The 114,100-nt window shown below is 37.1% G+C and overlaps 6 protein-coding genes and 1 long non-coding RNA gene across 10 annotated transcripts; 3 read left to right on the forward strand and 4 right to left on the reverse strand.

The window, feature by feature from the left end:
* Positions 1-1,664: 1,664 nt before the first annotated feature.
* On the reverse strand, positions 1,665-10,870 carry ntmt2 (N-terminal Xaa-Pro-Lys N-methyltransferase). Of its 2 annotated transcripts, none has more exons than XM_082147000.1 (4): positions 10,735-10,870; positions 6,223-6,395; positions 4,233-4,485; positions 1,665-2,299 (listed from the first exon to the last, which is right to left on the reverse strand). In XM_082147000.1, the coding sequence occupies exons 1-4, from the start codon at positions 10,748-10,750 to the stop codon at positions 2,043-2,045; spliced, it is 699 nt and encodes a 232-aa protein (XP_082003126.1). In that variant the 5' UTR covers positions 10,751-10,870; the 3' UTR covers positions 1,665-2,042. The 2 variants fall into 2 exon arrangements, with proteins under 2 accessions (XP_082003126.1, XP_082003125.1); XM_082146999.1 differs by lacking the exon at positions 10,735-10,870 and adding an exon at positions 9,326-9,827.
* A 75-nt stretch (positions 10,871-10,945) lies between these two features.
* kifap3a (kinesin-associated protein 3a) lies at positions 10,946-32,453 on the forward strand. Its single transcript, XM_082148691.1, has 20 exons — positions 10,946-11,128; positions 11,666-11,797; positions 11,914-12,059; positions 12,154-12,209; positions 12,321-12,462; positions 13,669-13,768; positions 14,134-14,273; positions 14,463-14,561; positions 15,439-15,617; positions 16,474-16,636; positions 21,883-21,983; positions 24,081-24,189; positions 24,273-24,385; positions 24,504-24,669; positions 24,776-24,901; positions 25,020-25,118; positions 25,223-25,308; positions 26,737-26,923; positions 27,597-27,690; positions 31,361-32,453. The coding sequence occupies exons 1-20, from the start codon at positions 11,097-11,099 to the stop codon at positions 31,470-31,472; spliced, it is 2,382 nt and encodes a 793-aa protein (XP_082004817.1). The 5' UTR covers positions 10,946-11,096; the 3' UTR covers positions 31,473-32,453.
* A 61-nt stretch (positions 32,454-32,514) lies between these two features.
* niban1a (niban apoptosis regulator 1a) lies at positions 32,515-45,919 on the reverse strand. Its single transcript, XM_082148688.1, has 14 exons — positions 45,787-45,919; positions 42,240-42,370; positions 42,022-42,150; positions 41,824-41,938; positions 40,522-40,686; positions 40,306-40,421; positions 39,212-39,316; positions 38,747-38,909; positions 37,257-37,444; positions 36,327-36,470; positions 36,105-36,215; positions 35,920-36,027; positions 35,688-35,799; positions 32,515-34,581 (listed from the first exon to the last, which is right to left on the reverse strand). The coding sequence occupies exons 1-14, from the start codon at positions 45,836-45,838 to the stop codon at positions 33,674-33,676; spliced, it is 2,547 nt and encodes an 848-aa protein (XP_082004814.1). The 5' UTR covers positions 45,839-45,919; the 3' UTR covers positions 32,515-33,673.
* LOC309483053 lies at positions 37,453-37,813 on the forward strand. Its single transcript, XR_014200479.1, has 2 exons — positions 37,453-37,699; positions 37,731-37,813. It is a non-coding gene; the product is annotated as an uncharacterized lncRNA (long non-coding RNA).
* Positions 45,920-47,144: 1,225 nt separating the features above from the next.
* trmt1l (tRNA methyltransferase 1-like) lies at positions 47,145-54,648 on the reverse strand. The gene is made up of 16 exons (XM_082148689.1): positions 54,563-54,648; positions 53,073-53,204; positions 52,913-52,975; positions 52,693-52,806; positions 52,504-52,568; positions 51,950-52,106; positions 51,222-51,342; positions 49,611-49,690; positions 49,232-49,475; positions 48,931-49,143; positions 48,650-48,840; positions 48,385-48,463; positions 48,108-48,274; positions 47,883-47,948; positions 47,597-47,726; positions 47,145-47,499 (listed from the first exon to the last, which is right to left on the reverse strand). The coding sequence occupies exons 1-16, from the start codon at positions 54,621-54,623 to the stop codon at positions 47,307-47,309; spliced, it is 2,076 nt and encodes a 691-aa protein (XP_082004815.1). The 5' UTR covers positions 54,624-54,648; the 3' UTR covers positions 47,145-47,306.
* A 52-nt stretch (positions 54,649-54,700) lies between these two features.
* On the forward strand, positions 54,701-84,828 carry swt1 (SWT1 RNA endoribonuclease homolog). Of its 3 annotated transcripts, none has more exons than XM_082148685.1 (18): positions 54,701-54,849; positions 60,772-60,865; positions 61,086-61,150; positions 61,865-62,936; positions 65,463-65,507; positions 65,590-65,719; positions 65,869-65,964; positions 66,051-66,239; positions 68,583-68,676; positions 68,942-69,081; positions 69,208-69,356; positions 69,550-69,688; positions 71,069-71,211; positions 71,286-71,437; positions 73,037-73,180; positions 75,605-75,671; positions 76,339-76,406; positions 83,771-84,828. In XM_082148685.1, exons 2-18 carry the CDS (start codon positions 60,782-60,784, stop codon positions 83,856-83,858), a joined length of 2,865 nt encoding a protein of 954 aa, XP_082004811.1. In that variant the 5' UTR covers positions 54,701-54,849; positions 60,772-60,781; the 3' UTR covers positions 83,859-84,828. The 3 variants fall into 3 exon arrangements, with proteins under 3 accessions (XP_082004811.1, XP_082004812.1, XP_082004813.1); XM_082148686.1 differs by having other exon boundaries at positions 69,211-69,356; XM_082148687.1 differs by having other exon boundaries at positions 61,086-61,141.
* A 1,303-nt stretch (positions 84,829-86,131) lies between these two features.
* ivns1abpa (influenza virus NS1A binding protein a) lies at positions 86,132-99,394 on the reverse strand. Its single transcript, XM_082148690.1, has 15 exons — positions 99,204-99,394; positions 94,072-94,336; positions 93,728-93,853; positions 92,694-92,863; positions 92,495-92,570; positions 92,235-92,408; positions 92,020-92,145; positions 89,866-89,973; positions 88,840-88,966; positions 88,529-88,756; positions 88,332-88,453; positions 88,129-88,255; positions 87,791-87,922; positions 87,458-87,631; positions 86,132-87,372 (listed from the first exon to the last, which is right to left on the reverse strand). Exons 3-15 carry the CDS (start codon positions 93,836-93,838, stop codon positions 87,116-87,118), a joined length of 1,932 nt encoding a protein of 643 aa, XP_082004816.1. The 5' UTR covers positions 93,839-93,853; positions 94,072-94,336; positions 99,204-99,394; the 3' UTR covers positions 86,132-87,115.
* Positions 99,395-114,100: the final 14,706 nt, after the last annotated feature.

Raw genomic sequence — 114,100 nt, forward strand, 5'->3', positions numbered from 1 at the left:
GAGCTCTGGCCTTTGAGTTGACATGTAGAATAAGCTTGAGAGTCCACACCAGAAAACAAGCTGTGAATGTTTATGGTTGTACTCTGTCTCTCTTCTGGCAGGAACCAGCCCCAAATCATCACAATCCTTCATAAAGATTTAAAGGGAATATTTTGAGATTTAAATAGCCTACTTTTTTATTATTTTCTCTTTCCCTAACGCCAAACCATAATATGTCAATTGGTTGTATCAGATTTCACCCTGAGGACCAATTTTCTCAGTATCAAGTCTATAGTTATTAGACTTTGGGGTTAAAGTCTAGTTATGAAAAGCATAAATTCTTATTAAATTTGATTAAAAGTAGATTTGAAGCAACTTGCATAAACTTTGACACCACAAATAAGCATTCATCTTTTTGAAAAATGAGAAATAATAATTAAATAAACCTGAATTTTGATGTCGCTGTCCACTGCCAGGTCTAGGCACAAGATCATTTGTCTATAATTACCTGTGTCAGTGCAACACTCCCAGTTGTCTGTCAATGTTATGTTTGACTCTTTGTGCCTGGAGCTTGGCCCAATTCAGCTCTAATATGACCAAATTTATTAATGTTATTTCTGTTAATACAGACCATTAGCTGCCAGACTGCCTGTGAGGGAAACGAGAAAGATTAGACTTGATAGCAGAAACTGCCAGGTACGCTAACCATTTCTGAATAGGCGAATAGACATTTGGCTGCTATTTACAGAGATTTATGAAAGAAACACGACTGCAGCCTGAGGGTGTTTGGAACCTTGAAAAATGTATTTGCAAAATCCCATGAGTGCAAGGAATTTGCTTGGTAAAGAACCAGCGTAGATCACTCAAAAACAGAACAGACTGCCTGCATTGCGTGCTGTGAGTGTTTGCGTTTTTTTCTTGACAAACCGTCTATTCATGGGCGAAAAGGACCTGCTTGAATTTTTACACTGCACCGCTCAAGACATCTTTGTGAGGCTTACACGCTGAATATTTGAGGTGACTTGGTGATGCTCTTTATGCAGACACGTTCTGACAGATTTGGACTGAACCCAATGCAGATACAAAAGAGTAGTCTGTCAAAACCAGGGATAATTCCCTTCCTCTCTACGAAGACACCATCTGAGAACCATTTACCTAAACAGTGTGGTTTTTCATGGTTTGGGGAATACAATGAAGTTTTGAACTTGTTGACATTATTTATCCTTCTTTCTTTAAATATAAGAAGAGAATATTTGCTTTCAGAGACACCGAGAGCATGGAAATATCCAACGAATACTCATTATCTTATTTTCTGCATTGTAAGCAAGACCCTAGTGCTATAAGTTGTTTTATATTTTGCTCATTTCACATGTAAAAATAATAAAGGCTTTGTCGTTTAAAGGAAATAAGTCTCCCATAATATAAGGATTTGGGAGATATCATGACATCTCTGAATGTGGTTCGGTTACTTATATTTTATTGTTATATGTTTTAATAAAAGAAATGTCATTGTAAAATATATATTTTTTATTTATTACTCAGAATGATTAACATTTCTGCTCTCTAAATCACAAAAAAATACATAGATAGACAAAAGCATTATTTTTTGTAAAAAAAATTAAAAATAATAATTGTACTTTACTAAAGTAAATATATAAAAATGCAAAGACAATTATATACACCTATCTGTTCCATTTCAACAAAAATGGAAATTATATTTTACAAAATCTTCACTAAAGATTTCTGTAAATGCCAAAATAACATTTTTGCACTTCTACATGATTTTAAATGGGTAAAAATGTAAACACTATATATGTTATGAGTAAACATAATATGAGTAGAAACTACACTGTACAATGACAGCAGTCTGAAAACGGCAAAAGCTACTGGAAAAATAAAACTTCGGGGGGAAAAACAGATGTTCATAAACTGAAATTACTACACTCTGACATGTTAATGGGATAAAACATACTATGTATTTATAATATATAGCTACCACTGTACCTTGTGCATATACAACACATCCATCTGAAAACACTCTGCTTCTAACCCATGTCTTTCATTTAGTGCATGGCGATCATCCATACAGGTACGATGGCCTCAGGAAAGCCTTCTTGCTTTTCCACGTCCAGTATGGAGAGGCCTGCTTTCTGAATGATGCTCTTCATGATGTCCAGGTGGCGAATGATGCTGCCGTCAATCGGGTCCAGCTTGCAGCCCTGCCGTGCCATGTTATCCTTAATGATAATCACACCATTGGGCCTCAAGCTCTCCTTAGCACGCATTAAAAATTCCATCAGGTCCTTATCAGTAAGATGACCTGAGAAATGTAAAATGGCTCATGAATTATGTAATTCTTGACAAAAACAGAGTTTCAAATGTCCACAACAGGCACTGTTCATGCAAAAGCAACAGCAGTAGATTGTCCAGATTATTCCGCCACTATAGGTACACCTTTTCAACTGCTTGTTATCGCAAATATTTAGTCAACCAATCACATGGCAGCAACTCAATGCATTATGGCATGTAGACATGGTCAAGACGATCTGCTAAAGTTCAAACTGAGCATCAGAATGGGGAAGAAAGATGATTTAAGTGACTTTGAACGTGGCATTGTTGTTGGGCTGGTCTGAGTATTTCAGAAATGGATGATCTTCTGGGATTTTCACGCACAACCATCTCTAGGGTTTACAGAGAATGGTCTGAAAATATTGAGTAAGCGGCAGTCCTGGAGGCGAAAATGCCTTGTTGATGCCAGAGGTCAGAGGAGAATGGCAAGACTGGTTTGAGCTGATTGGAAAGGCAACATTAACTCAAATAACCACTCTTTACAACCGAGTTATGCAGAAGAGCATCTCTGAACGCACAACACGTTGAAACTTGAAGCAGATGGACTACAGCAGCAGAAGAACACACCGGTGCCACTTTGTCAGAACAGGAAACTGAGGCTATAATTCCCACTGGCTTACCAAAATTGGACAATAGAAGACCAGAATAACATTGTCTGGTCTGATGAGTCTCGATTTCTGCTGTGACAATCCCTGCGATCTGCAGGGTCAGAATTTGGTGTAAACAACATGAAAGCATGGATCCGTCCTGCATTCTAACAATGGTTCAGATGGTGTGATGGATATTTTCGTGGCACAATTTGGGCCCCTCATTACCAATTGAGCAACGTTTAAATGCCACGAGTTAAATGAGTATTGTTGCTGACCATGTCCATCCCTTTATGACCACAGTGTACACATCTTCTGATGGCTACTTCCAGCAGGATAACACGCCATCTCACAAAGCTCAAATCATCTCAAATTGGTTTCTTGAACAATGAGTTCACTAAACTCAAATGGCCTTCACAGTCACGAGATCTCAATCCAATAGAGCACCTTTGGGATGTGGTGGAACGGGAGATTTAAATTATGGATGTGCAGCCGACAAATCTGCAGCAACTGTGTGATGCTATCATTTCAATATGGACCAAAATCTCTGAGGAATGATTTCAGCACCTTCTTGAATCTATGCCATGAAGAATTAAGGCAGTTCTGAAGGCAAAAGGGCACCCAACCTGGTACTACATTTCACACATTCACATTTATGCATTTGGCAGACGCTTTTATCCAAAGCGACTTACATTGCATTTCAAGGTACACATTTACATTCATATCGGTTTTTGTTTTCCCTGGGAATCGAACCCATGACCTTGGCATTGCAAGCGCCAACGCTCTACTGTTTGAGCTACAGGAAAGCTAGCAAGGTGTACATAATAAAGTGGCCAGTGAGTGTATCTGCCACATCTGTCAATTTATTTATTTTTTTAATCTGAACAATCTACTGCTGTTGCTTATATATAATTTATTTATTTATTACTTTTTCTTCTTGAATGGTCATTTGAGTCATATGCTTAATCACTAGGCTACAGTTCCTGGTATATAATAATACATGTTAACTGTGAGTTGCTTCAGTTAGGTCTTAAAAAAAATCTGTCACCACAAGGAGTTCATGTACTATCTCAAGTCTTTAAATGGTTTTAAGCAGTTTCATATTAATATCTCTGTCACCCATGTCAAATATACACATAGGCTGCAGTCAGGGAGATGAAACTGTATACTGCAACAAAAGACCCTGACCAGCATACAGCTGCTCGCATTACAGAAAATGGAAAAGGATAGCCTGCAACTACTAAAATAAGATGTAGGCGGTACTGCAAAATATACAGCATGATATAACAAATTAATGGTCACAAGCAACACACTCACAGGCAACCCACTGCATCCAGATGACATCGTATCTCTTTGTAGCTGGGATGAATTCCTGCAGATTGTAAAGGTAGTAGGCCTCCACCCGGTCTGCGTCATCTCCAAGGTAACACTCATGAGCGTGGAGGATGAAATCTTCCATCATGTCAAGCATCTCCATGGATTCAAACACAGGAAACAGAACTCCTTTAGAAACTCTCCCGATTCCACAGCCACAGTCTAGTGCTCGCTTGGTGCCAGCCTTTCCTGGACCCTATAAGGGACCATTAAAAAAAACCAAAACATTTTTGTTTTGCATTTTGCACAAACAAGTGCTATAACACAAGAAATTAAAGAAATCTAAAGACTTCCAGTCCAGGTTCATGGTCAAAGTTTTAGTATAACAGCTGAACACTATTTATGAAGCTAATGCTATTTGTCAACTTGGATGTGTTAATTAACCACAAGTTCAAAAAGTAAAGGTGTGTGCTCTTTTGATCTTTATGTCTTGCTATCTAAAGAGTATGTGTGAGCACACTACAAAGGCAATATGCAATTGAAAATAATTGCCTGCTGTCATATAAAATGTGATCAGTTGAATTAACTTAAAAAAGGAGACATGTTGCCTTAAAATTAAGTAAATAAACTCCATACGTAATTGAAAAATTTAAGTTGAAGTTTATTTACTGGGACCTATTTTAACGATCTGAAATGCAAGTATCAAGTGCGAAATGCAAGTAACTTTGTGGGCGGGTCTTGGGCGCTGTTGCTGTTATACCGGCGGGATAAATTACTCTTGCGCCCGACGCAAATCTAAAATGGGTTGGTCAGATGTAGCTACATTATTCATAGGTGTGGTTTGGGCGTAATGTGAAATAAACCAATCAGAGCGACATCTCATATTCCCTTTAAGAGCAAGCGCACTTGTTCCATGGCGGATTGCTATTATAATGGCGGATTTGCCAGGAGCGGTTCACAGCCGAGGAGACCGACGTTCTCGTCAGGGCCGTAAAAGACAGAGAAGTGACATTGTATGGGGATGGGAGAAACCCACCCAAATTAGCTTCGGTTAAACAGGCGAATAAAAATTTGGGGAAATGTGTAAGCTAGATCTATGCCTATTTTTTCACATCTTCATGGTCACAACAATGATTTCCCTCGTGTGATAATATTTTTCCTTGGAATAATGTATGGTTTTCTAAAAATGAGAACTGCTGCGTCTGTGTGTAGATGAGATAAGCAAAGTGCTGCATGCTCGTTGTGCACACGCTACATTGATTATGGCCAAGCATGCGCCCTTAAAATAGCATATGAATAACATGCGCAACGCGCCACTGACTTTAGACTAGGTTTTTCCTGGTCAATGGCGGAATTGTTTTCTAAACCTGCAAAATAGCATCAGGGAACGTTTGCGCCGGAACACGCCTCATCTTTGCGCTGAACCGGCCCCGGGAGTGCAAGTTCATTTCCTAATTTACCGATGTGCGTCTGTGGAGGGAAAAGTCTGCTGTGCAGCAGGTGCAAAATAATGATACATGCGTCGGTGTACAAAGTCAATTGCGCTGGGTGCAAGATAGGGCCCAATGTGTTTCTCACTTTTTTTAAGTTAAGTCAACTGATCAGTTTTTATGGTGTAGGCTGTGTCTAATATTTATAAATTGATGTAGCCTACTACATTCAACTGATTAACAGATTTTTTTTACTTTTGGACACAACCACAATAGACTTGAACCAGGAATGACTAGTACATTTCACAAGTAATTACAAAGAAATGGTAAGTAACACATTAAATTAATCATGACATTTTGAAGTGTCAAAATGTATAGAAAACGGAAAACGGTAAAGGTTTCTTGTAAAATGTTCTCTTTTTATCCTTGTTTTACTTACACTTACAAACAATATTTTTTAACAGTGTAGGCTATTTCTGTATTCTTCTTGTATATACAGCCACTATTAAGTACACTGAAAAATAAACATTCAGTATATCAATGAGAAAGGCAAAATTTCATACCACAAATTTCTTCAGGAACTGTCTTGAGCCTTCAAGGTCAATCTCAGATATCTCCAAAAAATCTCCCATCATGCCCTCTTCTGACGCCGGAACGTCCTTGTAGAAGTTCTGTGCCCTGTAGTAAAACTGCTTCTCCCCTTTAATGTACTCACAAGTCACTGCATAGAGTTTCACTGTAAGGCAACAAACATAGACAGTCACTTAGTAAAAAACGCACAACTGTTCTCAGTTTATTGTGAGAATTTTTAACATTTACAAGCTAGAGAGAAAAAATAGCAATTCATTTAGTTAGTCGAAATCGAATATAATAATATTAATATTCAATATTATTATAATGTTGACATTTAAAGGTCATCTATGCATGGGGTCAAAGCATCTCAAGGGAAAGTGTACAGTTATAAAAAGAAGTGTCAATGCAGTTGTGTCTTCTCATTCATTTCTCACAACACCATTTAGTCATAATTAGTTCTTTGAAAGGTACCGGTTATTAATAGCATTAAGAATGTTTTCATTCAGTTTATGGTGTAACATCGGAAATTCCAAGATGCCTTTATTGATACTGTTGATATTGACAGTGTTGTTCTATATACAAGGAATGCTTTGTTGTTGGCACATTTAGGGGTTTAGATGGTTTGAAGCAATTCAACATGCAAAACTCTGTCAGCATCAGTCTAATGCCACATTATTAAGTTCAGCTGGAACATCTGCTCCCTCAAATGGCTGGTCACTTAAAGGACAGACCAGTCATTAAGTCGATACATGCTTGGAAAGTTCGAGTCAAACATCAGATCACCAGATGATTAGCGGGAATACCTTGCTGAAGTGTTATAAGTGAGAGAACTGGCAGAGTGAATGGATTGTGATCCTGAATTTGTGAGCAGAGTTTGTCATGTGAACCACAAGTTTTGTAGTCCAAAATTGAAAATAGTAACACTGGGCAATGTTTCCTTGTGGACTATTTTATTTTGGTCCTGTATATTTTTTCTTGGTCCTCTATATATACCTTAATCTGCTTTTTCGTTATTGGTCAAGAGGCAACCAAACACCCGCTAATTTCAGCTATCAAGTCCAAAACAGACATTAATACTAATTTTTCTTTTAAGCTCTCACAAAATACTTTGAGTTCATTTTAACAGGTCCTTTAAAAGTATGAATGACTGTCTTTCCTTTTGGTCAAAAAGCTGATCTCATATGTACTACATATGTATTAAAAGCTTAATTTAGTTATATAAAAGCTATTTTAATTTGTAAAATTTAAGTTTACTTAATCTGTTCGCATTGAGATTTGCATTGATTAATAATTTCCACTTGCATTAATGCAGCTTTGCGGAAAGTTGGCAGGGGATTTATAGTTCCCATCATGCTTTGCATGGGCCAGGGAAAACAAACATTGAATAATTGTTATTTTAAGTTTCTTCCTTATGCTTACTAAAACAATACAAATGGTTAAAAAAAAGTTACTTTTAGCATGATAACAGAAAGCTCTATTGCTAGCTAGTATATTCAGTTGGGTTACTGTTTATACCGTTCAAAGTATATAAAGTATATCAGTTAAAAACATTTCAAATATTTTGAACTTGACCATGTTTATTTAAACCTGAATTATCCCATTGTTCCTTTACATGTAATTTAATATCAACTGTCAAGTATATTTGAGTGTTTATCTGAAGATTACTTTACCTGTGTGGTCGTTCATTTATTAACCTGTGCTGTCTCATATATCTGTTTTCATGACTTAAAAGAAGCTCATCGGTAACAATACAAATAATGGATGTGTCTGTTGAAAGAAATCTGGCCTTTCAATCTAACCAACAACTCACAGTAACAGACTGGATTACATGTTTCCACAGTTTACACTACCCACCTGATTAAATAAATATGTGAACCAGTGAAAACACAAGCTCACATTCATCAGAGAAAGACTACTGTCAGCAACACAACAAAACAAAATTGTTTATGAATATTTGAATATATGAAATCATTGTATAATATTCACGGTTGCTTAAAGGCGAACATTTGTTTTTCTTAATGTTTCACCAACCTTAAAGGGATAGTTCACCCAAAAATAAAAATTCTGTCATCATTTACTCACCCTCAAGTTGTTCAAAAACTGTATTTACATTTATCTGACGCTTTTATCCAAAGCGACTTACAATTGCTATATATGTCAGAGGTCGCACGCCTCTGGAGCAACTAGGGGTTAAGTGTCTTGCTCAGGGACACATTGGTGTCTCACAGTGGATTCGAACCCGGGTCTCTCACACCAAAGGCATGTGTCTTATCCATTGCGCCACTACCACTGTATAAATGTCTTTGCACAAAATAACATATTTTGAAGCATGTTTGTAACCAAACAGTTGTGGAGCACCATTGACTTCCACAGTATGGAAAAAATACTGGGCCCATTAACTTTTTGGTTACCCATACTCTTTAAAATATCTTATTTTGTGTTCAACAGAAGAAAGAAACTCATACAGGTTTGGAACAAATTGAGGGTGAGTAAATGATGACAGAACTTTTTATTTTTGGGTGAACTATCCCTTTAACACTTAACCACCATCTCCAAAGCCTGTAAATCAGCTGTCATTGCTGCTAACACAAAAATCAAGTCTATTTTATATATTCAGTGGAATGTAAAGAATGCAGCATGCATACACGTTTATGAAATTATGCTTAAAATAGTAACATGGATCTGTACATTGTTTGCATGAATGAACAATATGTAAGCCTATACTGTACAGCGAATATCGGTTGGATATTGAGGTTTAAGCAAAGCTGTTCACCAGTATCTGCTCAAATTATCATCACAAATATGTTAATGTAATTTTGAAAGAGACATACCAGTCACATAAATATTAATAGATGCAGATTGAAAAATCTTTGTACAGTGTGGCTTTGGGCTGACAAACTTCAAAGGGTCAAATTTCGGTAGCACTTAATTTTACAGCCCTGTTCTGCATGTAAAAAAGCAATTACAATAACTGGTACTAACCCTGATCCTATCCCTTAAACTAACCCATGATACCTTATATTACCAGTACTTTCTTGGGTAACTTTACTGTAAGTATACGTACTGTAAAATAGTGTAACCAAAATTTCTTACCCAGAGGAATCATCTCCAGGAGGTACAGGTAGCTGGCAAAGAACTCCTGCCTCAGAGTATTGTGCAAGTAGAAAGACATACTGTGTTTGCACATCTCATCATCTGTCTTCGACCAGCGGTCTCGAAAGGCTTGATGCGTCCCGCTAAACTCCTTGACGGAGGTGGAATCAGACATTCTGAATCTTCTGCAAAGTGACTCAACGTGTATGTGGAAACGTGCTGGTGTCTCTGGAAGAAATGCTGAAGACACCACGGTGCTGCTATATTAGTAGGAAACCTCTGACAGAGGAGCTGTAACTGACCAGTTAAGCATTCTTTTCTCAGCAGAGTGCTTAAAATGACCACATCTTATCAGATCATATGCTTTAGGCCTGGGGTGGATGAATGAGAAAAGGGACTGGTAAGATTGCCTCAGACTATGGGTGGTGCCTTCTCCAGTTCTCGAAGAAGATCCTTCTACTAAGTTCCACAGACACATCTAGAATGACAAATCAGTGCATACCAACACATGACCCAGAAGGTTGTGCATTCATTCACAGCTAGTGACAAGTGGCTTATGTAGTAGCTATTCTTAGCACTGCCTTCTCATGTTTGTATACACAGTATTGCTGACAAGTTTAAGGTGGTGAGGAAAGATCAAAGACAGATCTAATCTGAACATGCTGTTGCTGCTTACAATCTGTTTGCATTGACATTGTAACCATATGTTACAATAGCAACATAAAACTGAGAAAATGCTGTGTTTTTTAGTTATACATGCAAATGAGAAAGAGAGAGAGGGTAATAAGATATCAGGCCTCTCATGTTTAGTCATGTCAGCTCATGAGCCGTGTTATTCATGATTTCAGTTTGAAATTTGGATAAATTGCCATATCATCATCACCTTAGTGTACGATATTCAGTGAACCAAAACTGAACCAGTGCTTAAATTGGAAATGCTTACTCAATGCAATTAGAGTATTTATAGATAATGTTGATCCTACAAAGTCAGTCCACAAAACCCGAACCAACATTGTCATATTTACTTTGACTGCTTTTTAAGATTAATATTGTAATTAAAATGTACAGATACAAATTTAAAGTGTAATAAAATAAACACTTAAATGTGTATCATGGATGTTTTCTTTCTGGTTAGCCTATAGAGACAAAAATAGCCCAACATTTCTAAATGTAAAACATTCCATGAAAAAAACAATGTGGTGTCCTGCCTTAACTTGCTTTTTAGCAAGATATTTGTTAGTCCAGCAAATTGTAAAAAAAAATTGAGGTTGGTGATAAAAAAGTATTAATTGTCTTATTAGTACTGTTGTGACAGCAATACTTTACACAAGCTAATCTGGTATTAGAGGGTAAATCAGTTACCGGTACTCACTTCGAATTGTAAATGGTATGATAATTAAAACTGTGACCTTCGAATTGATACATTCAGCAAGATTTCCAAAGTTTTCGCATACACTTATTGCGCCGAGGAAAGTACATCTCCATCGACATTAAAAAAATCTAATCCAACAAAAGTCTAGTAGAAGGCACATGTATCAACTGATCGATCGATACATACCTCCACATATACAGGTGGCGCTAGAGCTTCTTTTGTCTATTTCTACTTCATTGCTCTTTCACGAAGAGTACACAGTACACACCCATAGCAACACAAACATCAGCATCCTGTCAGAGCTGAAACGATGAAGCAGTCCAGACATTAGATAGACACACCAAAAGATCTGACAGAAATCAACAGAACAGGTCTATTTACTTGAATATACGGGCAGCAATGCAAGCGGACGACGCCAGATATTTAAAACGGTGAGTGTTTGTGTGATGTGCTCGCGAGCTCTATCTGATACACTCATTATCTGATACGAGCTTGAGTTTGACACAACATAAAACACCATATGTGCGTGTAAATGTTGGTTTCTAAAATGTAACATATGTATAACGTTACAGCTGTCAGGCTGTTCTTTCACGTTGTGGTCTGAAACGAATTTTTATGTTCATAATAATAGTGACAATCTTCATCTCTGCCATCATATCACTAGCTTAGCTTTATTAAATAAATAAAATACATTATAACACATTAAATAAATAAGTAAATAAATAAAATATACTGTTGTGGCACCATGATGGTACAGTCCAAGGTACTGTGTAGAATTTGGAACATATCTGGAAAAAACATAACAAAAACATGATTGTTTTTACTAGTAGCTTAAATATTGTGGTAATATTGTTAGCATAATAAGCTTTGTGTATAGAGCATATTTCACCAGTAACTCAATGTGCTTTACAAACAAGTTGGAAAAAATACATAAGATAATCAAATAATCTGTAATGTTTCGTGTTCAGGAAATATAAGGGCGGCAGTTTAGATGTCCACCCCACAGAAAAAGCCCTCGTTGTCCAGTATGAAGTGGAAGCCACGATCCTGGGCGAGATGGGAGACCCAATGCTAGGAGAACGCAAAGAGTGCCAGAAGATGTAAGATTATTCATGTATATGGAGTGCAGAGCTTGTGATAGTAGGCAAAATCACTGTGTTTATAACAGTTGTAGAATTTCATAATATTTATTTGCAATGTTTTCCTCCGTTTGCAGAATCCGTCTGAAAAGCCTGAATACAAGCACAGACATTGCGTCTTTAGCACGGAAGGTAGTGGAGGAATGTAGACTCATTTCCCCTTCCAGACTTCCGGAGGTGGAACAGTTATTGTTCTACCTGCAGAACCGCAAGAAATCTGCCGGTAAGAGATGAAGAATTGGGTAAAAATATGATAAATATTGCTTTAGTGCTTTAGATACTGATTCTTTATTATTATAATTTTTTTGTTTACTCAGAAAAGAAAGAGAAACAGATCAAGCCAAGAGACCTAACTCCTTTTGAAGGCATGGAGGTATAGCTGTGTCACTCCTGTTATCTCGTTTTTCTTTTTTTAATATACATTTTGGTTGAAGACTCATTTTTGACTCAATTAATGCCTTGTCTTACATGTTGTGTCTTGTAGCTGGATGAGGAGGCCAACATTAATAGCATAGATGACTATGTTGAGCTCCTGTATGAGGACATCCCTGAGAAGATCAGAGGAGCTACACTCATCCTCCACCTGGCCCGGAATCCTGACAACCTGGAGGAGTTGCTGCAGAATGGTGCGAATGAGGATGAATGCACTGGAATGAGTCATTTTTACACATTTTAGGATTTTATCTTTAAACCTTCCACTAAAGCCATACTTGTAGTGTTCAGATGCATTTATATTAACATATAGTTATACAATTTTCCAGTGCCTTTGAACAAAGGTTTGATTTGATCTAATTTAAGACTGAATCATTAATGGATAGTTCACCCAAAATGAAAATTCTGTCATCATTAACCCAGCCTCATGTTGTTCTTAACCAGTATGATTTTGACCAAATCAGCATATTAGAATGATTCCTGAAGGATTACTTGACTCTTAAGTAATGGCTGCTGAAAATTCATCACAGGAATAAATTACATTTTATTTATCAACAGTTATTGTAACAATATTTCACAAAATTACTGTTTTTACTGCATTTTTTAATAATTAAATGCAGCCTTGGTGAACATTAGAAACTTCTTTCAAAACCATTAAAAAAATCTTACCGACCCAACATTTTTGAACGGTAGTGTACATTTTGTACAATATATTATTTCACACTAAACTTAAAGGGTAGTTCACCCAAAAATTTTAATTCTGTCATCATTTCTTTCCTCTGTTGAACACAAAAGAAGATATTTTGAAGAATATGGGAAACTAAACATTTCTGGGCCCTATTGACTTCCATAGTAGGAATACAAATATTATGGAAGTCAATGGTGCCCCACAACTGTTTGGTTACAGACATTCTTCAAAATATCTTCTTTTGTGTTCAACAGAGGAAAGAAATTCATACAGGTTTGGAACAACATGAGGGTGAGTAAATGATGTCAGAACATTTTTGGGTGAACTATCCCTTTAATAGGGGTAGAAACAGGGTCCATTTGGAAAAAAGTAAGTCTTTGCCATCTCCACTCTCTCTCATGTGTCCAATTTCTTTAACCCTTTTGGTCTCTGTAACTTTATCCATTTTGCAGTACTACAGCCTGTTTCCCGCCACTTCCCTCTAATTATTTGCCCTTTAGCATCTACCATAGTGCTCTTTGAGTTTACCCATAATGCATTTTTTTCCTTCACAAGTGTGATCTTTCTTTTCCCATCAGTCCTTACGGATCATAACATACTCTCCATATTCAAAAGCAGTCACATATTTCAAGCTGTTGTCACTTTGTATTCACAACATGAGTTCTTTTCATGAGCAATGAAAGCATTTAGTGTTTTGTCTGCTCTCCCACAGAGACAGCTCTGGGCGCACTGGCCCGGGTCCTGAGGGAAGACTGGAAGCAGAGTGTCGATTTGGCAACCACCATCATCTATGTCTTCTTCTGCTTCTCCAGGTACACGAGCTACACTCCAGCCAAGACTCACTATTCAGTTTGATGGGTGTTGTGCACAGAGCTGAGATACATGAGGAGAACATATTTGCTTTCTTGAGAATCATAATACTAAATACTCCTTTCATAATATGACTCATCAGCTGCTGTCAGAACTAATTTGAAAAGCGAGGCTGTTGGTAAATGTGAAAGCTGGAATCTTTCTTGAATCTCTGCCCTTCCAATGTTATTCTGCTAAAGTCTGCAACGGTTTGGTTAACAATCATCATACTCTCGCTGAGCGACCGTGTTTGACATGGGTTGATGCTTTATTTTGGCATGGTTGGATACATGGTGAAGGTTAGACAAACAAGCTTTTTTATCTCCAGTTTCTCCCAGTTCCACGGCCTGATCACTCACTACAAGATCGGCGCGCTGTGCATGAGTATAATCGAGCACGAGCTGAAGCGCTATGACCTATGGCAGGATGAACTGCAGAAGAAAAAGAAGACTGATATCCTTTCAATGTGTGTGTGTGTGTGTGTGTGTGTGTGTTGGGGTCATTGGTGAAAGGGCGACTGGATGTCAGAGAAAGGGCAAAGGTAAAGTCAAGCCAAGGGTCAGGGGGCATGGGTGTTATGTTTTAATTAAAATGCTGCCCTTTAATTACTGCTCTGAACACAAGGGTTTAATAGAAAAGGTCCTTGACTTTTTGAACGGGACGATGACCCGGACAATCAGAACCTGAAGAAGGAGTACGAGAAAGCCCTGAAGAAGTACCATGGACTGCTGACCAAACAGGAACAGCTTTTGAGAGGTAGAAGACATTATTACCCACATATCCACCAAATAACAAGGCTCATTTTGCTTCTTAAAGAAGTGTTTTGTCTAGACAGGCTCAGATGGAAATTTTGGCTAAAACTGATTGTTATGGCTGATGTTATAAATATGTACTCTTCTATACAATATTAAAAATCTGTGTTTTTATAGGTGATGTGTGTAATTTTCAGATGAATGGAAGACAAGGGGAGTGTTGAGGAAATCATTTTGGAAATATTTATTTTACAGTTCTGTCAGTGCAGAAATTTCAAACTACTCTTTTAAAGAAATTCTTACTTTAAGTAAAATGAGACCTCATTACTATAAGATAAGATGCAGAAGATTAGATTATGTCTCTAATGCTCACCAAGACTGCATTTATTTGATAAAAAATACAGTAAAAACAGTAATATTGTGAAATATTATTACAATTTAAAATCGCTGTTTTATATTGTAATATATTTTGAAATGTAATTTATTCCTGTGATGGCAAAGCAGCCATTCTTCAGTGTCACATGATTCTTCTTTCTTCAGAAATCATTCAGTTTTTCTGTGGAATCCATGATGCATTTTTTTATTTTCAGGATTCTTGATGAATAGAAAGTTCAAAAGAAGTTAGAACCGCAGCATTTATTTGAAGTAGAAAACTTTTGTAAAATGATAATGTCTTTATTTTTGATCAATTTAATGCATTGTTTCTCAATAAAATAATTTATTTTATTTTAATAAATCGTATTTACCCCAAACTTTTGAACGTTTATGTAGAGTTTGAACTGAAAAAAATAAGTATTGTATTTGCTTACAATACTGTCCGCTTGAAATAGAGATTTGTAGATGGTTGATCATGCCAAACTGTTGTGTTTCTATGTCATCAGTGGCTCTGTACCTGCTGCTAAATCTATCTGAGGACACCCGCACAGAGCTGAAGATGAGGAACAAGAACATTGTCCACCTTCTGGTGAAAACGCTGGACAGAGACAGTGAGGAGCTATTGGTGCTGGTGGTGTCCTTCCTCAAGAAGCTTAGTATCTTCTTAGAGAATAAGAATGACATGGTGAGCAATACTTACATATGCTCTTATCCAAAGTGACTCACATATTTTGTTAACTTCAGGAGTATGCTTGTGCCCTCAATGCCCTCAAAGAAATCATTGGACTAATAAGCCACAAAACTCCAATTTTGATTTCATGGGGTGTTTAAATGCTGTGCTCAAAGATTGCAACCCGAAAGGTTGCAGGTTCAAACCCCACAAGACTACACCACCCCAAGTTGTTACTTTCTTATTATTACTCTCTCCTTCCTAAATCAGCCACACCTGTTCTCATAACTCGTTGGTTATATAGTGTTCTGTACTACTTCAAGACAGTTTAGCTGCACTGTTTAGTCGACCACTTATCCCACACTTCCTCCACCTGTAACCAATCACACACTTAACCTTAAAGGTTATCTCGCAATAATTTATTTGGATTCATTTATCAGCTAATTTCTGATCTTGTAAATTAAACATTTGTCAAGGCAACCGAGCAAAGATGGTTCTGATTTTGACAAATGCTATACAATAACACACTCTCGAATGATTAATTGAACACTTTCCATCCATTGATGACGGTTGCACAATCATCCCTCACGTTGTTTGACACTGACTGTGAATGTAAGGTTGTGGATGTAGGCAGTTATTAACATTGAAGGCTTGATTTGAAAACTGGTTCCAGGCTGTGAACTGTGCCTTTAATGGGGATCACATTTCTGCTGGGCTGTCTGTCTGTGGCTGTGTTTGACCACAGCTGGAGCTGTGGAGATGTGTTAACAAGCAAAGCCACAGGCACATGACTAAGAGAATTAAATGGGTGACCTTTCAACAGTCTCTGACATCACTCCATCACAACCATCTCTCTCCCTCTCTTTGATAGGCTGAGGTAGATACAGTAGAGAAGCTGGCGAAACTGGTGCCCTGTGAACATGAAGATCTTTTGAATGTTACTCTTCGCCTCCTCCTTAATCTCTCCTTTGACACCGGCCTCCGCAGCAAGATGGTGCAGGTGGACCTTCTGCCCAGACTCACCACATTGCTAGGTAAGATTACTGCAGGTATTTTTAATTTAATTTAATTTAATTTAATTTAATTTAATTTAATTTAATTTAATTTAATTTAATTTAATTTATATATTTTTATTAAAACATATATTATTATTTTTTTTTTTTTTTTTTATAGATTGTAAAGAGCCCAAATTATTTTTTTCTGCTGCTTTTTATTTAAAGCTGTGTTAATCTCTATATATAAAATGATTGACAGTTTTATTTTGAAATTTTTTATTATCTTATTATTTATATTTACGAATAGTTAGGTCAGCACAGGTCATGAAGGGAAGAAATGGGAAATTATATTAGGAAAGTTTGCACGCTGGATTCAAACCCACGTTTGGTCCTTGGCCCTATTTTATCACTTGGTTATGATTTCAAATTATTATCCAGGCAAATGAATTGCTATTTGTCAGACTTGCAGAAGCCAAATTACAAGCAATGAAACAGCATGGTTAGTCTACCAGTCGTTTATGTTGTGTTTGAGGATGCAAGCCTTTCTCAGCCTCATAAAGCAGTTACACTATGGCTCTCTCCTGTCTTTCAAAGACCACTTCCTGAGATGAAACAAAACACACGATTTGTGCATGGACTACATATACAGGCGTGGTTGGCTTTGGCACCAACAATGTGTTTTTTGCAAGGCCTCAGGGGGGTGTCGTGTGTCCTATGCAATTAAAGTAATATATTTGTTAAAAAAACAGCTTCAGTTCTAAAGTAAATGTTGTTCTTCCAGCACGAGGGAAGTCCACATTTAGCAGCTTATGGAGATTTTTCTCTCTCCGTCAGACACATACAACTACTCATTCTTTATGACCTCTTTGGACTGGCTGCCAACAGCTTATGGTTCTTTGCACTAGTGTGGATGATATAATATTTATATAAGTTTTTTTTTAAGAAGAAGAAGGTGTCTGTAACCTCTGCTTTTATCTGGTCTGCTTTGTAAGAATGCAACGTCCAGTCCTGTCAGAATATTGCAGATGCCTCATGAATCCTCAAAATGCACTCCTATCTGCTCTTCCCAGAAGACCCTTTGAGGGTCATGGCCTTGCTGATAAGATGAAAGTGAAGCTTGGTATCATCTCGAACCTCGTTGATGATTTATTTCAAAACCAGAACCCACTAATCGACAACTCACTCCACACTGCAAAAAATATATTTTTTTCTTGTCTTGGTTTCCAGTACAAATATCTAAATATTCTTAAATCAAGATGCATTCACTTGTGAAGCAAAATTACTTAAGATATTAAGTCTTGTTTTCTGAAAAATAATTATTAAAATGAAGTGAAATTATGCTTAAAACAAAACAAAAAATAAGGTAAGAGAATTTTTAATGCACATTATTTTTTCTAATCCCATTTGCAGATATTTTTCTTGTTTTAAGTAAAAACTCAATATCTCAGATTTTTTTTGTTTTTTTGTGTGTAGGTATTTAAGTCCAAGAGCAGAGAATAAATCATCATATGGGCTGTCACACAGCACACTGCTGCTGAAATAACTCTTATATTTGTCACTTTGGGTTGAATTTAATAGTAAACATACAAATGTACAAACGTACTGCCACATTTATGCTTCGCAAACTTAAAGCTAGGGTGTGCGGTTTCAGATAGGCTAGCAATAGCAAGCTAGCTTTGAAAGCATAAGATCCCACCCTCTTTTCAGAGATCTCTCTTCAAAAAGCCACCCTTCCTCCAAAACACATGAACGCGCACAGCAGAGTCTGCAAAGAGAAGGCGTTAAATTTCCTCATGTCTCAAAGCACATGACATTACAATAATAATGAACATAAACAACTTAAAGAGCTCAAGTTGTACCACCTGACTGCTACAGTGCAGATTCATTTCGCCGTTGGTAGTGTTGCCAAAGAAACGCATAAATCCGAGTCTGAGGACATGAACAGCTCTGAGTAGAATGTCACGGGTTGTCATCTCATAATTACAGTAATTATGAGATTACCTCCTAAATACTCAGGAGGAACTGTAAAAGGTTGTTGCCCTTTGTTTGCGGCACTCTGTGATTGTCAACAACTCTGCATAGCCAAAGACTTTTGATTATACACAGCCTCATGGAACACACTGGTGTCTGCACAAGCAGGGTGTGCAGAGGTATGGAAATATATAGTTAGACAAGCAGGTAGAACATCCAGTTAGGACAAACATTTTTGGTCCTGAAATGTATATAAACAATTCAACCTCACTAATCAGTTCTTGGATGACTGCCTGGTCGACCATCTTGACCCAACCCTACTGTTTACCATTAGTGTGTGCTCAATGTCTCGATCAGCTATGAAGGACATTGGCGTTTAGGGTTGTCGTGGTCGCCTGAAGGCCTGGCTGCCGTGGCTTTTATGGCAGTTGGGGTGTTTTAAATCTTACTGGGGTGTAATTGAAGTTTAGCTCTCCTGCTCTCCCACTAAACGCACCCTGAACAGGATAATGAATTTTTAATGGGCTTTTTTCTCCCAGGCTCCAGGGCTGTTTTGAACATTTTTACAGGCCCTTCTCCTCCATCCTCATAAAGGATCCCCCGTTTTCCTCTCCCAACGTGCAGACCGAGGCGTTAACTCAGGGTGTGCGTGTGTGTGTTTGCGCTTGACCTCTGAGTGTGCGCTAGAGCTCGTTTGTGTGCTCGTGTGTGTCTTTCACTAATGAGAAGCACATGTTGGGCCAATTGTGGAGCTAGCGGTGCAGAGCAGCTTGGCTTGAAGTTATTAATGGCAGTAAAATTTATGCTTCCTCCTTTTTTCCCCCAATTAAATGGAGAAGCCCTTCTCTTTTCAGGGGTCTCTAGGAGCACATCTGGCTCCAATAGGCTGAGATAACCTTGCCTAAAGGGTGCGTGGCCGGCTCCGACCCGTCCCCGCCCCCTCTTCCCTCTCTAGGGGTCTGTGTCTGTCTGTTTGATTAAGTCGGAGACTCAGGTTCTTACCAGGTCCAGGTTTCGGTCTGCTTTGTAAAGGGAAACTGTGCTTTCTCAGGGTCAGAATTACTCAGGTCTGAAATACATCTTTAAAAAAATCCAGAGATTAACAAACAAAGTAATTCTTGCAGATTTACTTTCACTATATATACACTACCATTCAAAAGTTTAAGGTTGGTTTTTGATGTTTTTGAAAGAAGTCTCTTATGCTCACCAAGGCTGCATTTATTTGATAAAAAAACTGTAATATTGTGCAATATACAGTGCTGGTCAGAATTATTTGCCCCATTGGTAAAATATGATCAAAGATGGCTGTAAAAAATAAATCTGCATTGTTAATCCTTTTGATATTTTATTTTAAAAATCTGCAAAAATCGAACCTTTCATTGAAGTGAAAGAATTGAAAGTGGGGGGAAATCACATTATGAAATAAATGTTTTTCTCCAAAACACATTGGGAACAAATATTTGCCCCCTTTATTAAATACTTTTTGCAACCTCCTTTTTCCAAGATAACAGCTCTGTGTCTTCTCCTATAATGCCTGATGAGTTTGGAGAACACCTGACAAGAGATCAGAGACCATTCCTCCATACAGAATCTCTCCAGATCCTTCAGATTCCCAGATCCATCTTGGCGCTTCTTCTCTTCAGTTCAGCCCACTCATTTTCAATAGGGTTCAGGTCTGGGGACTGGGATGGCCATTGCAGATGCTTGGTTTTGTGCTCAGTGCCCCTTTTTTGTTTTGATTTTGATGTTTGTTTTTGGATCACTGTCCTGTTGGAAGATCCAAACATTTTTTGTTTCATCTGACCATAGAACCCGTCCCGTGTCAGTTACTTTTCAAACTTTCTATGGACAGATGAAACAAACAAACAAAAAATAGCTTTTTGGCAGCAAACACTTAATATAGGTTTGGTTTCATACAGGGATAAAAAAGTACCCCATGTGTAAAATGAAATACTCTGCTGTATCTTTAATGCTGTGGGCCTCATTTTCTGCCAGAGGTCCTGGACATCTTGTTCAGATACATGGCATCATGGATTCAATCAAATACCAACAGATAAAAAATCTAAACCTGACAGCCTGTGGTAGAAATCTTATAATGGGCCATGTTTGGATCTTCCAACAGGACAGTGATCCAAAAACAAACATCAAAATCAAAACAAAAATGGGTCACTGAGCACAAAACCAAGCATCTGCAATGGTCATCCCAGTCCCCAGACCTGAACCCTATGGAAAATGAGTGGGCTGAACTGAAGAGAAGAAGCGCCAACATGGATCTGGGAATCTGAAGGATCTGGAGAGATTCTGTTTTGAGGAATGGTCTCTGATCTCTTGTCAGGTGTTCTCCAAACTCATCAGGCATTATAGGAGAAGACTCAGAGCTGTTATTTTGGAAAAAGGAGGTTGCAAGAAGTATTTAATAAAAGGGGGCAAATATTTTTTCCCAATGTGTTTTTGGAGAAAAAACATTTATTTCATAATGTGATTTTATTTTTTATTTTTTAACTTTCAATTCTTTTACTTCAGTAAAAGGTTAGATTTTTGCATAAAATAATAATAATAAATAATAATAAAAAATATATATATCAAAAGGATAAACAATGCAGATTTAATTGATCATATTTACCAAGGGGGTAAATAATTCTGACCAGCACTGTAATTACATTTTAAAATAACTGTTTTCTATTTTCATTTGTATTTTACTTGTAATATATTTTAAATGTAATTAATTCCTGTGATGGCAAAGTTGAATTTTCAGCATCATTACTCCAGTCTTCAGTTTCTCATGATCCTTCATAAAGCATTCTAATATGCTGATTTGGTGCTCAAGAAACATTTCTGATTATTATCAATGTTGAAAACAGTTGTTGCTTAATATTTTTGTAGAAACCTTAATTCAGTTTTTCAGGATTCTTTGAAGAATAGAAAGTTCAAAATAACTAATACTTTTGAAAGTATTAGTTTCTTTCAAAAAAAAAAAAAACTGACCCCAAACATTTGAACGCTTGTGTAGGTCCACAGTAATAGCCAATTAAAAGTCTATAGTTGTGTCTCTTTCCAGTCTTTAGTTCCCTATGACATGAATCAGTGAATCTTGAACACAAATTCTGGCACTAGCAAGGGCCATGATCCACTAAATATTAGAATACTCGTGACTCAAATAAAAAATCAAATACTCCAGAGAGCATGATCAGCATCCTTCTGCTATCCTGTCTTGCTGTATGTTTCTATTAAAGAAGGAGGTGTAATTCTGGCTACCTTGAATACTAAAGAGTGTGCGTCTGTCCATTCATGGCTTGCGTGTGTTTGTATTTCAGGAGACGAAGCACAGAGACAGATCGCCATGTGCATTCTGTACCACATCAGCATGGACGATCGTTTCAAGTCCATGTTTGCCTACACGGACTGCATTCCACAGGTGAGAGGTCAGCCTGCATTAGCATGAGCTTATAGCAGGGGACAGGAGAGTTCTTTAACCGCTCGATCACACAGTGTCTACACCGTTGTTCCTCTGTGCCACACCATTCCGCAACAGCTTGAGGCAAATCCACTGTTGTCGGAAGAAACGCAAGCTCGCAGAGTACGTCAGAAATGGAACAGGGTGTCAGTTTACTCTCTGTGTCTCATTGTGATGCGTCGCATTCAGTGTAGATAGTATCGCTGCTTATAATTTGATTGTGTTGTAACACGATGCATCGCTCGCATACGGTGTAGACATGGTGTCTCATTTCACCGGTCCCTTCAACATTTCCTGTGTCTCTGATCACAGTAATTAATGTAATACTTATAGGTGTGAAAAATCTAAATTTCATGCTACTTTTGGCTGTTAATTTCAATAAATCAGATTATTAATGGTAATGTTTGTTGACAGTTTTTTTCTGATAAGACAAAAATATGCATCATGACAGTAATGAAACTATTTTCATTGTAATACTGTTGATGAGAATTTAAATCTTTTTTTGCCAAATCAAACGTTATAATTTTTGTTATATGCCTAAACTAAAGGTTATAACTAAAGTTATATGCCATGTCAAAAATGTAAAAAGGACTGCAATCAACAATAAAACAAAATTATTAACACTAATTGAAAAGGTTTTTTTTTTAATCAAGGATTTGAATCAGGATTTTCTCTTCCAAACATGAGAAAATTATGGAAATTTCTTTATTAAATTAAGGTTAAGTCTACTTATTTTCACCTCTAAAATGGGTTAGAATTTTCTATTTGTATGTGCAATCTTTTATTTTTGTATCTCTATCTATTGATCACAAATAACTAGGAAAGTCATGAAAAGTCATTTGTCAAAAGGTGTGAGAACACTGTACAGTAGAGTTTTTCCTTGTCACTTTTAACCTTGACTTTCTAATAGAATTCTCCTTTGTATTGAGTATGTTTTGTGAAAAAACACTTTAAACAAATCAATTATTTTTTCAAATTTAAAGCAGGTTACTGAAGCAGGTTAGAGATTAGTTATCATTCATTTATACAGAAAAGGAAGCAATAGACATTAAAGTTTAAGTAAAGATGAAATAGAAGGGCCCTTCATGGACAAATTGGGTGACTAGAGAAATGGAAATATGGTAACTGCAGGCTGGGGGTTACCAAGGTTTTGGTGGGGCGACTGGATGTTGCATGTGAAAGCAGGGCAGGTGCCAGTAAGTCTAGCCACAGTGATTTAGGCTGCAGGGCGGCTGCTATGTGATACTCAGTATGGGACTGTATGCTTTGCATACTCACCGCTGCCTCCTCACGGACCAAGCTTTCTCTCCGGGCCTCCTGCTTATCGTTAACGTCAGGGGGCGATGTTGACAACCCTTGACCACTTTAACCCAGGCCTGGACTTCTGCCCATTCCCTTCCCCCCTACACTCCCTTCCTGGACCCCTACCGTCCCCTCAGGTAGCAGAGTCCGGTCCTCTGTTCCGCCCGGGGTGTGGTGACGTTAGCCGAGCTAATGCAGAGTGACATGTAAGGTTTGTGTCTAAAGTTAGGATCCGCTTGAGAAAATCAGGAACCCCTGGACGTCTGGGAAACTTACAAATTGGGTGCGGGAGTTTGGAAAGAATGTTTCAGGCCTGTCAGCTTTTTTGTGGGACAAAAGCAGGTTTGATTAAAGTTCTAGACGGGTCAGAACTTCTAGCCGTTTGCTGACTTTGTTGAGTCTTGGGATCTTTTAGGAAAGAAGGGCACACTTGGGCTTGAAGCTTTTAAGTGGGTAATGAGGTAACTGGACTGAAACTTGCTAACTGTCTTGGAAGATTGTGATGCCTGCAAACAAAATAAAGTACTTCTCTTAAACCATCTGAACATGATTAAAAGTAATATTAGATTTTAAAATGTAAAAATAAATTAGTTTTTACTGTATTTTTGATCGAATAAATGTTCAGTTTGCATGTTAAAAATAGAACAAGTTCATTCCTATGAATTATCTTCCATTTAGGTTAGTCTTAGACGGTAGACATAACTATCTAGGTTATGTCTAGCATCTACTGCTATTTTATGGTATATTGTTTGGCAGGTAATGAAGATGCTGTTTGATTGTGGTGAGGAGAGGATTGACGCTGAGCTCATTTCCTTCTGCATCAACCTGGCTGCCAACAAAAGGAATGCTCAGATTATGTGTGAAGGTAAGAACACATACAAATGCACAACCAAAAAAAACAAAATGTGAAAAGCAGACTTTGTGCTTACGTTAATGCTTCTTTACAAGGCAATGGTCTGAAGATGCTGATGAAGAGAGCACTGAAGCTAAAAGATCCTCTAATGATGAAGATGATCCGAAATATATCTCAGCATGATGGACCATCTAAAAATCTTTTCATTGTGAGTTTCAGAGAAAAAAAGAATATACACCCAAACAAATAATGTTTGCTAATTTGTTGTTGATGCGTACATTGATGCTTACTCAATTGAAGACTAATTAGCATGTGATGTGTTTGAGGACTATGTTGGGGACCTGGCAGCTCAGATCGGACTGAAGGAAGAGGAAGAGTTTGTGATTGAGTGCTTGGGCACTCTTTCCAATCTTACCATTCCTGATCTAGACTGGGAACTTGTGCTAAAGGAGTACAACCTGGTGCCTTATCTCAAAGACCACCTCAAACCAGGTCTATCTCATTCCACTTTACTTTTCTACATCACAATGGAAAATACATGAGAATTTTAGTTTCAAGATCTTGTGATATGTGACTTCCCCATATTTACTTCCTGTAGGCTCTGCAGAGGATGACCTCATTTTGGAGGTGGTGATTATGATTGGCACTGTCTCCATGGACGACTCCTGTGCCGTAATGTTGGCCAAATCAGGAATCATTCCTGCTCTAATAGAACTACTGAATGGTAGGAAACATTTAGATGCTTGGGATGCTTTTAAAGTGCCTGTTTCAAAGTTTTTTTTGTGTGTGACATGTTTGTGGAAGTAGAAAAATGGCAATCTCTTTCTTCTTTCTATCTTCAGCCCAGCAAGAAGATGATGAGTTTGTCTGTCAGATTGTGTACGTCTTTTACCAAATGGTGTTTCACCAGGCCACTCGAGATGTCATTATAAAAGAAACCCGTATCCTTCATCTTGTAAAACCTGCAGTTGCATGATGATGATGATGTTGTTCAGTCAACAGGTTTCTCTTTCAGAGTTTTTCTCTTTGACTGTTATCTTATCAGAGGCTCCAGCATATCTCATTGACCTTATGCACGACAAAAATGCAGAAATACGTAAAGTGTGTGACAATACATTGGACATCATTGCTGTGAGTATAAATCTGCTGTACCTTAAGCTAAGGATCTGCTGTTTTTTTCCACCAATTTCAAGCTACTTGTGTCATTTGCATAAACTTTTTACATAAGCCTGTTTACATCCAATTTATGTTGAAGATCCAATATAATTTTAAGTATAATTTATTCTATTTAGCTTTTATTTAATGAATATTTCAGTTTGAACAATTTTGGCTTAAACTTTCAACTTAAACTTATTTTATTTCCAAGGCAACTTTTCAGTTTTTTTCTTCTTTTTTTTATAAAGATTTTGACCTAATATTTATATTTAAATTTATTTCAGCCTTATTTCAATTAACAAAAACAATGTTTAATACTTTTAGGCACATCTTCCTCTTCCTCGTTTCTTTTGTTTTGAGTAAGTCAAGACAACCAGCACTTCGTTGTTAATGATGAATGTGGCACATACGGTTTATAGTCAGGGTCAGTTGACATGAAAGCCGATTGGGTGAACATCGTGGCGAGCGGGTTAAATGTATAAGCTGTTCTGAAGCTGCTCTGTCATGTGTGATCTGTCCCAGGCCTCAGATTAATGTAATTAGGGCTGGTCTTGAGGCCAAGGGAAGTGTTCCATACATCTGATCGGAAAGGGCCATTAAAGCATGGAGCCACATCAAAGAGAGAGGAGGAGACGGCTGCTTAGTGTCGCGTGGGGATGGTGGACAGAACACAGATCTGCTGAATACCACAAATTCACATACACGTTGCTGATCATCTTCCCCTTTTTCTTCTTCTATGTGATACAAATATGAAAATCTGTGTCTGTGATAAACAGTTTTTCTTATTTTGTCTTTTTATGCCCAAGCTTTTTGCTTTTGTAGCAGTGGTTTTTAACCCAGACCAGTGAAGTCATTCATAATTCATTTTTACATGCTATTTCTGGATACGCTTAAAGATTTTTGCACCACATTTATTTATAAAACATCCAAACCTGCTCCGGATCCAAACGTTCAGTAACGCCATGAGCTCAGCTACTTGAAGATTGATTAGCTAGGGTATCAGACCACATTCATTGCTCTGATTGGCCATGGGAGTGGAGCATGTGGTGCCTTTAATGCTTAACAATGATGAATTTGTGCCCTGGCAAAAAGTGTCACCGTGCATGCCGGTGGGGCCGGACCAGTGACAACGAGGCCTGTTGATTTCCACCCCGTGTGGGGATGATTAATCAGAGGGCCGGGTTGCTTAGCTTTGCTATTTCCACCAACCTCAAAGAGGTTTTATTACACTCAGTCCCTGTAGAGTTAAAGTAAACAGCTACTATGTTATCCGTCTGCCAAGCAACACAGCACACCTGATTCCTCCTACATCGTCGGTATGGCACATGCAGGGAGGCAATACAGGCAGAGCCTTTCTATGTCCTGCTCTAATATTCTGGCTGTTCTCTCTGTCTCCGTCTGCAGGAATATGATGTGGAGTGGGGCAAGAAGATCCAGAGCGAGAAGTTCCGCTGGCATAACTCTCAGTGGCTGGAGATGGTGGAGAACCGGCAAATGGATGAGGCAGAGCCTTTCATGTATGGAGACGATGGAGAACCTTTCCTCCAAAATGGTGACATCCTGGAACGGCCAGACCTCTTCTACAGTGCAGGTTATATTGGGCAGGGGTTTTAAGAAATATTGCTGCATTTAAGTAGTAGTTGTTATTAATTTTTTTAATTTTTATTTTTACCATTCAAAAGTTTTTTTACTTTTGTTTTTTAAAAACAATTTTTTTAAAGAGATCTTATTCAGCAAGGATGCATTCAATTATCAAAAGTGACAGTAAAGACAAAGATGTTTATTTCAAATAAATGCCATTCTTTCTATGACTTTTCTATGACTTTCTATTCATAAAGAAATACTGAAAAATACATATCACAGAAATATTAAGCAGCACAACTGTTTTCAACATTGATAACAATAAGAAATGTTTCTTGAGCACCACATTAGCATATTAGAATGATTTCTGAAGGATCATGTGACGCTGAAGACTGGAGGAATCATGCTGAAATTATATGAATATATTAAAAACTTTTATTTACTTTTTATTTTTTTATAATAATGTGAATAATTATAAATGAATTATAATTTGTCAGTATAATATAATTAGATATTTAATATAAAATATATTTTTTTTAATTCAAATTTTATTTTTGTATTTTAATAATAACTGCAGATGACTGAGAAATTGAAATAGTAATGATTTATCTTTGTATTTTCCTGGCTCTAATGCATTAGCACAAAAGTGCCAACGATAAGCGGTTTCTTTGTGATTCCTGCAGATGGAATAATCCCAGCAGATGGTGCCATTAGTCCAGAGTTCTTCACAGACTTCCAGAATGGAGACCTGTTAGGACCACAGGGTTTCCTCAGCAGGTACATTTAAATATGATGAATCGGTCAGACTGACTGCAGCGGATCTGTTGGTTTTGTTATTACTGCATCACACACATACACACACACACACATCCTTGTCTGCCAGTTTTGTTGCTTTTAGCAGGGAATGGCCCAAAAGTACTGCGCCAAAGGGTCCTACGGCATCCCAGCAGGCCGTAGCACTCCTCCAACAGTAATACCCTTAGCTTTGAGAGTAAACACAGCTCCCTCTATTCAGCTTTTTCCAAATCTGGTTCAGTTGCCATATACCTACTGTTTAGGGGTTTTAGAAAAACACTTGTGTGATGACTTGATGCAATGATTTATGGTGTAGGCCACTTAACGTGTTATGGGACTGCAAAATATCTGAGCTCTTTTCCAAATATTAAAATCATCGATAGCAGAGGGGATTATTTAATATGGGGCCGTTAATGCTATAATTCAATGACCTCTTTAAATGATTAGACACACTTTTAGAATGACTTCATTGAAACTTCTTATTTAGGATTGTGTGTCTTTACTCATAGGTTGCCAGTGGTCTAAAAAAAAAAAAGAGATGGGTTCAACAACAGAGAGAGCGCTCTAAATTATACATCAGTCTGTGAGAAAAAGGTGGTTGTTTTGAAGTCAGAGAAGAGGCGCTGAAAAATAAGGAGCAAGTGAATACGAGTGGGAGGGGGGCGGCAGAGGAAGCTATGTTTTTTTTCACAGTTCTTTGTAAGCGATACCTGTAGAATACACTGAGAGTGCACAGGGAATTGGGCGGCCTGAAAGTGTGGTTTTCATTTTGTCCGTGTGGTGTTAGAGATCCAGGTTAACACAATAATGAAATCCAGCCTCAGTTCCCCTGCGCCGAGCCAGGAGCCAGACACACTGGGAACGGCTCTTTTAAAAGCCCTTTAATAGAATCACATTTATTTATAGAATAGCACAGAGCAATCTTTCATTTAGCTCATAAAAATGTTTTATTCCAGATGAAAAACAAATTCTTGGCTGCATTTGCTTGGAAAAAAAGGGAGTTCCTCATTTTGAATGTTCAAAAATCACATTAAGGTAATTAATAAAATATTTTCAAGTAAAATTCAATGATTTCAAAGCAGTTAAGTGCAACAATTTTATCTGGACACATATAACATTATTGTCAGGACCAACCTGGAAATGTACAGTGGCCCCAAAAAGTATTTAGACTCTTAAGCCACGCAAAATGTTTAAATGTCACCAAGTTAGAAAGTGTTAAACCAAGTGGCATTTATTTATTTGACTTTCTTTGGATACTTTCCGTTGGCAAACTTTATGTAACACGTCCACAGTTAATGTGATGAACTACACCTGTGGTTACTTTGCTGAGACACCTGTGTGAACTTAAGGGGAACTGACTTCATATATTCACTAATAGAGACCAGTTGGTTTAAAGTAATAGAACAAATGGCTAAATAATTAAAGTCAGCTCTGAGAAAACATCTAGCATTATTAGTTTGAAGATAACACTTGGTTTGATAAACTACTGTTCACATTTTGGGGTCAATTTTTATATTTTTTTATTTATTTTTTTATATTTTTTTATATATTGAAATATAAAACTGTTATTCTAAATTGTAATAATATTTCAGAAAAAAACAGTTTTTACTGTATTTTCTATCAAATAATTGCAGCCTTGGTGAGCATAAGAGATTTAAAAAAATGAAAAATCATTCTGATCCCAAACTTTTGAACAGTAAAGTAACTTGTAGAACTTAATACATTTTTAAATTTTTCAAACCTTTTCAAAAGAGGAAATACTTTCAAAATAATGTATGGAGCTTTACATATTTTTCGTGTGCTCATTCATTCATTCCTTCATTTATTGTAATTTCATGGAAAAGAGCATCTTCTGTTATCCCTTTGTGTTTCATGAAACAAAGTCAGTCAAATTTGGCATGCCATGAGGGTGAGTAAATTTAACAGAATTATTGTTTTTTGGCACCAGAGGAAGGAAAGACGAAATTCTGGTAACATTGACTCCTTCCTGTTTAGAGGTTTCTGGGTGTTTTTTACAGGATCTCACCTCTGTGTTAACTCTCAGGGGCCCCTGGGGCCAGACATTGGGATCTTTTTCCAACCTCAGATCTCCAGATTATCACCAAACGCACTGTGTCTGTGGCCCTCGAGTGTAAAGGGCCAACGGCTGTGTTTCATAAGAAAGTAGAAGAATAAACAGTTTCTCCATCTCAAATTATTCGGTTTAGATTAAATGATTAGACAAATGGAAAAAAAGGTTGGTTTGAGTCTTTTGTAACATCATTCTTTGCGAAACCTTACAGAAAATGCATCATTTTTACTTTCCTGGAAAGGATTGACAGCATTTCTTTGGGATGAATTATTCAATGCAAGAATGATCGTAACACACACAAACACACACTTTTTAGGCCTGTCTCTTACCTGGACACTCTTTGGATTAATCATCTGACCTACAACACACAGCCTTATCCTTCCCATCAACCCTTTTCAGTTGAACTTATTCTGATAGTTTTAAGCTACGTTTTTCACCCAAACTTTTTGACATCCAGTTTTTTTCTCTTCAAGCCTTTTAACAAAGTCTGAAATGTCCCCAGACAGCAGTGATGTCCCGAGGAGGATAAAGACAGGCTTAAGGCCAGGAGAGAGAGGGTGTTCTGGGAGTTAAGAGGGTAACGCATGTAACCGATCACTGGAAGTTTTTTAGTCTAAAAACAACTCTGCATTATGGGAGCTGAAAGGGGCAAAGCAAACAACCCATATTTTAAGAGGACAGGCCAGAGACGGGTTGCTGTTGTTAATTAAGAGGCAGATTATACCAGTCCACATAATAAAACATAACATAACGCATAACACAACATAATAAATTGAATATAATGTGACATGATCCCATTGGTATTGAAGCCCATTTCTTCCACCTAAAAAATTTATAATAATCATGCTCCGGTAAATCAAAATTATGACTTAAATTGAAATTGAGATTAAAAAGTAAAAGTTATGATTTAAAAAGTAGAAATTATGAGATTAAAAAAATCTAAATTGAAATTGACAAGTCAGAATGAGAAAGTCAAAATTGACATTAATTTTGACTGTCATAATTCAGATTTTCTGTCATAATTTTGATTTATGTCATAATATTCTTTTTAATCTCATAATTTCAATTTAGAATGTAAAGAATTTAAGACATAATTTTGACGACTTAATCTAATAATTAAAACGTTAGTCATAATTTAGATTTCTTACGAGATAAAGAAATCTCTTTTCTAAAAAAAATCATCACAGAATGACTTAGTCTGTTTTTATAGACTATATTTAAAAAATTGTCATAAATTATGACTTTCCAGAGCATGTTTTTTTTTTTTTTTATGTGGTGGGAATGGGTTTCCATACATTGGCCATTTGCCTTGAAGAATTAATATAATTGTACTGGTTTAAAAATCCTGGTGTTAATAATTAGTAAGCAGTTCTGTTTTAATCTCGGTAGCTCTGTTTTGCAGAATCAGAGCGCCATCTAGTGATACTTATAACCTTTATCTAACCTTTATACAAGTAATTGTCTCATAAAATGCACATTAACACATGTTTTATGTAATCTTTTTGTGATTAATCTCAACTCTCATGTAATTTCAGCATTTATATGACTGGCTGACAGATGGCTGTCTCTCTTTTCCGCCAGTTCTTTGACAGACGGATACGTACAGACGGGTGTGACTCCAGCGCGTCCTGCCACGGCTTATGGCTTTCGGCCTGATGAGCAGTTTTATTACGGTTACACAGCATCACGGTAGGAGAGTATCAGGGAAGCCCTTCAGAAACTCTGAAAACCGATTAAATGGAACTCAAATACTGTTAGTTAGGTATGGTCTCTTTATCATTTCAAATGAAAGCAACACTACTGATTTTTTTCATTGTCAGTATTTCTTTCTATATTTATTACATTCCACGTGAATCTCAGTCTGAATGTGTTTTAAACAGAATGTTTTCAATGAAGCTTTGACTTTGGGCTTGATCATGTAGTTTTAGTGTATACTTTAGCCTACTGTGCTATAGCTTGTCAACACTGAAGAAACTAATGGCACCACATTGCCTTTTCTGTGCAATATAGTAAAAGTAGGCGTTTAGTTGCATGCTATTTCCGTGGTGTTGGTGAGTTAAGTTTTGAAGGATGAAAACACCAACTCTTTATACATTACAACAATCATGTCAGTTTAACTGCATGATAGTGGTTCAGATTTAGGTTTCTGGAAACAAAATCTTGTAAAGCTTCAGCTGCAATTCATGTCAATTATTGTTGTTCATTATAGGATTTCAATCAATGTTGCATGTTTACATAAAGCAACTGACTGTAAGGGTCATTTTAAAGATTGTGGTGCCCCCCTGTGGACTCACCTATGAAATGATATATTATGTACATGACTGCTGTCTTTACAGCACAGTGCTCATGGTAACAATAATATCATTTTGCAGTCTTAATATCTTCACTACTCACTAATGTTGCCTGTTACTTTGCCTTTGATACTGTAGTAGTACAAATATTACAACACAGCTTTCCTTTTTATGGTGCACTGTTAACAAATTCTTATGTATTTTGTAATGTAGCCAAACTTAAGTGTTCTTTTAAAATAATACTGGTCTATTGATGTGCGTTTTAGTAACTTCATTGGTGCCTGGGGATTGTCTTAATGACGGTTTAATATAAAATGCCTTTTTATTTAATTGTGGTGCAATATGAAATACAAAAATTGATGTGCAAAAGGTTTCCTTGTGTTTACTTTGATAGAAATATTTCGTGTCTTTTAGAGTTTTAGAACAGCAGAAGCTCAGCAAATGTCTAGTTTACTCTCACTTTAATGTGATGAAATGACATGCATATTTAATCATTCAACCTATCATTCCAACATTCCTTTTTAAGGGTGGTCATGCTTATTCAAAGATGTATTGATGGACTGCATTCTTGTTTATGTGGATCTTAAATAGATAGTCAAGTGCCCAGAGCAGAATCTGTAGAAATGACTCTCCATATATAGACAGATCTCAGTGGTATTGCAGATCTGCTGTGCATATGTGTCAAATCTTTTTGTGTCAGTCAATACAGATTCATGACATAAAACGGCACTGTGGCGTCGGTATGTCACAGAGCCAGATTCCATGGCAAACAAACCCGTCAGGCCTGCATTGTGGGTCCAAAGTAAACAGTCAGCCCTGGTTCATGGCCGGCTCTGTTGTGAATGTGTCGTCTGAAGGTTAGAAACCACCTTGCGGAAAGGCATGTTCCTTACTAAAGGATTCCTCAAAGTTTCACAAAGGATATCATTTCCAAATACAATATTTATGTTACAATTTAGACTTCATATATTATTCAAATGCTAACATAGCAATTAATTTGTACATATTAGCTTAAAACAATATTGAAATATTGTTATCTATATGACATTCTTAAAACAGTCCTTATAAGATAGAAAAACATGTTATCCTCTTTAACACAATATATACACTACCATTCAAAATGGGGGTTGGTAAGATTTTTTTAAATTTACGTTTTAAATGTAATGTTAATATTCTGAAATAATACTACAATTGTTTTTTCTATTTTAATATATTTCAAATGTAATTTTACAGTTTAATAACTCCTTATTTAAATGGAAACATGCATTTTCTCATGATTCTTTGATGAATTGAAAGTTGAATAGAACAACATTTTTATAAATGTTGTTAGTCACGTTTCATCAGTATAATACATCCTTGCTGAATAAAGTATTCATTTATTTGAAATATATATATATATATATATATATAAATTATTATATTATTACTATATATATATATATATATATATATATATATATATATACACACACACACACACAGTAAATTATAATTACCTCCTGCACAATGAAGAAACCAAGTTCAAAATGTACAATTTGTCTCTTCACACCGAAAAATGGAGCTGTGAACAATTTGAGTAAAGTACTGACACGGTCATTAAATCTTAAACTATAGCTTCTGGTTCCTCGAACATTTGACCTTTTTCTCCATTGTCTTTGCAAGTCGGAAGCACCTCCTCGACTTCAATAACCTCCGTTACCAGGTCACGGATCTCCTTCACACAGCCCAGGGGTCTGGTTTCCTCCTCTAGGTGTGGTGAAGACTGGGTTTCTGAGGCTTTTTCTGGAAGATCCAGAACTTGTTTGTCTGTGACCTCTTTATAGATATCTCCAGCTTCTGCATCTTCAATAGATAAGCAAACAGCTATTGGATATGTGCTTTCATCACGTATCAGTGCTTTAATCTGGGCTGGGTCATCTGACGAAACCGCTGGCTTGCTGTTGTCCTCTGTTTCAGCAGGGTCACCACCAGAGCCAGAGGTTTTCATACAGATCGGACTGATTGCTCTTGTGGCAATAGCAAAGTCTGAAAAAGTTGCAGCATCTCCTTTTGGTGAACTAGAAGTACCAGCACTTTCTGTGCCTTCTGTTACCATAATAACAGGGGTGGGAACGACATCCGTGGCAATTGTGGTGGTTATGAGTTCTGGTTTAGTCTCGGCTGACGTAATCGAGGTTGACGTTTCGGCAGTGGCAAATCCATCATCACTGCTCTCCTCTAAGAGTGTCTTGTTCTCTCCATCACCGATTTTTCCCATGACAGGAAGAGCTTGGCTCAGTGTGCTACTTTCTGACTTTAGCGAGTGAACAGTCACGGATTTGTTTGCTGTCATGCCGTTGCCCAGCAGCGGGGAGGGCGGCATGGGCATACGCAGGCTCGGGGAGGTATTTAAGTGTCCTGGGCTGCTGGGTGCAGATCCCGGGGGAGAGGAGGACAGGCTGGACACACTGAAGTTGTATCTGCTCTCTGTCAACAGGTTAAATTTCTTCAAGCTGGCTGCCTCCTTGACCACTGCCAATCAAAAGCACAAATCAGATTTGAGAATGTTTTAGGCAAATCTAAATGAGTAATCATTTCTTGTTCTTTAGGATTTTTAGATATATGGTGGTGGCCCTAAAATGTATTAGGAGTCGGACACTCTTCTGAGCAACTTTTGAAAATATATTTTAACCACTGGGCTCTAATAGGGATTTGATTGTGGATGTACAGTACACCACCATTCAAAAGTTATGATTTGATAAAAAAAAAAAAAAAAAATCAGATTTGAGAATGTTTTAGGCAAATCTAAATGAGTAATCATTTCTTGTTCTTTAGGATTTTTAGATATATGGTGGTGGCCCTAAAATGTATTAGGAGTCGGACACTCTTCTGAGCAACTTTTGAAAATATATTTTAACCACTGGGCTCTAATAGGGATTTGATTGTGGATGTACAGTACACCACCATTCAAAAGTTATGATTTGATAAAAAAAAAAAAAAATTATATATCTCTCCAAGACTACATGTGCTTGATCAAATTGTTTTTATATCATTACAATTAAAAATAATTGTTTTCCATTTGGTTATATTTTTAAATGTATATTATTCATGTGATGGTAAAGTGAATATTCGTTAAGTCTTCAGTGTCACATAATCCTTCAGAAATCATTCTAATATGCTGATTTGGTGCTCAAGAAACATTTCTTATTATTATTACCAATGTTGAAAACAGCTGTGCTGCTTAATATTTTTGTGGAAACCATCATACATTTTTTTTTTTGGTCAGAATTATTTGATAAATAGTGAGTTCATTTCAAAGCATTTATTCAAAATAGAAATCTTTTTTTTTAAATAATGTAAAAGTCTTTACTGTCACTTTTGATCAATTTAATGCATTCTTGCTGGATAAAAGGATTAATTTCATTAATAAAAATCTTACGGATCCCAATTTTTTTTTTAACTCTTATTTCTTCAAAAACTGTTATTTGATTGGACTTTTTTATAGAGACATCATCCTCATGCAAAAATGTTTGAATTTTATTTTAATACTTTTAAAACTGCTTTGTACTAAATAATGCCTAATATCAATAACATCTTTGCGAGAAAACTTGTAGTCTTGTTGTGATCATGTGACATACCCATGCTGATGTCCTTTTCCAGTATCTGGTGGATAATGTCCTCATACACGTTTTCCACATTGATGAAGTCTGAATAATCGGCGAATATGTATTGCTCAAATTTAGGTAGTTCCTAAAGGTACATTTTAAGAAAAGACAAGTCTATTAGGAAATATCAAACATGTATGTTTTGTATATTTAAGCTGTTAGTGCTCGTATTTCTGTGTCATTATACGACTGATCTCAAATGTACCTCTTTGAAGGATGGGGCCAGATGCTTCTTGATGCTGGGTAGAGTGATGTTGATCAAAGCTTCCTGAAGGATCTTCTTTCTCACTGTGCTGCTGTCATAGTCAAATTGCTGTAAAACAAAGATAAATGAAGCTAAGCAATCTGACACAGCCATTTGTGTTTGTAAATAAAAAGTTAGATGCTTACCTTCAGAACCCTGTTCGAAGCCTTTTGCATAGCCATCGTGAGGTTGATAGATGGGTCCTCCAGAGCCTTTCGCACGAGCAGCTCAAAGGTGTACTCTAGATTCTCCATCAGCTAAAACCATCACACAACAGACACGTCTGAAACCCTAATCGATCACAGTAAGACTATAGAGTGTATGCAAGCAATTCAGAAAGGAGTTGACTGTTGACTAGTTTTGGATACCTGTTTTAAGTCGATCTCTGTGCTGTTCGCCAAACCTTTGATGCAATAGTTGAAGGTTTGCTGTAGCTCTTGGATGTGATCTGCCAGTCCACTCACTTTGTCGTAACAGCTCTGTAAATTAGCCTTACTCATCTTAAACAGAGCCTTAAGAAAGAGAGCAACAGAAGAAGAGTTGTTTTAATATAAAGGCTCTTAAGGTGTTTAAGCATTGTCATGCGTTTTTTAGGCCAAAAATTTTTTTGTCACATACAGCAAACATCTCCTCACTATCCTCTAGCTGCCTGTCCCCTGAACACACTGTAAAAAAAAAAAAAGCGGTCTCTGTAGACAGCCCAGGCTCCACAAACGGCAAGAAAAACAAACTGGCCCAGCCTGGACCACGAAACATAACAAACAGTGTTCCAGCCAATAACCGACAAGAATGATTTGGGGGTTGGGGTTGGGAGGTTAGTGCGTGTGCACATGAAAGGGGGTGTGGGGAGTGGAGGAGAGAGAAGCATGAAGAGGGAAGTTAGCTAGAGGAGAGATGTCCAAGACAACGACTAACGTTAGAATTATATTCTCTTGAATTTTGATATGGCCGACACACTACCAAAGAGACGACGTTCCGATGAACAAATAGCAAAGAAGAGGGAAAGGGATAAGGAATGCGCTAAGTCCCGAATTTACTTCGGAAAAGCCTCATTCGACTGTTTCAGGAAGCACGGAAGGGAGGGGGAGGGGACGAGATGAGGAGGAGGGAGGGTCGAGCTAGCCTCCGTTTTGTTTGACATTACTTCGAACGTCAACAAGAAGTGACGTCACCCAACATCGCTTAGAGCACCTTTAATATAAAAAATTATAATAATTTGGCTTAAGAAATGGAATATAATGCACAAGATGTATGGACTGTTTATGCTGCTTAATCATAAATTCTTTAGCTCCTCTCACCTGTCGGAGTTCCTCCCTCTGGTCAGCATCCTCAAAGTCCTGACAAAGCTGTTCCATCATGCCCTCGCTCAAGTCCCGGGCCTCTGTGAAGCCCAGGCTGATGGGCCCCATCACTTCCTCCAAGACGGCCGGCAGGTAAGGCTGCACCTGCTCAGTGCAGTATTTTTTTGCTGGCTCAGCTACCATAGCTACCCAGATTGAGAGAGTAAAAATATGGTACAGTACATAGACTCAGATATGGTAAACACCCACATATACTCATTTGTACAACAAAGTAACTAAGGCCAAAAGACATCTTGCGGGTTACACTTTCTTGTTACATATAACATTACTGTTGTAATAACAGTAAATTATGCATAATTACACCCAACTAACCCTTAACCAAACCATATTCCCAACCCTAGTAAGTACATGTTAATGGAAGTGTTCATTAATTTTACTCCGTACTTAAATGTATAAGTACACTGCAACAAGGACACCTTAAAATAAAGTGTAAACCACCTTGCTTTACTGATGGCCATTCAAATGAAATATACATTTTGTGAGATATTTATATTACACAATATTTTATATATGTGACCATGGACCACAAAACCAGTCAAATGGGTCTTTTTTTTTTTTTTACTGAGATTTATACATCATCTGGAAGCTGAAATAAATAAGCTTTTCATTGGTGTATTGTTTGTTAGGATAGGACAATATTTGGCCGAGATACAACTATTGAAAATCTGGAATCTGAGGGTGCAAAAAAATCAAAACATTGAGAAAATCGCCTTTAAAGTTGTCCATTTATGTTCGCGATTGTGCTGCATTCACTGACAAAAATAAATGTTTTATATATTTACGGTAGGAAACTTTAAAAAATATCTTCATGGAACATGGATCTTTACTTAATATCCTAATGATTTTTGGCATAAAAGAAAAATCGATAATTTTGAACCATACAATGTTGGCTATTTGTTGGCTATTGCCACAAATATACCCGTGCGACTTGTGACTGGGTTTTGTGATCCAGGGTCACATATTTTATTCATATATACATACACTACCGTTCAAAAGTCTCGGGTTGATACGATCTCATATGCTCACATTACAATTTTTATTAAACTTACTAATATTTATTAAAGTTTCTATTTTCTATTTTGATATATTTTGAAATATATAATGTTTGAAATGTATGGTTCCATTACCCCAGTCTTCAGTGTCACATGATCCTTCAGAAAACATTCTAATATGCTGGTTTGGCATTCAAGAAACATTTCTTATTATTATCGATGCTGACAACATTCGTTCTTCTGTATATTTTTGTGTAATTCATCTTTTTTCAGGATTCTTTTATGATTATAAAGTGAATTGCTTTATAAAAGTATACTTTTTTTTAAAAAAATGTATGTGAAAGGTAGTGTACATCAGTGTTTGGCAAGTGACAGTTTTCAGTTTCAAGGCTCTTAAAAGCTTGAAATTGACACATTTTTTGTGTGATCATTTACCTCTGAGTTTGCTCTCCAGGAAAGCTCTTGAGGAGATGATCTGGTCCATGTCAGAGCGCATGCGTGCCTCCTGCTCTTTCACCATGTCTTTGCACTCCTCCTTCAGTGCGGTCAGCCTTTGCATTAAATGTTCTTGCAGCAGAAAATAAGCAGCTTCAACTGTCTATGAGACAAATGGCAGGGGTCAATTAATTAATAACTGTTACATAAGTTTTTGTAACGTCCATAATCACAGCTATGGAATGTAATGTGTTTCTGGTATGTTTCTGGTTTGTCCCACCCTTAGGGAAACACCAAAGGGACATTTCTGGCCTCCCTGGCCTAAAGCTATTTGGGTGTGCGGCATCCTACATGTACGTCAACATCACACACCCAAGTTTCAAGTATAAAGGACAGGTTCTGGAGAAACCCAATGCTATAATGGGAAACAATTTGTACAATCACTAGGACAGGAAAGAGACGCACTGCAAACCACACTCTTCTCTTGTCTGCCCTTTTGCTCTTCATACATGGCTGCAGTTCTTTCTCCAGATAGGGCATTAAGTCCTCCATGAACAGATTAGCAAGACCCTAAACACACACACAAACAAACACAGATTCAGAAATATTACACATACATCCTGTAGCTAAACAAGACTTAAACATTGAGCGCAAACCCCGCAGTGCTAAACCCCCATGTGGCACAATTTATGTAAACTTAAACCACAGACTAGACTGATATGTTTACCTAAAACCACAAAATCAATCACTGATCTGCCTTCAGTCATTTCTCAAACACGATCCAAATCAAAGTATTTAAATGAACAGACTAATGTGACAACAGTAAACAATATTAATAATGAAATACTAAAGTAATAAACCCCCTTATCCATGATTCAAGCACAGAAAGTATCAAATAGTTTTAGGAAACTGCAGAAAAAGTATGATAATAAATCATAATATAAAATGATAATATAGGATAATAATATGATATATATATTTCACAGTGTTCATATTGTGAGCTTCAGGACACTTCATGGCACACGTTGCTCTTTCAGAACTAACAACTTCTAACAAAGTTAAAATAATATGTGCTGTGAGATGTGGTGTATCGATAGTTCATTGTCACGTTGGCTTTAACAGGTGAAACTACAGTGAAACTGCCTGTGTGCAGCATTACTCAGATTCCACAGACGCTCTGATGTAACAGCGTGTGACTTGGGGTTTTGGAGACTGAGTACAGATAATACATGTAAGACTGTATGTATTATACAACAGGGAAAAAATTCTAAATATATTTAAATCTACCATTTAGTGAGGAAAACAAATTATTTGGGAAAAATGCCTAATTATAGGCTACCAAATATGGAAATATGTTTTGCAACTTGGTTCCAGCCATTTATAAATGATAAAGATTGTCATAACTGTCACAGTAAATTACAAAACATTTCAAAAGCTAGAACATTCCATGCCATTCTAGAAGAACAAAAGCTATCTTGTTTATTTTCAAAAAAATGTCTTAAGTTTCAGACAACATGTGCAGTCAATGTGAACCAGCAGAAATGTTGAAGGACACCTACCCGCACATCACTGCCAATGAGCATATCCCATGATTCATACTGCCCATTCTCCTGCCTATAGAGCTGAAAGGCTTTGAGGAAAGCTTTAACCTCACACGTCTTCTTCTTGAGAAAATCTGTTGAATAGACCAAATGTTTTCCGTTTAATATAAGCTGATCTATTTCTTTACACCACAACTTCCACTGGCACTGGTTTTATTACAGTGAAAGTCATACCTTTGTTCTGGTGGCGAATGCAGTCAGATAAGACCGAGATGAATTCAGCTTGAGAGTTTTCATCTCGGAAACAGAAATAGGAATCTCGGCGGTACGGAAGTCTAAGATAAACTGGGTACTCCCCCGGCATGTCCGCCACAGGGGGTGCGAAATCCTCCTGGACATCTGCATCATAACACACACAATCACATTTTACTCCATTATGTAAGTTAATTCACCATTATGTTTACTGTATGTATAAAATTATTGTATATTATATATTATGTTCTTCATAAATCTTTTCAGTAAATAAATTATGATGATTTATAGAAAACAAAAACAGAACTAAGTAATGCATGGATGAATCGTTCACAATAATACCATTAACATAAATAAATTAAATTGGGTCAGTTTTGATTTTATGCCAAATTGAAATGAAGTCATGTTCTATTAAAAACAAAATAACATTTATCATTAGCTCAGTAATGAATGGGTTTTTAAAGACAATATTCAGTAATATTATAGATTCAACTGCACTGAGACTATTGAATGAGAATGAAATTTGATATGAATTGAGCTGAGCTGGATAATATCAGGAGCTTTGTAACATTGACACTGTTATTGAACTATACTGAATCAACACTGATGCTTAATAATAATTCACTGTAAATAGAGCTGCTTTACTGAAACTGAATTTGTTTCATAGTTGATGAATTCTACAACATTAACACTGTTATTTTCCTGTTTATTACTGTGAAGCTGCTTTGACATAATCTGCTATATAAATAAATTCCTGTTTCTGCTATATAAATAATTGTGACTTGACTTACTGTAAAGGGAGAGTTCATCCAAAAATGAAAATTCTGTCAACATTTACTCACCCTCAAGTTGTTCCAAACATGTATAAATGTCTTCTGCTGAACACAAAAGACGATATTTTGAAGAAAATGGTTAACCAAACATTTGATCAGCCCCATTGACTTCCATAGTATGGAGGGGAAAACAATTAAATGGAAGTCATTGAGGCCCATCAACTATTTGGTTACCAACATTCTTCAAAATATCTTCTTTTGTGTGTCAATTTATGTGTTGAACCCAACTAATATGAAAGGACTGTCTACCCAGCTAACAGGGAACACTCTCAGAACTTTGGCTAACATAGCTGGAAAGGTTATCTCAAAGTTATGAACAAATGTTTTTCCAGGAACATTAATAGAATGTTTGTTCAAAGTTATCTGGTCTTTAACAATTGCTGGAAAAGTGGAAACTTAGCTCAGTTAAAATATATGCCTATATAGCCTACTCTTAATTAATTTTACTCACTGTTGGTGCAAGGGCAGACCTGGTCAATCATTTCCATGTATTTTTCTTCAGTAGTCAGAATGGTGCCCCCTGTAGGCATCAGTCTGTGTAATGGAGGGGCACCTTTCACATACGCCTGCAGGAAAGCAGAGGTAGGAAATGTTAGCATTACCTCAGTCAGCAAATGTTCATTCTCAGATGGTGAATAATGGCTAATACCTTGTAGCTCTCGTGGCACTCCAGGACGTTACAGGCACGTATCACAATATATCTCTCTTTCCACTTCCTGCCGTCATCAAAGTACCGGACAAATTCCTCATACATCACCTTTCCAGACTCTGGAGGGGCCTGGATAATTAAATATAATGTGTCGATCTCATAAGAATAAATTAATTCAGATATGTCTGTTAAATCCATATCTGAGATCTGATTCCTACCCGTTGTTTGAGGAACTGTGTGCGTTCCTCTTTGCGTTGTTCAAGTTCATCTCGGATCTGGGACAGGTAAGCCAGAGAATATTGTTTCCTATAAATCGGTGCGAACTTCTTAAATTTCTCATCCACTTGCTCTGCAAGACAAAACAATGCTGAGGTCATTACAATATTTAAAAGACTAGAAGTCAAACAGGTCTTACTTGCTCAGCACGATTTCATATGGCGTGCATTGATCTAACATTTACTTAGTCATAGCCTACTTTACTATGTATCATAATAATAATAGCATGTAAGCATGTAACATCAGCTCATGCCCTGAGATTGGGGCCAAGGAAACCAATCCAATCCCAGAGGTGATACTGCTGAAAAAATTACACTTTACCTTTATTTAACGAAACCCAACTTTGTTTCGTACATATGTTTATATATAAATCAGTTAAATTATATGACATGCTATATTACAGCTAGAAGGGCATAAACTACTGAATAGACGATATTTCAGGTACATTCGCTAACCTAACATTTCCTTCCACTTCTCTTTGCTGTTTTTTTCTGTCACACAGAATGTTGTTTTGATTAGTTAAACTTTACAATAAGGTCCCATAACAATGAGCAATACATTTGATTCAGTATTTATTCATCTTTGTTAACTGTTTATTGTTATTCATATTAGATTAGTTCCATTAAATAATTTTAACAGATAGGCCTACTAGTACATCTTTTTTTTAAACAATGTATTAGTAAATGCTGAAATTATCATGAAATAAGATTAAAAGAAAATGCTTTAAAAGTATTTTCATTGTTAGTTCACGTTAACTAATGTAGTTTATAATCTTAACAAATGAAACCTTATTGTAAAGTGTTATCTTAAAGGAAAATGTTTCATGAGTTTTTCAAAATCTCTCTTTAATTCCACTTAGCGCTTCACCTGGAGAAGAACGCACCATCACACACTGTCCAATGTGTAAAAACAGATGGCAGTACATCACCCAAAATAGGCACAGACCAAAGGTGAGTGGAGAGGAAATTCACAGCGGATTGTCTAAATTAGTTAATTGTGTTTTTCCCAGGACCACATACAAAATTAGCTTTCAAACCTCATAGATCTAATGTAGAATTATACATGTTTAAATTCCATTTTGGTGGCATGCCATGAGAACATGTAACATACCACATAAACATGACTTACATGAGGCATGGTATATGAATAATCTCCAGGCTATTTATTACTACAAGTGTTATTATATCATTGGAAATGGAAAGTTCCAATTCTGGGTGCTGATTGGTCAGTACAGTATTCAAGTCGTTCTAAAATAAACAAAAGAATCAGCTATGACTCAAAATGGAATACTTAATGGAATAGCTATAACACTGCGCCCATAGATTTACCCACAGAATTACGTTCTGTTTTCCTGAAACAGACTGAACTTTAGGATTTAACACCTAAACCAGAATGACCACTTGTACAGGGTGTTTCTACTTTTTTAATTTCCTCATTTTTAAATGTTTATACAATTTTAGAGCCTTACATTACGTAACAGATGAATTTAGACGACAGCTGAGAGCTATGGCATTCACTTCCGTCATATTTCACAATGTAGTGAAAGTAACAAGCCGCTCTGTCTTTATTTTCACTCTCACGCCAGTGTGTATTTCTTCATGCAGTCTTCTTAAAACTATTGTTTTGTGTGTGAGAGAGATTCATTGTTTTGGAAGGAACTGTAGTTTGAGATGTCTTGAATTCTTGAGCTCTGACATGTAAGATACTTTGCCTGCAATAGACGTTTGTGACATGGCATGGCCTGCAAAGCCAGTTCTGTATGAACATACCTCAACACAGACATCATCACACTTCACCAACACTTCAGCAAGAGTACAAGGTTGACAAGGGAATGTTCTTAAACACCTCTACATGTGTGTGTGAGAAAGGACGAAACAACTCCTTGACAATGAGCAGCTGTTGACAACACACTCTCTTTTAGGTGTGAAATGACAGCACTTGAGTTTACTGTCAGCTCATTCTCAGGAAGTGATCCCATTTGTTTCCCACGTGATAATGACACAATTAACATGATACTAAACCTAGAGTCACATCTGACAGATTTAAAGGGATAGTTCACCCAAAAATGAAAATTCTGTCATCATGTCCTCACCCTAAAGTTGTTCCAAACCGGTATGAATTTATTTCTTCTGCTAAACACAAAAGAAGATATTTTGAAGAATGTTGGTAACCAAACATTTGATGGGTCCCCATTGACTTCCATAGTATTTGTTTTCCATACTATGGAAGTCAATGGGGCCCATCAACGGTTTTGTTATTCTTCGTTATACTTACATTAACTGCGTCAAGCTCCCAAAAAAAGGCATGTTTTCTCTGCGTGTGCAACTAAAAAACATTGACTGTAAAAAGTGTGGTGTCATGTGACAATATTTTCTAGTTAAAGCCATTGTTGGTTTGTAACAGAAACTATGATACTATCAGAACTGACATAATCTGTTTAAATGTTTGTGTTGCTCAACTGGTAGAGCGTAGCATGTGGAGCTCCAAAGTCAAAGGTATGTCAAATATCTTGAATTCTCTGTAAATTGCTTTGAATAAAAATGTACGTTAAATGGATAGATATGAAAAATACAAATTATAATTCAACTTATTGTGATGGGGCTGAAATAATGTAATTCTTTTACATTAGGTTATGCACATCAAAATACTATTGGTACTTTGCAAGCCTAACCACATATTCAGAAGTTATAGAAGGGTTATAGTTTCAAAATCAGCCAATGAATAATCCTTATATATTGAATACTTATATAATATTTGGGAGACATGCCCCCTATAGCGGTTACAATCTTTGGGAGCTGACAGTTCAGCAGTAACCTTTTCAAATGAAATTATCACCTGTCAATTTTCAAGCTCACATGTTCCCGTTTCCGGACAATGAGCTTTTCATTAAAAAATCAAACTGAGTTCTGTGAATGAAATGGGGTATAAAAAAACACATTCCGAAAATACGCTTAATGCCGTAATGCTCTTTCAGCACGTTTTGTCTGCTAACATCACTCTTCTTTACAAACTACAGATGTGAATTGCACACACTGGCTGTTTTTCCATTTGAGCAAATAGCAGAGCTGATTGTAATCCTTTAATCTCTGACACACACCAAAAACCTCCACCCATATAGTTTGAAATAGCAAGAAGAAAACAAACAGGTTTCTGCCTCTCACTTTTCAGGTGAGAGGGTAGAGTGATCTAATGGACACTAATGGTAGTCATTTACAAGTCCAAATTCAAAAAAAATTCTAACACTGAATGGTCATGCAATTTAGGACAGTAGAAAACATCTCATGTATTTCAATCTGCAATTTCAGAAACATCCACCATCTTTCTCTGCCCATATCCCTGCAGTATAGTGAAACGTTTCAGCAACCTATTATTATTATTTAAGAGCATCGGAAGACATACAAACAAACATTACTGCTATTTCCACACTCATAAACTATGCCACACCACTTAGTGACTTAGAATGACCACATAAAGTTCCTAAACACATACCTCTTATGTAGTTGGATTTATTTTCATCCAGTAAGCTGGACGATGTTCCCATACTGCTCTGCTTAGTTCAGGTGAGCTCTCTTCTGCTCTGGTGAAGTTGATTCAATGTCTCTGCATTCACTACTGAAGGAGAATCTGAAAGCAGGTGTTATATTTCAGGACTGTGGGAGTGGCATGAATGAAACTCTTGCATCAGGACAATCAAGGGCTGTCTTTTAAAAGGAGCTGTCTACCTAGACAACCTGTGATGCCCAAAATGCTGTCTAGGGAGGCAGCTCACTAAGTTTTGACACAGTCACAGCCTGATTTCATGAAAACAACATGCTATATGATATGTGTTTTATAAATCAGGCTTCTCTGTGAATATGCAAGAGTATCTGAGCTGTGATCAAAGTTACTAGAGTAACAGTGGAAGAGACTCTAGGGTGCTTCAAGGAAGAACCATGGTATGTTTTGTTACATCTTTGTTTGTGAAATACTATACATGTGTGACATACTAGACAGACTTGATTCTATTAAGGTTTATTACCACGAACAGTTTCTATTCAAACTGTCATACCAGTAAGATAGTTTTAGTGCATTTCAGGGAGTTCTAGATATGTGCTATACAAATAAAGCTGGCGTGGCTCTAACTGATGACACGCGTCATTTTCAAGCTGATGAATCATATAAAATCTGAACACATTTAGTCTTATTTCAGACCAAACATAAAATAATTATTTGTACCATGATTTGTTTTTGCATTGTGACATTTGCATAACAATAAAGCACATTTCTGTAGAGTCTAATTGCTGAAAAAAAAAGAAAACAATTCTATAATATATAACGCACTGAATAAAAAAAGCTCAAAAGTTGAGAATGCATTAATAATGAGAATTTTTGGGGAAAATTTGCTTAAATGTTATGAAAATAATAAATTAACGTGCAATCAAAAAATTTATAAAAATATGCTAAATATTCAGTAGTTTTTAAAGTAAAATGTGGCCCAGACATGTTTTTGTTTTGATTCACCTCAAGCACTTTGTCAATGTTTAATAATAATACATTTTAATAATTTTAATATTATATTTAAATATAAATTATGAATTATAATATACACACATAATGTAAAATGTTTATATATTTATGTTATACAGCACAACTGTAAGCAATCTGGAAAAAAAGTGAAGTGAAATAGAAAATCAGATCAGGTAAGTTAAATATTACCCATTGACAGTCTTTATAAATATTTTTAGAAATTCAAAAACCAAAGAATAAAAGTCAATACTGCATCACCGTCAACACAGACTGATTATTCAAACACTATTATGCCCTTTAATGGGTCAAAGCCTCAGTACAATCCACAAAAAAACATCAACAAAACTGAAACAACCCTTTTAATTCAGATGAAAATGTTATTTCTTATCCAGAACTTACTCAAGTTGTCATTGAAAATTTCTAAAATAAACAGGAAAACTCATCAATAAAAATAGCCACAGTTGACCTCTGTGCTGTCTCTCACACGGGCACAGTATCTAAAGTCAGAGAGTTAGACGTCGGTCTGAGCTGACAGCGTTGCTTTGAGGGGTGGATGAGTAGGTAGGCACGCTGTATTTTGTAAGCACTTCCTTAAACTGTGCCAGGGTGGCGTCGGTCCGCACGCCCGTTGGGTCAAAGTGTGTGCGGCTCACTCTAAACCCGGCCTCCGTGAGATACTGCAGGAACTTATTCAGCCTGAGAGAGAGGAACAAACCTCAGTGTCAGATTCTACATGTATTATGAATTGTACATCAGTACATGACAGTGTATGGAGAAGTTTGCGCTGACTAACTTAGGCATGTTCATGCCGCGGATGCTGTGCCGATGGATGCTGTAGTAGAACGCTGGATGCTCCAAAGATGAATCTGATTTGACTTTCTTCAGCACATTCCCACAGTCCTCCCCTGTGGGCTTTCTTTTCCCTGAACACAAAAAGTCAAAGTAAATACACTATTTTCTATGCAATTAATCCATTTCAGTTTTTATTCAACCATAAACCCTACTTAATCTGGGATAACCTAGGAACAGTTAGATCCCCGAGAACATCAGATAAAAGACATTGATAAAGCAACAAATACCTGACTGGTCAGATGTATCCGCCTCTTCAACCTTCTGTAAAGTTTTTATGACCACACCACACTCCACTAGAAAATGTGTCAAATTAATTGAAAAATACAAGGCAAAAATCAAGTTATGCTGACAAAACAAGTTCAGATGATATCTCCACGTTGTATTTAACGATGAATAACCAGAAGATTACTGAAACAACAGTGATGGGCAAAAACTTGCACACCCAAACACACCTTGGTTGGAGAAGGCAGAGAATCCCGGGACAGGGAAAGGTTTGAGAGTGGTGCAGTCAGCTTCACAAATGAGTGTCTTCACCAGAGGCTGGATGTCTTCCATATTGTGCTGCACTGTTGCCACCAACATCCGCCTCAGAAATCCAGTGTTAAACAGAGGACCGGCCCTGGTGGATGGAAAGGATCAAAAAGAAAAAAATTATAGTCATTAATGAAAGAATTAAGCATTATCATTATAAGTGTTTTGTAAACATAAGTATGAATGACATCATCTCACCAAAGTGGTCCAAGCTCTACTGCGGTTTTTCCTGGCATGCTCCCATGGCACTGGCAGGGCAGCTGTCTGTACAGGTTTTCTGTATATACAATAAGCAAGAACATCTATTTACATTTATGGATTTGACAGTTATACATTTGAGCAGTTCATGCATTCTATGGGAATCAAACCCATGACCTTGCCATTACTGTTGCCATGCTTGACTATTTTGGCTACAGGGACACTATTAGGATGCAGCTGTTTGTTTGTACAAGTGCTTTCTCACCTTCCACCATGCTTCCTGGCTTGAGGAACACCCTTTCTTCACACCACTGGCAGTGCAACAGCTGCCGCAGTTTCTTAGAGGACTCGTCTGCCTGGGTGGGCCCTCTAAGAACTCGCACCACCACGAGGACAAAGTGCTCAAGAGCTACGGCCAACAGCACTTCAATCCCTTTGTTGCAGCGTGCAGCCGCCCTGAAATGACATGCATTAACAAGACGGTTTGCAAACTGTGTAATAAAATAAATAGGTGTATGCTGATTCATTTCAGAAAGACCTGCCCACCTGGCCACTGACGCCAATACCATACGCGCTGCGAGTTCCCTGTAATACTCGGTTCGGACTATCTGGCAACCGTAATGTCGAAGCGTCACATTCAGGGATTTAGAGTAAAGGGAACCGGTGTCTGTCGACGTCACAGAGACAATGCCCAGGTTCCGAACGTTACGAAAAGCAGCGTCCAGATAGTTTACAGCCGTTCCAAATGGGTCAAGGTGTCTGATTTAAAAACAAGAATGCAATCAATTATTATGGGTACAATGTTTTTAGTCATTATGACCAACAGTTCATCAGTCCTCTCACTCACATGTAGTCAAAGGGTCTCAGGTGCATGATGACATTGGCGTCCATTTTCACCACCTCCACGGAGGCAATGGGCGAGTCTGCATCTCCCGCTCCGTCGAGCTGCCGGCCCGTACGAGTGCCCTCTACTCGGATGTGGTTCAGATGACAATTCTCCTTAATCATCTTCACGCAAGCTTCGCTTAAGTCATTTATAGTAACCTTTACAGAGTTGCGCAGATGCTTTGCCCACTGCAAACCCATGATACCTACAAAAATGATCAATATGTTGCAAATTTTTGCAAATAGATACACAATGCCCCTTTCATTTTTATCAAATCATTCGGAGCAAAAACTGAGCAGTGCTATTTATTATCATCATGAGATGTTAGTAAATTTCCTACCAGTCGCTCCAAAGGCATCGAGACATTCGAGTGGATTCCTTTCCTCAGCAAGAACAGCAAGAGAGCAGAACACCAGCTGCCTACAACAATCACATTTTAGTGTGATACAATCATCAAATAATCAGCACAATAAGAGTATGAAGGATTTTTTGGGGGTCCTTTTTTGACTTTATTATAGGGTTTTTCAACAGGGTGTCCATGACCCATAGGTAGGCCTATTTTTGTATTATTTGTCTAAATATTATATATTTATACAAACAGAAATAAAATATTAAAGGCAGGGTAGGTAAAAAATGTATAAAAAAACTTTCTTCCAAATTTGTTTAAACTTTATATATATATCAATGCATAATTAAAATCTAAGTACTCTGAAAAAGAAAGTATAAAAATCGAGTGTCTGTAGACCTCTCACAACTGTTTTAAAGACAGCTCATTATTTCCATTCACTCCACCCCCTCCCTTCTGGGCTCCTTCCAAAGCCACGCCCCCAAAACACATGAACGCGCGACTCCGACAGCTGAGCTGAAGACGCATTCGCATTGTTTACCTGAGACGAGCGGAGAGGAAGGAGCGCAGTGCATGCAGTGACATCATGTCAGAATCACATGTAATAAAAAAATTGAACTTTATCATTATGAATATAAACAAATAAGATGTATTTTAGTACTCACTATCAAGCTAGCATATTGATATTGGTAAAGTTTAAAATATATATTTTTTGATTCGCTAACGAGCTAGTTATCTATAAGGCAAAGCTAAAAACAGGTTGCATGATACACGTTTTTCCATTACCATCATTTACACTGTGATGAAGATGAATTTCGTGTAAGATTCATAACATATATGGTGTTCTGCATGTAAGAATTTCCATGATGAAAACATTGTTGACTCTTGATGAGGACTAACGTTACACTCCAGAGACAAGTACCGCATCGTCAGCTCGAGGACAGGTCCGGGGTCGAGGGCGAAGCAGAGGAGGTCGTGCAACTAGGGTCCGAGGATATTGACACGCGTTTTATTTCTTTGTTTATCCAAAGACTTTTTGTTCATTACCTTTTCTAGTACTGTCTTCCTTTTTTGCCTTGTTTGCCTTCGCTAACTGCATATGCCGGTAATGTGAATTTTGATTGCTCTTTCTCTGCCATTGTTTTGCTATTCCTAGGTTCCGTGCCTCTTGAATTCCTCAAATCAAACGGGTGCGCGCAAGTGGGTAGATCCTGTGTGGCAAAAGGGTGGTTGCCATGGTTGCGAGAGAGTGACAGTCGCCTAAGCCAATCCTTTGTTTCGTCCCGAATGGAAATAATGAGCTGTGTTTAATGCAGATTAAACGGTCTAGAGTCACTCGATTTTTATACTCTTTTTTTTCAGAGTACTAACATTTTAATTATGTATTGATATATAGAGAAAGTTTAAACAAATTTGGAAAAAAGTTTTTTATAAAATTCCTACCTACCCTACCTTTAAGTATATAATTAAGTATATTAAGTATAACTTCAGCCAAAGTAACATTTAAGATGCTAAAGTAAATGTGGGTTTACACATTTATCTTTTACGAGGTACACATTTAAATCTTATAACGAGTCGTTCGTCAAATAAATAAAATTCTCCAACCTGTTCGTCTTCATCTTGCGGTTGAAGTAGGTGTCTGTCTTCTGGGGTGTGGTGTGGTTGGGCAGGAGCTGGACATTGGTGCCCAGTTCTTTCATAATCTCATAAGCCTGTCCACCTGGGACTGAGAAAGAAAGAGAATCAATGCGGACAAATAATTTGGAAAATATTGACTAAATGCAGAGGAATAGCATCCTTAAAAAACGGTAAAAAGGCTGAGGAGTACAACGCTCTTCAGATGCTGCCTACATAAATACCCTAATGAGTGGATTTAATATGCAATTGAATGAATTAATTGCTTAGTGCTGTAGCAAATTAAAGCATTTTATTGTTACAACCGCCTCCTGTGTCTCACAGGAGTCTCTTACTTTAAACTAAAAAGCAAAGGCCAAGGCCTGAACATGAACCACAAGGGGATCTTTCATATCACTCCTGAAGAACTTCATCCTGTGAGCGGCTGAATGCTGTATGGTTTAGGTTAGATTAAGCCTGCCTATTCTTTCTTAAAGGACATACCACAAAAAAATTGAACTATTATTTTTATGAAAACAATCCCAACATCTACATTATTCCACATAAACAAACTGGCATCCTGTTCACGCGGTTCCAGAGCGGTTCTCACCCTCTGAGGCGCTGTCAGCACAAATGCACAATTATCACTCATGTCAGTAAAGCACATAAAACGAGGAAGCATATAAAACATTTTAAACAGCAATAGAGTAAAGGCTCACCAGGTTGTTCAAAGGGTACATCTGAGCTGCCTGAATAGCTGGCCTCTGTCTCACCCTTGTTGAAGTGGCGTTTGAGATGACTGATCATGTCTGTCTTGCGAGCAATAGTGACAGAGCAAACCACACAGTGGTAGTGAGCCACAAGTCTGCTTTGAGTCTGGAGATGAGGGGAACAAATACATGAATGTATTAATTCAAGAGGATGTGATTTCATTTTTCCTGATAAACTGTCACAGATAAAAGCTTTTCGATCTATCTGTACTGTCCAACTACAGGCAAACAGGGCTATGGCTGGATATTTATATTTACGGCTGTGGTCAGCATTGGTGAGCAATTTTTCTATGGTAGTGTGGTATGTTTATCCATCTATATAGTAATGAGGTTCAATCATTGTAAACGAACAGGTTTCGCAAAGCTAAGGATAAAAATGATCAATTCTAAATAAAGTTAATCAGCATCTCTATGTTCACTTTAGAATAGAAAGGCTTTTTGTCACTATAATTACAGCCATGGGATGTGTATGGGAAGAAACACTTCATAACACGTCATCTTACCTGGTCAGAGCCTAGACTGGACTTGAGTTGTCGGCAAGGCAGATGACAGATGCACATCCTTTGGCCTGCAGGAGAGGAAACAAAGTTAATTTACCCAAGCAAAATTTTCACGCATGAATTAGCTGCTAACCAGAAGCAACAGCTTATATGTGTTGGAAAAGAAAATTAGCTGCCAAGGGCTACATTTACTTTCAAATTCCACGTAAACTTTCCAGTGCAAGTTCTGCAGGTGTCGTCTAAGTTTATGACTGTAACAGGCCTTAAATTTCTCTTCTGGACACAATGGACAAGACTTCCTCCCGGCTGTCAAAATCAATGAACAGAGATATTTATTAGCTTCAGATTCAAGTGGTCTGCTGATGGTTGTAATAAACGGACAGAATAAACAGGTACTTCTGGTTTAAAGTACCTCCATTTAAATCCACAAGCATTTCAAGCCCCTCCAGGGTGGTTTGAATAGACACATGTCTCTCTGAAAGAGAGACAGATGATTTCAATTCAGTGATTTAACAATGCTGAGAGACATCCTGTCTGAGTGTGATAATCATCATATACTGTTGAATATTTACCGGACACGACAGTGGAGGATGTTTGTCCATTTTTTTCCTCTGTTTTCACTGGAGTAGTAGTTGCTGATTGAGTTGGCAATTGCTCACGCTCCACAGATTCAGCGAGGATCGTACTGGTATCAGTCCCAGTGTCTGTTAATACAAACAAATTCACACTTCAGCAAAATACTGTATATTGAAGCAAACTTAAAGACGAAAGAGTTTTCCTTTATGAAAATTTAATTAGTTAATTAAATATTTAATAAATTAAAAAATATTATATATTTCACATTGATGAAAATTACAATTGCATTCAACTGGTCTTACTGTACAATCACAAACAATTAGGGTTTTCTTCGACTAACAGTCATTTGTATGTCCCGGGGGTTGATTTTTTATTATAACAACTTCTTTTTGTTGTTGTCATATGAATACCACATTAAAATTGCCTTGGTACAATGTCTTAATTTTTTTTAAAGCCTTTATATATAGAGAGAGAGATTGTATTGTTTCACCCTTGTTCCAGGCCAAGACTTTCGATGTTAAAATTGGAAAATACATCTGAAAAATAATACACATTTAAAATTAGAATATTTTAAACGAGGAAAGAATTAATTTCAGGATAATAATAATTTTAGGATTTATTGTGTGAACAATTTGGATTGGTTAGATTTGGTCACATGAGAAAAATAAATCATGCTTTGATAAATCATAATTATAAAGTTAAGTTAAAATGAGATAAAGTTAAAATTATTGCATAAAAAGTATTTTATTTTATAATAATTACGACTCGTTATCATATTTATGTCATAATTTAGATTTTTTAATAAACTTTTTTATCACATAATTATGACAGCCTAGGAAATGGGAGAAATTGACGTTAAACTTTTAAACAATACAATTTATGATTAAAAAATACAATGATAAATTTGTTTGAATGGATTATGTTTAGCTACGTAGAGGTTGAGTTTTGCAGAAAAGTCTCAGGACGTATGATAGATTACAGTGCATCGCTCGCATTGCAGACACTGTAGAAGAAAACTTCTTTTTTTTAACCACAACAACAATACTGGAGCGCCCTCATATGTTAACCCATGTACATTTCCATGGAGTAACCAATCCCGCTTTCTGAGGCTGATGTTTCCAAGCAGAACGGCCCTGGTGCGGAGCTCCGCGGTAAGACCAGTGCTACATTTACACATTACAGTTATTCACAATTTATTGTTTAACTCAGATAATGCATCGATTGATTAAAAGTTTTTGCAACCTAGTGAAATGTCAGTTCTTTGTCGATATGCGCTGAGAATATTTGCGTTTTGAACATTTACATTATTTACACCTAGGTCCTATGGTGGAGCTCCATGAGGAGGCCTATATTTACTTCAGCAGTTTTGAAGTCGCATTAAGGATAAATTGCATAAAATACAAAATTTCTAAATGCTGAGTGTTATTTAAGGAACCTGCAAAACAGGGTTGAATAAATGTATCATTATTAATTCAAATTATTTTGCCTTTTATATTGGCGTCCTCCTGGTGAAGTTGCTCAGCGTCCCCTTCCTTGATCTCCGCCATTTTCCCAAACTAGCTTAAGTAGAATTCGTATCCGTACGCATTGAGCGTTGTGGGGCCGCACCAATCCTGTTCCAGTAAACTACGCAAACTAAAAGGGCGGAAGTGAATTCATCAGCGAGTCAAATGTAAACAAGTGGTGAAGTGAACAGCTCTTATTGCTTGAAGAATTGTTTTACCTTTTGTGATTCGGTGTCGTATTCAACAACATTCCTCCCGCTTGTGATAGGTAGGCCTAAACCTCTTTCTCACTGAAGCTGTAGAAAATACAAATAAAACGTATAACTTAGACTCTTGTAGACGCAAGAGTTCCATGTTTTAAAAATTCCATGTTTCTCAGTATAAGATTTGAAGTTGTAGACATTTGGTCAGAAAATATGTGCTTGCAATGTTAGTATTCCTTTGACATCCCTGTCACAGTTGTATTTGTGTATGACCTAAAGTTGCCACATATTTACAAGTAAGTTACTTTCACACTTACTAACGATATTTCATTGTGTGCTTTATGTTCTCTTGGTTTACATGGGCAGTTAGCTGCTATCTGTTTCTCAAGGATGAACAGGATTTTTGTTTGGGATTCGCTGATATGTAGCTCTTGGGAGAAAAACGTTTACTTTGTACTTAGTTCTGACTAGAAATGCTCTCTAAAGTACTAACGTTACATTATTGTATGAAAAGGACTATATAAAAAGTTATACTGTTATATAGTCCAGTCATTTTAAGCCAAAATGGGGGTCAACCTTGAACAAATTGCAACAGAAGCAAACTCAACTGATTTTGTATCCTCAATATGTCATGAGTAAGGGGAAAAAAAGCCCTGAAGAATCCCATAGGGGAAAGTTTCGAAAAAGACCCAAATATAGCCTATTCATACGCCTATTCTTTCTTTTTCTTACGTGAATAGGGTAACATTTTTAACCTTTAGATATCACCATGAAAATTACTGAGTTGATTACATCAAGACAAACAAAAAATTTATTTTTTTGAAATTGTTTGTTAATATGGACAAACGGTGCATAATCTAGGGCCCTATGAAATCCGTTTTATTTTTTCTCAAATTCCGTTTTATTTTTTTCCGAATTCTGTTTTTTTGGATTTATTTTCAGTCCTTTCGGATTTTTCGGATTTGCTTGTTTTCTTTTCACTTCTAAGCAGTATTGACCTTTAAAAATTCAGTTACACAAACTCACAATTCAGCTTTTTTATTTAAACTGTTAATATAACTGTCTAATACTGCAGAAAACAATATGGCAAAAGAAATCAAAACTGTTTTAAAAACTTTTGATCTGACTCAGCATGTACATGGACCCACACACAATCATGGACACACTCTAGATTTACTTATCAGTAAGGGTCTAAACATTTCATCGATTTTTATTAAGGATGTAGCACTGTCTGATCATTTCTGTATTTTCTTTGATATATTGATCTCTCCTGCCACTGAAGCTAAATCTGTGTCTGTCAAGAAGAGATGCTTAAATGAGAACACTAGTGTACTATTTATGAAGGCTATATCCTTAACACCAAGCATATCTGCTGACTCTGTTGATTTTCTCCTTGATTCTTTTAACTCAAAAGTTAAAAATATAATTGATGATATTGCTCCTGTTAAAGTCAGGAAGAAGAGTGGCAGACAAAAAGCACCTTGGAGAAACTCAACAGCAGTGCAACATATGAAAAGACAATGCAGAAAAGCAGAGCGCATGTGGCGGAAGACAAAACTTGTAGTCCATTATAACATCTACAAAGACAGCCTGCATGCTTTCAATATGGAACTAGGCAAAGCTAGACAGACTTTCTTCTCAAATATTATAAACAGCAATTTAAACAACACACGCACTCTTTTTGCTACTGTAGAGAGACTGACAAACCCCCCAAGCCAGATTCCTAGTGAAATGCTCTCAAACAGCAAGTGCAGTGAGTTTGCTTCTTTCTTCTCTGAGAAAATCAATAATATCAGAAAGGTGATCAGCACATCCTTGAGTTGCACTGAGGTCAGACAGATCAGACCACCTGAGAAAGTAGTTACTATGTCTGACTTCAAAGAAATTGATGGCAAAATTTTGGAAGAAACCGTACAACACCTTAAAACATCAACATGCGCCCTTGACACACTTCCCACATCTTTCTTCAAAATTGTGCTAAACAGTTTAGAAGCAGATCTTCTAGAAGTGGTAAATGCCTCACTTCTCTCTGGGAGTTTTCCAAACTCCCTGAAAACTGCAGTTGTCAAGCCCCTCCTGAAAAAGAGCAATCTGGATAAGACCATATTAAGCAACTATAGACCGATCTCAAATCTTCCTTTCATAGGCAAGATCATTGAAAAAGTTGTCTTCAATCAGCTGAACAAATTCTTAAGCTCGAATGGATACTTTGATAATTTTCAATCTGGTTTCCGACCGCATCACAGCACAGAGACAGCGCTCATAAAGATAATAAACGATATTCGCTTAAATACTGATTCAGGCAAATTATCAGTGCTGGTACTACTCGACCTCAGTGCTGCATTTGACACTGTCGATCACAACATACTTCTTGACAGGCTGGAAAACTGGGTGGGGCTTTCTGGGATAGTCCTAAAATGGTTCAGGTCATACTTAGATGGGAGAGGTTATTATGTGAGTATAGGAGACCATAAGTCTGAGTGGACATCCATGACATGCGGAGTCCCTCAAGGCTCAATTCTTGCGCCACTCCTGTTCAACCTGTATATGCTCCCAATGAGCCAAATAATGAGAAATAACCAAATTGCTTACCACAGCTATGCAGACGACACACAGCTGTACTTAGCCCTATCGCCTAACGATTACAGCCCCATTGACTCCCTGTGCCGATGCATTGACGAAGTCAACAGTTGGATGTGTCAAAACTTTCTTCAATTAAACAAAGACAAAACTGAAGTTATTGCGTTTGGAAACAAAGATGAAGTTCTCAAAGTGAACACATACCTTCACTCTAGGGGTAAAACAACTAAACATCAAGTCAGGAATCTTGGTGTGACACTAGAGTCAGACCTTAGTTTCAGTAGTCATGTCAAAGCAATAACTAAATCAGCATACTATCATCTGAAAAATATTGCAAGAATTAGATGCTTTGTTTCCAGACAAGACTTAGAGAAACTTGTGCATGCTTTCATCACCAGCAGGGTGGATTATTGTAATGGACTCCTCACTGGCCTTCCCAAAAAGACCATAAGACAGTTGCAGCTCATACAGAACGCTGCCGCTAGGATTCTGAGCAGAACCAGAAAATATGAACATATCACACCAGTCCTCAGGTCTTTACACTGGCTCCCAGTTAGATTTAGGATTGATTTCAAAGTATTATTACTGGTATATAAATCATTCAATGGCCTAGGACCTCAATACATTGCAGATATGCTCACTGAATATAAACCCAACAGATCACTCAGATCATTAGGATCATATCAGCTAGAAATACCAAGGGTTCACTCTAAGCATGGTGAGTCTGCTTTTAGCTATTATGCCAGCCACAGCTGGAACCAGCTTCCAGAAGAGATCAGATGTGCTCCTACAGTGGTCACATTCAAATCCAGACTCAAAACACTTCTGTTTAGCTGTGCATTTACTGAATGAGCACTGTGCCGCTGTTCGTCCGACTGTTTGTACTGTACTGTATTTTACACTCTATTTTTCTAAACTGTTTTAATTATTCTTATTTCTTTTAATTATTTTAATTTCTCCTATGTCAGCAGGGCATTTAGCCCGAAACTGTAAATGCCCACTCAGAAGGTGATAATGTGAAAGTGATTAATGTGGGTTTGAAAGTAGAACAGTATTTAAATGACGATATTAAAGTTTTCGTCTGAGAAAGAATGTGAACGCAGTGCTAAAGTGCTAAAGAAAGTGAAAAGAACGTGTGAGTAAATGAGGGAGAAAAGAAAGTTAAAGGAAAGTTGATAGATGGAAGTCGTAAGAATATTGAAGGTTAAAAGAAGGTTGAAAGATTTAAGTCTTAAGGGAATCCTTTGAAAGAAAGATCTATAATAAATATTCTTTTTTATTTTTTAAAAGTACTGTATTTTATTTTATTTTTCTAAACTGTTTTAATTATTCTTATTTCTTTTCATTATTTTAATTTCTTCTATGTAAAGCACTTTGAATTGCCATTGTGTATGAAATGTGCTATATAAATAAACTTGCCTTGCCTTGCCTTGCCTTATTTAAACTGTTAATATATTCAGCAAAGCACATTCAAAATTTTCCAAAATTCAGCCAAACCTTCAACAAATCTCTGGCCAAAAATAACAGTAACAGGTTACAGTTACAAGGTAGGATGGATGAATATTAAATGAAAGATTAAATGCAGATTAAATAAGGATTAAATGCAGGGAGACAGAAACACTGAAACGATATGTGCCTGACAGAAAGCCAACACAATGACATATTACAGCCTAAAAGTACAGTGTTAACCCATCATCATCAGTGACCCCTCCATGTAAGCAAAAAAAAAGATAAATTACTGACATTTACAAAAACAATGCACATTAGCTTATCTTTTATTATTAATAGTAATATTCGGTCCGATTTTCCCGTGGCGTCTGTCATTGCTATGCAACCGTGCACTGCGCTCTCCACAACGACAAAGAAGTTTTAGTAGCTAATAGATTTCCACCACCGAGAAACGCTTGCTGTAGCTCTGCCACAAGATTTATTTACGGAGAAGAGAAAAACACCCGTAGTGTTTGTGGTTTTGACTGCAAAGCCATCCTTTATGTTGACTGAGCAATATGTTTAACAATGCCATTTGGCCACGGTTTAGGTAGAGACCTTTCTACGTTTGTTGTTTTAAACTGAAAAAATGAGAAGTAAAAAAAAAAAAATCATTTATTTAATATGTCAACAAAATATATTCAAATTCCGTGCGTATAAGAGAATTCCGTTTTCATGTGTAAATTCCGTGATTCCGTCCGCGTTTTCCGCATCACGGAAATCATAGGGCCCTAATAATCTAATTACGTATGTGATCATTTGCATAAATATCACAACAGATCTAAACATTGGGTATAGGTGAAAATGTCTTGTTGAATCTTGTTGACACCTAACAGTAAAATACTTAATTTTAGGGTCTGAATGGAACCCATTTAGGCTACCCATGAACATTAATACATAGAGGCAGGAAGAAGTACTTTAGAAACCAGCCTTTATTAATTATTATTGCAGAGATGGGGTTTGGGGCTGGGTCCGTGGGACTGTTTCTGAGGATTCACTTTTTATTTTACCTACCTTTTGTCTTCTGCATTCTCCTTACCATTGTCTCCTGTTCTTCCCTCAGACTCATCCCCCAGAAACAGTCCCACAGACCCAGCCCCAAACCCCATCTCTTAAAAATTAATAAAGGCTGGTTTCTAAAGTACTTCTACCTGCCTCTATGTATTAATGCTCATGGGTAGCCTAAATGGGTTCCATTCAGACCTTAATATTAAGTATTTTACTGTTATGTGTCAACAAGATTCAACAAGACATTTTCCCCTGGCTATACCCAATGTTTAGATCTGTTGTGGTATTTACGCAAATTAGCACATACGTAATTAGATTAGATTCTTCTGGGCTTTTTTTTTTCCTTACTCAGGACATATTGAGGATACAAAATCAGTTGAGTTTGCTTCTGTTGCAATTTGTTCAACCTTTTTTCATAAAATGACTGGACTATTATTATTGTAGCAGAAATCTATATGTAAACAATAAAATCTAAAGCTAGATGTCCTTACCTTCCCATGTTTTTTTGCTAAATCGTTTTAGTTATTTTGTTATGTGCTTTTATTTATATAATTTTACTATTAATTTTTAATTTATTTTTAATTTATAGACTTAGTCACTTTTGTAGGTCAACTTAAACTTACTTAATTTAGTTACCATTTAGATACATCTAATTTTGGTTTACACGTTTCAAGTGAAAGTGTTTCTTATAATATTTATATTACAATTTATTTAAGCTTTATTTTAATAAAAGAAAAATATTTTTTAGAACAATTACAACACTGGCGCATTTCAAGCCATGCTGTACTGCTGTCCTCTTAAAAGTAACAAACAACCAACCTGTGGATTTTTTTTTAACATTAGACGCTGTATTTTTGATTTAATGTAAGAGACTGAAATAATTTTCCTAAAAATATTCTGTTCTTTTGCAGGGTTTTGAGGATGTCTAGCAAGAAATCAAAGAAGAAGAATCACAAAAAGGATGAAAGAATGTCATCAAGCTCTTTGCGTGAGGATGAGAAGAAGGTGAGGAATCTGCAACATAATCGTTGTTGGAATGTGCAGTTTCTAATCTAGTTATTCCTAACATCTGAGTTATTCTCATTTTTTTTAAATGTATCATTTATTTTTTGACATTTTCATTCTCATTCAAATTAGCATTTAATTATTAACATTAATTCTTTTTTGTACGTCAATTATCTTGGATAAAAGCATTTGGTAAAAGAGTGAATGTTTTTGGTCGTAGGAGAAAGGCACAAAGAGATTCAGCAGCCCAAAGAGCGAACACAAACATCATCATCGGTATGTAAGGTGGGTCTCGGGGTGTAAAATATTAGTAGAATTTAGAATTAGAATACATTTTTGAGTGTTTGTACATACTTGTTTTATATAGTTGTACATATTGTGTTTACAGTATAATATAATGTATACAACTGACAGTGTGTAAGAAAGTTTTTTAATTTATTCAAGGGTCAATGACAGATAAGAATGTGCTAGATCATGAAACCTTTTAAAAATTGATGCAGTTTACGAAATCAGGATACAATAAAAGTTGTTGATAAAATGAGTAATGAGTTTAATCAATGATTATTTGGTTAGAGGATACTACATTTTACATCTGCATATAGCAAATACGTCATAAGTGATGCCAAATAATTGCGTAACACTTCCAAGTGCACCTGAGAGTAAATATATGTTCTAACCGCAAGTTCATCATGTACATGTCTCGCTTACAGGTGTTATACCATCAGCATGCATTACAGAAAGGTCACGAGTTAGCGTTATTGTGGTTAGAGTCTTTAACCCTGCTTCAGCTTCCTGAGCTACACATGCGAGCAAACAAACTTTTTGAGAACTAAGAGCAATATTACAAAATAAAGAAAGAACTTAATCAAGGCACCTAATGTAAAGAAAGTAAATAAAGAAAGCATTTTCTTTTCCAATATTTCCTTATATACCATTTCCTCACCAAATATTTATTGTGAGTTGTTATCTATTCAATAAAAACTTCTCATTGATTTACAGTTCTGACAAAGATGAAGCTAAATGGTGGAGGGCTATTGACTCACCATCAGCAAGAGGATTTGATACAAAATTAAAGAAGACCGATGCTGGAGACAGCAAGAGGAAGAAAGAAAGATCCAGAGAAAGCAAAGCAACTGTGAATTCCAGGCTAGTTTTCAAGTCACCTGTCACAAATTATACAGAGCAAGTGAATCCCAAAGGGAAGCATGAAATTGCAAGCGCCCATGTCTCAGGGAAAAGCTCCAGCAGGCATGCAGGATCAAACCAGCCTTCTTCAAAGGATTTGGAGAAGAAGAGACAGGAGCTAGTCTCGAGGAGATCTTCATCAGAAGATTGCAGGCGGACGCCTGCAAAGGATGATTGTTCCACTGAGAAACTCCAGGAGAAAAAGAGGAAACCCATGAAGAGGACTTTGTCACCAGAACTTCATGCTGAACCCAAACGAAGAGATGTCAATAACATTACCAAAGTAGCACAAGCAGACTTTAATTCTGAAGTTCAAAAAGAAATGCTGGTAGGCAGGAGTTCCAAGAAGTTCAACCAATCTGTTGGTGCAGAGAGTTCTTGTGGTAAAACTGTGAATGACAACTCCAAAGAAGCTTTGACAGTAGTGAAACATGTAAATTCTGGATCTAAACTGAAATTATTAGAGGCTATTTCACCCAAGAAGCAAGACCATGTACAGTTGGGTAATGTACCTGGTGAAATCTTAAAAGAAAAAAGGCCATCCTTTGGTGGTCCCACAGCAAAAGTCAGTTTCAAGATTCCAATGAAAGCCAGTGCTGTTAAAGTTTGGACAAACAAAAATATGTTTAATGTGCATTCTTCAGATAGCAGTACTCAATGTTCCACTCAGCCTTCTCTTCCTGGTTCTACTCCACCTAAACGCAAATATTTTATCACACAGCAGCAAGTACAGAAGCCTAAAGAGGCTTTGCCTCAAACCTCTCATAAACTCCCTTCTCTTTGCCCATCACCTCCTTCATATGTTTCTCACCAAGTCCAGCAAGTGCACACAGACAAAACAAGAGAGGTCTCGATACAAAGCAATACTTCCTGTAAGGCACAAAATGTAAGTGTCTTGTGTTTGGGCCATCTTCATCTGAATCAGTGGTACAAGACATTTTTCTTTCTTTCTTTCTTTCTTTCTTTCTTTCTTTCTTTCTTTCTTTCTTTCTTTCTTTCTTTCTTTCTTTCTTTCTTTCTTTCTTTCTTTCTTTCTTTCTTTATTTCTCTCTCTCTCTCTCTCTCTCTCTCTCTCTCTCTCTCTCTCTCTCTATATATATATATATATATAAATTGTCACAAATTTGTTGTTTAACATAAGGCAGCAACATAACAAAATGTGAAAAACAAGACATTTAATATATATATATATATATATATATATATATATATATATATATATATATATATATATATATATATATTTATTTATTTATTTAAGAGGAAACATCAGTGAATTAGAAAATTCCATTAAAAGAATACTAATAATTCCATTGAATTAAACACAACTTTTATTTTTTTTTTTTTTTTTTTTTTATTTATTTAACAAGCAAGAACAGAAAAATAAAACAAATAGCTATTTAAACAATTCATATGGATTATGCAGGAGAGGTACGAAACCCCCAAGGGCTTATAATAAGACCTCCCCTCTGGTTTTTCCAATTAATATCACACCAAATAAATAACAACAATCATCACAATAATGGCAGACAATTTAAGACACCACACATATAAAAAATTTTAACAATCACACAAGTGTTTTTTCATTCTTAACTTAAATACTGACAATGATGAGCTGGTTTTAATAAAACCGGGAATAGTATTCCAAAGTGACGGTCCTCTATATTTTAAGAAAAATTGACCAAGAGTTGTATGATGATAAGGAAGATGAACATTCATTGCTTGTCGGGTTGAAAATGAATGCACATCATAATTAATTAAAAAATAGTTTTTAAACACTTTTGGGAGGCTTTGATTTTGAGCCATATATTTATACATAAAGATACATGTTTGATAGATATTTATACTGAAAATGGATAAAATATTTAATTGCTTAAACAGAGGAGCCGATGGTTCACACCGATTTGATACTGTTGCCAATCTAACAAACTTTTTTTGAATCAAAAGTATTTTTTGAAGAGAAGAAGGGTAATTACTGGCCCAAACAATGTTACAGTAAGAGATGTAAGGATATAATAGACTATAATAAAGAGTTAAAAGACAGGATTGATTTACCAATGAACAAACTTTTCTAATGATGCCAAGTGACTTCATGATTTTTACACACACATAATCAATGTGGTTTTTCCACGAAAGTTTTTCATCTAATAATACCCCTAAAAATTTTATTACTGTAACTTGGTTGATTTCAATGTTATTAATAAATAATTTAGCATCTTCTTTTAAATACCTTTTATTTTTATTCCTGAAAACGATATAATTAGATTTTTCTATATTTAGTGAAAGTTTGTTCATCTGAAACCACTTTGCAATATACAATAGAACATCATTAGCTTACAACAAACATGTTGTTATCCAGTGCTACAGAAATGTTGTCTATGAGTTGTAACAGAGCCATATATGTTGAGTGTTGCTGTCGAAATCCATATTGATGTTTATATAGGATCTCATTGTTATTCAGATGTTTAAGCATTCTTACATATACAAGCTTTTCCAAAACTTTAGAGAAACAAGGTAAAATGGAGATCGGCCTATAGTTATTGAAAAGACTAGGATCCCCTGCCTTAAATAAAGGTATAACCTTTCCAATCTTCAAATCTTTTGGGACTACCCCACTTTTTAGCGAAAGCATAAGTACATGATTTAATGGTTCACTAATTATTAATGCCACTTTTTTAGAAAGATTTGCTTTAATTTCATCATGACCTGCTGCAGTGTCATTCAGGTTTTTTATAATATCAAACACTTCTCTAGATGTCGGAGGATCAAAATTACCTATTGCAGGAAAGCAACCTGTAATTAGATCGGTTGGACAACCATCTGTATAAACAATTTTTTCAGCAAGATGCCTACCAACATTAGCAAAGAAATCATTAAATCCATTTGCTATATCAAAAGGGTTGACAAAAGAAATACCATCTTTAGTAAAATTTGTTGGAATTTTAACAGAGCCTTTTTTTTTGTTAAGTAATTCATTAATGATATTCCATGTAGATTTTATATTACTAGCAGACTCTTTAAGTTGATATGAATAATAATTTTTCTTAGCTATACGAAGTAGGTGAGTAAATTTATTTTTATATTGTTTGTATGTATCACAATTATATGGAGTTGGATTTTTAAGAAATTTTCTATATAACTTGTTTTTCTTTATTGAGGACTTCAATAATCCTGAAGAGAACCATGGCTTAGTTTTGTTTAACTTGCCTTTATACTTAACTAACGGAAAACACTCATGAAATATAGAATTAAATGTTTGAAAAAATAACTGGTAAGCCAATTCAGCATCATGTTGAATATAAATATCATCCCATGTTGTGTGCTCAATCATGGATTTAAAACGATCTATATTCATTTCACAAAATTTTCGATAGCTTGGTTTATCTGCACACATTCTTGAACTTTATTTCAGATAACTCCCCAAGAAGCTGAAGAGACCTTTGACTGTGACCATGAGGTAAGTTAACGATCTGCCTCTGTTTTCAGAATAAAATTTTGTGTGTTTGTGTGTTTCTCATTCTGTTTCATTCATTGTTTAGATGCAGCTGGTGAAGGAACTTCATCTGGCACGTTCTGAGAGGAGACTGGAGGTGAACTTGGTGGAGAACTGTGGAGAGCTCACCTGCATGGACATTGACCCCCCAGAAGAGGCACCCAGCACTATGCTAAGTAAGGTCACCTGTGAAATGTTCAAAATAACAAATTATTACTGGAAAATGACTAAGTAATGTCCTACAGTAGGCACCTTTTGTATTTGAATCATGGTTTGTTTGATGGATAGTTGTGCTTTGTGTCTGTGTGTGTGTTTACACATGAAGATCAACATAAACAGGCCCTCCTTATAGTCCTGGATACCAATGTGCTGCTCAGCCACCTGGAGTTTGTGAAGAAGATCAGGTCACATGGTCTCAGTGGTAAGGAAGGCACTGGCTTTCAGTACTTCATACATTTGGAGAATAATGTTGGTACATCCTTTCACTCTAAGCACCCCTCATCCTAGGACTGGGGTTTCCCACTTTGCTGATCCCATGGGTGGTGCTGCAGGAGTTGGACTATCTGAAGAGTGGCAAACTCTCCAGCAAGGTGGAGGTCAAAGCCAGGCCAGCTGTCCACTACATCTATAGCTGCCTGAAAAACCAGGAGCCCAGACTCATGGGCCAGTCAATGCAGCAAGCCTCCCAAGCTGCCTGTGAGTTATTCCTATCCTGAGATGCAAACGATGTGCCTCTACTGTATGTTTACTTTTTAAGACATGTAAAAAGAAGCACACTTTGTCAGTTGGCAATAAAATCAATTTGCAGGTGTGGTAGATTTTTATACTACCACACTTTTTATACTACTATAGTAATATTACTATAGATAATATTATATTATCTATAATATTTATACTCTAGCACGTCTACAGTTGACGTCGGCCGAGTCTAACCCTATACCCTAGCGTGTCTACACATCGACGTCGGCTGAGTCTAATCCTATACCCTAGTGCGTCTACACATCGACGTCGGCTGAGTCTAATCCTATACCCTAGTGCGTCTACACATCGACGTCGGCTGAGTCTAATCCTATACCCTAGTGCGTCGACGTCGGCTGGGTGCTAATACTTGTTCCCCTAACTAGCTTGCTGCGCAGCAATAATCGACAGACAGACTTCAGCAAATGTCCTCTAAATGCTTTAATCACGGCCGGAAGAGTTCTCAGAGCAGTTCTCCAGAGAATCTCCCGCAAGAAGAAGAATACATCATGGCTGGAGGATCTCAGACAAATTTCATTGAGAATCCCACCAGTAAACACAAATAGAACAGTTTTTATAGAATAGGTGTATAGCAAAAAAATTACATTATATAATTTACCTACAATTTGATTGGTTCTTCATAGACAAGCCCTCTTGTTACTTCATAATCACAAGGTTTCAAACCTAGTTATCTGTCTAGTTTCATTTCCCATATTTGTTATTTTTACACTCACACAACCAAAGTCACAAGTTTTCGTCAAAGGGGACACATACATTTAAAATTCAAAAGCATATGAAAGCTGTTCCTGCAACAAAACAAATGTTAGTTATGATTAATTAAAAAATCCATCACACAGGTACATTTCAATTTGAATAATATATATATATATATATATATATATATATATATATATATATATATATATATAGTGTATATATATTATTCAAATTGAAATGTACCTGTGTGATGGATTTTTTTATTAATCATAACTAACATTTGTTTTTAATGTTTTTAATTATTTAATAATTATGTATATATATATATATATGTATATGTATATATATATTAAATTATTAAAAACAAATGTTAGTTATGATTAATTAAATAAATATATATTATTCAAATAAAAAATATACCTGTGTGATGTATTTTTTAATGAATCATAACTAACATTTGTTTTTAATGTTTTTAATAATTTAATAATTGTTTTTAATAATTTAATATATATATTAAATTGAATAATAGAAAATGTAAATTAATACTAATAGAAAAAAATTCATAATTCCTACAATCAACCTACCACACTATATTAATTATTTTCTTTCTAATTTCATGCTGGACATTTAGCAGGTCATGCTAAATAATTTTATAATAACTTTTTTTAGTATAGAAATATAAAAAAAATGATAAGAGCACATGACAATATTATAATAAAAAATGTTTTTGCTACTTTTTTGAGCTGGACAAATATTACCACTCTGCTGCGTTATGGAAGTGTCGTTATTGTTGACTAAAACTAAAACTATTTTAAAAATTCTTAATTGAATGAAAGCTGCAATAAAATAAAATAAATATTAGATTAAAAACTTTAAAATCTTAATATGAATATTAGAAATGTTGCACTGGCAACAAATTGAAATAAAAAAAATAAGTTTGTTGAATTACTAATATTACAAAAAATTTATAAAAATGACCTCAAATTCAAATGAAAAATAGCTAATTAATTCATAAAAATATATTAATTAAAGATTAAGAAATTCTGTAATAGTATATAAATAATACTAAAATGCCACTGCATTGTTGAGCACTGACATATATTCATGCTCTAAGAAACTTTTTAAATGTAAAATAATTCAATATTAAGATCATATGTACGATTCCAAAGTAGAGATAAAAGGGGTTTAAAACATAAATAGTTTTCTATGGTTGTGTACCATCATCAATAAATCAATAAACAAATCAACACATCATCAATAAATGAGTAACTCAATAGAGCAATAAATGCTGTATTACTGTAAACTGTGGTTGAGTCCCACACTGAAAGTATGTACTGTGCTTGTCATGGTAAACTGCATACTTTGTAGTAAGCTCTTTGAAAACTCAAGCTCTTCTGTAGGACAAATGGATTATGGGCAGCATTGGCTCTAAAAGCATGTATGGATGCTTACTTCAAAAAGCCAGTGGAAACATTATGCAATACAGACTCCTTTGGCATTGTATTTTCAGGCTGCATCACTCCTAATCTGGCATACTACAGTGTATAACATGGACTATATGACTTTGTCTTTTCTCGCTCTTAGGTGGGCCTGGTGTTGTGAACAATGATGACAGAGTGCTGGAGTGCTGTTTGCAGTACCAGGCTCTGTACCCAGAGGGAGCTCTAGTTCTTTGCACGTGAGTACATTCACTCATACGGTTCCACCATGTCTGCACTACATTATGGACATTCCCATTTGTTTGATGTCTTGTCATTTGAAAGCTAGCTAATTAAATGCAAGAAGGCCATGTGTTTGCTTTATGAATGAACATTATGTGATTTAATGATTATATTTCAGCCATTAGTGTCACCCTGGAGAATGTTAATTTTGAGGGTAGAGGACAAAACTTCTTACTGCTTACATTTATATTCTCTCTCTTGCTCTATGGAATCTTTTTGTAGCAATGATAAGAACTTGTGCTGCAAGGCCCTGCTCAGTGGGGTGAAGGCCCTGAGTAAGGCAGACTTGGTAAAAGAGGTGGAGGGAACAAGATCTACAATCCTAAACTACAATCCGCCCACAGCTGGACCTGTAGATAAAGGTCTGCTACTGACACTTGCTTTATCAATATCACTTGTTTTTGCTCATTAGTTGTGTTTTTCTTAATGCTTTAGTTACAAAGGCCTTAGTAAAGTCATTTTGTTGCCACCTCCCTATGTGAACGAAGCAGAGAAGGAAGGACCGCCGAGCAGCAGTGCAGCGGAGGAGCGACAGTTGAGTGAATGTGTGTCTTTGCTTGAGTCTTGCCTACAGGGGGCGCTCTCTGAGGTGCTTGAGGAGGAGATGAAGGCAGCTTATGGAGACCTGTGGACTGAGGTACCTCTGCACTCTGTGGCCATTGATAGTTCATTCATCTATAAATGTTATGTGAAGCTGATATTTAAAGCTGCTTCTCATTCATGTAAATGTATTAGTCTCCTCTAAAGTGTGATTCAGGGCTCAGATTCTTTTTTTGACATTCATCTGCTGTAGCCCCATTCTCTGTGACCTTATCTGTTTGTGAATGCAGATTGTGTACGTGAAGCCTCCGTGGAGTCTGGATGGGCTGCTCAAGTGTTTTAAGAAGCACTGGATTGCTGTCTTCGGAAGCATTATAAAGAGGAGCCTGCTCAGCTCTGTGGAGATGCTGAGTGACTGTCTCTGTTCAGGTATGTACAGTGTGTCTCGCTACTTCAGTGTCATACTTTGTAACTTCAGTTTGATTACATTTAAATAAAATAATAATATATAATACAAATATCTGCTAAATGAATAAATGTAAATGTAATATCTGAATTCTGCTCTACTCTACATTAGAATTCTAATGTTTTGCTTTAATTGTATTCAATTTTAGAATTCTTTTGTGTCTTATAATTGAGTTCTGACACATTTTTAGAATTTATTCTATTTATTCTCTATTATTCTATTCAATTCTATTTCGTTCAAAAGTTTGGGTCTGTAATTTGTTAGTAAGACTTTTATTCAGCAAGGATGCAAAAAAATTAACCAAACGTGACAGTAAAGACATTTGAAGTGTTACAAAAGATTTTTATTTCAAATAAATGCTGATTTTCTATTCATCAAAGGATCCTGCAGAACAACTGCAGAAATAATATTATTTCAACATTGATAATAATAAGAAATGTTTCTTTAGCACCAAATCAGCATATTAGAAAGGATCATGTGACACTGAAGGCTGGAGTAATGATGCTGAAAATTCAGCTTTGCTTTCACTGGAATAAATTACATTTTAAAATATATATTAAATTAGAAAACTAATTTTAAATTGTAATATTTATTTCACAATATAACTGTTTTACAGTATTTTTGATTAAAAATGCAGCTTTGGTGAGCACAAGAGACTTCTTTAAAAAAAAATGTAATTACAGTAATTGTGAATATAACAGTGGAATTCCATTCTGTTCTATTCTGTCACACTTTGTGTAGTTATTATCTCTTTCACATAAACTAGGCTAATTTCTATGTGACAAAGGACAAAACATATATTTTAGGGCTGCTCTACCTGCTCTTTTCTATGTCCTTCAGTTGCTCATTATGTCAGTAAATGTGTAATTTAAACACTAGTATAACTGGTGTTTGTGTGTATGTATGTGCATCTCTCAGTTTGTGGTTTTGATGCACACTCGTGCACACTCTCTTCTCATGCTATGTGTGTAGTTATGAGTTTGACCTCATTCTGCCAATCACTGCAGCAGGAGTATGACTGTGCCTTTCTTCTCTGCTGTCTTTGGCCATGAGCCCAGCCCGACAGAGGGGAGGAAGGGAGTTTTTTCGGTAGTGGATGGGTGGAAAAGTACCGGGGCCTCCTGTTCTCACCTAAATGTGATTTACTGCACTTTATGGAGTTGAGGGAGTGTCCTTCACTCATTTTGTGACTTTTGTGTTAGTGGGTTAGTGATGTGGCCAGAGGCGATGACCTTTTATAATCAGGTATCCTCCCACTCCCACTGTGGACACATTTGTGAACCTTTATTTTCTGCCTACTTCTGTCTTTTATAATATGATATATATTTTGTGTCTGTGTGTAGACAGGTCCATAGAGCACAGATCTGTTCACAGTGCTGTGACATTGGCTGCAGAGCTGCTGTCGGCACTGGCTGGCAGATCTCAGTACAATGGTCATGTAGCTCATGCTCTCTCGACCCTTCATATGCTACAGCAAAGACTACAGGTCAGTCTCATTAAGATTTAACAATGGTTAATTTTTTTCATGCTGATTACTCATAAATTGTGTGTGTGTGACAGTCTCTGAAAGCTCCAGTAGAAGATGATGACTCTAAAAATGAGGGCTCTCTAATGACAGAGATAGAGGAGGATGTTGCTCCACCTCCTCTGACATCTCATCAGGAAGTTTGGGCATTGTTTGAGAGCATCTGGAACAACGTGTGTCAGATAAGGTGAGAGAGACCATGAAAAAAAGAGACTTGTATTTATTTCTCAACATACACTACCATTCAAAAGTTTGGGGTTCTTTTTTTTTTTTTTTTTGAAAGACATGAAGAGTTTTATTCAGCATGGATGCATTAAATTGATCAAAATTGACAGTAAAGACATCAATAATGTTTCAAATAATTTAAATTAAAAATAAATGCTGTATTTTTTAACTGTCTTAAAAAATCAACACAAATATAAAGCAATATAAAACTGTTTTCAACATTGATAATTAGAAAAATAGTACTTGAGCACTAAATCAGCATATTAGAATGATTTCTGAAGGATCATGTGACACTGAAGACTGGAGTCTAAAAATTCAGATTTACCATTACAGGGATAAATTACATAAAAAAAAATAAAAAAATATTCCTATTAATAATATAATAATACATTCTCCTTTCACATACATACATTTCTATTCTCACACACATACATTCTCCTTTCACATACATACATTTCTATACGCACACACACTCTCCTTTCACATACATACATTTCTGCTCTCACACACACACACATTCTCCTTTCACATATATATATATATATATATATATATATATATATATATATATATATATATATATATATATATAAATACATTTTTTTTGGTATCCATTACTTCCTCTTTAAGCAGGAAGTCACACTCAGACCCGGAAATACATATACAAGACTTGCTCAGCTCTTTACAATGATGCTATTCAAAGTAATCCTGTTTTAGGCGCACACCTATTTTTTTGGCGGCTGGCTTGACCGTGTATTTTCAAACCGCGGCTCGCTGGACCCAAGTCCGGTGACCCCCATTGTGCCAGACCTGCCTTCCGTTTCCATTATACGCCTTCCGTTTCCACTATACGCCTTCCGTTTCCACTATACTCTCTCTCTCACACATACATACATTATTCTCTTACATACACATATTTTTTTCAGACATACATACATTTTCTTCTTACATACATTTATTTTTTATAATAATAAATGCATACTTTGAATACATTTGCATAAGAGTAAAATGTATATATGTGAAAGGAGAATGTATGTGTGTGAGAGTAGAAATGTACGTGAAAGGAGAATGTATGTGTGTGTGAGAGAGTAGAAATGTATGTATGTGAAAGGAGAATGTATGTGTGTGTGAGAGAGTAGAAATGTATGTATGTGAAAGGAGAATGTATGTGTGTGTGAGAGTAGAAATGTATGTATGTGAAAGGAGAATGTATAAGTGTGAGAGTAGAAGAATGGATTTTGGCTTGTACTGCCCCTCATAATATATATATAAATGGTTGTTTGTTTTAAATTGTAATAATATTTCCAAACATTACTGTTTTTTATCAAAATTTGATCCATCCAATTTGATTTGATCCTTTTTTTTCTTTCTTTCAAAACCATTAGAAAACTCTTTCCTGTGTATGTGTGTTTTGTATTCAATATAGGTTTCATAAATATGCTCTGCTAAAATATTAACCTTTTTAAAGAAATGCTGATCAGGTTTTACACTGTCTACTGAGGATATACCAACAAAAAACAAAACAGAAACTTTACTGCGTTGTTTGTTTCTCTCTCTTCAGTTCGGCTTTGTTCTCAGCACTCCACTACACTCCGGGAACCACCGAGCCCAGCCTGCGATCTACCTCACCCCTGCCTCAGGACGCCCTCTCCTGCCTGCAAAGGCTCTCAACTGCACTGAAACAGCTACTGGAGGCTCTTCAGAGGTACACACATGCTAGTAAACACACACACACACACAAACACACACAAACACACACACACACACACACACACACACACACACACACACACACACACACACACACACACACACACACACACACACACACACACACACACACACACACACACACACACAGAACTTTGCAGTCTTACCAGGGTCTATTACCATTCCAGTCATGTGCCTCCCAAAGGAATTTGCTCAGTGTATGTCCTTAGTCTCCTGAGCATGTAAAGGACAGAAGTAGGTGTGTGTCACACGTGAAAGGGGGAGGGGGAATAATATTCTATAATCATTAGTATATACTCTTATCAAACCCTCCCCTGATCCTGTGTGAGTGTGTCTGTGTGACTCACTTCCGTTGTTCACTATTCCTTTACAACTCATAGCAGTACGGATTGTTCTGTGACATGGCAATTCTTCCTCTAAATTAAGATCTCTGCATCTCGCGAGCAGAGACTGTGGTGCGTGTCATAGCTGTAGTTACACAGAGACCGCTCTTTATGTTGGAGTGTAATAACAGACATGACTTGCCTCGCTGGCATATTAAACTGCCTGCTCGTATCATTCACGGCCTATTAATGAATATAAATCTCGAATAAATAATAAGGTATCTAATAAATCTAAACTCTGGGAATGTGGCATGCACGAAGATCTTATTTTTGGGTTGTCAGAAAGCCTCAGTTCTAGTTGTCAAATGAAGTGAATTATTTCTTTTACACTATAAATTATTTTGTCTCAGTGGCAGTGCAAAAATGCTGTTCTATGAGATTGAAGCATACACTTCATTCAGTACTGCAAATGAATGATTTGTCATGTGAAACTTGTGCTGTATTGTCCGTCTAATTGATTATATGCTCTTTTATTCTCACACAAAACACCACGCTTTTGCATCAGTGCATTACAATTGATTTACACTCCAACTTGTTCATTTTATTCAAGCCATTGACTTTAATTATGACAGAGTATTATTATATAGTTTGCGTTTGGAGGAAGATGCGAATGAAAAGAAATTCCAAATTTAAGTGCGAGTTATTTAATAATGCCTGGGTCAATGTCCTGCCTAAATGAAGTCAAGCACTTTAAACTTTTTTAAGTGTTCTCCTTCCCAGTTAAATGATCAGATATAGCCATGTGCCTTTCCACTATATTAGTCATCTGTCTGACAGTAATGTCACCCTTTACCCATCAACCCTATATACTTATTCACTCAAGCTGATGACCCCACTGACTGACGGTGTGTACTCAATGTCATAGTGTTCATCTGAGATTCAGGTTCCCTTTGGGTTTGTTTTGACAGTTTTTACTGCATTTTATTGCTGTGCATTTGAGTCCACTCTGGTTCTCCATTGATTGTTTCTGAGAAGGCAGTTTCTGAGAAGGCAGGATGACAAAGTTTGAAGGGAGATTAGGTGCTGTCTCCATGGATACAGCTAGACTCATTTTATGTGCAGAAAGCAGACAGATGAGTCATCAAAGCTAACACATGCACACAAATGCGCTGTTCTACTCCTTTCCATCCCCCTGCGCCCCTGAATGAGGAAAAGCATGCATAATTCAGGCTTTCTTGCTGAAATAGCTTTTTCTTTTCGCTCCCTACTTCGTCTTGCCCCTTGAATTACTCTACATTTCTTCTTCGCCTCCTCCTCCCCTCTACCTCCCTTTAGAGGCTATGCTGTTTTATTCTTGCGTTAAAGGGATAGTTCACCCAAAAATGAAAATAAGTCATCTTTTTCTCTTTCAACTTTTTAGCACAGCTTTGTTTATGTAGCTATATTATGCACCAGAAACGTCTTCTGCCATTGCAGTTATCCTGTGTCCTTGTCCCTTATGTGCTGCGGACACAGGATGTGTGAAACAGGCTTTAATCTTGGACATGTTTCTGCCATGATCAAACATGTCACTGCTATCAGACACTCTGTCTAAATTTAGAATTGTTGTGTCTGTACACATTTCCTTCTTTTCTAACATCACACAGATGTTAATGAGTAAATGTGGTGATTTACTAATTTACAATTTTTGTGATCCAAACACAATTACAGGCTCAGTAAACACTAGAAAACACTACCCTGCATATGATTGTCTGATAGATTTAATGATTCATCTGATACATTTATTCATTGTAATCTTAAGCTGTCTCTTTACTTGTGGTTAATATTACATGTAGAAGCGTGCTCTGGTTGACTGATGCATTTTAAAATCACACACAGGATTCTTAATTGCATATCAGGCAATACCCACAGATATTATACACAGCTGATGTTCTAGTAATTGCACAGGTTTTACCTGTTATAATGTGATATGCACAGGTCATACCTGTTATAATGTGATAGAAAAACATTATAATAATGCACAGGTCATACCTGTTATAATGTGATAGAAAAATTAAGGGTTTCCCCTCCCACAGGCTGCTATCTGCGGACAGCAGTGTTCAGGATGCACAGTCACTTCTCTCCTTCATTCAGTCCAGTGAGGTAAGAACAAAACGGCCACTATAGGTCATATCCACCTTTTTGGCAAGTCATTCCCCATAGTCAAACAATAGTTAGAATAAAAATTCTGTCATTATTAAGCTGAATTTTCAGCAGCCATTACACCAGTCTTCAGTGTCACACGATCCTTCAGAAATCATTCTAATTTGCATTAAATGCATTAACTAACAATGAGCAATACTTTAGTTACAGTATTTATTAATTTTTGTTAACAATAGTTAATAAAAACACAACTGTTCATTGATAGTTTATGTTAGCTCAGGTCAATTAAATAATATTAACAGATATAAATTTTGATTTTAATGTATTACTAACTATGATTAATAAAGTATTTTTCAATGTTAGTTCTTGTTAACTAATGTAGTTATCTAATGTTAACAAATTAAACCTTATTGTAAAGTGATACCAAAAGTATTGATAAAAAAAAAAAAAAAATTTTACAGACTCTAAAGTTATGAACTGTAGTATATATTTGGTTTTAGACATGAAGAATTTCCATTTATCTTGTTTAGATCAATCAAATAACCACCAAGAGGTCTAAGATCAACAATATGTGCAGCAATACATGTCCTACAGTGATTCTGCAGGACATGTGCGTTGACCTGTACACTGTGTACTTTACATTAACAGATGTGCTTTCTGCTTTCAGATTGCTGCTATGGAGCCACGTTTCACTGCCAGGGACCTGTTTGATTGCGTGTCTCAACAGGAATACCGGTTAGTTAAGAGTTATGAGAGATATTGAGACTCATTAGCTTATCTTCAAGTCATACTCACAGCTTGTATTGCTTTCATTTACCAAGCTACGTGCATGATGCGGTTTGTTCTGTTGTAATGGTTTTAACACCGCCCACCAAGCAGACAGGCATTTCAGCCAGAGCTCAGCATGCTGTTCTCAGGTCAGCGCTCGCTTCGGCAGGCATCAGCAGCTATCTACTCTGTCGTAGGGCCATTGAGTTTCTGCCGTAAGGGTGTTATTGCATCATAAGCCTACCCAAACCTCAAAAGACAGTTCTGTGAATCCTCAACATCATGCCTGTCATGGTTAAATGGCAAAGTGAATCCTCTGTTCATTGTTTATATGCTGCATTAGAATTTGGTGATCTGTTCAAAAGTTTGGGGCCAGTAAGCTTTTTTTAAAAAAGTTCAATTAATACTTTTATTCAGCAAGGAAGCATTAAATTGATCAAAATAACAGCAATTAGTTACAAAAATCTTCAGCAAATGTTTCTCTGGCACTAAATCAGCATATTAGAATGATTTCTGAAGGATCATGTGACACTGAAGACTCGAGTAATGATTAAAAAAATAAAAATTTGCCATCACAGGAATAAATTACGTTAAAATATCTTAAAACAGAAAACAGTTATTCTAAATTGTAATGTTATTTCATAATTGTATTGTTTTACTGTATTTTTTACCAACCCTGAACTTTTGAAATGTAGGGTATTTTGATCAGATTTTGATTGGAAGTATCTGGATATAAATACAGTATTCCATAGTAGATTTTGATTCAAAATCTCAAGTGAATTTTGAATTGATTGTATTATAATTAAAATTGTAATTTCATATAAAAGAAATTCTCTTTCAGCTAATCAAATCATACTGGGAGCTATAGTCCAGAAACATAAAATGTCAGCTGTTGCTTATGAATAAGCTTTTTCCATTTTAATCTCACCACCAATGTCACACCTCAAGTGAATTTTAGTCAAGCTTCTGTACTAACTAAACTCACATACTCTTTTATTGCATGTTAATGTCAGGCAAACCGGGGAAGTCCTGTGCGATCTTGTGTATGTATGTGTATTGAGTTTAGGTCCTTATGTTGAATAGATTCTAGATCGCTCACATTGCGTTGCAATCTGTGCAATAACTCTCACTAATGTGGCACCTGTGTAATAACAGGTTATGCTATCAACTGTCCTCTTGTGCACTCTAAATCACACTTTTGCACTGAGGAAGGCATTAATGATACATAGAATGCATTTAATGATACATCACCGCTTCCCCCTGAGTCGTTTGCCAGAATACACATTCCTGGTAAAGATATTTCACAATTTATTCCCAGCGGTGTACAAAGGTGTTTGTGGAACATGTCCTAACTTGAAACTAGAACGTACGCATATGTGATCTTGTCTCAAAGATTTTCACACTGCCAATGTGTTGATTTTGATGATGTTGATGAAGCCCCAGGCTAATAAGGAGTGCTGAATATAATGCTACAAATTAATGAGAATTATCCAATATATAAAGACTCTGATGTGATTGTGCTTTTAAATATTAAGATTTACAGTAGGATGTGGTTGTGCTTTTAAAAATTTAGATTTTCTGTTGGATGTGGTTTTATGTTGTGTTACTGAAGGAGAGACTCTAAAAGGGGCGGGGCTTAAGACCTCAGGCTATACGATGATACGGTTTCTTGATAACCACAAAATTCCTGATTATACAGACAAATTCTTTTGAATGAATTGTTCCCAGGATAGTGTGGGAGAGGGATCAAATAACAGTTGACATTGCAATATAATATTATAAAAAAATATTAGTTTTTATAACATAGTAGGCCTAAATTATTTGCTGGAACCTATTGGGCTGTGTACTAATTAACTCACTAGCTTCTAATCCTTCTATGGTGAAAGAACAGCTTATGAATATGTATGTTAAATTATTTAACTGGATGCTCCATAGCAAAGTCTTACTTATTATTTTTCACCGTAATTCATTTAATGATTAATATTCGCATAGTATAACTTTATTTTTTATTGGGCCTTATTTGCATGTTAAAAAACATGTATGCATGAATTTCATCATGTGTCATGTTCACAGTCATTTCCGGTTTCTTAATGTGTCTCTCATTTGTAATGATTTATTGAGCAGGATTGCCATTTGCAAAGTTTTCGTGTGCTTGTCAAGGTTTTGCTAGGATGTGTCTTCAGGGCTGGAGAAAACATTTATTGATTAACCTTATCAGTCAAGTGTAGCTACACGCTCGCACACACATTTGTGGAGCGGTTGACAGCTGATCTTTAGCTCCCTTACCTCAGCGAGGTTAATGAGCCGTGACACCCAAGACCTCAGTGACCTCATTTCACGCACTTATCCACGTGTGTCAAATGCATGCTTTAATCAGTACTGTCAGGTACTGTATGCTAATGCACAGAGACAATAATCTGATCATGTACCCAAACTGAATAACACCCATACATTATCAGTTGCTTCAATGTCACCTGTTACATAACACACTGGTCTCAGTAAGTTGCTGTATCAGGCTTTGCTTCGGCTACCTTGAACATTTTATAACTTTAGAAAGATTTCAGTTGGGCTGTCATTCCATGAGATATTGATTTGTAGGCTAAAGATTCCTTAAAATCATCCCTTAAAGGGATAGTTCACCCAAAAATGAAAATTATTTCATTAATGGTCACACTTTAGATTAGGGTCCAATTCTCACTATTAACTTACTATTAAATGCCACTTTTGCCTTTATAAACTCCTAATTACTTCTTAAAAATAGTTAGTAAGGTAATTTGTAGGATTAATGGATGTAGAATATGGGCATGCAGAATAAGGCATTAATATGTGCTTTTAAGTACTAATAAACAGCCAATATCCTAGTAATATGTTAATAAGCAACTAGTTGATAGTGAGAATTGGACCCTAAACTAAAGTGTTACCTCATTAATTACTCACTCTCATGTTGTTCCAAACTTGTAAGACTGTCGTTCATCTTCAGAACACAAATGAAGATCTTTTTGATGAAATCTGAGAGCTTTCTGTCCCTCTATTGGCAGCTACGCAACTGTCACTTTGACGCTTCAAAAAGTTCATAAAGAGATCATAAAACTAATCCATATGAATTGAAAGGTTTAATCCAAATTTTTAAAAAGAGACACGGTTGAACAGATTCAATTTAGGTTTTTATTCACATATAAACATTTATCAACTCACACATCAGTTGTGGTAAACTGAAGCTCATGCATGCTTGAAAGGTAAGAACCAATGAGTTTCATTCGTGTGTTATGCAGCACGTTTGAGCTTCCACAATCTGTTCATCATATAAAGTGATCGTGTCTCTTCAGAAAATTTGGACTAAACCGCTCATTTAATATGGATCAGTTTTACAATATCTTTATGAACTTTTTGAAGCATCAAATAAGTGGTAGTTGCGTAGCTGTCAATGGAGGGACAGAAATCGCTCAAATTTCCTCAGAAAGATCATCATTTGTGTTTTGAAGATGAACGAAAGTCTTACGGGTTTGGAACGATATGAGGGTGAGTAAATAATGACAGAATTCAAATTTTGGGGTAAACTAACCCTTTAATAATCTGAATCTAAACAGTATATGTTTTGTGAAACAAGAAAGACTGTTATTCATTGAATTTGTTCATGAACATCTTGTCTCTAGGTGCTGAATCTCTCAGCAGGGATTGATATCTAAGCAACCAGGCGCTGCACTGACGCTGTCAACTCACAACGGCTGTGAGGCTGCTGCAGCTTTTGTCAGATGTTCAGTGTTGCATGCTTGTTTTCGAGCGAGCACCATCTCTGTGGTGTTATGTTCTGTTTTGTTGATTTAAGGATTGGGTTCATAAAGCATTTACTCTGCTGTCTGGCGAAGGGGAGCTGCCCAAATGTTGTACGGTTGCCATGGCAGCACTGTTGTGAAGCGTATAATTGCAAGGCTGGAGGAATGGAATCTTTTATGTGTTCACTACAAACGGCAACTGAGCCAACACTTTGTAGTGCATGATTTTTTTTTATAATATATTTTTAGGGGGGAAGATTTATAAAAATCGTTTGAGAAAGCAAGGTTATATCCCAAACAATTAGCATGTTAGAATGATTTCTGAAGGATCATGTGACACTGAAGACTGGAGTAATGGCTTTGCATCACAGGAATAAATTATATTTTGAAATATATTAAAATAGAAAAACCATTATAAAATCACAATATATTAATACGCTTAATATATAAATATATATTTATTAGGTACACTTTGCTAGTACCAGACCTCCTTTTGCCTTCAGAACTGCCTTAATTCTTCATGGCATAGATTCAAGAAGGTGCTGAAATCATTCCTCAGAGATTTTGGTCCATATTGAAATTATAGCATCACGCAGTTGCTGCAGATTTGTCGGCTGCACATCCATAATCTAAATCTCCCGTTCCACCACATCCCAAAGGTTCTCTATTGGATTCAGATCTCGTGACTGTGAAGGCCATTTGAGTTTAGTGAACTCATTGTTCAAGAAACCAATTTGAGATGATTTGAGCTTTGTGAGATGGCGTGTTATCCTGCTGGAAGTAGCCATCAGAAGATGTGTACACTGTGGTCATAAAGGGATGGACATGGTCAGCAAACAATACTCATTTAACTCGTGGCATTTAAACGTTGCTCAATTGTCACTTATGGGCCCAAAGTGTGCCAAGAAAATATCCATCACACCAGGTGGTGTACCTGAACCATTGTTAGAATGCAGGACGGATCCATGCTTTCATGTTGTTTACACCAAATTCTGACCCTACGATTTGAATATCACAGCAGAAATCGAGACTCATCAGACCAGGCAATGTTATTCCGGTCTTCTATTGTCCAATTTTGGTAAGCCAGTGGGAATTGTAGCCTCAGTTTCCTGTTCTGACAGAGTGGCACCGGTGTGTTCTTCTGCTGCTGTAGTCCATCTGCTTCAAGTTTCAACGTGTTGTGCGTTCAGAGATGCTCTTCTGCATAACTCGTAACGAATGGTTATTTGAGTTAATGTTGCCTTTCCAATCAGCTCAAACCAGTCTTGCCATTCTCCTCTGACCTCTGGCATCAAAAATACATTTTTGCCTAAAGAACTGCCGCTCACTTATATTTCCTCTTTTTCAGACCATTCTCTGTAAACCCTATAGATGGCTGTGCTTGAAATACTCAGACCAGCCCTTCTAGCACCAACAACAATGCCACGTTCAAAGTCACTTAAATCATCTTTCTTCCCCATTCTGATGCTCACTTTGAGCTTCAGCAGATTGTCTTGACCATGTATGCTACATGCCATAATGCATTGAGTTGCTGCCATGTGATTGGCTGATAAGATATTTGCATTAACGAGCAGTTGAACAGGTGTACCTAATAAAGTGGCTGGTGAGTGCATCCACCTTTTTCCTACGCCCCATGACGCATTGCACAAATTATGTGAATTACTTCTGTTAATTTGTAAACAATCAGCGAAAGGCTCAATCTATGAACGCAATAATAAGCATTTTCAAAAACTGAATGAAGTGACATTATTCTACTCATCCTTTAACCATCAAACATTAAAAGACTATTTAAAAGTCTAAAAGCATTAACAATTTACTAACACAGACCATGAATAACCCCCTATTATTTCTTCAGCAATATTATGGATTCGTTAAATATCACTGTAGTAATATGTCTGTATTATGCCTTGCACGTTGCCTTAATCAAAAAAATTCATAAACTAGAACATTGAGTGATAATATTTCACAGTGATTTTCGTCATTTTGAAAGACAATAAATATTACATTTACCTGCTTTAGAAACATTCCAGTAAACACTGCTAATAGAGATTAGCAGTGAAAATGGGAGACAATTATTTTAAAGCATCTGTGCATCAGCAACAAGCCCGGAAAGAGACGATTTGGGGAGAAAAACAAGAGATTTTTTGTGCATTCCTGTAAATTATTAATGGGATATATTGTAAATAAATCAGGAGAGTAGACCACAAATGAGCAGTATATGTTGTACTTTTAAATACTGTTGCAGCAGAAAAGAAAAAAGAAAATAATCAGGAGGAAAAGAATGCAGCGACTGAAAAGAGCTCATCATAGACATTCTTGTTATGCCACGTTACATTAAAGTACCAATCGTGTAGTTGTTCTCTTGAAGTCTGAACATGAAGGAAATTTTACAGCTCATTCAGTCAAACTGACGTATAAGGATTCTTTGTTGCGCAACCTTATGATTTGAAATCTTTTTGAGTGGAGCTTCCCCAAACCGGAAGTGCCTCCCATAATCTAAAACTTGTAAGGCTTGTAAGGAAAAAGGTGGATTTATAACCTAGCTTTTTTTATATATATATATATTTATATGACCTTGGCCCTGACTGCATTGTCAGAACTGTAATTTCTGAAAAAATGAGCAAAGACAACATTCCAAGTCCAGACCAGGAGGCGGTTACATAAAACGCTTTGACTAGTCTTACAAGTTTGTCATCGAAATTTCTTCTATAAGACTGTTCATTTCTTTTTTAAGTCAGTTACATAAAAACGTACATTTACCTAATTTGATACCGAAAAGTAAGACTAACTATCCCTTGATTAACTGCTAGTGGGTCATACTACTGTAGATCTTAAGACACTGTCTTAACATAATGGCTATGCAAGTTTTATACATCAGTTTATGCAACTGGCCCCTGCTCTTAATTTCCACCATACCCTTCATTACCTAAATCAGCTCGGTGAGGGTGTGCTCTGGGAATGAACAAGTGCATGCAATCCTTCGTTTTTTTCTTTCTTTCTTTCTTTCTTTTTTGGTATTTAGTTATGTAACATCCATTGGGGAACACAAGATGTGAACAAACTAAGGCAACAAGCAGCAACAGGTTGCAAGAAAGAGAGGGAGGAGATAGAGAATGAGAGAGATGAGAAGTCAGTCATGCACCTCAGTACCAAGGAAAGAGAGCGGGCCGGGCGGGTGTGACTGACTCAGAGATTTCTGCAATTGTTTAAATCCTTTTCCTTTCCCATGAACCACGCTAGTATTAAACATTGAGAATAACTTTGTTTTAGTCAGACAAGCATTTCGTGTATATACATGAAGTTCGTGGCTCACTGAGATTGCCTTGTGTTAAAGAGGTCATGAATTGCTTTTTTTATTCTATAATGTTGTTTATTCTGCAAAGTAATTTTTTCAGCCACCTTCTCTTGACCTCTTTCACTTTACATATACATACAAAGATGTTCATTAAATACTCCCAGTCATGTTGCTCTAAACCTGCATTTTTCCAAAACAAAATATATCATAAAAAACTGTACAAACAAGATAGAGAAGACTTATGTGTGTCTGTTTGTCCTCAGGGAGAAGCTGTGTGTGGGTGGTGCGCAGCTGTCTGAGCTATATGCAAATCTAGATCACTGTGCTGCTACTCTGAGCTCTTGGCCCTGATTTAACACCCCACTTTCCGTGTTTGGACCCAGCCAACTGTCTACTTGCTATTGGTCCGGACTCCTTTGGACCGACCTGGTTTTTGGTAGCTGAGTCATAATCTGCAGGAACCAAAGCTGTACCAACCCACTGATTATCTGTCCTTGTAACATCCTGTAGCAGAGTCAGTGCATCAGTCACGTGACCCTGACATGTTATGCAAAAGTAACTTGGCATCAAGGGCTAACAGTCTATATAGACAAGAATTCATCTGTGTTCTAGTTCATGCTTTCAATAATTGTATTAAACTATTTGGATTATTTATTGATTATTTTACCTTACTTTATAGGTGATGTGTTCCCTTCTGGGAAAAATAAACTCTTTTAGTGATGATTACATTTTTTTTATAGATCTGTTGGTGGTTTTGGTGTTTTATACCGCATAGAAGAAGGTAGAATTGCCATATGTTCAAATTCTGATGTGAGTCTTTCTAACGCCCACACTGTTGTGGTAACAGGTTATGTGTTCAGAGAGAAACGGAGGTATTACTTCATAACACTGTCTGACACCACATTCATTGCTCCGAGGCTCTCAGTAATTAGTGAGTGCAACATCGAGCCATGTCCTGAAAGCCAATTTTCTTGGGCATCAGTCTAAGCACCCTTCTGGAAACTATTCTGAAATCTACTCATTTGTTCCATGATTCTAGAAGGTACATTTTGTTACAAAGTCAGTGAATTGCGATACTTTAGACTGTTTAGGTCTGATAAGCTGCTATATATTTTTGTTCTCATTATAATTATTTAGTTCTGCACATGCAATACCAGCACCAACATGAACCTCAGTAGTAGTTTTTTTTATTAATAATAAACTCTGGTTTTATTTGGTGTAAGTTTTGATATTGTAGTATTTGTATTATATTGTGAATAGTTCAAAAAGAATATTTTCCTTTACATATATTTGCATTTTGATTAAATAATTTGATCATCAATGATGTGTCATTCTTTTTTGTCACATATAAATCTGGGTTTCTGGTTTGTAAGGCAGAACGGTGACATCACAGCTTGAAAGGCCTTACAGGATTATGGGAACAGTGATAATAATATCCGTCTTGAGATTACACCAACGTTCAATGACGTAAGCAAGATAATGGCTGTGTGTTCATAGGTAACTGAGTTCAAAAGACAATTGCAATATGGGCAAGAAACAAGATTGGTAAAACTTACTTAAATCCTTTATGCATAATGTACGTTATAATAATCTTTGCAGATACATCTGAAATTGCTTGTTTGTCATGTTTTTTAATGCATTATACGTTCTAAAGGAGTAACATAATTATTAGAATTTATTATAACTGTGGTTAGTTATTCATGAGACCATATACAATGCCATTATAAGGTGCATTACAAGGCGTAATTAATGCATTAAAAAAAACTTTTATAAGGCATATATAAAGGCGTTAAGTAGTAAGTGTTACCAAAAGATTATAGAGTCCTAATCCTACTGAAAATGCTTGCAGACTACCAAATTGTCCTGTACAGTTCCATTCACACAGCACAGATCTGCCAAAATTACAGTTGTGCTTCCTAAAAATCTACAAGTGTGGTTATAGAATGCGTATGTCACTCCAGTATACAACCTGAACGTATGAAGTATGAACATAATTGTACTTAGGACTCAAATACAGGGATGACAACCCTATAATGCGTCTGTGTGAACACCAAATTAGGGGGCTTACATAGGAAAATAAGGGGAAAGCAGTGCAGTGTAATACAAAAAAACTCACATATAGTGTGTAGTTATTTTGGTAAATATTTAACATCTCAATTATTGAGACACTCTGGAGTTCCTCGGTTTTTCAATCCTCCTTATCTCAGTAGAAACCACAAGCAAGTACCAGAGGGTTATTGCAGTGACTTCATGACTGACCTGAGTATAAAGTGCCAGAAAAGACCTATAATCCCTCCTGTAGACCTGCCAACACGACTAATGTGATTTGTCTAGGATTAAAACAGGTTAGTATTTGTGAATGGAGTGTGGGAGTTGGATTGTTGGATAAGAAGAGAAATAAATGGTCTGATAATAAATTATCCAGTTTTCTTTTGCCTTGTTTCCCTTCATCTGATCCTAAACCCACTTATAAACTAAACACTAGTGTAATCCTACCAGAATCATGTAACACAGTCAAACCAAAATTCAGTTCTTGAGATAAAATGTGCAAAACATCCTCAATGCACAATCCAAGTTAAAGAGACCTTTTCATTACTGTTTCTAGAGACACAAATCCAAAATAATTTCACAGGCTGAAATGGTTTTATTAGTAAGGAAATATCAGCTCATAACAAATGTAGTACAGAATTTTATCCGCCAAATAATTGAGGAAAAAAACAAAACCATAGAACCAAAAAACTCTTTTGTTGCTTCCAATTGCTAAACACAGAAAATATTAAAAAGAGAATATATCAAGAAAGAAATGAGCATCGTCTCACTTGTTTGAATCAGTCAAACAAAAGAAATAGTAACAAAAGATCTAATGAGCAAGAGCACTGAAGCGTGGTTGACTATACGCATGTGAGTGTAACTAAACTGGCACTGGTTAGAGTTCATAACCTCATGGGTGTTTTGTGCCTGCTAGCTCATCCATCTATCTATTGGTTACGTTGCAGTGTATCAAAAATATAAAAAAGGCAATCTTTAAAGATTGGTACAGTAATCCTACGTCATGGCTAATGATACAAAAAGGAAAGCCATGTGTTTGAATGTTTTGTAAAATAAGGCTTTGTATAAGCATGGAGCTTCAAATGAGGTGAGCAAAACAAGAAAAAAAAAAATTCACTTCCTTAATGGGTTCAACCAATCAATCCTGTCTTCAACTCGCTAAAAATTATTGAGAAATTCAAAACTACTCAACTCAAAAAGGTACACTCAGTGTGCAATAAATGTTGGCATTCTTCTTAAAATGAAAAAAAAGAGAGAAAGAACAATATTTACAACAACAAAAAATAAAGTATGCAATATGCAAAGGCTTAATGTTGCTTTAAGCAACCCCCAACGGACCTCCCCCACCTGAACACTGTAAGAAAAATCAGCCTCATGGGTGACTCCTGTGAAGAACCACCCAATGAGACCACCCTCACGCCTCAAAAACCCACCCGCCCTCCCTCCCTCCCTCCCTCCCGCATACATATAGGACATCACAAAGCACGATTACGTCACTAAGCCTGTTAGTTTGAGTGAGATAACCCCCCGTCCCCATTTGGTTCCCTGGCCCCTGGCTCTTAGGAATTGGTGAAGGCATCGGCACAGGGGCTCCACTCGTCTGTTTTAGGGTTGTAGGCTTCAACTGAGTTAAGGAAGTCGTTTCCATCGAAGCCGCCAACGGCGTAGATGACATCATTGAGCACGGCCGCACCAGAATTGCTGCGTGGCGAGTTCATGCTCCCCAGCATCCTCCATTCGTTGCGGGCGGGGTCATACATTTCAACACAACGCAAGGCGTGAGAGCCATCGAAGCCGCCCACCACGAAGAGTTTACCTGAGAGAGACAACAACAAAAAATAAAAATCAGTCACCATATGCAAGCTTAATGGTCATATACTGGCAATTTGTCCTTTGCTTACCTTCATAGACAGCCACTCCAGCTCCTCTGCGGGCTATGTTCATTGGGGCAATAAGGGTCCAAGTGTTGTTTTCTGGGTTGTAGCGTTCCACACTGTTCAGACAATTCCATGATTCTGCTCCTCCGATCACGTACATGAAGCCATCCAACTCACACACGGCAGCCTGATGCCTCCCTGTAGATGCACGAAAATAACATTGAGAACCATTTCTGCAGATCCATCTGGCTTTTTATCAGTGTAATCCCTGCTGTACGTTTAAGCTGTGATCTCTTAAGTGCCAGAAACCCCTGTGGAAGCAATTATAGGGATATTTTTGACGTCAACATGACTTACTGATGTTTAAAGGGGCACAGCTGGTCCAGGCCTTGCTCACGGGGTCAAAAACGTCACAGTTCTTCAGACCTTTCTGTCCGCAAGGATCTGATCCCCCAACAACGTACAGCTTGTTGTTCAGAGAGCAGACACCTGAAGAAAGAAAACAATAATTGATGAATCTAAACGTACTGTATTCTCTGTGTTGAATGGACAAATTCAAAATCTCTTGAAGGGATGCACAGATTCTGGCTAAAACCAATAGATAATTTTTTTTGTTTTATGTTATGGCCAATAAGCTATAGTATTTTATCTAAATAAATGAAAAACATTTTAAATGCTACAAGTGAAGTTTTTACCTGCATTGCAGCGATTGGTCCTGAGCTCTGGCACTTGAGTCCACTCATCAGCACTGGGGTTGTACGTCTCCCCACAACTCAGTTCATCAGAATGGCCGTTGGACCCACCCATCACGTAAAGCTGACCCTGATTGGATAAAAACAAGTTATTTCACAGCACTTTCAAATACTACTTCTTAATACACATTTGACCATGTACACACCATGAGCACGGCCATCTGAAACCGAGCACGTGGAGTCCTCATTGGAGCAATGAAAGTCCAGCTGTCAGTCTTCATGTTGTAACATTCCACAGTCCTCAAGCACTCCTCCCGATTGTAGCCTCCTGAATAACAGATCAGAGTTGCTTAACGAAGGCAAGAGAGACATTCAGAAGTTTTTTTTTGTGCTGTCCACCAACCTGCGGCGATGAGTCGGTCGCTCAAAGCAGCGATGCCCAGGCCGGAGCGAGCATATCGCATGGGTGCCATCAGCTTTTCAGGTTCCTCTTCCAGCGGCTGGCCCTCGAAACTCAGACTCTTGGTTAGGCAAGGTGTGGACGAGGGTGAGGCCTGGGGACTGCTGCGCCCATGCAGAAATATCACGCACAGCATGCCGTTCAACACAGCCAGACACAGGTATGTATTGTCTGTGGGGAGAGGAAAAAATAACTTGAAGGGACCGCAGAGAAGTCTCAACGATCTGATGAACACATCAAAGGTGCAAACTTACTGGTTGTCTTCTCAGAAGCTATGTATTTCCACTCTTGCTTGCAGGAATGTTTGGCAGATCCGGGGGAGAGGCTGCCAGAGGAGCTGGTACTCAGCTGTCGGTGTATGTTCTCACGTAGGGGCTTCTTCTGCAAAGGCACAGTGCAGCTACAGACTCCGAGCCCATGGTCCACACATATACAACCTCACACAGACCCAGACCCGTCTAGGCGTAAACCCGACTCAATTTATCAGATGCAGGCTACATCAGGTTGAAGGAATATTCCCGGTTCTATGAAAGTTAAGCGCAGTCGACAGCATTTGCAGCATAATGTTGATTTGGACTCATGCCTCATTTTCTTTTAAAAAGCAAACCATTAGGTTTTGGTAAGGTACTAACAATTGTAGTGAATGGGGCCCATTTTTAAAGGATTTAAAACAAATATGAAGCTTATCACTTTTAGACATACATTGATTCTTCTGTTACACCATTATTTGAGCTGTAAGGCGGTTTAAATCTTCATTTTTACAGGCATTTTAGCCATTACTTTGTCATGGCAACAGAGTTGAATATAACTCGAAGAAGATTAGTATTTAGAATAAAACATTTAAAGATTAGTCCATTTTCTTGTCACATTAAAATCATGTTAACATGCATATTGTTTACATCTTTTCTATACTATTGGAAGTGAGTATTCACCTCCATTTTCGCTTCTCTTTTTGGGGAAATTAGTAGAAATTAGTTTTTGTGATAATCAACATCATGCCACAAATGCTTTTGATTGAGCTTGTTCTGAACCTTGGAATATTCCTTTGACCATTTATCTACTTTAATCTAATCCCAATGTAAAGCCACACTATAAGCAGTACTAAAACCCAATCCACACACTCATCACGGACACACCGTGATCTCTTCAGCCTTAAAACGCTCAGACTCAACAGCCCAGCACAACAAAGCAGCTGCTCTGCTAGCATTACACTTAAATCCTGCATTCGCTACGGGTCTGCTGCGGTCCAGCCTGAGAAGAGCTCGGCGCTGGTTGTGTACCTGCACAAACTGGATGTGGTCATCCTCAGTGCCGAACACCTCAGCCTGCCCGTCAAGCAGGCTCCCATCGAGCAGCTTGTGATCGGCCGAATAGTACAGCGTTTGCACCTGCAAAACACACAGCGACAACAAAACCCATGTGGCTGTCTCCATGACAACAGAACACCCAACTACGTGGGTCAGGGAAGGAAGAAAAGTTAAGAAGGGGAGGACCATAGCGCTCGTTCGCTGCAAGATGCTGGTAAAAAAAAAGCTTCTTTAAGAATATGAACACAGTGTTGCTGTGGATCATTTCACAAGATCTTCGGGACTTTTCACTGCACTGAAAACAGCAGAATGTGGATCACAATACTTTCGCCACAAAGCATCTTGGGAACCTTCATTTAAGTTTGGAGAAGGAAACAAACAAGCTTCATCAGTGCATGTTCAGGGGGTCATCCTGCAGCCATCTTCTCAGCTGAGGGGGTTAGTCAAATCAGACGTCATCACATAAACTCCAGGTCAACACTGGTTAGCTGTTTTCAACTTTAACAGCTCAAAAAATGAGTCCCTCATTTAAAAAAAAAAATCTTGGATCGTCTTCAAGTTTAAAGAAAAGTGAATTCAAAACCAAATTAAATACAAAATTCAGTTCAAATAACTGAAAAAAAAATCCACTGAAATTAAATAAAGTAGTATAATAAATTGAAATAAGTAAAAATAAAATAAAATAAAAAGTGCATCAGTGTTGATTTGGGATGGGCATTTCGGTATTTTTGTCTATGGGTACTCGACAGATATATTAAGTGAGTACAGCACAGTTGCAGTTTTTAAGTGTCTTGCACCATGAGTTTTACATTTCTAAGGAGCTGCCCTTGACCGACTGCCTACAGTGCTGATACCAACTGATTAGGACCAGTATGTAACGCTGAAAATCAAAAAAAATTACAAATGAGGCCATTTGTGTATAGCTATAGTAGCTTTTTGTAGTTTACTGAATACCGATTGTTGTAAAATGTTCTGAAATTAGAAAAAAAAAAGTCATGTAATGCAATTATTGCAGCTGTCACTTTTGAGTACTTGTGCCCATCCCTACTGGGAATGTGTCCAAAAGCAGATTAAAAGGAACTAGGAACTGAGAGCGACTTGAGAACATCCCTCTAAGCTGCACTCAGTTTCCACTTCCTTTATTTAGAAGAAAAGGCATTGTAGGTGCCATTATGAAGCCGATAGCTCTCTTCCTTTATTTTCATCGGTACGTAATCAGTATTCAAATGTATACTGTGTAAATGTAAAATGCCCTAGTGGCATAAACCATTCATTTTAGTCAGTTATCTGAATATCCTGTAAGTGTGTGCATGAACAACTGTGTAACATGCTTTGATTTACTTTGCAATGCATGCATATGCGAGTTGACTTGTGTTGTGTGAGGTGTCGTATGTGAGGTGAACTTAATATGTGAATGTCTTGAAGTGTTCAATGCATTGATACTTAGAGATCTGAAGTGTAATTTTAAGTGAACTGTGTACTGTTGGTGAGTGCATTTGATTAACAGACAGGAGCCTAGCACTTGTTTCACCATGGCTCCCTCTCGTTCTTTTGTTATTTTCTTTCATTCACTGACTCATTACCCTGGAGGCCCCCAGTCTTGGTTTCTTCAGTCTTGTGAGAATCCTGCTGATGTTTGCTCTAATAAACCTAAGGAGAGATAAATCAGTGGGGAGGAAGAATTGTTAGTGCTGGTTCCCAAAGAACGCACACTCACTCACACACTCACACACCTGCTTAGAGAAGAGAGAGATGTCATTGGACGGCAACATGCCATTTCACTCTCTGCGAGCAGACAAGAGTAGCTGCAGTTACTGCACAGCACTGAACATTCAGGAGGCTTTTAGATTGGCTCACCTGGACTACCCACTCCCCTTTGCGGAGGGTGTAACAGCCCCGTTCTGTACCTAAATGTATATTCTTAAAGGCGCGGGGTGACTTGTGGGTAAAGGGGGAGAGCAAACAAAAAAATATATATATGGAAGCCAAAGAGAACAAACCCAACCGACCTCTACCGTTAAGATGGCTGGTGTGAACGGACCTGTTAAATCTGTGAATGGGATGAATTACGAGGGGGAAGAAGTGAGGGAGGAGAGAGAGGAGCTCACAGTGGAGCGCAGTACTGACCTCCTCCATCAGTCGCTCCAGGGGTTCGCCATTTTCCCACAGGCTGCGTTGCACCCAGCCAATGACCTTGGAGTACAGCTTGCCGTTGCTAGGCAAGGTCAAGTTATCCTCCAGAATCACCTCCAACTATAAAGCGGACCAAAAGAAAGAATGTGGTTAGCATAAGCGCGCAATCAAGAATAGTACATGACCCGAAAGGTTAAAGGCCAGCTCACTTTAAGGCGTGGAAGCTTGAGGAAATCCTCTTGCTCAGACACGTCTAGAAGGTGCTCCTGGATATAGCTGTCGATCTTGCCCAGCAGACGCCCGTCTCCCATACAGCTGGCAAAATTGCGATAGGAGATGGCACTCTGGGAATCCATCTTGGAGAGAAGGTAGTCGCCACAGATCTGGGAGCAGGTACAAAAGAGTAGGTTAGGACTTCATCTAAAGTAAACCTGTCACAAATACACAAAAACATGATTAATATGCCTACCTGCTTCACTCTGTCCATTTTGAGCCGTTTGGCTGCGGAGTAAACCTCCTTAACCAGCTCTTTATCTGCCTTCAACCTGCAGAAAGCAAAATTAAATATCAGAAATCATTGATCGCCACAAATGGGAAGCCATTCATTTTGTAGAAAAAATGCCCTTTGATGGCCCAGATTGGTTGATTGCATATTGTGTGTCTCTTACTGGGCAGTGTAAGCGTAGTTGAGAAGGATCTCCACAGCCTCAGGGTCCAGATCCTCAAACTTTACATGGGAGATTCCGTGAGGTTCCAGATCGCTGTTAAAGATCTCAAACAGGTACGGACTGCAACAAGCCAGCACTGCCCGATGAGCCATCAATTCATGGCCGCACACCTGCAGAGATAAAAAGGGCAACGGTTAAGTCTATGATGGCATTGTAACAAAGAAATAGGCACCATTTGTTTTAATTAACAAACAAAAAGTAAATTAAAAGAAGTAAATATGTTTTTTCAGATATGATGTTTGGGCATTCAAATGTTGCTATGGTGTTCTGAGTGGGTTTTAGTATGTTGCTATACAAATTTGAACAAATCCAAAATATTAAGTATTAGCAATAGTAATAGCTTGGCAGCATCATTAAAGGGATATTTCACCAAAAATTTAAATTCTGTCATAATTTACTCACCCTCAAGTTGTTCCAAACATGTATGAGTTTCTTTCTTCTGCTGGACACAAAAGAAGATATTTTGAAGAATGTTGGTAACCAGACAGTTGACGGTAACCATTGACTTCCATAGTAGGAAAAATAAAAATACTTTGGAAGTCAATGGCTACCGTCACCTGTCTGGCTACCAACATTCTTCAAAATATCTTCTTTTGTGTCTAGCAGAATAAAGAAACTCATTCATGTTTGGAACAACTTGAGGGTGAGTAAATGATGACAGAATTTAAAATTTTGGGTGAAATATCCCTTTAACTAGGGATACAACTTACAATATTTCTATTTGGAACAAGAGAGTCTTTTAGGAAATTAATCTTGATAATTAACTATTAAATCTATTGTTAAAGCTTCCAAGCATTCTTTGAAATATTTTGAACACAGGGTTTGGGTTTGTCTGTTAATGAACGTCACACAACTAAAGGCCATTCAAAGATCCAGGACCTGCGTCTAATGAAACACACTCTTCTTCCCTGAATCATGTTTCAGCCTTCTCGTAATGACACCGAGAATAATAAGGTTAAAAAAGGGTGTGTTACCTGAAGTCTCACATCACAGAACTGTCCGTTCTTTCTAAGGGCGTTCATTTTGGCCACGGTGGAATCCAGGAAACTTTCGTCCTCAAAGATCAAATATCCGTTGGGAATCATTTTTGGAAATTAAGTCTTTGCAAAAGCAAAAAAAACAATCTTGAGTCAATTTTATGATTTTACCTCAAAATATCTTTCCCACACAGTGCATCTTACATAAACATCACCCACGCACATAACAAAAATACAATGTATCACTCATTTTTGCTGCTGGCTAAAAAGCTGCCACAGTCTATAATCACTATAAAACCATCTACATAACACTAAGTCTCATGTATAAGTCATGCGCTTACCTAATACCGAATGACGTTGGTCTGGGAGAGATAGATTACTTGGGAAAGCCGTAAAAAGGCACGAGTGAAGAAGAACCAGGAATGGGAGTGCCCAAGTCTTCCTTCACTGGAAGTGGATGGAAAAGGCAATGCCAGGCAACCAGAGGGCACAGCAGGGGGTCAGAGGTGACTCAAACTCTCAGGCTTAGAGTGACTGCAATCAAGTCCTCGGGTGTCCCGTTGGCTATAGACTCAAACCTTTTCTGTGTTGATCGTGCATTATAACCTGCAGGACAAATAACAAACAAGAGGTTGTAATGACGCCACATAGCAGGATTTTATCAGGAACACTGATCACATCAATAGCAATTTTTAGAACGTCAATGGCCACAACATCTATTACTGATGTGAAAAGAACCAATGGAATTGAAAGGTTCATGTGTCGCTCAAGGGCAGAAACGCTGCAGATCATAGACTGACCCAGCTTTACACCACTGATTGCTTTCATGGTGTTAAACACGTGCCTTATTCGGGATCAGCCTTCACTTCTGCTGCAAAGACAGTTCAAATTAATCCAGACAGAATCTGTCTCATACAGACTTAATTCAAGAAGCTGCCTAAATCTCAGGACATGCTTTTCTAAACTTCCCATCAAGCCTCCCTTGGTCAGGCCGTTTCTACAACACCCAAACACAAATTCTCTCCATGTCCTTCCCCCGTTAACCACATGGCTCTACCACACCCGCAATTCCGGAAATTTCCATAGGTCTTTCAATGCTTTTTCAGCCAGCAGATGGCCCAATTCTAGGGGCGGAGGATGGTCACAAAACCAAGAACTCACTCGGTCTGGAATTTTGATGGATTTATCACATTCCCACAATGATGTGGCTTCAGCTGTGTGGGGATGGAAAAATGTTAAGTGAAAAACAAATGAGCTCCAGTGTGTGGAATCCTTGTGTTTTGCATGAAAACCTGCTGGTGTTTTTCCACTCACATCCTTTTAGTCACTTCAGCCTCATTCGGCGTAAATGCAGGCAGTGGAGGTCTTTGGATAATCTGCTCATCCCTACGCAGGGGCTGATTATTGAAAACAGTAATCGGAAAACTCTAGGCCTTAATTTACCTCCTCATAGAGATGCTTCCTCTTGAAGATAAGTGGCATTGGAGAAACACTTTTAAGCACAAGGATGAGTAAAAAGATGGAAGATTTAAATTATGATTAATTATAAGTTCTCATCAAAACCTTTCTTTTTTCAACTGTCTGATCTTCAACACTGAAGTTTATTCCACTAAATCTCAGATCTAAGTTAATCCAAACTCTTTCCTACTTAAAAAAAAAGAAAAAAAAAAGACAAGAGATCTTAATAAAATCAATGAGGGTCATAAGATTATCCAAATTGAAAGCTCCCCTTTAAATAAATAAATACAATTAAAATATAACCCGTTAAGTGAATGTGTTCAAACAAATAAAAGTTTAAATTTTAATAAAATTACCCATTGAACATATTCCAGTATTTTAAAAATGTTTTAATATATTTATACACTTTATTTAATTATTTATTTTTTTCTTAGTTTTTGGGGAGTACGCCACATTTTACAACCTAATTAACCATGTCCTGTCAGTAAACGGTCAAATTATCTGATATTTTAAGATATGTATTGATCTTGACATTACAAAAATATTTTTAGGCAAAAAACAACAAAAGTAATGTCATTGACCCTTAAAACGTGAAGCTTTCCACTCATTGATAAGTCTGAACTGTTCAGTGTCAAGCTAGTGACCTTAATCTGAGAGCTTTTGGTCCACTTGGAGTGGAATCAGGAACTGACGCTTTAAACCAGGGCACTTACGGGTTAGACAACAGATAAAGCCTACGGTGACTTCGCAGCTTCAGATGGACTCACAAATCTGTTCATTGTGTGCTGACAACCACAGCATCCTCATACAATTACTGACAAAGCAGAGGGTGAAAAGACAAAAAGACGGACAGATTTTGAAATGCTTGGTGGCAGAAAAACACTTTGAAAGACCATTTTGTGCATATAATCTTTTTTGTCCCCTCTGGCATGCAGAGAACAGCCCCTTCAGTCAGTAAGCGTGGGACAGACAGCGAGGCGAGAGAGAAAGAGGAGAATGGGTTTAAACACACAGCAACAGTTGTTCTATTGACTCTGCAGCAGTACTCAACAGATAACCCAGATTGAGCAACAACTTAATGCATCGCTTATGGCCATGCTAAAAAACAAAACTGAGGCTAAAGAGGACATTGTGTTTCTTGCATTCAATTTTAGATAGTTCAACCCGCTTATAGTGTGCACCATGACCACAAGCGACATATACAATTATATTGGTCTTGGTCATGAGACCCCTTTTTGCAAGTCACGCTTTCTCTCTGGGAACTCCGCCAGCTCTAAGAAAAAGGGTGAACTACATTACTCAGTGTCCGAAACACACAGGCTTGCTAACATTTAGATTTAATCATTGGCCAGATTTTTCTATGCAAATTGAATTGATTCACAGCTAATTTTACCAGGAATCAAGACCATGAGTCATGACCTTGGCATTGTTAATGCTATACAAATAATAATGATTTTAATGGACGTCTATAGTAACTAATAAGCTCCAACATAGGCTACTTTTTGTAGCCAAATCCCCCGATGTACGTTTAAACTCATGAATGGCTTGCACCACAGTGATAAACTTATGTAGAGTCTGCATAAAATGTGTAGGAAGGGCATTGGGTGTGCAAAAAACCCCCAAAACATTCTGTTCAAATGGTTGTGCAAGATCATGAGAGGCTATGAAAGAAGCATGGTGAAAAATTATATCATAAAATCATATTCAGATGTGAACTAAAGTCTGAGCTGCATTTCCAGGGGTTAGATAACACCTGCCAAAATCCATGATTTACTCTCTCTCAGCCTAAACTAAAACACACTCTTTCCATAAACCCACAGGCAGCAGAAGAGCTTATGAAATTTAAACTCGTAATTACAAAGATGGAAAGGAAACACATTATGACTGCTCCATCATAATAATTACAATAATTACTTTTGTAGAATTTTTTTTTATTTAGATTTTATTTATTTAATTACTTTGTGAATGAACAGATTACATTCTGAAGGCAAAGGGCAGCAAAGCTGCTGGTATCTTTGCTTCTTTATTTATATCTGCCCCTCTCTAATGAAACGCTAACCTTTATGGAAAAAGGTTAATGGGAGAACACAATTTAAGGAGTGAGCTAACAGAGCCACCGGGTGATCTCACATGAGAACAGGCTGGAAAATTGCATAATCCTTCACCACGTAAGGAAAGAATGTTTGAAAAGAGACAGAACACTGATTTTATTCACAGTGGCCATAATAGAAAATGTCCCTGTGTGATTCACATTAACCACAACATGCAATGGAGTAAAGGCAGTTAAACAGCCAAGTAATTCTCTGAAAATAAATAAAAAAAACTGCCTTTTATTTCTACTCTCTAAGAATCTGTATCAAAATCCACAAGGAAAGGTTGTAGTTTAGGAAGCACAGTGCTGCATATATTTCCCTTACAAATGAAGCACTGCAGTGACAATTAGGTCATCCATAGGCAGATGTAGAGTTAAGGAACGGAAACGGCTTTATGAGAAGTGAAGCTGCTGATTCCTGTGACTTGTAAATGGGATTGTTAAATATGACCAGAGATTTAATGTGTACAACACGGTAAATGGGATGTACTGTGGGAGTGGGAACATAGGTTGTGAAAATTATTACAGGTATGTAGAGAGAACATAATATTTAGAGAGAAAAGAAGCAAATAATAATAATATTATTAATAATAATAATAATAATAAACACCTATAACCAGACGGAAATTCCACAGCATTTGCCAAACCTACAAAAAAAATTCCATAAACGCACGATTTTAGAGAAATACAGCTTAATAAAACAGTGCGCAGAATAGTGTGTAAATAATTTTAACTCTACAAATATATATAGTTTTCATATATTTCCAAACATCTACTTAATGTATGAGACCATATGTTAATTCCAATCAAATATTATCGATGCTAAGTGCAAACGATAAAACATACAGGGACAAATTTCTGTGGTTACGCCCCATTACATCCACGAATCCTGATAGGCCAGAACGTATGATTCCGAGCGATACGATTGGCCAGATGACGTGTCCATCAACACGCCTCGTATCCACGTTCCCCGCACAATGAAGCTTGCATCATACAGAACGTTTCTGAACCCCTCGCCTCGACCAAGCCTACAGTAAAATCCAAAACTAGGTCAGTAGGACCTGGTCGTAATTTTAACATATTCCTGACTAAAGATCAACGATGAGGTAAAATGTATGTTCTGCGTCAAAATACACGAGCACTGCTTTCAATGAACCACACCGGTCACTCTTTTTTTAACCTTGACAAATCGTCCCGTTCCTATTTTTCATTAATTTCATTCATGTGTTCGTCGGCATTTACTGTTCTTTTTAATGATGATGAAGGATAAATAATGATTTAATTTTAAGAATGGAAAAATGTTACAATTGTGAGCAGACAACGACAGTATAATCATGGTTAGCACAATCCAATTTTACAAGGCAAAGCAGCTAAATGTGAGTGTATGAAGCCTCTTTTATAATGAAACGAAAATTATATGAATGTAACTAGTGGGTGTAGAGCTGCTTGCCCAATGTATAATGAATTGAATGTGCAATATTGCAGCACCCGCAATACTATGCCAGTTGGTGACGTTACACTAGCTGTAACTGTAAAACCGCCCGTTTATTTTGTAGTAAAATATTACTTAATTTATTCCGTTCATTTAAAATAAATTACAATTAATAAATAAAAAAACTCAACGTTTGGAAAAAAAATAAAAAAATCACGGTTTGCTGCACACTGCAAACGTTGATCTTACGCGAGCGATTCTCTTGATGAGAGCAACGCATGCAGTTGCCGATTGCACAGTAGATTACAACGCACCATATGGCAATCGCGTGAGTACATACAAGTGTCTGTATGTGTAACACAAAATAGCAACGTAGAAGCAAAAAAAATTTCAGTTGTAGATCTTTAGAAATAAACACGTAGTATGAAATAATCCTGGGAGGACAGAAGACATGAAGCTTCAGTCATATTACTGATAAGATTGATTCTTACCTGATCTGGTTGACGGTTGACGATGGTAGACATATTTAAGGTCAATTAAAAGCTGTTGGTTGGGGATATTGCAAAAGCAATAGATATGGCACGTCTCTGCGTCCGTACAACCCTGTCGTTCCGGGTATCGAGATTGTTAGATCGGTGAGCGAGCGAGCTTTGACAGCGACTCTGGAGCACGCGCTTAACAAAAGCCACGGAGCTGTATCCCGCGTGACGTCACGGTAGAGCTCCGCCTGCGGAAAAGTACCGACGGACAGAGAGGTGAGGTCAGGCCCTGGAGTCGGGGGAAAACGGCTAGTAAAACTAGTCTGGGTTTATACAACTGGGTTATTTTTTAACCTTTGGCATAAATTACCTGCGTTCTCTGCATATATCTCATTTGCTTTATGGATTTCATGCTCAGTCAGTCTTCTTAGTTCTCTAACGGAGGCGTGGTCCACCAGGCGGCCTCAGTAAACTTCTTAAAATTATTTAAAATAGGTGGTCTCAGTAAACGACTTAAACTTAGTTAAAATTGTTTATATTAAAATAGTTAAAATACTTAAAATCAAGATGAGGTTCTAAAACACCTAAATTGACAATTCAATCTTATGTGAAAACGCATACAATTTCTAATTTTTTTCTTCTTCTCGGACATTGTTGTTTTTAATGAAGAACATACCGTTTTAACTTATGAAATTAATTACTATTATTTATTTTCATTTATTGACACTACTAATTTCAGAGGACAAGGCCTTGACAATTTTTTAGAGGGCCTTAAAGGCAAAAAGTTTGAGAACCACATGTTTTTTCACTGGCATTTTTGTCAGTGATTGTCAGGTGATTTTAATCTTTGCATGTGGTGACTGGTCTGTGCATATTGTCACAAATGAGAGAATGATGAGTGTCCTGATTATGGCTTTTAGATGTCAAGACCTCCAATAACCATATCCGATAATGCATTCCTTCACCTCCCCACGTGTAAAGAAGCTTAGCTTCTGTGATGCAGGAGTGCATGATGTCAGAGCCAAATTTTTACAACTGATCCTCTCTCTCCTGCACAGGTAAGACTCTGCCTTAGCCAGCATTGTAAATCATAATTGGATAAATGGATCAGCGGCACGACTATAGACACATGAGCCCAAGGCAGTGCTAAGCTGCCCATTCTGTAACTGCCAGCCAGTGTAAAGCACTGACCGCACAATGCCAGTAACAGAAGCTCGAGAAACATCCTGGCCTTTGTTAGCAAATCCACGCCTACAACTGAACTGACAAGCGATTGTCGACATGTGGATCAGGTTTTTTAAAAACAAAGTTGTAGGCATAACTGAAGGACAGGATTTAACTGGAGATCCCGTTTACACATGAAGCCAATGTGGCCCTTTCAGGTGGCCAGATCAGTGTCCATCCAGGGGGCCAGAGATTATTCTTGTTCTCTTTGTTGAGATGTAATTATTGTAATTTGTGGCTATTTAAAATGTTGACCAATGACCAGACCATTCCTAAGCAACATGACTGCTCATTAGTCCAGAATAATAATAGTAATGCTGTTTTGCATCACATAATGCAGGATCTTAAAATATATTGTTTATATTATATTATTTCAGATGCACACTGTAACAAAAGTAACTGAATAGTTTTATATTGTTATATATTTTATATTTGCAATATATCAAAAAGTTCAGATCAGATACCTAAATGTTATATGTGAATTTGGAATAATAAATCTAATCACAAATAAAGCATTACATAACACATCTCTTTTGTATATATAGTTTAAGAGAGCAGATATGAAGCATATGTAGCGCCCTCCAGAACTTTATGAGACTGATGAGATTTGTAGTGTCAGTTTTGACCCAGCGACATGGTCCTGTCCCCTCAAGTTAAAAACGGATACACGGCCAATCTGAATCCTCATGCATAATTAGATCTTTAATCACATTTTGTGTGTGTGTGTGTGTGTGTGTGTGTGTGTGTGTGTGTGTGTGTGTGTGTGTGTGTGTGTGTGTGTGTGTGTGTGTGTGTGTGTGTGATGTGCGATGTGCGTACACGTGGTAGTTGTGTGGTTAGCTCGTCTGAAATCCTCAGGCTCAGTCTAATGGCACAGATGTGTTCTGACAGCAGCAGTATTAATATTTCAGGTGAGAGGCAATTTCTCACAACTGCAACTAACACGTGACGAGTCTGGGGAATGTTTTCAGCAGGACATTTGAATTAGCTCAGCAAAGCAAAACAAACAAACAAACAAAAAAACAAAAACTGTTCAGCAGAAGGAATGCTCTAAAAGGGAATATGACTAAAATAGAAAACCAATGCAGCTCATTGTCACTATAGCATGTTAGATGTTTGAATGTGATTTTTATTTTTATTCTCATTTAAAACAATTAATATTGGTTTTATGAACCATTACTTGTTTTTTGTGAATGAAACCCATGTAATTTCAGTGCCACTAGCGCCACCATTTGGATTTGCCATAAGGATGACTGTTTTCAAACACTTTTCCCGAACTCTGTCTTCCTTTTATTCGGAAAAACATGGATTTGGCATGTTGGGCTTGTTGTGATGATCAAACAAATAGCAGTGTTTGATGGCGCCACAAAGCCAGTGTTTATACTTTTTTGGGAAATCAACCTACGTGTCAATTAGTTTTTGGTGTCTGCATATTAATAGGAGAAAATGTTAAAATAATTATTATATTTAATAATTGTTATAATTAATAATTTTCTAGATTTTATTTTCAAAAAAGAATTATTAGATGTTGGGTGAGTGCAGATACAAAAATGGATATGCTCATATATATTTGAACTAGAAAACTAGGTCAGAGGGTGTACAGTATGAATACGTATACTACATAAATAATGCATGCTTACATAGTACTCACTGTATACTGCACTGTACTTAAAGAAACTGGCTTGTCTGTTTTTCTTTGGTGAAAGGTAATGATATCAGAAACTTTTAAATCACTATCAGGTTGACTTAAAGAGCATCTTGGTCAATTAAATGATGACTTAATGAGTCATAAAGAGTCACCTCTATGTTTTTGGAGGTCATGGCTCATGGTTTACATTATTGTCATTTTTTTTACTACCCCCTAAGATAAAAACACTATGGCTGGTGGTGTCCTAAATGGAACATAATAACTTTCCAGGGTGGATTAATGACATCATCCATGTCTGTAATGGCCCTATGGATATAAAAGCAGTACATAACATGTTTGAACAATTTCCCTTAAAGGGGTCATGAACTGCATTGTTTTATTGTTTTATAATGTTTCCTGTGGTGCATTTATAATGTTAGTATGATTTTTACATAAAAAATTGTCATAATTTAGAAATTAAAGGCATTATTCCTACCCTGATTTTAGGGGTGTGTCTGCTGTGAGACTTCAGTGTAAACGCCCACTGCTGTGATTGGCTGACATCTTTGTATATAAAATAGTATTACATGTGGAACTCTCACATTTTTAGCACGCTTTTACTATTACAGCTCTCAAGGTTTACTAATCGTGTAAAGTATTGATTATATAGTATTATATTTCGATCTATGGCATTATATTCTGTATATAGATCGGTATATTTAGAAGGGTTGCAGTGATGAGCATTGGAGCCAATCACAGACATGTTCAGCGCATGAATGTGATCTCGTCATTGCAACTCGATTTCTGCACAATAACGGATGCTTTCGTTTAAATAACAGATTATTTTCATCCTACTAAGAGTAACAAAGTGAAGTAGACCGTTAAGTCACTCACTGGTTTGATTTACTGGCACAGACAAGGTCATCTGACTGAACATGTAGGCTATTGTTACATATCACTATCAGAAATCACTGTTCACAGACCAGGCATTAGAATTAACAGTTACTTGCATGTTGTGGCATTGTCGACTGTCGAGTCCATATAGTAAAGTCTGTTTGCAAAGCCAGTGCCAAAATTGCGACTGTTTTACCAAAGAAACCACAGTGAAATGAACCGAATACAAATAAATAGTGCTCAACTGAGACATTCACATTGTTGAAAATAAATAAAATAACCACATTCCTAGTATTAGGATATTTTGGAAGTTATTTGTGGTCCATCCTGTATCTCCTCTCGTCATCTCAGTCTCAACAAGCCAGTGGGCGGGGCCAAACTTGCGACGATGAAGTAGGCATTGATTTTCTTCTGCAGAGACGGTCTTTCACTACCTTATTACGTCATAAAGAGGCACGTTCATGAACAAGTCGTTCGCTGTGCTTGGTAACAATAAAAGTTGTTTTTGGAATAACAAGGAAGTTTTCAATTTTTTAAACTTACAGGATATAATTATTGTATGATGACCTGTTATATGAAAAAAGCTCAAGGAAAATTTGATTTCTCAGTTCATGACCCCTTTAAGTATCATCATAATACACATATAAACTGAATGAGCTATACCCATGTGTTCATTTAAAACACCACCAATTGACACTAGAACCACAAATAAATCAGCGATGAATTAAGAACTATCCCTATTGTTTTACACCTTAAAATGGCTCATGAGAATGAGTTGCAGGCATCCTGCCTGCTTGCATTTAGGACTGCAGCCTGCGCGTTAATTCGGCAGCGATCGTAATCTGACACATATATTGTTTATATTGAGCAGTTGAATGTAGCGGATCTAATTTTATAACTACATATCATTTTTACTTTGCCCCTTCTTCCGAAAAGTTCAGAGAGCTCTGATAGACCCTTTTCACATTTCTGGGTTTCTCAGAAGCGGAAGTCGTTATAGTTGGGTAAAATTCTATAGCGATTAATGAGAGACTAGCCTATATGTAGTACATTATCGTTACATCAACTACATTATACCATAGGCTATATATTTGTGTGTTCCCATTTGCTCAAATAGCAACAGAAAAACTCCCCAATTGTGTTTTCACAACTTTCAAATTTCTTTGAGGGGAGGGTCTATTGGTGGTATGGGCTTTTCCAGATCTTTCGATCTAATGGACGAAATAATCTAACGCAATTTACATATGCCTTTGGGCGGGAATTATACTAATATTTCTCATTGTGACGTGGACGTTTGAAGAAGTAATATCTGGAAATTGATCAAAGCCTTTTAGGCAGCTCTGGATCAGTGTTCTCTGTTAGACGGAGTAAATCGCTTTGTGGGAAATTGTATACATGCACAAACAGATACATACAGATACTTGCATCATACAGTATGACCCCTTTATTATTAAGTCCAAAAGAGGAGGGGGGAAGGGGGCTTAGGAGGAGGATGCAGAGCTGGCAGAGGGGACCACCAGGGACGATGGAGGAGACAACGGCAGGAGGAGCCAAAAGTGACCCACAACTCCCCTCCGTCTGGGTCTTTACCACCCTGTCTCCACCTCAGTCGGTCGGGCTCCTGGCTTCCCCATGGCTCCTCCTCCCTCCTTCGTTTCCACCTTGGGCCGGCTGATAGACTAGATGTGCGTCCTACCCCAGCATGTGTCACCTGCACATGATCGAATCAGTAATGAAAATGTTTGAAAGATACCCACAATTTTAAAACAAGCAGAAAATTCATGAACACCGTAAGCTGACCATAAATTACGTACTTCAACTCCAAGCCCTGACTGAGGTGCTATTTCCCCTGGCAGAACTTACAACTGCTATGCAAAAAGAGCTCGGAAACCTTGGCATGATTCTTCTAGCTGTAATGGAAATTAAACAGCTTTTGTCCTGTGTGCCTGAGAATCGCTCCCTCCCCATTCATGGATTTGTGGAGACACTGTCAGATTATGTCTCTACTCGTTTTAACATTCTATGTTGTATTGGATCCATGTTTAAACTGATGGGATCATTAGGGATGGTATAGTGAGCAATCAACTTGCAGTGATTCATGAATTGTTGTTGAAGGAGGCAGAATGCAGTGGTGTGGATACTGTGGACACCGTGATTGAGGCTAGAAGTGCTTCCAAGAAGGCCTGCATTTTCGGCTCATATGAGAGCAACTTGAGTGTACTGTAGCTGACAGTGCTAGAGGTGAGATGGAGGAGTACCTGGGCTCAATGAGAAAAGGTCTACAGGAAGACGTCCTTTAGGCTTTTGGAAAACCCATGCTGGATCCCTCCCTCAACTAGCCAGGGTTGTCCGCAAAGTCTTTCATCATCCCCTGTGGTTCTTCCAGTGCTGAGCGGGTCTTTTCCGCCGCTGGATTACTGTCCCGGGCACACCGCATGAGCCTGAAGCCTGATACTTTGTCCAAGCTAATGTTTCTAAAAGTAAATTCTAAAGTGATGTAAAGATTGAGACATTTTTTATAGACTGCAGTTTTGGTCTATTTAAACTTTAATACATGTTCCTTTTATTAATGCCAGTAAAAAATCCAGGTGTGCTTTGATAAGCTTTTGTTAAGTGGTTTCTATGGGCATGATAATTATTCAAGAAATTCATTATAAACGTGAAGCAATTAGCCTACTAAAGAGACATTTCATGTCAGAGTGGGAAAGAGCAGGATTTGTTTTTACCGGTGAGCATGAGCGGTTCATGAGTGGAGTGTTCGCTTGGGCCGTGACTGAGTGGAGCACATGTGCATGGAATATTGAGCTGAGCGTCACACTGCTCCGCTTCGCTCACATGCTCTGCTGCTCACGCACCTGGTCAGACTTGGTTCTCCTATAGGCACTGGGTCTTCAGTGGGCTCTGGCTTTGCATCCTCGCTGGGCTTCGGCTAAGTTGTTGTGGCGGGCTCAGGCTCGAGGTGGAGCAGGTCTAAGAAGTCCTGTGTGTGTTCCTCGAGGGACAAATCCTTCTGTGAGATGATGAGAATTTGTACTGCTTCTAGATCCATTTTCTTCAGTTCCATCTTTCTGTCGCGGTTGGCTGACACAGTCGATAAATTCAGCTCCTCTATGCTTTAATATGGTATATTTGCTGCGTTTGCTGAATGCAGATATTTCTAAAGCCTTTGTGTATTTCCACTCGACAAAAAGAAAGGGACCTTTACAAAGGTAATATTAAATCATATGAGCAACCTGCAGTAGTACTGAAAACATGCTATTTTAGATTTGTTTGCACTATGGAGGATTCAGTCTGCAGCTTCTGCTGCTCTCTCTCAAGACAACACCTTCCCCTTCAGGAATACTGCAGTGAAACATACTGTGAGTGTTTGTGTGTCTGTGCTGAATTTCTCCGCTCTCTCCTTTTCTGTCTCACTATTGCAGGAAAAGATTGTGCCATATTACATTTGTGCGCTCACTTGAGGCTATTCTGCATTGTTGAAATTGTAGAATCTCTTTATGTATAGAAATTGTTGACTTCACAGGCAGTATAGAGTTAGGAAGATATATACTGACTTATATAAATGACTTTGATCTGGTTGGAATTTGTAGGTAGATGTTATTGTTTTTAAAAAAAAATTGTCCACATTTTTATTGCATTTCTTTTGCAAGATGAGCATTGTAATCTCTAAAATTTTGGTTGTTTCTAAAGCTGTAATTTGTTTAGGGTTATTAGAAATTAAGTTTTGGTGCCTTATAAGTCTATTTGCAATGTCTTTTTAAATATAGTCTAAAACAATCCAGTAATATAATGTATAATTTAAGTGACGTTAAAACAGTTATATATATACGTTTGGTCACTACTTTGCCAATCATTAGGGAAAATGTAGCTTGTTACATGATACTGTATTAAGTTTTACTTAATATTCCTCAACCTTTTTGGCCATAGGACCCACATTTTCCCATGGTCATTAACCCACTTTTTTTTTTAGGAATTACTTAAAGTACCGTCCCACTTTACTTAACATACACATTAATTGTAACAATATGAATAATACCGATAATACCATACCAATACCGTAGGCCTAAGGTAAGGCTATTAAATAGCAGTCACGAACTAGTTTTGGTTAATACAATAAAGTTGAGAACATCAGCACCACAGTAGCTATGATTACAGTATAACGTCTGATAGGACAGGAAAATTTGTTTTTCTGAAGTGAGAGACTTTTTATTCCGTGACAACAAGCTATGAATATAACGTTAGAAGAGTGACACTGACATATAGCCTGACAACATTTCATCTGACTGCAAAAACTGAATCAGGACAACATGTTTTTCTCAGGCACTCTTTACTTAAACTGCATTTAACTTTAATGCACGTCTTTCAAAATAGAAGTTTTGCATCAGTTGTTGATGTTTCTTTGACGGCCACTAAGAATAGTCTTGTGACCCACTTTTGGGTTGCGACCCACCATTTGAGAAACACTGGCCTACATAAAACACTGTCTGTTGAGTCATTCACTGACTGGGAAGCAGTTCAGCTTCCTTAGGGTTCAGACAGAGCCCTGTGTCTGTGTTTCTCCATCAACTGTGGTTATTGTGTCCACTTTTCCCTCAGATGCCCTTAGTCCAGCCACCATCCTTATTCTACTCAACCCCTCCCTTTTCCATTGACCGTGGTAAGTAGGTCAGAAATTTGCTCACACACTTTAGAACTGTGCTGCTCGTTGCTGGCCTTAAGCCAGCAGACGTGTTTACTTTACCAGACCACTATAGTAGTATTAGAGAATCTTCACTCACAGAAAAACATTGAAGCAATTAATGTCTGATTCCTAACAAGAGCTCCATATCTCCATGACGATAGAACTTTCTTTTTTGCTATTTAGATTTAGTTCTGGTCATTAAATCAGAGAACACACACAGCCACCCAGCTTTTAATTCAATTACAAACTCTCTCTTCTTTATTCTTTGCTTACTTTCTCCCTCTCTTTCTTCCCACATTCACTCACTCAACCCCTTTTGTGGATGTTCCCTGTTGTTTTTGAACTACTTGAATTTGAAATTCATTAACGTTATGACAGTATCATTAAATGCCCATCATGGGATTTTTCAAAGGATTTGTTATTCATTTAACTCGTGTATTACATTTCTCCATTCACATGTCTCAACATGACAGGATTTTGGATAGGAATAGATTTTGTTTACAATTATGTATTTTCATATTTATGACAGACTCACCAATGAAATTATTTAACATTTTACATTGTACATTTAACATTATTAATGAACTAAAATTGCTAAATTAAACCAAATATTAAAATCATCCTTTGATAATTAACATTTTGATCAATAATTTTGTTACAAGTTTAACACCAGTCTCAGAAACGGCGATTGTGAAAACAATAAGTGACATTTGGCTATAGTGACATGCTTTATCCTTAAAGAACAAATCCAACATTACACAATCTTTACACAAGATTTTGTGCCTTTTCTAAATTCTTAAAAGACTGACAAAGCCTTTGATTATTGTTGATACATTTGTTTGTCCAGATCTTACTAGTGTGTTCAGATTTCACATCCAATTGAACAGTGTCTAAATCAGTGTTCAAAGCAATTCTTAAGACCAAATTGACTATCCTGTGTTTTAACTGTGACAAGTCAATCAAACCAAGGTTGACTGTAGAAATTGCACACTCAGGGAAATTAGGAATCAACAGCCCATCCATTGGACACACTTGCCCTTGTGATCAGGCATTTACGCAATATGTTACAGCATTGGCCTCGTCCTATTCAACCAAATAAATCAATTTTCAATAGGAGGAACAGCCATTTCTATGGTTACCCAATATAGATGTCATTCCCTGAGAGGGTCATCTCTGAGAGGGTGAGGTTAGATCATGTGGTGAGTGGTTATGTAATTCAGGATGCCATGTGCACAAACACAGGAAATGCTTTATCAAATGTGGATTTGCATTCCATTGCCTGGAGTACATTCATTTAGCACATTGATTCAAAGATGCTGTATATTTCATAAGCGCATGTTTTATTAAGCTAAATCCACCACATTGCATTAATTTTTAAACACTGAGAGAGCAGTAACACCATTAATGCAATCATAATTCTAGTGAAATATAAAATAGCAAATGGAGATGGGCTATATTCAACATGGACAGACACCCATAGAAAAACACTAATGTAAATGAATGAAAATACTGTATAATCATTTTCTGCTTTCCCATCATGTGGCAGTTAGCAGGCACTTTTCTCAAAGCACTTTCACCAGCTCTTCGTCCTTCTCTCCTCTAATGAATCCTATTCCTGAACATTCACTTGATATGAGAGCCTCTAAATTAGCTTGTGTCTGTGAATAAGTCTAGTTTAGTGAGTGGAAAATGGAGAAGGAAGTAATAGCTGTACTCTTCAATAGCACTGAATTTTGATGAAGAGCGAGGCTACACTCAAATGCCTTCTGCTCTTTACTGTTTTTATTCAGGACCTGTTCAATTGCAGACCCTTGCAGAACATGTTGGTAGTTGAAACCAACTAAGTAGTTGCTTGCTGGTGTCACATTTCAGCCTTATCACCATCCTCTGCACTTCATCTCCCATCACTCTCCTCTGTTCCCACCTGCACACCATCATCACCCTCATCACTGCCTCTGTTTAGATTCACACTCCACCAGAGTTGATTGGCTGGTCTCGTTAATGCCATGTGGACTATTCCCCCTGTCTCCAGCATTTTCCTTTCCTCTGTGTCGCCGTCAAAGTCATCCTTTGGACTCCATTTACCTGCTCACCCCATTGTTGTAAATAAACCTCACTGTTCACCTGCCATCTTCCTCTCCTCTGCATTCCGTAATAGCTGGCTTGCTATTTCTTTCTTCTTTTTTTCATACATTATAAATCACATTATTCTTCAACAAGCAGCACAATTTGAGATATAAAATGTTAATAAATGTTGTGATCCACTGAATTTTCAAATTTACACCATGTCAAGGGTTGACATGATAAAGCAGCAAGCAATAAAAGTTCCTGTAAATTGTGTTTTTATGATGTAGTGGGTAGCCCCCGCCTACCATGAAATCTCATTGGCCCAAAATCGTGCTCCTCATATATACATTAAACATCAAATATCTTCTGACTGGCTGTAGTTGTGTAACTTTGAACAGCAGTTTTGCAGTAATAAATTGCTTGTTGTCTCCTGGTTAGGACATGTGTTCTAATTCTAATAAGTGCAATAATACTAATAATGTTTGCCTTTATAAAACCCACAAAAATTACTTACAATACACAGGAAGTGGTTTTAAAGATTTTTTAATGGTACTTTCTGACTACTTCTGTAATGATATTTGTGGCCTTCATGCACGACCCAGCATTCAAGGGCGCCAGGTGATCCCACACAGGTATAATGTAAACATTTAACAGCAATCAGGTAATGGTTCAGTGTAACAGAGTTATGAATGAGACCTAAAGTCTGGAAGTGATTGAAACTTGTGGCTCAGAGTAATCTCTGTGCAACATGTGAGTCCTTTTGACTGATGAGTCCAGACTTGACAGCAAATAGTGGCTGCTGTATCAATAAATTGTTTAACTTTTAACCAGAGTTCAACTAGTTGCAGGGCTGCCACGTATCCTTATATCTCTTGTTGAGTCAGGGGAACTTCTGAGTTTGATAAGTACATGCACTGATGGCAAGAGACCAGCCTTGGTTTGGCCAAACTATCTGTCATTGGATGAGTGCTGTGGAACAGTGTTTTAGCAATGGAAAAGCCTGTTCATTTGCTTAAAGGCTTTGTGAATATGTAAAGCTACTGCTTTGAAAAAGAACCAGAAAAATGGAGCAGAAGTGATATCGGATATCTGAACAAGATAACTTCTCATGCTCCCATGATCTTATCATGTGCTTTCTGAGAACTGAATGTCCAGTGAATAACACATTACGATTAACTAGAGATGAGATATTATTGTTCTTAATTTTATTGACATAGTAGACTATACAGAATGTGGTCAAAAGTTTACATTTAAAATCTACAATAAAACAACTAAACCTGGAAAAAAATTTTTTTGGGGGATTATGAAAAAATGTAAGACAAAGAAACATTATGATGTAAAACTAAATTAAGCTAAAGCATTTTTTTAATTTGTTAGTATTTGTTATGTCCACCTTCAGTGGCTTAGAATTAGTAAAAAACCTGTAAGTATTTAACTATATCAGATTTTTTTATTGTTGTAATGATGACATACCAAACAGTAAGAAATTTTCAACAACAAAAAAGTGAGTACTTAGACTTTTAGACCTTGCTTTTGGATTCACTTTTGGATTATTGAATTGTTTTAAAAATATAATGACACTCAGATGTTGTGTGTATTTGCACATGCTCACTGCAGACCGGCATTATAGGCGATCAATGTACATGTTATCTCATTAGTGACTCATTTAAGCTGAGCTAACACAGCTTTATCATTTGAAAATAATTTCATCTGATGTCTTTCTCTCTCAATAGAGTTAATTTTGTCAGATGTTAAAGTACTGTTTAAATGTAATTTCACGCAGATGAGGAAATTTAAACACTGTACATTTATACAGCGGCCTCCTTTGACCATGATTAACTTTGACCATTGACCATCTTGTTCAGTGCTTTGTTATATCTACCTCCACACTCTGTGTTGCAAAAACACAGCATATTTCTTGGAACACTGACTACGCTCACGTTTCCCACTGTTGTTGCTTCAGAATGCTGGTGTGCTGGTGTAGGTGTTATCTGTTGTTGCTTTGCAGTGCTGATAGTGAATGTGAACGTCTCCCCTCAGCTTCTTCATGGTCTTGTTGCCCTTTCCCTCAGCTGCCCACATGCTCTTCAAGGTGCCATTGTGACTTCCTCACATGCTCATACCAAGCAAGCATTACATTTCTCCTTAAGATAATAAGAATGAGCTTCATCTAGACATGACGTCTTTTTCCTCATCCTGTCCGCCTTCTTGACTGACAGCAAAGGGCTGTGTGTATTTTATGGACATGAAAGTATCTATCTATCTATCTGTCTGTCTGTCTGTCTGTCTGTCTGTCCTCACATAATTTAAATATCCGTCAGGATAGAAAGACAGTTAGATAGAGTGATATTCTGACAGGGTTCTGTTCTTGCCCTCAGGAAGGAATCACATGGTGGAGCTCTTGAAGGCCACGTGCTGACTGCTGCTCACACTCAGAATACAAATACAGCACACATAAAATTCACAGACATGGACATAAAGTCACTTTGCCAAGGACACAGAGGATAGGCCAGAAATGAGTTATGAATGGTTAGATATTTACATGTAATTATAAAATTACGGCATCCCCTGAAATTTTACGGTGGAGATTCAGCTGACTTTCTTTGTATTGAAAGTATTTACTTGGAGAGTCTATGGATTATGTGCTGTTTACATAGTTCACTGTATTCTAATGAATTGCATTAAGTGGTTACAGGAAAGTCAGCTGGATCTCCATTGAAAAATTTCAGAGAATGCTGTGATTAAAATTACAAGTAAATATCTCTTCATGTCAAGCAGAAAGAGAAACAAGGGATTGAGAGAGTTCTTTTAAAGAATTTAGGCTTAGCCAAAAAGGAGGGTGAGAAATTGCCTCAAAAGTACTATGAGGGAGGAAAGAAAGAGTTTATTCAAGGACACATGAGAAAAGAAATAAAGAGGTTAAGTTAATCAATGTCAGTCGTCTCTTTTGTCAAGATGTTCAGCTTTTAAATGGACCCGGTTTTGAGCTCTATGTTCTATTAAACATTAAGCCAATTCATGCTGTGAGAATCTCAACCTGTTGTTTGTATTTCGGGCATATAGTGTTGCCAGAGGACTTCTGCACAGTCTCACACATACACATACTTCTTGGACTTAAGATACTGAGACATTATGTAGTCTTGAATTAACGATTATCGTAAATTATCTTATTTTGGGTTGAGAAAACGGAGAAGCTTAGGGCTTATAAAAGCAAATTAATTCCTAAAGTCCACCCTGAACGTTCACTTCATAGAGAACCAGTTGATATCAGTAGATTTAAAGCAAAGTTATTTGGGAGCTTTTCAGATGATACGAAACGCTTCAAATGTACTCACATTTGTGCTTAGATTTCAATTTGATCTTCAAGTACAGAAAAGCCTTTAACTTTTCTGTCATTGGAAGGTCTGTGTATTGGATAGGGTTTCAAAATAAGTAATTCTGTCTAAAGACATTTCACATGATTTCTATTTACTCTGATAATGAATTACCTAAATTTGATAAAGACTTTTTATCCAAACACATCGTCTCTGCTTACAGTATAAACATGTGACTCTAATCTATAAAAAAAAGAGTTAATCAGAGAAGATTATCATGTTCTGTATGCTTGTGTTGTAAATGACTACCGTGTGACCCACGGACACTTGTTATGAAGGAAACGGTATCTCTTTCCCAGGTTGTTTGTACCTTGTGCTCCATCCCTTGTTGTCATGGATAGTGTGAGATCTGATGGAAACAGTGTTGTTCCCACATATGCAGTGTTCCTGTTTGACATTCCAGTCATTCATGGTCACCCAATCAGCTGAACCTGGAGTCCTATGCAATGTATGAGCCCGGAAAAGCTACTTGGGATATGGGAAAGTATTTTGTTGCAGGATATGATTATCAGTTTGCACCCCCACTACGACCACCAAAGAATGGGGATTCTCAAACTTTTTGTCTGCTGAACCCCTTTGACCTAAAATATTTACCTGAAATGTAAATGTAATAGCTATTTTAACAACCATTCGCACGTTCATCGTTTCTCTGATGCCAGTTAATAGTTGGATGACATGCAGGTAGAAAAAAATATTTTCATTGTAAAATGCTAGTCTTGTTACTACTTTTTGCAACACTACCAAAAGTAATTGTGTGCATACTGTTGAATTCACCCAATGCATATAAACAGTTATACATTTCATTCAGCTGAAAAAGGCCTCAGCCAATCTTTGCTCATCCCTTCCCCCCTCTCACTTTGTAAATCAGAATATCGCTCTTCCTCACATCACATCCCGGTTATGTAACACTGTTTCCTAGTTACCCTGAAGACAGAGGCTGCCCCTCTGTTCACCTCCGTGCCAGCCGTCTCCTGTCGGAACGGGAGAGTAGACAACGGGAATTCATAAGGAGATTGATTGGTTGTTGTGTTTTGCATGTGTG

The sequence above is a fragment of the Leuciscus leuciscus genome (genome assembly GCF_965113295.1).
Source record: "Leuciscus leuciscus genome assembly, chromosome: 19".
Lineage (NCBI taxonomy): Eukaryota > Metazoa > Chordata > Actinopteri > Cypriniformes > Leuciscidae > Leuciscus > Leuciscus leuciscus.

Excerpts from the sequence above, each read along its gene's own strand:
- ntmt2 (XM_082146999.1), bottom strand. The coding sequence starts at position 9,500 with ATGTCTGATTCCACCTCCGTCAAGGAGTTTAGCGGGACGCATCAAGCC. Across the intron at positions 6,396-9,325 it reads CCTGGAGATGATTCCTCTGG|TGAAACTCTATGCAGTGACT; the intron begins GTAAGAAATTTT and ends GTTGCCTTACAG. Across the intron at positions 2,300-4,232 it reads CTGGATGCAGTGGGTTGCCT|GTCATCTTACTGATAAGGAC; the intron begins GTGAGTGTGTTG and ends TACATTTCTCAG.
- kifap3a (XM_082148691.1), top strand. The coding sequence starts at position 11,097 with ATGCAAGCGGACGACGCCAGATATTTAAAACG. Across the intron at positions 11,798-11,913 it reads CGCAAAGAGTGCCAGAAGAT|AATCCGTCTGAAAAGCCTGA; the intron begins GTAAGATTATTC and ends CTCCGTTTGCAG. Across the intron at positions 24,670-24,775 it reads CAAAGACCACCTCAAACCAG|GCTCTGCAGAGGATGACCTC; the intron begins GTCTATCTCATT and ends TACTTCCTGTAG.
- niban1a (XM_082148688.1), bottom strand. The coding sequence starts at position 45,838 with ATGGGAACATCGTCCAGCTTACTGGATGAAAATAAATCCAACTACATA. Across the intron at positions 42,371-45,786 it reads TAAATCCAACTACATAAGAG|AGCAAGTGGATGAGAAATTT; the intron begins GTATGTGTTTAG and ends TTTGTCTTGCAG. Across the intron at positions 36,028-36,104 it reads CTTCGAACAGGGTTCTGAAG|CAATTTGACTATGACAGCAG; the intron begins GTAAGCATCTAA and ends TTTGTTTTACAG.
- trmt1l (XM_082148689.1), bottom strand. The coding sequence starts at position 54,623 with ATGGCGGAGATCAAGGAAGGGGACGCTGAGCAACTTCACCAGGAGGAC. Across the intron at positions 48,275-48,384 it reads GTAGAGCTTGGACCACTTTG|GGCCGGTCCTCTGTTTAACA; the intron begins GTGAGATGATGT and ends TCCATCCACCAG. Across the intron at positions 47,949-48,107 it reads CTCTGCCTTCTCCAACCAAG|TGGAGTGTGGTGTGGTCATA; the intron begins GTGTGTTTGGGT and ends CACATTTTCTAG.
- swt1 (XM_082148685.1), top strand. The coding sequence starts at position 60,782 with ATGTCTAGCAAGAAATCAAAGAAGAAGAATCACAAAAAGGATGAAAGA. Across the intron at positions 71,438-73,036 it reads AACAACGTGTGTCAGATAAG|TTCGGCTTTGTTCTCAGCAC; the intron begins GTGAGAGAGACC and ends CTCTCTCTTCAG. Across the intron at positions 76,407-83,770 it reads GTGTCTCAACAGGAATACCG|GGAGAAGCTGTGTGTGGGTG; the intron begins GTTAGTTAAGAG and ends GTTTGTCCTCAG.
- ivns1abpa (XM_082148690.1), bottom strand. The coding sequence starts at position 93,838 with ATGATTCCCAACGGATATTTGATCTTTGAGGACGAAAGTTTCCTGGAT. Across the intron at positions 92,864-93,727 it reads TCTGTGATGTGAGACTTCAG|GTGTGCGGCCATGAATTGAT; the intron begins GTAACACACCCT and ends TTATCTCTGCAG. Across the intron at positions 88,967-89,865 it reads ACCACATCCAGTTTGTGCAG|AAGAAGCCCCTACGTGAGAA; the intron begins GTACACAACCAG and ends GTGCCTTTGCAG.